We start from the raw sequence: 135,016 nt of genomic DNA on the forward strand, positions 1-135,016 counted from the left end.
ACTGCCTGCTTTTTGGTATTACAGTATGCCCAGAATAGAAAGTGGGAGAAAGAAAACCACTTAAGATTGTTGCTACATTCGAGTAAAGGAGTGTTTAGTGTATGATCTGCCGTACGACTGTATTCTAAAGTACAGCTGTCATTAGGAGCTATTACCGAACTATAATAAAACAAGTAACAAAGTACATTTCAGCTATTTTGCTCTTTGCTTGCATGCAATGTAAAGCGCCGGTATGCGGCAACCGCGGGAATCCCGCGATCTGACTGCCTCGCCTTCGTACTGTGGGGACATAACAGATGGCATACAACCACTATAAAATGCACGGTGTTCTCGTATAAATGAACGGGGAGGCGTGGGTGGTCGGCTGCTCCCAGCCCCGTAGTGCCTTACGGCCCCGGCCTTACGGGGCTGGGAACCTATTAGGGGCCTTCGCCCATTGCAGCAGTCTCCTCTGCCGCTGGTGTTTTGGCATATCTGTTCTGCATACCGTCATTGCACTCGCCGCCGTTTCGGTGGCGTACGACGGCTGTTGAGACGTGCATCTATTTCTTTCTTTCTTCTCTTATCTCTTTCAATTATCCGCTGTCAGCATCAAGCAGCGGTGATGGCTTACCTATAAAGCCAGTTGGCAAGCCGTGCATTTTTTTTTTTCTTCCTTTGAGACGAGCCACAAGACGGTTTTACAAGGAACACACAGCCCCAATGTCCTAGGGGACACAATGTCACAGCAGTATATCACACGAAGCACTTAATGTCACAGAGGGCTCGACGGAGGGCAAACGCAGATCTTGGTTGGAGGGTCGGCAACTGGAAGAGGGCGACGAAACAATGCCCGGTGGATGCGCACTGCAGACTTACCCAGATTAAGCGAGAGTCGAATGGGGAACGACTGGCGATGCAGGCAGTGAGGCCGGAATCAGCGAAAAATAGGAAAAGCTCCGAAAGGCACGGATCACGGCTCATGGAGCGTTGTGTTAGAAGTTGATGCTTCCTCTGTCCCCGCCATCTCCGCACAGCCACGGAAATAAGATTGATGATTGGTTGGTGGGCCACATGTGATGATGAGTTAATGAATCATTGTAATTGACTAAAGAAATGAAAAACTGGAAAAGGGGTTCGAAGATGTCTAAATGCTAAGAATAAAATGCCAATGCTTGATGATACTAATTAGGAAAATCAAGTTTATTGATAACTGCCTTAATTGAAATTACCTGAAAAAAGGTGGTTCAGAGGTGTCAAAATGCTTATGATGAAAAGGCAATATTGATGCTTATTACGAAAAATGAGTCTGTAATCAATTATTTGCGATATTTGAAAAAAGAACTGAAAAAAAAAAAGCCGTTCAATGTTTGCAAAGTGCTCAGAATGGATGCTGATGCAAAGTGTCGGTGCATAAAAATAAAAGAAATTAATTTAGGGGTCACTTAAGCCCGCCGTTGAGGGTATGACGCGATAGCCTTTCACACACACTGTTTACTCAGTTTTTAATTTTTAGCTTTTTATTTTTGAAATGAAATTTTGTCTGCATTCATATACTTGGCATCAGCAAACATTTCCTTTCCATTCCTAGCAGTTTGACACCTTTGAACAGATTTTTATTTCTTTTGTAGTGAACTCTGCGAAAATATTATGAAGACGAAGATGAACCAGGCGAGGATATCACGATCACAAGGAGAAGAACGACGAAGTGCCGCTGCGCTGCTCGAGCTCGCTTGTGGAGGCCTAGACTGGCTGTGCTCTTGTGTGGTTCTCTGTGAAACTTGGAGAGAGCTATTACCCCTTTTAAAGGACAGTAAACACCCCCTTTCACTTGGTGGAGGTCAGGATTTCCTGCCGCCCTGGAGCTTCGCAGCCGCACACTACCGACAACAGCCATGACCGATGCTACCACTCCTAGTCCAACCGCCTCCTCGTCCCCCGTCTTCTGCGCTGGAGCTTTGCGCCAACGGGACCCTCCAATCTTCAGTGGAACCGGCGACCACGACGTGGAAGATTGGCTATCATCATATGAGCGGGTCAGTACGCACAACAAATGGGACGACGGTCTCAAATTAAATAACGTGATATTCTACCTAACGGACGTTGCGAACCTGTGGTTCCGCAACCACGAGGCCGATATCTCCTCGTGGTCTGCTTTCAAGACCACTTTTTCCGATATCTTCGGCAGGCCTGCAGTGCGCAAGCTGCGCGCTGAGCAACGCTTGCGCCGCCGTGCACAGCTACCCGGCGAAAATTTTACGAGTTATATTGAAGATGTTGTAGACCTGTGCAAGCGCGTGGACGCTTCAATGACAGAACATGCCAAGATTGGTCATATTTTACAAGGAATCGACGATGACGCGTGCCAGATGCTTCTGGCCAGAAACCCAGCAACCGTGGTCGACGTCATCAGTGCATGCCAAAACTTTGAGGAATTACGCAAGCGCCGTCAAATCACTCGTTCTTCGCTTTCACACCAGGAGCCTCTTGCAGCTTTAACAGCTGACGCAGAACAGTCCCCCTTGCTGCAACAAATCAAGCAGTTCGTTCGAGAAGAAGTTGCCCGTCAACTGTCCCTCGTTCCCCATCGTACTGACGCTTCCTCTCCTTTGGCGCCAAAGTTGCAGCAAGTCATCCGCGACCAAGTCGCAGAAGCACTTCCCACGCTCCCGGAAGCTCCTGCCGTTGCTCCCTTGACATACGTCGGAGCACCACTACAATATAGCCAACCATCTGTCCCAGCCCCTTTGACCTACGCGGCAGTGGCTGCGCGGCCTCCGCCTGAGCCGTTACCACCCGTGCAGCCTGTCCTACGCCATGCACCGCTTCCTCAAACGGCTCCGCTTCATCCTGCGACTCCGCGCTATTACAACCCGTGGCGCACTTCTGACAATCGCCCAATTTGTTACTACTGTGGTTGCCCTGGACACGTGGCCCGTCGGTGCCGTCGCCGCATGGCTGCGCGTCCCGAGCCTGCGTCTTCGGAGTACTCCCCACAGCTGCTTCGTTCTGCACCGTCTTCGCCTGCATACGCCGCCGAACAGCGTTCGTACACGACCCAACGTTCTCCTTCTCCACGTCGCAGGTCACTGTCACCAATGCGCCGGCGACCACCCCCTGCTGATGAGGGAAACTAAGTTCCGCGGTTCATGAGGCGAGAACTGCGTGCTCTGCGAAAAGCTCAAGGCCTCATATTTTGCCCACGAACGTTATAGCAATCTCTATCGATGGTCTGTCTGTACATGCGCTGGTCGATACAGGTGCTGCAGTGTCTGTGATTCATGAGCGACTTTGCCGACGATTACGAAAAGTTACAACGCCATTTAACGGTTTGTCGCTCCGCACTGCCAGCGAAGAAAGGATTGCACCTTTAGCAGCATGTACAGCGCGTGTCGTCATTGAAGGTCTTTTGTACAGTGTAGAGTTCGTAGTTTTGTCGTCTTGTTCTCACGATGTGATCCTTGGATGGGACTTCTTGTCCAAAAATAACGCCGTGATCGATTGCGCCCGAGCTGAAGTGGAATTTTCTGCACTGTGCGACGTACTGCACGACGACAACCGTTCAGTGTGTCCTCAAAAGCTCGCCATCGCTGAAGATGTCGACGTAGCTCCAGAAGCTTGTGCCCTTGTGCCTCTTTCGTGTCCTGCCGTGTCAGCCGTTAGTGTTCTATTTACGCCGTCTGCATCCTTCATCTACCGCAAGCACCTGCCGCTGCCATCTGCTGTTCTCGATGTTCACGGTGGCGTCACGAAGCTACTCATCTACAATCCGTCTCCGCACCCGATTACTTTACTACGTGGGGAATCTCCCGGTTCTATTGAACCAGCCCACCTTCTCTCTGACCTGGAGGCCTCCGAGACCAACCGTGGTAACTACATCGATGCTCTGCAGTCCGATCCGACGCCTGATTCGTTGCCAGAAGACTTCTTCCGAACCGCCATCGATGACGCCCTTCCTTCCACCTACCGGACGCAGCTTGTGGCCCTTTTACAGACGTTTCGCTCCGCGTTCGACGCCGCCCACACACCTCTCGGCCGCACTTCCACAGTCGCGCATAACATTCAGACCGGCTCTAACACGCCTTTTCGACAGCGCCCCTATCGTGTGTCAGCGGCAGAGCGTCGCGTGATCAATGAGCAAGTTGAGGACATGCTAAAACGTGGTGTGATCCGTCCATCTCAAAGCCCCTGGTCTTCACCAGTGGTACTAGTAAAGAAGAAAGATGGCTCAGTTCGCTTTTGTGTTGACTACCGGCGCCTGAACAAAATTACCCACAAGGACAATTACCCCCTGCCGCGTATAGACGACGCTCTTGATTGCCTCCAAGGTGCCGAGTACTTTTCCTCTCTTGATTTACGTTCCGGTTACTGGCAAGTACCAATGGCCGCCTGTGACAGAGAGAAGACCGCATTTGTGACCCCGGATGGCCTCTATGAATTTAATGTAATGCCATTCGGTTTGTGCAACGCGCCCGCCACATTCGAGAGGATGATGGATAACATCTTGCGGAAGTTCAAGTGGCACATCTGCCTCTGCTACCTGGACGACATTGTTGTCTTTTCCACCGACTTCGCAACGCACCTAGAGCGCTTGCGGCAAGTTTTGGTTTGTCTTACTGACGCCGGCCTACAACTAAATCTTAAGAAGTGTCACTTCGGTGCCCGGGAGTTGACCATTTTGGGGCACATCGTCTCTAAGGAAGGTGTCCGCCCTGATCCGGCCAAGCTGCGCGCAGTGGCGGAGTTTCCTAAGCCGGTCTCGCTCAAGCAACTTCGAAGCTTCATTGGTCTATGCTCCTATTTTCGGCGCGTCGTGAGGAATTTCGCTTCTATAATTGCACCCCTTACGAAGCTACTCGGGGGAAACAGTGACTTAACTGCGTGGTCGGTCGAGTGCGACGAAGCGTTCACCACATTGCGCCGTCTTTTGACTTCGCCACCAATCCTTCGCCACTACGACCCCACAGCACCTACCGAGGTCCATACTGATGCGAGTGGCGTTGGCCTCGGAGCGGTATTGGCTCAACGGAAAAATGGCTTTCAAGAATACGTCGTCGCGTACGCGAGTCGCGTCCTCTCCAAAGCTGAATGCAACTACTCAGTTACGGAGAAGGAGTGTTTGGCCATTGTGTGGGCACTAACCAAATTCCGACCCTACCTGTATGGTCGCCAGTTTGACGTCGTCACGGACCACCACGCGTTATGTTGGCTGTCCTCTCTTAAAGACCCGTCCGGCCGCCTCGCACGATGGGCTCTCCGCCTTCAGGAATTTGACATCCGCGTTATATATCGATCTGGCCGTAAACACATGGACGCCGACGCTCTGTCTCGTTCTCCCCTAACCATCGCACCTATTTGCTCCTCGGCGGCTGATCCCGTCCTCTCGTCTCTAACACTCGCTGATATGCCTGCGGAGCAGCGAAAAGACCCGTGGCTCGCATCTCTTATCGACATCGTGTCCGCTTCTCCAAACGCTGCGCCTTCTCGGACTTTACGCCGTCAAGCACCACACTTTGCCCTACGAGACGGTCTTCTCTACCGCCGCAATTATATGCCTGATGGTCGACGGTGGCTTCTCGTCATTCCCCGCCATTTACGACAAGAAATTTGCGCCTCTTTCCATGCCGACCCTCAGTGTGCCCATCCTGGTGTAGTGAAGACGTTTCAAAGAATCTCTCAACGCTACTATTGGCGCGGCATGTACGGTTATATTCGCAAATACGTCCGCTCCTGCATCGCCTGTCAGCGCCGCAAGTCACCAACACCTCGTGCTTCTGGCCCCTTACAACCACTTCCATGCCCGGCCCGCCCTTTTGACCGCATTGGCGTTGACCTTTACGGGCCACTTCCCTGCACGGTCTCTGGGAACCGGTGGATTATCGTCGGCATCGACCACCTCACCCGGTATGCCGAGACCGCCGCTTTACCCGTCGCTACTGCCCGTGAAGTTGCCCTATTCTTACTACATCATTTTGTTCTTCGCCACGGCGCGCCGCGAGAGCTGCTGAGTGACCGAGGACGCGTCTTCCTTTCCAACGTCGTTGAAGCTCTACTGGCCGAATGTCGCATCATACATCGGACCACAACAGCCTACCACCCTCAAACTAACGGGCTGACTGAGCGCTTCAATCGTACTCTTGGAGATATGCTCACAATGTACGTTGCCGCTGATCAGACCAACTGGGACGCTGTTCTTCCTTTCGTGACGTACGCATACAATACCGCCACGCAGTCAACCACTGGATTTAGCCCTTTCTTCCTGCTTTATGGGCATGAGGCATCGTCCACGATGGACACTATTTTACCATATCGTCCTGACTCCTCCGAGTGGACACTCCTTTCAGACGTTGCCAAACATGCGGAAGAATGCCGCCAGTTAGCCCGCAGTTTAACATCGGAATCGCAAGGCCGCCAAAAGTATCGTCACGACAAAGATCAGACGCCACACGTTTTCCCTACAGGATCCCTTGTTTGGCTCTGGGTTCCTGCCACCCCTCCGGGATTGTCATCAAAATTTCGAACCGAGTACCACGGCCCCTACCGCATTGATCGCCAAACCTCCCCTGTGAATTACATCGTGGAGCCACTCACTCCCTCTTCAGACATGCGTCATCGCGGCCGCGAAACTGTGCACGTGAGCCGCCTCAAAACATACTACGATCCGCTCCTCTTGCCCTCACCCTAAGTCGCCAGGATGGCTCCTCTTCGCTCCGGGGGAAATTGTAGTGAACTCTGCGAAAATATTATGAAGACGAAGATGAACCAGGCGAGGATATCACGATCACAAGGAGAAGAACGACGAAGTGCCGCTGCGCTGCTCGAGCTCGCTTGTGGAGGCCTAGACTGGCTGTGCTCTTGTGTGGTTCTCTGTGAAACTTGGAGAGAGCTATTACCCCTTTTAAAGGACAGTAAACACCCCCTTTCACTTTTTATTTTGCTTAAATTGATTGATCAACTATACACAAAATTTCCTTAATTAGCATAATCAAGAATTTACTTTTCATTCTGACCATTTTCATACCTTGGAACACCCTTTTTTCCTATTTTCATGTTTACTAAATTATTCAATTTATCAATTCCACACTAAAATTTCTTAATTCGCATCAAGCATTGGCTTTTCATTACAACCATTTTGACACCTTTGAACCCCTCTTACCAATTTTTATTTCAATTATTTCAGTTGACTAGTACACACAAAATTTTCTTAACAATCATCATCAAGCATCACCGATTGATCTGTACAAGCTATCGATTAAAATGAAAAAAATCTTGAGACACTTAAGACCCCTTAAATGAGCATAAACACCAAATATTGGTGGCATTTTTCTTGTTAATGATGCGTAAGACATTCCTGTACATACATGACCACGCGGTTTTCGCCTCTGGCCACTGAATAGTTTTAATTGAATTTTCTTTTCTCCCCAGTTTCAGTTCCAGCAGCCGAGCGATGGCTATGACGTCGTAATCAAGTATAGGTCACGGATGGTCTATAAATGCGTCACGCGCGGCATGAAAAAACAGTGATGTAATCACTGACTCTTTGCTTGTTGCGATTACCGTTCTTGAGGCAGACTGGCTTTAGCGTTGCAGATAATTAAGCAACACAGGAACGATTATTGCTGTTCTTTTTTTTCGCCCGTCACGTCACATATTTGAGGTAACAGCCATCACTCGGCTGTTAAAACCGAAACCGGTGAAAAAAAGAAATTCGGTTCTAGATTATCCAGCGGTCGTAGGCGAAGAGATCCGTGCACAGTAATGCCTTACGCATTACAGTGGATAAAACACGAACCCAAAATTAGGTATCTGTACTCCCTTTAAGAGCGATAAGGCAAAAGCATTTGAGGCTGATTCTACTATAATGTTGATTTGCCCATCGTTTATCATCAGTTTATAATGTAACTTTCCTTATGCAGCACTGTGGTATAAAGTGACAGTTCATGAAACAAACTACGTTCACTCAGAGTTACTCTGAATGTACCTGTGCAAGAAGCATATTATACGCATTTACCCAGCATTCCACCACAGCAGCCCAGAAGCAATTCTACACCTGCTCTAAGTTTTTTTATTGCCATTGGACTTTTCGTGTCGCCTTATGGTTTCTTCACGTTACATGCTGCTAAACCCTTGCATCACATTTCCAAATTTGATTAACACTGATACAAAATCGAAATTCAGGAAAAGGATCTATAAATGAAGAAACAAAAGCGACTTTTTAGAGCATACACTGCATCTGATTAGCAGTCGTAGGAGCTTTGGTTGATCTGGATCTGAGCTAGTTGGTTCATAGATCCTTTGCAGATTAAATGGGATGTCAGATACAGCTGTTTACCGTTGACACATTTAGATTAAGAACATTTTTGAAATGGCCATCGGCTTTCATTCATCGTCATCTGTTTGTCCCCCACAAGGGCTGATGTCAGCACAATTTTCTGCTTAGTTCTATTTTCTGTTTTCGATATTTCAGAGTAGCTGAGCCCGATGCTGAAGTGCAAACTTTTTTTGCCATTTTGAGCGTCTTCTTTTTTGCTTCTTTGTTGTCGGGAGGGATACGCGCCGCTGCAACCTAACGTCACAAAGTTGATTACAATGTTACAAGTTCATCATACTTACAAATTCATTATACTTGTGCATAGCAGTTCTTAAAAAAACACTTTAAAAAGCAGACACCACAAGCCCCCGCCACATACCCTCCTGCGGCATCTCGCGCGCAAATAGGTTCAGCGTGCTGTGTGCAGTGCGTCCGCTGAAGGGAGAGTAAAATCTGAGAACTGAGGAGGAAAGCAGGCGAAGGGAGGAGAGTGTCTTGGCTCGAAGACGTCATCGTTGCGCCACTATGTAGCCATGGACAGAGCAGGAATGCTAGACCGGGAGAACTAAGATATGTTTCTCACGTGCCTGACGTGGCGTAGTTGGTTCAGCCGCTCGTCTGGTAATCAGAGGAGTAGGAGTTCGATTCCCGGTGGAGAACGAGTTTTTAAGAGCGTTAGCTCTTACTTCTCACGTGTGCCTATTTCGATTTGGTTTATCCGGGTCTGTCACATGACCACCAAGGTCTTGAGTTAGAATTTCTCTATTCTGAAGCAGTGTTCACCATGGTGGGTTGCCACCCTAGCCAGCCAAGATGACGGCCACCCTAAGGCTCACCCTAGGCAGCCTGCTTTGGAACCACGGGGCAAGGACGTCATAATTCAAGATGGCATAGTTTCTGAATCCAGATCAAATAAGCTGCCGTGCCTGTATATATTTTCATATGCCTTCTCCCACATCGTCACCCATCATGATCCTCTTTCTTCTCCCCTTCCCATTCCCCAGTACACAAGAGCAGGCCAGATTTTAATCATTCCGGCGAACCTCTCTGCCTTTCCTTTCAATAAATCCATCTATCTATGGCAGTCTACTACGTGACGTCACAATCCAAGATGGCTGCCCCAAATTTGGGTAAAATAAGTCGTTTGAAGCCTTCTCAGCTTCACAGGCAGATAGGCAGATAGGCAGAGACGAATTCATTTCCCAACTTTCTAACAATAGAAAAATATCCATCAGATATACATGCCAGCCACTTTATTGGGAAAGAGAAAATACTGTTGCATGGTATGCCCAACACCACTCTACCAAGCTGCACACTTCTAAAATGTTTCATACATTAGCGCCACATATTCCATCATGCCCAACTTCTTTTCATTCAATACCGTGAACTAGAAATCTAAAACAGCGCAATTCCAACTTCCCACCCTTTGGCACACCAGATTCATTTGACATAGTGCATGAGATCTATTCACAACAACATTCATTCATACCATTCAGGCAAACCCCAACTATTGGTCTAGTGTAGATTCAGGATTTACAGGAGAAATAAATGTCTTATGCTCACAAACTTACAATCAAATGCTGCTACGAATGCTATGCAACCAACCATTGAAGACTGCAATCAGAAAGCATGGCATTTAGAAAGTATTCAAGCATTTCAGGAAATAGGGCACGGAATTTTGCAAGGCATATGTATATTGGGTTTACCTAGCAGACGAACTGTGCAATTTAAAGAAAACATACTGGCTCTAAAGACTATAATTATGAAAATAACACTGCATATAAAAATATGCGTAAGATGGACTCGGCAAATTCACACCTTTTCTTTTAAATATATTACCAAAGTCTGCTTGCAACGTTTTTCTTCCTGCAATTCTCTGGAAGGAAAGACGAGAAAACTAAGAACCCTTAGTCAATGATGAACCCCCCCAAAAAAAGATTTCAATATACGCCCTTTTCAACAAATATAACAGCGGTATTTTTCTGGCCTGCTAAGAGAGGTCAATTATTTTGCACAGCATTTTTCAGCCACTGCTGAGAACCATTTGGCAATGCTGCAGGATTATTAAAATACACAGCTGACTTGCACTTCAAAAAACGATTCTCAATCAGTGTCTCTTATAAAGATACTAGATAACGGCTAGATACACATTGTTATTTTAGTTGCCAAAGATCTGTTACGCACTGCTGTACATAAAAGCTTTTGCCACAGCTGTAACATAGCCTGCACAGAATAGCTCTGATGTTAGAATGGCTCTTACTCTTATTGCTTCTATTTTATTGGACTCTGCGCAATAACAGGATCACTTTTGTATCATTTCTCATTGGGTAATGATTTGAGGCTATCTCCACATGCTAATTCAAGCATCACTAGATGACAGAGCACTACAAGGTAAGGTCAGCTTCCACAAAGAGCAATGTACAAGTATCTCCATCTGCTTTTGCCAGATAAAAGCTATACATACCCTCTTACAAGGGCTGTGGTCAATGACACGATATGCCACAGTAGTGAGGAACTTGATAACGAGGAGACTGATGTGCGAGGAGCAAAGGAGGATTTGAGAACATGCGCTGGTACCTTCTAATTCTACTGCCTGCTAGAACCTGCATCTGCGTCTAATTGCAATCCTCCTCTCTCGCACTCACCTCAGCTGCACAAAGGTGCCGATAAACAGTGTACCAACTTTTGAGCCCTGTCCCTGCACATTGTCCATGGACTCTGCAAGATACAGAAATGGCTTGTTGCTCCCGTCATACCAAGTTGGCAAATGTCGAACAGCACTAGGTTAGCTTAGGTGTGTTTGCGGAAGGCACAATGTCCAAAATATCAAAATTATCAATTTCTTTCGCTAACCACATGCTGTCCATGTCCGAAACAAAGTTTGGATTTTGTCAAGATGCTAATTTTAATTTACTAGAGGCCGCACAGAGCTGCGATTGCTATAATGAACTTACTTTTACAACGAAGCAATTTAGCAGTCTCGTACATTTTGCTACAAATGCACTGGACCACACAAGAACATTTTTTTACACACAGTCCTGTACACATTACTGAAAATAAGTAACCAATTTACAATTAATATTATTTTACGAGGGATACACCCATTCCATTCTTTGCAACCGACCCGTTCTTGCTCTTTCACTAAGGAAGCTTCCCCGCTAGCACCAACGTTAATCACCAAGTTGAGGTTCTCAATGCTGTCTCATTGGCTGCATTTTTCTAGAAAAAGCAAGCAAATGATTACAAGTAATCTATTATAGTGAAATAATTGAATTACCAGAAATGTTACTAGTACTTAATTTAAGAATCACTGAAAAGTGGATTCATAACATGTTATGTACAGCTCTATTTATAAACCCTAAACATGTTTTCATGCAGGCAGTTCATTTAGGCATAATCGATATGGCCCAGTGGCAATAAGAAAGGTATATTTGCACTCTATTATGTTTAGTACCACAGTGCTGAAAAAAAAAAACTAGTCTCCACAGTCTAGCAAAAGTTGCCAATTTAGACAAATGGAAATGCGTTTGTACTATAACAGAACCGGAACTTTGAATTAAAACCAGAAACCAAGCGGATCACAGAAGCGCATTGCTAAGCCAATGTCCATGCCCACAGACCATTTCTCTATCTTCGCAACACAACACATATTGGGTAGCACATAGGCATACAGCGCTTAGCACCTTAAACACTGCTGAAACGGCGGTGTGCCAAATCACAGAAAGGTAGTGTGCCACAGGGTCCAACAACCAGACATGCAACACCACTCAACAGCCGCATCACACGATTCAAGATCTCTAACCATCATGCTGAGATAATCTCCTTGAGCATCGGCTGAACAATCTGCAGTCACAAAAAGGGTAACACTGCAATGACACAGCCTCTCCACCTTTGAGACTAAAGCCACCACAGACAAGAGTCTCTAACTCTGGCACGGGCCACGCGAATACTAAGGCCGCACCGTCAAGCGTACTATTGCTACTAAGAACTTGGTGGAATTAGAAGACCGGCAAGAACCCATGCCAGCTGCAGTATCTGTAAAACTTCACTTTCCTGTGGGAAAGCACCAGGGTGTACTGCTGGGGAAAAGGAGAAAAGACGCCCAGTGGAACATATCCGGAAAACTGGAGAATCCAAAGGCAAAGTTTCTCCCCAAGTCTCAGCTGCGAAAGGTCCTCTTGCAAGTAATGTCAACGTGCCACGGGATGACGACATTGGCGAAGGGCACGTCTCGCCTGTCAGATCTGACACAGTACATGGCCACCTCAACTAAGCAGTCCACCAGCTGGTGAACACTGACTTCTGCCTTGGCGTTCAACGCAATGCTGGAATGACCGCACTCGGAGTGGATGGTGACTAGACAAGCCGGAGTCTGATCCGCTCCTCTGCGGCATGGTGCTGTCCAGTTGCACAATTAGCTGCCCCTGTTGAATGGTGACGCTCACAGAGTGGCATAGCTCATGATGAACAGCCGTTCCTCTTCCTGTTTGATCCAGTGCAGTAGCTTGCTCATGGCACGCACCGCCGTGTCCTTGCTCACCAGGGGCTCGAAGGCGGCATACAGCTCGAAGCCGGCCATGTGCTGCAACAAGGCACAAACGAGGACGCGGAGCTGTGAGGTCACTGAACGGTCTCGTTTTTCCCTCATGTGTAAGGCAGGATACAGAAGACACTTCCCTACTACAAACTGAAAACAAACGAACCACAACGCATATACAAACTGCGTCCTCAAAATCAAAAGTTTAGTTTCCATATGCGTCGTTAAAAGGTTGTACAGTTAAACCTCGTTAAGGCAAACCAACGTGCAAGGCTGTGGTACCTGCTAACTGCAGACAGCTTAAAGAATTCTAGAGGGCATTTTGGACCACTGAAGTGCAATGCATCGTAATTAGGCTTAATAAGCGGTATAAACTGAAGGTTGTACAGGCCTATGCACCTACATGTAGTTATGATGACCAGGCAGTTGAAAGCGTCTATGAAGATGTAGAATTGGCAATGCAAAAAGTAAAGACGCAGTATACTGTACTAATGGGCAACTTCAATGCCAAGGTAGGGAAAAAGCAGGCAGGAGACAAGGCAGTAGGCGACTATGGCATTGGTTCAAGGAACAGCAGGGGGGAGTTACTAGTTGAGTTTGCAGAGCGCAATAACTTACGAATCATGAATACGTTCTTCAGCAAATGGAAGAACCGGAAATGGACATGGAAAAGTCCTAACGGACAGACTAAAAATGAAATCGACTTCATAATGTGTTCAACCCCCGCCATTATGCAAGATGTAGAGGTAATCGGGAAAGTGTGATGCAGTGACCACAGAATGGTGAGGTTCCGAATTAGCCTAAATCTAAAGAAGGAACGCAACAGATTAGTAAGAAAGAAACCCATCAACGAATTAGCGGTGAGGGGGAACGCAGAAGAGTTCAGGATCTCGCTACAGAATAGGTATTCAGCTCTAACTGAGGATGGCGACATTACCCTAGAGGCAAGGAACAATAATTTCAGAGATATCATTACTGAGTGTGCGGTAGAAGTAGGCGGTAGTATAGTTAGAGAGGATGCTGGTAAGCTGTCTAAGGAGACGAAAGAGTTGATTAAGAAACGCCAGAGTATGAAAGCTTCCAATCCAACAGACCACATCGAATTGGCCGAGATATCAAAGTTAATCAATAAGTGTAAGGTGGCCGATATAAGGAAGTATAACATGGAGAAAATTGAGCATGCTGTAAAGAACGGGGGAAGCCTTAAAGCGGTAAAGAAGAAATTGGGCATAGGCGAAAACCAGATGTATGCGATAAGGGACAAGGCGGGCAACGTCATCACTAATATGGACAAGACAGTCAAAGTAGCCGAGGAGTTCTATACAGATCTCTACAGTAGCCAAAGTAGTCAGAACCGTAATGAGATTGACGGTAGGGAAAAACACTCAGACGTTCCACCTGTGACGAAGGACGAGGTCAAGAAAGCACTAGAAACTATGAAAAGGGGGAAATCAGCTGGAGAGGATCAGATAGCTACAGATTTGCTGAAGGACGGGGGGGGATATCATGCTAGAAAAACTGGCTACCCTGTATACACAGTGCCTGGTGTCATCGACGGTACCGGAACCATGGAAGAATGCAAACATTATCCTCATTCACAAGAAAGGGAACTCTAAGGACCTTAAAAATTACAGACCAATCAGCTTACTGTCTGTTACATATAAGGTATTTACTAAGGTAATCGCTAATAGAATCAGGACAACCTTAGACTGCAATCAAGCAAAGGATCAAGCAGTGTTTCGGAAACGGTACTCTACTATCGATCATATCCATACTATCAATCAGGTGATAGAAAAATGCTCGGAATATAACCAGCCCTTATACATAGCATTCATTATGAAAAAGCATTTGACTCAGTTGAAACCTCGGCGGTGATGCAGGCATTGCGAAATCAGGGGGTAGACGAGCCGTACGTGAAAGTGCTGGAAGATATATATAGTGGCTGCACAGCAACCATAGTTCTTCATAAAGAAAGTAACAAAATTCCCATAAAGAAAGGTGTTAGACAAGGAGACACAATCTCCCCAGTACTATTCACAGCTTGTTTAGAGAAAGTATTCAGAGACTTGGAATGGGAGCAGTTAGGGATAAGGGTAGATGGAGAATACCTCAGTAGTCTGCGATTTGCTGATGACATTGCCTTGCTAAGCAACTCGGGGGATGAACTGCAAATAATGATTGATGGCCTAGACTGGAAAAGTAGAAAGGTAGGCTTGAAAATCAATATGCAGAAGACTAAGGTAATGTTCAACAGCCTCGGGAAGGAACAGCAGTTTACATTAGGTAGCGAAATACTGGAAGTAGTAGGCGAATATGTCTACTTAGGACAGGTAGTAACCGCAGATCCGGACCATGAAAAGGAAATAACAAGAAGAATACGACTGGGATGGAGCGCATTTGGCAAGCACTCGCAGATTATGACTAGCAGCTTACCGGTATTGCTCAAGAGGAAAGTATACAACAGTTGCATCTTGCCTATACTCACCTATGGGGCTGAAGCGTGGAGGCTAACCAAGAGAGTTCTACTTAAGTTGAGGACAATCCAGAGGGCTATGGAACGAAAAATGGTAGAGGTAACATTAAGAGATAGAAAGCGGGCAGAGTAGGTCAGAGAAATAAATCAATTTACCGACATTCCAGTGGAAATTAAGAAGAAGAAATGGACATGGGCAGGACATGTAGTGCGAAGAGAGGATAACCGATGGTCGCTGAGGGTAACAAACTGGATTCCAAGGGAAGGAAAGCGTAGCAGGGGGCGGCAGAAAGTTAGGTGGGCGGATGAGATTAAGAAGTTCGCAGGGGTCAAGTGGATGCAGCTAGCACAGAACCAGGTTAAGTGGAGAAATATGGGAGAGGCCTTCCCCCTGCAGTGGGTATAATCAGGCTGATGATGATGATGAAAGTGCAATGAGACGAAAACCATTATAGCACGGTGGATCATAGCCTTCCACTATGGCACCTCTATCTCCCTCTATTCTTTCACTCCCACCTTCTCTCCCTCTTTTTCTTTCTTCTCTACTTTCTCTATTCTGCCGGCATGAGGCAGCACAGGTGGCTCAGCTACAGAGCCAGTAGCAGGCTCATGGCTCATGCATTCTCTTTTCCTTCTTCCTACTGCCACAACAACAACAACCTGGTACATGTGTCCGCAGAGAATTGTGACAGATACTGCACCTTTTCTATCCTGTAAGAATGATATACCTGCTGCTTTTGCGGGTATATCTTTACCACGTTTTACAGCATTTTCTTGTGGCCAAGAAATAGAGTGCAGAAATTAGAGGTGGATAGTGTTGCTCAAGCATGAAATGTGCTCTGTGCATTTTGACTGGAGTCACCAGACATGCACACTTTTATTCTTCTGGTTACAACCAGGGATGTCAGCGCACATTAAAGGTGGTTGAAATTATTCCGGAGCCCTCCACTACCGGCACCCCTTTCTCTCTTTCCGCTTTCACTCCCACCTTCCTCCCTTTCCTCATGGCAAGGTTCACGTGTCCATAGAACAAGTGTGACAGATACTGCGCCTTTTCTTTCCTCTGAACCAGTTATTATTATTATTAGTAATATTATTATTAACATTATTATTAAACATCGATGAATGACCAGGAGGGAAAGCTTCTGTTAATTTTGGAACAAGCATTTTATCCTTCTGGGCTACCTTGAATGCCCCTAGAAGTTGACTGCTTTCCTCAACCCCAACAAATCCATTCCTGCAATGGTATCTGTGCATGCACATAAGCAACCCTTGTATCCGTAAGCCCTTGATTAAAATAAATAAATAAATAAACAAATAAAACTGGTGAAAAAAAAAAAAAGTTTGCCCTTCTTCAATTCTCTGACACTGCTCTGGAGGTGGCTTTGTTCCTTGTTAGAAGTACCGCAGAATCTTAATGATGCAAATCTCCAGACATGTAAATTATGTATTTATATCACCCAAAATCGCCTCGCTGGGGTGGTGCAGTGATAAGGCCCAACTACTGTGCGGCAGGAGTACCCGGGTTCGATACACTCTGTGTTTAGATGAAGATTCCTGTGCTGTGTGACGTCAGCACACGCTAAAGATCCCCAGGTGGTCAAAATTACTCTGAAGCCCTCCACTATGCCTCCTCTTTTCACTCCCACCTTTCACCCTTCCCTTACAGAGCAGTTCAGGTGTCCACAGCAGCAAGTGTGACAGATACAACACCTTTTCCTTCCTCTGAACCAATTATTATTATTATTATTATTATCATCCAAAATCCATATTATTCAAAATGAAATGCATGTGTACAAGCTTTAGGAGCTCCCTCCTGTAGAACTATTAGTGGACGACAGGATTGATCTGTGGCCGTGCGCCAATAGTGACAAAGCTCGCAACTATGGATCATGAGTGATGCGGGAGTCCTTAAAGGGACACTAAAGACAGCCAAAGATGGTATGAAAATCTAATAAACTACATTTGGTGACACTGTCGCCACATATCCGGCAGCAAAAAATCGAATTGCTGAGATATTGCGATAAGAAGTTGAGGTTTTTTCTTGTTCCCGCCGATCGAATTCAAACTGTGGCCTCCAACTACGTAGTTGGAGTTGAGTGACGCACACTATGACGTAAGCAGAGACTCCGTGATAGCTAGCGAGCCGGCGCGGCCCGCGGCGTCGCATCCCTCAAGGGCCAACTTGGCAACAGCGTACTCGCAATGACGGCCTCAGCCGAAATAAATAAAACGATGAAGAGAGTAATTTACCGAGCTATAGGCCCATAAAGGAAGAAAAAAAAAACATAGAGCGCTTGTAATGCACAATACTTTACATGTTTCTCAAGCTTTTGCGCTCCTTCTTGCACTGTGTATAAACAAACCGAGCCCTCGGTCATCGCAACACTTCCTGACATGTTTACATACAAATAAGATTTAGTTACCAGCAAAATAGTGTCCTCGCTGCTGCGCTTGTCAGTTTTGAAGCTTCGTCGCACTTTTTTCCTTCAAGGTTTGTGCTACAGCTCAGTGTTCAGCGAAAATTACGTCCACGGTAGCAGAACATGACCGAAGTGCCGGCGCCACTACATTTGCCAGTGCTGTGAAATTCCACATGTTAAAATGGATCCAGTGCACAATATAGTGCGCATAGGCATCCAGAACATTAGTTACAAGACGTGAGAGCAGGCAGCATGCGCCGATGATCAAGAAGTTGTAATTTTTAGACCGGCAGCAGAAACACTTTATTGTAAATGGGGCCATGACATAAAAACTAGAAATATTTCCACAGGCTCTTGTGGCGCGGCATAGCCGAGCGGTTAGCGCCGAATGTTACGGAGCAAGCAGTAGCAATTTCGAGTCTTACCGTTTCTAGTGTTTTTTTTTTTTTAACAAATCGATTTTTTTTAACCTTTTGTAATGTATTTCTAGTGCTTCGTTATTTTTAGTTTTTACTTTATACCCGAGGCCCTTTTTTTCGCCGGGCGACGAGCGCAATATATCGACGCTCTCCTTGGTATGACCGGCAAGTATGCCCCTTTTGTTTACGACACCTGCAAATAGCACGTTGAAGGTCTTGTTGACGCAGTATATGTTGGTCAGATGTGCCATGATTTAGTGAACAATTGAATGATAATGCGTTTTTCCTTCGGTACTTAGCATATGTATGCTCTTCGTGGCGTACGTAGCTGCAGTCAAGCAGTCAGGTCGCAGGGCGATATGTTGGCGCAGAAGTGTGAACGAAGGAGTGTGTCGGCGGTAGCGGATTTCGCTCGCTCGTGCCTCCGAATGCTCAAATGGGAACCATCAAGGCGCATCTGCTGCTCCAAGCTCGTAATTCAGGCGCATTAGGTTCAAACAAACTATCCGAGTGCGCACGAAATGCCTCAGCCGAAACATAACCAAAACTGAAGTGGGCGCCTGTGGTGCCTCCAAGTATATTTTTGTATTTGCCTTGCAATGTTTACGTTGTCTTTTCGCCGTCGTTTACGATTGATAAAAGCGTGTTATCATGTTTGAGAAAAAACGTACTACCGCATTCAAACATGCAACGTAATTCGCATTTGTCAGCCTCCGGGATCTCTAGCGCGTCACGTGATTTGTAGTTGCGAGCCTCGGCCGTTTGGCTGTGGTGGCGATACCTGTATTTCTGTTATTCTTCTTTACTAACTTATAACAGCTCTGTCAGTAAGAGTGGTCTTTTTGTAATCAGGAACTGGCATTCTATCGATGCAAACCCACTTCCTTTCTCTCTTTAGTGTCCCTTTAATGGCCAGGGGAAAAACTTATATCATCACAAAATAGCCTAGAACAGGACCATTTCATTGAGATTCATCTGTATATAATAGTGACGGTGTCAAACACAAGAGACCTGGCTCCAGGAAGTGTTTTAGACGGGTGGCAGTAAGCCTTGTATTTTCAAGAATAAACACAAGAGGGTGCTAGGTGCAGGGACAAATGGGGCCACATATGCAGCGGAATAAAGGTTCTCAATGCGGGAGCGACAAATGTTTGAGCTGCGATTTGATCCACCATCGAAGCCTCACATCCCAAACGTACAAAGTCCAGTGGGAGGAAGTGCCACTGACCCATCCCATGAGCGTCTCACGTCCCGTGGCCCAGAAGAGGATCTTGAGTGGGCAGCCCGGCTGGTACATGCGGTGGTGCAGCAGGCGGTATTGGGCGAGCAGGCGGCCGGGGTCCTTGGAGCAGGGTGCCTCCAGTCGGGGGCTGCTCAGCTGGGCGCCACTCTTGCTCTTGTAGAGGAAGTGGTACAGCTCGGGCACACCGGCCTCCCGCACACTGTAGCCCCCATTCACGGCTGCCTCCCGGAGAGCCTCCAGGCAACCCTTGCGCTGAAGACTCTGCCCCATACCACAGGGAAAAGGGGGACACAAAGAGGACCTTTCAGCTAGACACCAGCCGTTTTCAAGAGAAAAATGAGTCCCAGCCAGCACAACACATTGGCCCAATATTGGATTATGTTGGTATTGCACTGGTCCTGTGTAGACCGGGTATTGCCAACATAGTTCCAATACTGGACCTATTATTTGTACTGCCTGGGGTGGAGCGTTCACAACAGGCGATGTCGACACTTCAGAGTGGCAGCCATTGCTCCACCCAAGTGCTGCCTGAACAAAAAAACAGAATGTGCGGAGTGAAAAATGTACTCCATAGTTCCATATCATCCTCATTTCAGCCAACAAAGCTAGTATCCACGTACAAAGGCGATGTGGGCAGCTGAAAACTTAGGCAACAGCACATAGCCTATGCTGATTCCATGTAAGCCTGTAGCAGAGCTAGATGCCAAAAAGTGCAGCACGAGACAAATGTTTTAGCAATATTTGATCACGATGTCAGCACGATGCTGATTAAACTCAAAGTGTTACCAACAGTCTAGCTCCAGGCAATAAAAGCATGAGATATTGACGGGGAAAGCACACTTGCAAAGTTGAAAAGCATTCCATTTGTTTTGACAAGAGTCGTAGGTTGAGCTACTGCAAAGCGACGCAATTGTTTTGTTCAATGATGTCCCCTTTCCAAAGTTTCGATAACTACTTTTCAGTTTTCCAGTGCTCAGTATACCTATGTCGTGGTTTTGGCTTGATGTGGATCAATTATGCAGCTGACACTGACTATGTAACCAGCTCATTGATCTTTTATACCTCCTCCACAGTAAATCCTATTGGTGCTGAGGGTTAAGTAAACAAATAAATGAATGTATAAGATGTCACATTACTCACGCATAAACAATCAGCATCAGAATTTCAAATGAAAGACCGCACACCAGAGTCATGCTTAGCAACAGGCAGGCAGCACAAAAAACAACAACGCAAGAGCGGTCACCTCAGCAATCTTGCGGCGGCACTCCTGGAGGGGAAAAAAGAGGTCCCGGTCGACGGTCAGTAGCAGCAGGCAGGCAGGGCTCCCCTCCGCCAGGTAAGAGACGTGCGCATGCAGGAACCCACTGCGCACCCGTAAGTTGAAAGACCAGTTCATTTACATAGACAACAACAAACAACACAGGAGAAACACAACCATGGCCATCAAAGCAGCAAGTTAGTGGTACGGCTGGCCTCGAAAGAAAAAGTGAAATTGAAGGTGAGATTCAACACTAGCGAAGACCAACGCAAAGTGTAACGGCTTGGCTGCAGATTGGCCCATCAAGTCACTGATGCATTCCACTTTTAATGACTATACAGTAAAGCATAACATAGCATACTATGACTTCTGTATGCTATGACTATAGCATAATGACTTCAAGCATAGCATACTATTGCACAATGAGCAAAATGCACCTATCTCCAGGTGTCACAGAGATGAGTAAAACAAATCGGAGGGTGCATGTAGCTTTCCACACAGACTGAAAATGGATAAGCACACCAAATTTTTGGGGTTGCTCAGTAAATTGGAAGGCACTGCTGAATCGACCATGCTCTAATTAAGTTAGGTATAAATTTTTGACAAGGTCAAATTTACTGACGAGGTCACATTTTAGGGATGGCCCACATAATGTTGGCCATACTAGAATTAGGTTTGCCACCAATTTGGTCAAATCCAATTTCGGGGGTCCACACGGCCAATTTTTGGGGTGCTGACAGACAATTTCTGCAGACACTTTCTGAAGACACTGCATTAAAGGTATAACTGAATAAAAAAATTGCTGCCAAGATTTCCAGCGCAGAAGGTAGCTATCGCATTGGAAGTGACCAAAACAATCCACTTTATGAACAGAAATAAGCGGAAAGTAAGTATTTTAATGAATATTTCTCAAATCGCCGCACCTAGAGGGCTCCTGTGAAAGCTCTGACAAAACCGAATATCACGTCGCAACTACCCCCATCGCGGCCGGTCGCACCTGTTCATTTTTCCTTTCCCCTGTGGCACTCACAAAGCACAGGGACAGAAGTGCTTTATTTTTTTTTTTTTTTGCGTGCACAATTCATTGTTTCCTCTCAGCGCGCAAACAATTGTTCGCAATATGCGCCCTCCTTACGCATCCCCCTCGACCTCTCTCGTTTTCAACATTCCACACTTCGCAGCATTGTGCATGGCGCGACGCTGGGGAACCGACACTGCGTGTAGCCGGTCAACCAACTTCAGGTGCGGGGGCGGCGGCGGCGGCGGGATCGCGGGGTTATGACGTTACTGAGGGTAGTTGTGACGTCACACCCACCACTCAGAAAACGTAAAAAATACAGCCATCCGCTCAAAACTAACCCGAATTATGTGTCTGTACTAGTGTAATTGTGTCTTAAGAATGCAACTGTGGTGCTTTCTCAAAATTCTTGGATGTTTGTTCAGCATACCTTTAAGGTAACACTAAAAGCTATATACAGCTGATGGTGCCCCTGCGAAAAAAGCAAAGCATGGAAAGTACCTTCCTCTGGCAAACAAACTCACATGGCACTGTCTGAGCCACATAAATTGCCTGCACTACTGAGAGGTGCTGACACAATGCTGTTCAGTGTAAAAAAAAAAGACCCTGCCTCTTCTTAATGTTCGCAGCCGCCATAGCTTACGCTGGTGAGCACATTCAGCACAAAAAGTAAGGACGACTCTCCAAAAAGAAAAAAAAAAATCAACTGCTGCTTCCTAAAGTCCGCAGCCACCACAGCATACGCTACGCCGCACGTTCAGCACAATGGCAAGGATGAACGACTCTCGCAAAAAAAAAAAAAAAAAAAGGAACTGCTGCTGCTTAGCGCCCACAGCCGGCGTAGCTTACGCACATTCAGCACGACGACACGAGACGCGCATCGCACGTCAGCTGCCACACGCAGAGCGTTCACAACACACACTGGAGAAAGCGTCTACCACGGGCCGAGCTGGCTTGCCGCGCACGCGTAGTGCATGCTGCTAACGAAGACCGGGAAAGAGAGAGGAAGGGGAAAGATAAAGCTTGGCAAAAGTGTGTGCACACCCTTGCACTTTTCTCTATCGCATTTTTTACCCTTTCCCGAACACCACGGCTGCATTGGTTCGCTCTCGTTCCTTCACGCACATAGCTTGCAAACGCCACATGCTGGCGCGGCAGTGATCACCGAAGATGCACGGGTCTTTGCGAAAAGGGCACGGCACTGCCCTAGACCAGTCGTGCCGAACTGTGTCCTCTCATTCATTCCGCACGTGGCTTGAAAATGTTACGCGGCAAATGGCCAAGGGTGATACGATCGTCTTTGGGGAAGGCGCACTGTCCAATGTGTGGTGCGGAGTTCACTATATCGAACGACCGGTCAAATTAGGTTCGATATACAAAGCAGCTTTCTTATACTTTTACATGGGATTTTCGAGGGGATATTCCATAGTTCGATATAACCAAAATTCGAATTATCCGGGTTCGATATGGGCTCGAATGTATACCCTACACTACACTACACAAAACACACTACACTACTCCACGAAGTGCAGGCCTGCTCAAATGATGTGAGCAGCTAACTGTGCATTTAATATCCCAGCACACAAATGGAAGAAGCCAGGTGAGCACCCTTACATCCAAGGCAAGAGATCAAAGAGACACACCTGGGGTCAAACTTAGGCAGGCAGACGGGCGTCCAGGCCTCAGCCGTCTTGAATGACTCCGAGGCATGCACGAGGTTGAGCAGCAGGTGCAGGTCCACATGGTGGAGCTGGTATTTGCGCATGCCCACCAGTGCCACCAATTGCTGCTCTGCCACCAGCAGTCCAAACACCAGCTTCTGCATAATCAACACCCAGAGCCAGGTGTAGTACTCGGAAGAGCCAGAAGTGAAGCGTTTCAAATGCAAGCGCAATATAAAAGCAGTACTATACACAGCAGGGCCCCCGACAACCTGATTACAACTGATACAAAATTCGGTGTTATGTGAATTTGTAAAGTTCCCTGGCCAGAATACTTGTGTGCAATGGATGTTTTGAATGCTCACTGGAGCTGTGCCACTACAGATAATACGAATGTGCAAATCATGACTTCACCTTCGAGTATTATGCACTGCCTGCAAATCCACGAAGCGCGATTGCCAGTCATGTGGTATGCACAATGAGCAGCGGGTGGTGGTGCGCTGCTGTAAATATATCCTGTTACCCATAAACAAAGCTCAGTGAATGCATTTCCTAGGCTTCTGAAAACAGATTCAAGTCACTCCAGGTGATAAAGATGCTTTTCACGACCCCATGAGAATCACATCATTAAGATCCTATTGTAAAAGATAAGACATACAAACAGTTTTTTACCATTTCTGAAAACCTGTTGTCAGTTTGAAAGGGACACGCCTCTCTGAACTAAAATGCTGTCCTGCTGCTAGCATTGCAACGGCCCTGTTTATGCTTCATCCGTTCGTGAGGGTACATGACCGCCATGCCTTGGGCAGCTTCCTCGTCCCCCACGATGAATGCAGAACAAATATAGACTACACAGTGAGTAGTAACAAAGAAAAAAAAACTGCTTTATTGCTGCTGTCATGCGCATGCCATATCACACTGGCTGGCCTATACATGTCTCAAATGTTACTGTCTTCACATTTATGCACAATGGAAAGCAGCCTCGTAGGACCTCGCTTCCTTTATACTGGCAAGCCATAGCAGAAGAGGCTGTATAACTTATGCCATAAGCACCAATTGCAAATTCCATTCCATGGCTGCACAAAACATTTACTCAGCTGGTAAGTTTGTGTTTCTGTGTTCAAAACTGCCATTCAGAGAGAGACGGACAAGGGAGCACCTTGTGCTTGGCGCAGTGCTTGAGCATGGCCTGGGTGATGTTGTCGCGCAGGGCGGGCGCCAGTGGCAGGCACCGGACGGCACCCAGCAGGAAGCTGGGGTCGCGGTCCATCAGGTCGCAGAGGGAGTCAAGGAAGCGTTCCGAGCCGGCCAGCAGCCGACGCAGGTCAAAGTTACACCGCTGGCTGAACACCCGCTCCAGCTGACTGGCCGTCACCACCGACAGTATCTGAGCGTGCACGTATACCAGCTGGGCCTGCAACTGCTGCAGCGACAGGGGCAGGCTGGTGGCTGCTACCAGGATCAGGGGCAGCCGCAGCAGGAAGGCCAGCCGCAGGCGCCCTGCCCGCACGTACCGCACCTGGGAAATGTCACACCGGCATTTTGCACAGCAGTGCATGCATCTAGCCAGCCAAAAGCGCCATTTGTTCAAGGCTGACCTCAGTGTTGCTGTCCAAAGGCAGCGTTAGAAGCAGCACATGAACATGTTGGCAATTATGTCACAGAAAACATACTTGGCTAGAGCGTAGCACTTGGCTAGAGAGTAGCACTAGAGATTCAGTGCTACTGCAATAGCAGTTCAAGCACGTACACAAGAGAAGAGAATGAACATAGCAAAAACACTGACTAGCAACTGAATTTCTACTGCAGAAGGTTACTTAGTTATATTCAGTTTTTATGGCACAAAAGCATTGAAGGCTGAGATGTGCCAAACACAAAGTTAGAATTTGTTTGGTTTGGTTTGTGGGGTTTAGCATAATAAAGCGACTAAGACTATGCGAGACGGCGTAGTGGAGGGCTCCGGAAATTTAGACCACCTGGGTTCCTTAACGTGCACTGACATCACACAGCACTGGGCGCCTTGCGTTTTGCCTCCATCGAAAAGCGGCCGCCGAGGCCGGGATTCAATCCCGCATCCTTGGGAACAGTAGTCGAGCGCTGTAACCACTGCGCCACCCCGGCGGGGTAGTTAGAATTTGTTATCAGCAAAATTTTCTGACTCAAAGAAGTCAGTATCTTAAACTAGGCATCAGGGAAAAAAAAGTTAGAATTTGTTACCAGCAAACTTTTCTGATGCCTATAGTTTGTTTAAGACACTGCCTTCTTTGAGGAACTTAAAAATTTGTGAAGAGTCAACATGTGCTTGTTCCCCTAAAAGCAGCACTGGGTGCAATGGGATGTGTTCATTGTAAAATAATGTAAAATATTTCTTTCTTATTTCTTCAAGCTGTGTACATGATATCAAGATGTGGTGTACTGTGGGTCCACCATCACAGTTTTCACAAGAGGTTTGTCTTGTTTTGTTAGCAGAATAGCTAGTACATGGGTACACAGGAAACAGACAAACAAAGGAATCTCAAAAAACATACATATCGGCGAAATTCTCAAAACTAGGGTGGAAATTCGGGCACGTTGGTATTGAACAATAACAAAAGAAAGAGTGCAAAACCAGGACAATGGACAAAGCAAGAACACAAATCGCAAGCACTATGCATTTTTCCTTAGTCCACTGTCCCGGCTTTGCACTCTCTCTTATGTTATGGTTCCAAAACTACACCCTGTTTCCTGTTCACACTGATTTTCTAGCAAAAGGCACTTTTGTGACAATATAATTTGGTAGACACTACAAACATTCACGAGTATACATTTAAAAACATTTTTTCAGTCTGACATGTGCTATGAGTGCCAGCAACCGCGCCACTGTGATGCTCACAGGCAAAGGTGGCCCTAGCGGTTGTTCCTGTTTCTATATCAAACTCGCCACACTTTTGGCAAAGTGTCATGACCAATATAAGTACTGAAGGACTCTGCTAAAATTTCTGCATTTCACTGGATCAAATTTTATCGTTAACCACTGGCACTTTTTTCTTGCTAATGATTACTCTTCCAGCTTTGCCCCTGTTGTCTGTGGTGTACTACAGGGTACCATACTAGGTCCTCTTATTTTTTCATATACCATATATAATCCTACTGATAATTTGGTTCTTCAGAAAGATCTAGCAAAAGTTGAGGAATTGAGCTAAAATTTGCTATTGACTCTCTTCATGTTAACAAAACAGCCCTAAAAAACCTTCCAGAGGTCATCAATAGTCTTCGCGCAAATACTTACTGAACGGATGACTATCTCTTCTGTCTCCTATTTAAAATAATTAAGCATTAGAATTTCCAACAATCTTACATGACTTTCTCACACCAGATATGTTACTAACCATGCTTAACTGCACACTTGCCTTCTTTCAACATAAGCTAGGCCATGCACCTTCTTCCAGAAAGCAACTAGTAGCCTATGTAACTTTTGTAAGGCCCAAAATGGAGTACATCCCCATGTTATGGGGCTCACATAGTCACAGCCTAATTGCTACCATTAAATCAAACCAAAACAGTGCTGCTAGATTTACCTTCTCCAAATACTCTTGCAAAACAAGCGCCACTAGCCTGAAGATTAAAACCAGCCTCCCAAGCCTTTAAGCATGCATAAACTTACTAGACTCTATTTTATTTCATACATTTTACAGCTTATCACCGACCTGCAATCATCGCAGCAATTCACCAGACCTTTTGATGCATCAGACACACCTTGGCCATTTATCTGCCGCATGCTGAACAACAATGCACCTCAACGCTATTTTTGTAGGACAGCCATCGACTGCAACGACCTTCTCATAGATATCAACCTTCTATCTGATATAAGTCACTTCAAAACCACTACTGAACAACTTTTCTGTTAACCCTGTTAAGCCCATCCCCCTGTAAAATGCAACTGAGGCTTTTGAGGTATTGGAAATCAATAACATGTCTCACTACAGGTGGCAGCCAACAGACGTTCTGTAAAAGAGCAGCATAACATTTCACATTTCTAATACCACATATCTGGTCATCCACCATTTCTGCACCTATCCCCAGTGCTAGTGAGGACGATATTGTGCAACAAGGCTCGCGCTGAACATCATTACCCCTCTGGTAGCCATTCAAATAAACTGCTTTCTTGCTTTGTAGGCATTCAAACGAGTTCCTGCTTGTGTTTTTCACCCCAGCACCACAACACATGCATCATGTGACACTAAAGAAGCCCTGCACATGCCCCAACCTTAGGCATGTTACCGCATCCAGAACATAGACTGCACCGTGGTCAACATACCAGCCTGGACAATCACTGTGTGGCATGCAGTGCTCACAAAGGCAACATGAATGCAGAATTTCCATTACGTCTCGCAGTGAGGCACATTATCCCAACATAGAAGAGCTGCTGGCATGAATGGGGTTAGTAACTGCACTAACCTAAATGAACTGCATTCTGATGAACAAAAGGGTCCACTGAGGTCTTACTTGGCACAGCAGCAACTCTCATGGCATAAGGAAGAGAAATGCAGTGAGAATTCAAGTTGAAGGAAGCACAAAAGTGCAATAATCTACCATATTTAATTTCTCTGCCCTTATCAACAATTTTGAAAAATTATTTCGGGATATCGCTTCCAGACCACAATATGGCCTTAGAGATGCACCTTGCAGTAGATAACGCATGGTTTCAACATCCAAGGTCTAACACCGTGACCTTATTTGCTTTCTTTCTTCCCATCACCTTTTTCATGCTGCTTTGAGCAGCTAGGCCACTACACTAATTTGCCATGTGTTCACTGTTTTTCTCCAAAAAAAGTTTGTGATGCCACGACGGATGTTTTCAAAGACAGTAATAAAACTGGGCCCTACCTGGTCCCCAGAGAGGCCAATGCAGGAGACAAGAGCCTGCATGACGCCCGCCAAAGCTGCTAGCTGCTCCTCGCTGCCATGACGACAGTAGATGGGCTTCCCAGCATCACTCAGCACAAACACATGTTTATCCTGCTGCCGCCAGGCATTATTGTCCCAGTCTTCAGTAAACGAACCCAACTCAGACCCAAGCAGATCAGCTGCACTCTTGGCCTCGGCCACATCGTCGGATGATGGAACGTCCACACCAGGCTCCGAAGACTCCGAAGAGGGGCGTGCCTGGGCAGGTTACAACTAGTGTCAGTGCCAATAGCAACGTAAAATCAATGCAAGGCTACTGTTTTACCATTAACTGAAAACAATCTACCGGATGTGTAACGACTGGAATGAATAAGAGATGCTATTATATAAGCTATCAAAACACATAAACAGAAAAGATTAACATGCAACATATATTAACCATGCAATTAAAATAAGCCCTTCAGTTAACGGTCACCACCTGTACAGCACTTTCCCCTACTGAGCATTTTTTTTCACACTCTTTCCCAAAACAGCAGCCAGCATAGAAAGTCGCTCAATCTTTAGCAAGGCTAGAGAGAAGAAATCTTGAACAGTGAGGCAAAAAGGAAACCCCCAACAAGTTTCACATCACATCCACTGACATTGTTAGCCCACAAAGCATACTGAAAACATACTGAAAAATGGCTAGCAATTTATGACCACTGTGCTATACTGGTTTCTCACCATGTGCAAAGTGGTGCTGAAAAATGAAATTGTGAAGCTTTCTGTTACCAATGGATAACCAGCAAAACACTAAACCACTTTCGCAACTCTGTGTTATCTATTAATTAGGCTCCCATTTTTAACTGCTCAAACCGTGACATGATGAGCTGTGTTGAACATATTGGTTGTAATATATAAAGAATGCCTTCTATGAAAATTCAAAATTACCACATGAAAATTACAAAAAGTATGAGCTACACCTTCGTTTAAAATGACAAAATGAAAGAGCAAGGTGTTTAAACGTTTTATATTCCCTACAAGCCATGTTGGTTTAGCATTGCTAGAGACTTATCCTTTCAATTTGAGTAATGAATTGAAAAGAGCAACCCAAACTTATCAGGAGTGCCTTTTGACAAATGGTAAGAACAACCTTAACTGCGGAAAATTCTGAGAGATGTATTATTCTGATGAACAACAGGAACCTAGGTTTGCTAGCGTTTGCACCTGTTTCTGGCCATTGCTAGCCTCTTCTTCCACTGAAGCACTCAAAATCTTAATGAATTTGAAATCAAGGCCCTTTGTTAAATATGATGGCTTACAAATAAAGACAAGTATGTGGCTGATGTAACAGCCCTGCTTCTAGCATTCATCTTTCAACTCTGTCTTTCACTCACTGCATTTTCAAGTAAGATGAAGAACACCAAAGTTTCAACACATTTTTAAGGTGTTAACAGGAATAATATTTTAAGTTATGGTCCTATTTCTGTTCTTCCAGTTTTCTAAAGCCCTTGATTAGGTAGTACTCAAAAGAACTAAAAGTTTTGTCAATGAGCAGGCAACAATAACTGACACAAATTTGGACACTCTAATGAATCTACTTCTAGTTTACAGAAATAGATGATCTTCAAATAGATGATGAAAACATTTAATTGTTTCTAATGCGTGCATTATATTAACCACACAATGTATCTTAGAAGAAAGAACATGCTGAAGCGTTAGGCATGCTATTCCATCGCAAATATAACTTAATTATGCATTTAAACTTTGTGACCGATCATCTATTATTTCAGTCAGCTATCAGCTTTTATCACTTGGTCTTTGACATCACATCAAAAACCAGTTTTGATGAACTGTTAATGCTACAAAAAAAAAAGCAAGCAGGTTTATTGCCGGAGCTTGTTATACTTCTCATACAGCAATTATTTTTGTAAAATAGAAAATGATCCCTGTCAGTGTCTTCTGTAATGACTACAATACTGCATTCCATTTTCTTCATCTGCAGACTAACTTTCTTACCTCACCAAACTAAAGAAAGGAGAAACAACGTCTTTAGCCAGATCAACTGACGCATGGACACTAAGCATTGGAAACAAACATCAATGACTGATACCTCATGATTTAAATAACTACAACACCAGTTGACCTTATCTGAACTCCTTCTCGTAAGATGCTATCAAACTATATTTTATAACAAGAACCAATTACTGCTTTGCATTCGTGTGTACCAACTTCTCTTGCATCTTTGCCACCGTGCCGTGCAATGTTTGTTTTGTTTATAGAAAAGTGTTATTCAATGCGAATCATTTCGATCCTATTTTTGTATGAGGTCACAGGCTCCCTTACACTAAATCCATAGCATCTCATCTGCAACCTGTTCTCAACCTTTCTAGGAATAAATGTCTCATGAAATGAAAAAAAAGAAAAAAAAAGAAAGAAAGAAAAAAAGAAAAAAAGCTCATTTCCACTCCTGAAAGAAGTGGAAAGCCAATGAACCAGTTGAAGGCATCCACATAACGAATATCATGTTAAAAGTCTCATTGAGACCCGGACTACTCAAAGCACAGGCAAAAACTAATGTTCTGAGATAGGTACCTGCCATCAGCACATGTGCAGTGTAACCATAGAACTAACAAGCAACACCCCCTCACCGACGTGAACATTGCAGTAGTAAACCTGAAGCCTCAACATCACCAAAAGCAGCATAGATGATCAACAGCTACCTCTGTGTAGCCACTTGTCCAGTTCTTTCACATGACAACTGTGGCACAATACCACACTGCGTGTATTGATACATCTGCACTGATGATGCCACCATGTCCATATCATTTGCAGTGTATCGATGCCATTCATGAACAGTGCGACCTCAGCAACGCTCATCCACAGGACAATGACTGCCATTAAAGAATTGACTGTTTCTGCAAGCATCTTTTGCCTATATTCTAATGAAAGCACTTTTAGCATGGGTTATCTCTGCCAACTCTCAAGCCGCACTGCAAACGGTGAAGTCATCACACATGTAGAAGGAGCTTACCGGCAATATTAACAGTCTTCACACCAACGTCCGAAGTGTACATCATAGCACTGTACTGCACTGCAGCAGTTACGTGCTCCCTGAAGCATTGCAGGCAATGTAAAGGCACAGCAAAAGCCGAACAAAAAGGTTCGTCCGAGGTGGTCCTCACTCCTTTCTCTTGATGTGATAGAGCAAGATTTACAGTTACTCTAGCCTGGCACTTGCAACACACTGTGGTGCAAATGAGACCATATTAATATGGTCCTCTATATAATAATAATAATAATAATTGGTTCATAGGAACGGAAAGGCCAGATATAACAACCCCACTAGTGCTTTCCATATCCTGCATAACTGCAGGTACAAACTGCTCTTGCCTTCTCTAGATTTGGCACAAAATCAGGTTTTACAGAAATTCCCGCTGTGCTCAAAGTGTGACATACATGACAACCTTGCAACAAACAATCTGCAGCTGTACTCATTTCGTAGCATTTTGAAGTACAGTGAAAACTAGATTAGACAGTGCAGGATGCATCGCCTGCCCCGGTGCATGGACTTTGTCCCAGGCATGACGCCTCTTTGGCACAGCATGTAGCAAAAGCCCTATTGAACATCTTCAGGACATGGGCCTCATATGTGCCCTACGAAAATGCACAATCATGAAGATTACCAAATGCTTCAAGTTATCATTAAAGAATGCCCCCTACTCCCCCTCATATGAAAGATAGCACGTTAAAGGAATTTGGTCATACTTAGTGGGGTTTCTGAGACAACTTTTCGCGATCACACTTGAGAACGTTGGCAGTGAAATTGAAATGGTTAGCGAAGCAAACGGATTGCACACGGTAATTTTCTTCATGAAGCTCTCCTGCGCCTCCAGAACCTTGACTTATGCCATAAAAAAGAACGCATTTACGCTGACCTATTTGGCCAGGAGCAGCAGAACACTTCTGTGAAGCACAAACTGAACACCGAAAACAACCATTCGTGAAACTATGCTTATCAGCCTGACTATACGCACTGCAGGGCACAGGCCTCTCACATATTTCTCCAATTAACCCGGTAATTAAACGTCGTACAGGCCGTTACAGAACATCATAACAGCGAATTTCTCAAAATGCTTACGAATGGTTCCCAAATCAGCTACTCAGTAGCATGCAAGTGAGTTTGCATTACATATTTTGAAAAGGATGGCAGGAGGATGAATGCCAAAACTAAAACTGCACCCACCGCACTCGATTTCAGCGATTTTGTTCATCACACTCGACCACATGTGCTTGTCATGAACTCGGAAAGATCGAGGAGAAACAAACGCACAGATGTCTTCGACAAGAGCTGTCACGCACTGTTCATTGAAGTTTAGGTCGAGGCACCGAAGGCACTGTACAAAACAGACAACCAATCGCCCCACTAGTTAGAAGCGGCGTCAGGCACTAATACACATGTCGTATCGTACCTGCGCTGAAGGAACGTCGTCCTCGGAGGCGGACCTTTCGATTTCGTTGATGGTGCTTTTTGAGCGAGACCGCGGAGACATCCCACCATCTCCCTGAGCGTACGCTTGGTTCTCCAAGTCTGAAGATGAGTCCACCGACAATATGATGGGGTCCTTAGACGCGCCGGGCTCAAAGTCCTTTGGAATGTCACCCTCATCATCTGACACCTTAGCATCGCCCGTCTTCGAAGGATCAATCTGTCGATCGCCGTTCCTACCATCCTCGGCCTTGGTAGACGCCATGACGACGCCGGCAATGCAGTCACGCAGCGAACTCAAGTAGCGCGGCACTCTTATTATGAATACTTTAAAAATTCGAAAGTTCAACTCGTGACTTGCCAAATCAAACTGCGAAGGGCAGCCAAAATTTCCCACATATTACCAGACCCGTGCGATGGTCGAAGTGTCGTCGCGGTGAAGCCGTTTCGCGCCTAATTATTGGATTATCGCGATGCCCATACATTGCGGCCACGATTGCGGCAATGGGCGCCCCTTTCAGCAGCTGGCAGCTGGTTTCCTAAGGTCGCCAGCGGCAGCTGCAGAGAGGGAGCGCGGTTTCGCTCATGTGTGTTTCCTCGTGTGCAAGGTGCCCGTCTCGACGCTGCCGCCAAAGTTCCGTAAATGTTTTGGTTCTCCGGTAGCCAGAAAGAAGAAGCGAGCGTATCGCCGCCGCCGCCTTTCTGGACGCAGGCCAGTCTGTTCACGGGACCTCTGGTCGAAGTCTACGAGCAACTTGAGACGTGGTGCCTGGGAAACGACGAGTTCGAGAGGACCGTCGCCAAGATCCTGCTTGTCATACTGTCCATCAACGTTGCGCTTATCCTCTACGTGTGGCACAGACAGGGTGATCGGATTGCAGACCAGTTTCTGAACGTCGGTGAGTCTCGGGACAATTGCCGTGTGGTGAATTGCAGCGGCCGTGACGCGTACAACTACTCGACGTGTATATATGCGGTCTCAAATGTTCAGTGATGCGATGAGGCACCCCTGGCGCGCCCGGCGCGGCGTACGCGATCGACCGTGCCCGTTTACCATGCTGCGACGACGCGCGGGCCGAGCCAACTGCTGCGCTGCCTTTTGTGTTTGGAAACAATAACGGTCGTCTTTTTGTTTTTGAGGAACGACAGGTGACGAATCTAGTCCTGGCGGTCTAGTTCTAGTTGTTCCCGCAAAGTTGTTTCAAAGCGGCCGCGTACGCCGTGTTTTCGGGGGTGGGCGGGGCCGCAGGTTTGTTTTTCGTGACACCGGCGGAAGAACGTGCATGCGTGTGTACTGCGTGCCTTTATCGACTCCCGACGGGCGATGCGTCGTCGAACAAGGCTGCGTGACCCGAGGGCACGTTTTGTACCAAAGATCGTGTGTTCGGTTTCCGCCCTAGGCGCACCGTCATTGCCGTTTTCCCCGCCTGGAGATTATTGTGCCTGACGCCGCGTGTACAGACGTTTAGCCAAGGAGGCGGGCGGTACGTGTTGCATTTTGCGACCTGTGCGACAAATAAGAAGCACTGCGTGCGAGGCTTCGGTGGTTTACGGCGAAGGTAACGTGCTCTTAAAACATTGTGTCAGCACGCCTTGGCACCATGCTTGGTTCTGCTCTGTTGTAACATTTGCACGATGGTCTGAGGATCACTCCGTATTTCTGGGTCTTAACGCCAAAGCGAACTTTAGAATAATGTGTCTAGTCATGCTTTTGGTCTCAGAGAGGGTGCACATCTGTGCGACGTTAGGGGACTGTTGTTGACAGTGCCCAAGAAGCTGTGCTATTCATGGAAAAAGGCTCTGCTTGCAAGTTTAATGCCTTTATTGATCATAGTCTTGGCACATTGTCTGAATTCTCGTTCTAGTGGCATTTTTGTTCTACATAAAAAAAAAAAAATGGCAGGTTGTGCTAGTTGGTATGCATACACGTGATTGAATTGTCACCTTCATATTGGTCTTTTTTGTCGTTCAATATTTATTCTATCAGCAGAGCTGTTGGCACATCTGCAGATGCTAATCATGTTCATGACATTTCACACCCCTAGCTATAGTTCATTATTACCATCAGCTGCCAGGTTATTCTTGCTGCAAGATAGAGGCCCCTCCCACTGGCCTGCAATTAACCCTTGGATATCAGTTCGTTACCTTTAAGGGACCGTCAATTTCCTTGCCTTTTCATAACATTCCCTGCCTATGCCTATTCCTTCATGATTCCAGCTGTGATCGCATTAACATTTGTTTTCTGACCCACTGTGTCTTCTTCCCATCTCTTAACATTACACCTATCATTTTCGTGGGTCACTATGCTAATTAATAATTACAAAATAATTCATAGATGCTCATGCGATGTTGCTAAGGGAGCACATATGAGTCACTGTGTTTTCTAGAGCTGCCTGTTTATCTAGACTGAATGGGGGATTATTTTTGTCCAGCAGAATCTTGGTACAGCTGCTGCTCTGCTTTGTGGCTGCTTCATTCCTCTGCTGAGGCAGAGGACCTGGGATTTAATCTCGACCAGTGTGGTTGCATTTTGATTGTGGAAAAATGAAGATAACTGTTTGCTGTGCTGTGTCAGTGCACTTTCAAGAACCTCAGGTTGTCAAAATCGGTCCATCCTGGCATCTGTCATTGATATAGTGCAGCTTCGAGACATTAAACCCCACATACCGTGCTGAAACCCTCGTGCACAAAATGTCAGAAACTTTTGCCAAATGAAGCCGTCAAAACTGGGATCATACTTATGACCTCATGTCCAGTTGCAGAATGTAGTTGTAGGCCAGATTTGTATAATATTGCCTGTAAAAGTTTTGGTTATAGCTCTGGTGGCCTTTTCACTTTATTCCTTGCAAAAGACTATCTCCAAGAAAGTTTGATCTAAAGGTCTTCCCGCCAGTTCATCCGAACTATCCGAACTCCTGCTGTCCTTACTAAAAAGGATATGCTTCCACGGCTTTGAAGTCAATTGCAGTGTGGCATATTTCTTGGGATCAGCACATAAAATTCGTTATCGGCTCATGCAGTTTACTTGCCAACACAGATGGGGGTGCCAACACCCATGTTGATGGGGGCGAAAAGCAAGGTGCCCGTGTGCTGTGCGATGTCAGTGCACGTTAAAGAACCCCAGGTGGTCGAAATTTCCGGAGTCCTCCACTACGGCGTCTCTCATAGCCTGAGTTGCTTTGGGACGTTAAACCCCACAAACCAAACCAACACCCATGTTTCGTGTTATGGTGTATTCCAGTTTGCAAATGCTTAGTTTTCAACAACAGTGGTCTGTCATTGGAACGACGGAGTGAATTATTCATGCAGGCCAAGCTTTTATTTATCCTCACCATTCCTTTAAATGCACTAGGGAAGGCTATTAGAAATTATAGGGGTTTGCAATGGCCCGGTGCTGAGCTACAGTTGTTCTAGACTTCTACAAAGGAACATCTGCAGCTTTAACGAGTGCTGCAGCTGTTGCAGCTGCATGCAAGACCAATGCTCAAAAATGCTCACTCACGTGGGACTGCGATGAAAGGCCCCATGAGCAGGTGCATCCAGAATGAAACTAAACCATCCTGTGTTCCATTTTTGTGAATGAGTTAGCCTGTGATGATGATTAATTAATGTTAACTACAGCTAGAGTAAAAGCAGTATTGCTGCCACATTGGGAGAGACAGTACTGGAAGATGTTCAAAAATTCACTTCCTTGAAACGTGCTTAGCTGAAATGGATTCAGTCTAGCATGGGTGGTATGAATGTCGCACCCACAGCCAATAGTGTCACTGCTGATGTGTTGTCAGTGAAAGGGTGAAAAAGTAGTGTGGTGATGCGAATTGCTCGAAATCTAAGATCATGAACAGGGCACCTTGGCCAACTGCACAGCCTGCCTTCAAGGCAAGAGGTTGTGAAGTGTATTGAACACTTTTGCGTTGAGATATTATGGGCATCTAAAATCATCTAAAATGAATTGTTTAGGTACGAGACTAATGTGATGTGTTCGCTTGAGATGTATTCCTTCCACATATAATTTAACCGTATCATCATCATCGGCCGCACTGTATCCACTGCAGGATGAAGGCCTCTCCGATATTACTCCAGTTAACCCAGTCCTGTGCTAGCTGTATCCATTTGACCCCTGCAAACTTAACCTCATCTGCCCACCTAACTCTCGCTTGTTTAATGCTATATTACTTAATGATTACTGTGCAGATTACCACACATGCAGAGGTGTGTGTAATGGCATGGAGTAAGCCTCAGAATATGTTGCTGCATTCGCATTGCCAACAATTGCTGTTCACCTTTGCGGCATCTGGCCGAAGAAATGTTTCAAAACACTTTATGGAAGCAAGGCACTGTGTTGCCCACACAATGTCTTACAGGCTGTAATAATCAATCATATCCTGTGCTGGGATAGTCTGTGCCAAAACTTAGAGATGTGCCCATAAACATGGTTTCTTGTTCTAACCATGTCATTGCTCTACTCAAAAACTAGCTGTAAATTTGTGTAGATGTGGGCTACTGTGTAGAGGTGATGTCAGGAAAGCCATCTGTCATTTTATTTTCCCTTCAGAAATTCCAGAAAATTGTGCATTTTAAGCTTTTCTTTTTTTTTCTTTTTTATCAGTCACAAGGTTGTCAAATGTAACCGACCTGTTCTATAACATACAACAAAAATCTTTTTGTCCATTTTGCTTTTAGCCAGACTCCTGACATGCATATTCAGACTTGGCAGTACAAACATCATATAAGGATTGTATACAATAATGGTTTGGTTTGGTTTGTGAGGTTTAACGTCCCAAAGCAACTCAGGCTGTGAGAGATGCCGTAGTGGAGAACTCTGGAAATTTAGACCATCTGGGGTTATACAATAATGGAGATTTGATAACTGCAAGCCACCTTTTCTTTCTTGTAATGGAAAAGTTGCTGTGCTCAGTAGTAGTGCTGCGTTGGCCCTTAATTTGTTTCACACATATGTAAACTTTGCGGGGGAAGGCAACAGGATGCAAGAATGCATTTGTAAAGTATGATTGCATTAGTTAAAAATTCTCATGCAGACCGATTACAGACATTTGGATGCTCAAGCTTCGCTTAAACCGCCGCCTTTCCAGGCCATGATTTTTTTTAATTTTCTTGTTTAAATTATTGAAATGTCTAAAAGAACACCGCTATAGTAAACTCGGATATAGTAAAAACTCGGATATAGTAAAGTGAAACTGAAGTCCCAGTTCGTCTTCCATAGACAACTGTACATTTTCCCCCTTTATAGTAAAGACATTTTTGGCAAAAAGCGGTTATAGTAAAATGCTAAAGATCTCCAGGGGGTCGAAATTATTCCGTAGCCCTCCACTACGGCTCCTCTTTCTTTTTTTTCACTTTCACTCCTACCTTCCTACCTTCCCTTACGGCGGGATTCAGGTGTCCACAGCAACAAGTGACAGATACTGCACCTTTCCCTTCCTCTGAACCAATTATTATTATCATAGTAAAGTGCACCTGGCCGTGGCGATGACTCCCATGATATGAAAGCGCCGCCCGCACACTACATAGAATCGCGAGGCAAAGCTTTTTGTATTTGAAAACAGAAAAATAGCACCAAGTGTTCTAAGTGGCTTTACCACTAGGCTTAGCAGCAATAAGGAGAAGCCTACTTTACGGAAGCCTTGGAGCCGTGAGGGAAAGCACGCAGCGCGTAGGAAAAAAAAAAGTAATGCTGTCTACAAAAATGGAAAGGAGGCAATGCGGTCCGTTCAAAAAGTAAAGCATAGTGAAATAGCGGCAAAAAAGGGAAAGGGAAGAATTGGGCAAACATTCCCAGCACTGTGCAGCACAAAGCATGAGGCAGCGGAGGCAGTGCGGTCCGTTCAAAAAGTAAAGCATAGTAAAATAGCGGCAAAAAAGGGAAAGGAAAGAATTGGGCAAACATTCCCAGCACTGTGCAGCACAAAGCATGAGGCAGCGGAGGCAAGAAGTGGAGGTGCAGCATGTGCGGTCTTGCAGCACTTGACTGCCACACGCATTTATCATTTATTGCCTTTTAAAGAACAGAAACAGCAAAAAGTGACACCGCGTTCATTCAAGGCTTCGGTTTTCACTTTAAATCATACTTGATTGTATTAGTAGCTACTTTGTCCTCATGCTTAAGAGGTATTTCCACAAAATGTAAAAAAAAAAAGAAAATTTATGACTGAAAAAACATTGCACGAAGAGATGATAAGGGAGAGAAGGAAGGTATTTCAGTTTTTTTTTATTAAGCAACAAGATGTGTTCAGTAAGTGCCCATTTAACTACCAGACAGCATCTTCAGGACCATGTCATCACCAACAACTGATATAGTAAAGACCCTGATATAGTAAAGATTTTTGCTGGTCCCAGTTACTTTGCTATAAAAGGGTTCTACTGTATTACTATAACACCAGTAGGCATCCCAAATGCACTGCAATACGTTCGCTAAGTGCCCGTCTTAGACACTTGGTACCAACGACCCTTCCGGTCCTCTGCAGAGGGGCCTAGGTTAGACTCCCAATGGTACCAAATTTATTTTATGGAATTGCGTGTTTTTCTGGCATTTCTGGATTATGGTTTTCAATTCAGGGTCATGGCAGTGGCTTTTCGGTTTAACTAGCCCTGTACGCTAACACGCAAAATAATGAATTGTCTTGCTGGCAGTCGACAGTAAGCCAACCGATTTACCATGTGCCAACATCATGTGTTCGTTGTTAGGTAAAGTGCTGCTGGGCTGAATTGAACAGGCAATCTCTGATGTGAGTAGGTGATAGGTTGGCAACGTTTTTTTGTTCAGCAGTTGTGTCGCATGTCTTCTTTTACCTGACCCTGCTAAAAAATGGTTCACACCTCCTTTCTAGCTGCCTGCCCTGTGACTTTGGTTTATACCAGAAAGCTGATGTTAAGAGGAACTGCGTGATGCTGCTTTGTTACAGGCACCATATTGAGCTTTGTACAGGAATGCGCCAAAGAAAAAAAAGAACAGGTGGCTACTGCTGCCTCAATAGCTTTGTTTTTGTGCCACTGTGCATGGTGCTGCAAAGTGTAAGAATATCTTTTTTTTCTCTCCTTCACAAACAGCATCGAGTGCTAAGATCGAAGAGTTCCAAAAGGAGGCAAGCTTACTGGAGCTGCCAGAGGAGCACTCGCCTCGGATCTGAGAAGTATCATCAGTGGCAGCACTAGATGGCAGCCATTCGAGATTTCTTTAAGAAGCGCAAGGCTGAGGTCAAGTTCAAGCAAGCGGGGCCTGGCAGGCGCCTCAACGCCGAGGAAGATGTGTCTCATGTACGAACCCTACCCCAGCGTCCACAGCCGCAGCGGGGAGCTCCATCCGAAGGTGCACAGCGTGCCGCTGCTGCTGCATTGGCACGTCTCGAGCAGCAGCAGGCCAAGGCACATCCCAACTGGTCAGTCCATGTCTGTATGCCTTGGGTAGGATTTAATGTGTGCAACCTTTAGGTGTATTGGAAGACACTTATAGATTAAATATATCCTACTAGAGAATAGCGAGCATGTTGATAGGGGCAGGGCACGTAATGTAATGCAAACGGAAGGTAACTGATGGTTCCTTGGGGTAACAAAGTGACTTCCAAGGGAATGCAAGCGCAGCAGGGGGCTGGCAAGTGGTTGAGCACCACAGTCATCACAGTCATCAGCAGAGCAGCCTGATTACCTCTGCCTCTCCTTCTTTGCTGCAATTAGCCATTTCCTGTGCCAACTGCAACCATCCTATCCACGCCCCATGCCACTCCCGCTGTACACTACCATTGCCGTCTAATGGGATCCTCTGCAGTATCCTTAGGGACCATTTGTTGTCAAAATGGTTTCTAATCTGGCATGAAAAGGAATGTACGTGAAAGTAAATGAGGAGCGTAAGCCAGTAACAGAGGCGTCTTGTGGCTTTAGGCACAAAACAAGGTTTGTCGAGTGCTGCGAAGGAGTAGTTTACAAGATCCTGCTCTCATGCGGTCATGCATATGCGGGGCAAACGGGGAGATGCCTCAACGAAAGGCTCAGAGAGCACAGGTACAACTGTAGCGAGATTATTGTAACTGGAAATGTGGCGCCGCACTGCGCTAGATGCAAACATTGCACACCACATTTCCATGAGACGGCAGTTCTTCTAAAATCCAGAGACAAGCTAACCAGGGAACTGTGGGAGGCTTACTGTATCGAATCACGAAAAGGGACGTGTGTAAGCGACCTTTTGGAAAGGTTTGGAAAGAAGAAAAGGAATTGTTGGGAAAATAAAAAAGAGATAAATGATCTTTTGTGGCAGATGTAGTAAAACCTCGTTACAAGAGACACTCAAGGGACCTGAGAAAGATGTCTCTTGTAACCAAAAATTCTTACTAACTTGTATGTGTGGCAGTTTAGGTTCCCTTAACTAAATTCTGTTCCATATCAGTGTCCTTTTTTGTTGCATTATGTCTGGAACCAAGGAGTGCCTCCTCTTGACTAGGAAGTCAAAATGTCCTTATTGTTTCAGCCACTGTCATCACATTCCTGTGTGACTGAAACAACAAGGACATTTTGACTTCCTAGTCAAGAGGAGGCACTCCTTCTTGGTTCCAGACATAACACAACAAAACAGGATACTGATATGGAACATAATTTAGATAAGGAGATCTAAACTGCCGCACATACGAGTTGGTACGAGTCAGCTGCGTTGCATGAGTGTACCTAGGTTAATTGTCTCTTTTAAATACAGTAGTGAAGAAGTTACTTTAGGGGCAAGAAGTTACTTTAGGGGCTTGCAAAAGTTGTCCTTAGTAACAGAGTGTCTCTTGTAACCATGTCACTTGTATGCAGTGTTGTTAACATGGCAAACATAGGAAAACTAACCAAACCATTTTCAAGTGTTGCTTATAACCGAGTGTCTGTCTCTTGTAACGAGATTTAACTATCATGTTTACCCAATAATACGATAGCAACATTGCTGACTTGTCAGTTTTTGTGATGTTTTTATGTGTAAAGCGTTCATATGTGTGTTCTCTACAATAAAATTTCAGTTGATAGTTTGCGCTCCAGTGTCTCGTATCGTTTTCTACGTCTGTTATTCAAAACCGCAGCAATGTTTGAACATATTTGTTGTCCATTATCCTCATTACATGTTCTACCTATGCCCATTTATACCTCTTGGTTTGAGCAAGCATGTCATTAATGCAGGTTCACTGTGTAATCCATATTGTTCTTCTATAGTCCCCCTGACGAACGTCTCTTAACCCTTTTGTTTTCCTTTCTACAGCTGGCTGCACTGTCTGCAACTTACTTACAAGCCTTTTCATCAGCCCCGTAGGAGTTAGGTGGGCAGATGAGATTGGAAAGCCACTGGAGGTTGCATAGCTTCAGCTAGTGCAGCGTTGAATTAATTGGAAATCAATGGCAGGGCCATTGTCCTGCTGTGGACATAGCCAGATTGCCAATGGTGGTGGGGGGTGGTGGTGTCACTGTGTCATAGCCCTAACAAAAGTGCAGTCTTGCATTTGTTTTATGTGTTTGGTAGCGTCACCCAGTCAGCTTGAAAACAACCTTTTATTACCTGTTACTACGGAGACCTTTTGTAGCAATGGCCTAGTAACTATATATTTAAGAGATGCTGTGCGTTCAAAGAGCAATCACAGGAACAACGAAGAGAAGATAGGAAAGAAGCCCTTCTGTCCTATCCCTACCCTTTCTTTGTTTTCATATAATTGTCATATCAAGGCACAACACTTCTTAAAGACCATTACAAACTGGCTTGTCAGAATGTTTTACTTTGGTAACTGCACTTAGTCGACGCTCTGCAGGCAAACTAATCCATGTGTCTGAATGCATTCATAAGGCAACTGCAACTATTGTTCGACAAACAGCTCAAGTTAAAAATGGTGACAGCCTCCTGAAGCCATTATTAAATGTCATGCAGTTGCACTCTTTTATCACATTCTTGCAATGACTACAATTATGTCGTAGCCGTCATTGGTGGCTTTGAAACTGTCTCTTCATCATTTCTCTTTCCTTTTTCGTTCACGGAGTAGCAAGAATGACTAGTCATTGATAGTAGTTACAATCCTTCTGTGCCCTTTTGCACTTTAACAAGCCAGTGCACACCATGGCACTAAGCTATCGTGTAACACCTGCAGTACAGCAGCCACAGCTCCGCAACTTGGTAGGACTGCATTGTGTGACGCCATCTGTCCGCATTCAAAAGAACCTGAAGAGCAGCAAAAGAAATCTAGTCATGCCATTGAGTGGATTGCAAATGCCTAAATATATCCTAGAGGCATGCAGACAGCATAGAGGCATACAGACAGAAGCCAGTGGCATGACTGTCTCTGCTTCTTGTTACTGAAAGCACTCTGCGCACCATGAATAAAAATTTTTTAAATGTTGCACGATTGAGCTTTGACACGAGTCCAGACTGCGCTGTGCACAGTGAATTTGTAAGCTCTGCACACTACCCGCATTTCCAAATCATAGAATAAAGCATACTAAACTCTCAGTAGGTCCCATGTACCTGACCTGATTTTTATTGCTGGTTATTGGCAAATTCCTCCCTTACCTTAGAGGATCTTAGAGGCTCGTGTTGACCTATTGCTGTTGGCGCTCTTTGGCCGCTGCTGCCTTTGTGCCATAAAAATCCGTCATCATCATCAGTAACATGAAATACGTTTCGAATTTCGTCTTTCGTGCTGTTTTGTTTGTTTGTTGCTTATTTGCATAAGCTTATTTAGTGTGTGCGCGCACTGCTGTGGTGTAACATTAAATTTGTCTTGCTTACACCTTGCTTTCAGGTCTGTGGCTGCTATCAAATCGCAGGCCAAGAAAGAACTTGAACAGCAGCTTGCTGTGGAAGAACCGGAGCCAGTGAGCAGACGAAAACCACCTCCAGTGAGTTTTTCCTTCTTTTCCTGTCAAACACATGCAGATTGAATTGAAACCTTTGGTGGTCCAGATTTGTCTATGGAACCTCTGGTGTTTGTTTCAAGTTAAGGTGTTTTGTGAGCATGTAAGTTATTATCGTTTATTAATACAAAGCAATTGGCAATAACAATGCTGGCAGTAAAGGCACTTTTTAGTTGTACCAGGGGAGGAAGCGCTGCTTCATTTGCTCCTTTCTGCTGCAAACTGCTTTTCCTACTCCATCCTGCTCCAAAACACAATATTGCTCCAAAACTGTTACAAACTGGCTGTTCGGATGTTTTGCCATCAAATTTAGCGCAACACAGTTCGCCACACAGTGGGCTTACAAGAATTGCAATTTGATGCAGTTTGACTAAACGACTGTGATAATCGCAGCACGGTGATGGCACGTTGCGAGTTGCATGCACATGGTATAGGGGCCGTCATAGTAAAAATGATAGCAGCACACCAGTAGCAGAGGCATATAATTTAGAGGGAATTAGAGATTAGAGGGAATTAAGTGCAAAAAAATGCTCTGTGTACGTGACATAGCGCTTTCTCCCAGCCTTTTGAATCATTGGCGGTGAGGGAAGAGAGAGCAGCGAGCGAAGCAGACACCGCAAACTACCACGAGCCGTTAAAAAAGTTGTCCAAGTGCAAAGAACTACATGAGTTGCTCTAATGGTTCTACTATGAAACCAAGCAGCTACACCACCGAGGCTGTCATGCCTATGCCAGACTTGAACTGTTATGGAGGTGATGCCACTTAGGTGTCAATCGCTAAAAATGTTCTCGAAAGTGTTGGAAAGCCATACAGGGCCTGTTACCAGAGTGTTAAAATTAAGGAAACCCTGTCACAGTTGAAGCGATAATGTAAGCAGCCACTGGCAGAGTGCCATGGAGTAAGGAATTTGATGGAGGAAAAGGCTACCATTCAGTGTCGTCTATCCTCCCCGAAGGCACTACTGACCATTGCCCAGACATTTGTCAGCACAGGCATAAGATCAAAAAAGATATGCACAAGATAGCACAAATTCTCTCCTCATTGATGTTAACTCCAAACTAGTAGTGGCGGTGCTCGAGCATACCGAATTGGCAGACTCCACCTTTGAATCTGCGAAGTCAGAATAGTGAAAACCTTTTAGTTAAAGTTGATGTTTAGTTATAGAAGCAAGGATTCCATTTTTGCTAGTCTGATCGCCATTGTTGGTCAGGCCAGTTGCGCTATTTTAAGGATTGATAAATGTTTGAGTGTTTGTCATTTCTTGTCAGAGATGCGTACATATTCAGCAGAGCATTGAACACAGAATGAAAAGTACTCAAATTGCATGTTTTTATATGCAGGAAGGAAAAATCGCCATTAATAAAAGCGTTTCAGCCTAGAAACATGCTCCAAAATAGGATTAAAATGCTCCAAAAGTTTGGTTTTATTGCTCCAAAGCTGCTCCAAAATGGCTTTATTACTGCTCCCCGAGCTGCTCCAAACTGCTCGAACCTGCCTCCATCCACTTATTTGAGCATAAGAATATGAACTGATTGGCTGCTTTGATGGCATCACTTTAATCTGTTTTCATTGCTGATTCAACTGTTCAAAGCTATGGAGAGGTAGTATTCTGCAAATATTACTGTTAAAGGGGGCCATGAGTCTTAAAATTGGTTTTGTTATTTATTGCTGAAATTTTACGAAACTTCACAGAATTGTTAAGTTTTTTTCTGCTGATTTCAAATATGCAAACATTTTCCTTCTAGGGATTAGTTCTAAAGGTATTTGAGAGTTATTGTTCTTGTCTGCTCAAACAATAGGGAAAGATATGCTCGTCAGAAATTAATTTTTAATATACAGATAGATATTATAAAGTGTAGGGAATGCAATGTTGGAAGCAGTTTTAAAATTGAGCTAATAATAGAGATTTAACAGCCCACTGAACTTCACACTCACAGGCATGGCAACTGTGTAAGGATTTCAAGATAAGATATAAAAGTTCTAGAAATGAAAATAAAAAATGTGCTTCCAACATTCCATTCCTTACACTTTGTAGTATCTACCTGTGTATTAAAAATTAATTTCTAATGAGAATTTTTTCTCTTATTGTTTGAGCAAACAATAGTAATAATTCTCTAATATCTTTAGAACTAATTGCCCTAGAAGAGAAATTTTTGCATATTTGAAATCAGCAGAAAAAAAAGGGAACAATTCTGTGAGGCTTCATAAAATTTGGTTATAAATAGCAAAACCAATTTTAAGATCCATGTCCCCCCCCTAAGTGTTTTGAAAACAGTTACTTAGCGCTTTTATTTGTTTGCTCATTTATGTACGAGAAAGATTTTTGTTTTCATCAGCAGCTGAAGTTTGTTGTTATTATATTTTTAGTAGCTGTTGTGCACCCAGACTGTGCAAGAGTCAGTTGCAAGTTTAACACAGTTGTGTAGCATCGTTTCATTTCAGCTTCCATTTACTGCTTTTTGTTATTCCCAATTTTCAGTTATTGAGAGCCGTTTCGGGGAAGCAACAAAAATGGAGAAAGTAGTAAACTACCATTTGTAACGGGACACAGGGGACAAATGATAGTTGGTGTGTATTGATGGTCATGCTTTACAAGCTAGATGACAGAAAAAAAAAAAAATGAAGCATGGACGCAGTCTTTATCAGTCGCTAAACTGCATGCTTTAATACCATTTTTAGGACGCAGAGATGTGAGGTTACTCTTCATTGTCATTAATTTCAAAATTTTGGCGACATATTGTTTTCAGTAAGTTTGTATTCGTTTGCAGCAATGCTCTGAAATCTTTCTCACCAATAAACTCTTCTTTTGCTGTCAGTGTAGCCAAAAAGAGCCAGAGAACCAATTTTTTACTGACAAAATTAATCGTATGGAGTTCTCTTGAGTGTCTCTTAACACAAAACAAGAACTAAGGCATTTTTGCAACAATTTTCCTTCGCATCAAAACATTGAAATATGTTCCAGACTACGGAAACATTGGGAAATAGTCAAAATAAAAGTTGAAATATAGAATGCGTCCATATTTTCACCTGCCACAGTATGTGGTATGCACAAAAATAAAGCTGGTTTGCAAAGCAGCGAAGCAAATAAGCTTGTGGCGAGCATGAATTTCGAGTACTTTCAAACAATGCTGTAAACTTCCATACTTAGCCATGTGAAGGGGCACACTAGCCTGTTGACAAAATTCAGTACGCACGTGCCCAGGTGGTGCTGGAGTCTGGGCCCCAGGCTGGGGACAACGCCGTGGTGTTTGGCCACCCGCTGCTAGGCCCCGAACTGCGACTCCCATACGAAGAGATGCGGGCACGCATCCGGCAGTTCCTGTATGAACAGATGGCCGAGGAGCCTGGCCTCACCTCCTGCCTGCTCATCCACACCTGCAATGCTCCACAGTCCAAGGTGGGCACTGTTACAGCGGTTAGTTGTGCCAGATCTGCAGTGTTGGCCTAGATACCTGCCTAGTGGAGGAGGACTGTGAGGGAGGCAGAAGAGTAGGAAGGAGCAGTAGTGGACAGTAGGAAGCGCGTGCAATGTGAGTGAAGTTAGCTGTTGTGTATTACACGCTTGTGGCAACATACTGACATGGTGTGTCACGAATGTTACCTTTGTGTTTTTACGCTTGCCGGCATTTCAATGACTCACACATTTAGCATGCAGAGAACAGCAGTGCCATGCCAGCCAAAGCACAACCCTGAGCTTTGTCACACTCGACCGCCATCACAGTCGATGACTCCTGATGCATTATGTGCATCTCAACGCCACTGTACACTTACAAGTGCCGTTAACTGCATTATCATGTAATCCTCAATATTATGTTATCCAGTTATTACTTATTGACCTCGTTTAACTGCAATTAGGTTGTTGTCGTTGATAAGACATAATGGGACTGAAGGCGCTCTGACCTTGCTGCTGTCTCCCTTCCACTGGTAGCTTTTCTGCGAGGTGAAAAGCTGGAAAGCTACCACGAGGTGAGAGCCACAGAGAATTTAAAATGTTGCACTTGCAAGAAAAAGGACTTGGCAGACAGTATAGCACAACTAAGCACAGAATGTAATGCAGAATAGCACTATGGAATGTTTCACATAAGCTTGTACGTTCCTTGTGTCAAGCCGTCAGTGGCGTTATTCATTGGTCTAACTGAACGCTTTGTGTGAGCTTGTGTACTCCTTATGGTGTATCATCATCGAGCATGCAATACATACTTTGCTTGCGGCAATCTGAACGAGCCTAGAATAGCATGGAGGCTAACCCAGGCGCGACCTATTCAGATACATGTAGGTGGCGCTATGACGCGAGTTTATCCAACACACCTGTCGGTAGGGAAAGCATAAGACATTGAAGCAGAAAAGGAACACACACAAAAAGTCTGAATCCAGTGAGCAACTAGCCCAATTAAGAGCCAGAGCAGGAAAACTGGGCGTTCTTAGAGCAAAACTCTCACATGAGACACCAGTTCATCCACATCTTGCTCGAATTGGAGACAGCAGGTCAAAATACCACCCATTCTAGTCTTAATTGCAACTTTGTCGGAGGAGATGAGGAAAGTGACATTCGAAATGTAGCGTGAAAGAGGGGAGCTAACCGGCTACCGATTGGTGTAGCTGACTGCTACAGTGGCCAACAAAGGTGACCTTTTTGCCTCTGACTGGGTTTGAAACCCATTGATGACGAGTTTTTCAGCGCTGGCAAAGGTGAAAGGTCAAATAAGCTTGAGGCTCCTATCGGGAAAATGTTAGAATATGAGAATGTAGCTAGTGCTACATTCAATTTGGCATTCAGCAATACAGAACTTTCTTGCGTTGTGCTTGGCAAGTGCGTTTGTTGGCTAGTAGTACATTGTTTTTCCAGGCTAACAGCGGATTTTTTCTATAATAGAAAAAATAGGAGATCGCCTTCTTTTTTATTTCAAGATTGTTCGGCTGCCCTCGTGAAGCCACCAACTTCTCATTGAGGGCTCCGGCCAATCGGCATAGACCGAAGTGGCTTGTCTACTCCGTACACACTTCCAGATCACAGGCCCAGGTGGCACCAAATTGCCTGCTGCAGGGCTTCTCTGTAAAACACCTGTCTTGGACAAAGGCATGCATGCCACAAACGTGCATATCTCTGCACCACCTACACTGTGCATTTCATTCTGCTCCTTGTACGCAAAACTTTGTCATCAGTTAACTGCTAGTGATGTCTAGTCATTTGCATATTTAACATATTCTTGCATTAATGTCACATTTCAGCAATATGCTCTAGGTACTGAAAGCTTCCACTGAGCTTTAGACCCATCTCCAGAATCTAGAGTTGACCTTCATTAAGTCGTCAATCGTTGAGTGTGAAACTCACTTGGTCATTTTATATGCTTTGTGCAGAACAGTTTTGAAGTACTGCTTGTGTGCACGGGAGGGTCAAAGCCCTGAGTGAATCTTTTTACGTTTTGGTGTTGTGACAGGTTGATGCTGGTGTGGAGACACTGTGCAAGTATCTCAACAACATCGCAGATCACCCGTCAGAAGAGAAATACCGCCGCATCCGCCTCAACAACCGGATCTTCCAGGAACGGGTGCTGCCACTCGAGGGTGCTTTAGAATTCCTCCAGGTTAGTTGACACTTCTCCGTTTCAACTGTTTCAGTGACTTTGCCGGTTACTTTGTTTGTATCAGGCCAGGTTGAGGCATGAGGTAATCTTGCGGTTTTTATGAAGGGTGTGGTAACACCAAATATTTAGTTTCGAAGCAAATACAAATAATAAAAATTGGCCGCAGATGATATAGAATGTTTTGTTGCCGGTGAACCCGACCACAGACGGTTGCGTTTCGATGGAGGTGAAACGGAGAGGCGTCCGTGGTGCTGTGCGACATCGGTGCATGTTAACAATCTTCAGGCGGTCGAAATTACTCAGCAGCCCTCCTCTGTGGCACCTCTTTCATTCTTTTTTACTTTCACTCCTACCTTTCTCCCTTTCCTTTTGGTGCGATTCAGGAGAACACGAAAAGTTTGACAGATATACTTTCTTTCCTTTCCTGTAAACCAATTTACAATCAAACTACTAAACAGTAATACTGTGCTTGTTCATCTGCAATAAAATTTTTAAAAATGAAAAATTGTGTTCTTGTGCACTGGAATATAAAGAAATGAAAATAAACATTGTGCAGGTATTGAAATCGTATGCATGAGAATGTTCTGTGTCTGTGCAAAACGAAGCATAACAAGCTGTAAAACGCATAGAAAAGTATGGAAGGGGTAAGGAGTGCTGGTCACCTACTTCGCATTTGATTTATTACGCAAATCAGCTGTAATCTTTTTCAGGCCTATTCAATAATTTGAGCTTTTGGTTGGCTTGTACATTTTTTCTAGTTTTTTGATGGCCTAATTGAAGAGATTTTACTGTGTTCAGCATGACCACTCCATCCAGTTTCATGCAGGTGCTTTCTGTACAAAAAACTGGTACGTGAAATTTTGTATAAAAGTTATACTGAAATTTTTTAGTAGGCTGTACATTTCTGTGCAGTTCTAGTTTAACTTTATTTCCAGATACCATGTGAATTCTGAAATGAATAAGCAAAATATTTCCTATTTTTTGTTTCTCCATTTTTTTTAACTGCTCAGATATTCTATATTCGAATGTATTTTTTTCCCATATTCATATTTGATTCGTATTTGAAAATGTCGATATTCGCTCGCTCCTAATCGTTAGGCGATGTGTGGCGTGGAGGTGACTTTGCTCGACTTTGTCTACAAAGGTAAACAAAATGACATGGATTTTGATGTGTATAGTCAGTGTATTCTGGAACGTGTGATATGGCACCCTGTGTTCCAGTTTAGCTCCTCATCATACCAAGACTGTCGGCAAGCACCCATAATGCTGGCCCAAAGGCAAATGTAACACCCTCGTTTCCCCATCACAGGCGGCCGGCTTTGTGCGGCGGCATGACGAGGAGTGCGCATCTGAGGAGTGGCTCGAGTTCCCTCCTGAGAGTGACATTGAGCAGCTTCAAGTGCTGGCCGATGCGCTGCATTGTGCCAAGCCCCTGATGCCTGTGCTGGACAGGTCCCTGCGTGTGCTGCTTCCCCACGAGGCGGCACAGCAGTTGGTGCTGCCAGACTCTTTCTTCAACCTCAGCCCCGACGAGCTGCTGCGTGAGCAGGAGGCCAGGTAGAACTGGTCTCTCACTCACTCATTTTTTCTTAGCTACCAAAAAGCGCACACTCATTTTTTTAGACCTGTACGAATGGAAAATTTTGGGTGTGAATTCAACTCCAATAATAAAAACTGAGTGCAAATCAAGTATGTCATCTTTATTTTCTAATTACTGTCATGCTAAATTAATGAAATCTGTGAAATACTGCCACAAAAAGGCATATTTATTGAGGTGCACAAGTATCAAATGCCGCTAAAGCTGATTACTCCAAATCAGATAATGCGAACTGCACTTCTTGTTCTGAAGCTTGAAGCCCGGAAATAAAAAAAACGCAATCGATTTGAATGCGCGTTGCATCTGCCACGAATTGTTCGAACTATGCCTCACCGCTCGTGGTGGCCTGTCGCCTGGCATGTTGTCTGAGAATTGCCCCCGCATAAAAAGTGGTGACATCGTGTGCCTATGCCACCTCCAAAATAGGGAGAGAAAGTAAAACAGGGTATGTAATGCAAACTAGTGCTACAATTGATGTGGCAGTCTGAGGGCAGGATTTGGGGCTGTGGTTATGACTGTCTTAATTCTCTGTTCCACATGACCCGAGACTTTCAACAGAAAAAAAGAAAACATAAAATCGTCCAACTTTTAGTTGTCATGTGTTTCTCTCGGCAAACAAGGGAAGATGTGTAGGCTTAGCGTGCATTAACTCACTGAGTGGGATTAAACATCTTTTTCAATCAATGTGCCATAGCAACAGGCATCTTCATTGCTCAAAGAGCAGATATCAAAGCCCCATTCACGACACTGGTGGCGGAATCAAGAGACGCTTGGTACAGCTATTCATGGTAATGACCGCGCAGCAGGAGAAGGGAGATAAGGGAAAAGACATTCATGTGATTTCAGAGCCTGCTCTGCACGGCTCTTTCAGTGGATTTAGTCATGGAATAAATTTGAGTCATTTTTTTTATTTTTACCCTACTGGTTATGAACACCAGTAATAGGCCCGGCTAATTCGGCAAAAACTTGTACTAGTCAGATTCAGCGTGCATAGTTAAGGATCATTATCTCGTGCTTTGTTTTTCTTGCACGACATTATCTGCATGGATTAATAATAATAATAATAATAATAATTGGTTCACAGGAAGGGAAAGGCGCAGTATCTGTCTTACTTGTTTTTGCGGACACCTGAACCGCGCTGTAAGGGAAGGAAGGAAGTTGGGAGTGAAGGTGGATAGAGATAAACAGGAGCCGTAGAGGAGGGCTAGGGAATAATTTCGACCACCTGGGGATCGTTAACGTGCACTGACATCGCACAGCACACGGACGTCTCTTCGTTTCGCCTCCATCAAAATGCAGTCACCGCGGTTGGGATTGAACCCGGGTACTGTGGCACAGTAGTCCGGCGTCTTACCAGTGCACCACCCCGGCGGGACCTGCATGGATTATGTGTTCTTTGGTTGCAGGCGGCGTGAGGTTGACCTGCAAACGACACTGCGCACCAAGGCCATGCGTGAGCGTGACGAGAGGAGAGAACAGATGATGTACCGCTACACACTAATCCGGATTCGGCTGCCCTCGGGCTTCCTGCTGCAGGTACCAGGCATTTTCTGTTGGTGCTCATTTTGGACGCTGTAAGGTTTTGTTCAGTCTATGAAACCCAGCAGTGACTGCTGGGCCAGGCACTGTATGATGGGTGACAGTGCAGCACAAATAAATTAGTTAATAAGCGGTGCTAGCAGAAAAGCAGTAGGAGAATATTGGAACCGGCAATAGCTAGCTGCCAATTTTCTCACAATTTTTTGCACTGACTTGAGAAGCGCATCTCACTCATTTCACTGAAATTTTGCCATTATTGGCGTATCCTACCACATGACCATGGCTCATTACATATGGCTTTTAATGCGTAAGCATTGTACGGCTATGTAGGCGGGTCTCACGTAGGCATGGCCTTGTTGATGTAAAAGAGGAACTAGTTGGTATATATCGGCAAAAGAATGATACCATCGGATAGAGCGTCAAGGAAAGGTTTGCAAGTGACAAAGTGGTTGATGTGGGTTATTTGGGTAATTAATTCAAGCCAATTAAGTGTGTAATTGAGAACCAATATGGCCACCAGCCGACTTCCCGTTTGGGTTCTCAGATTCCGGTCATGTGTCTCAGTGCAGAAATGGGAAAGCCTGAGTGTATCTGTTGCACACAGTACATCGCGCACCCCTTGTCGAGCACAACCAGCATTCTATTGAATGCATCAAAGTTCACTGGCAATCTATAATTGGTTCACAGGAAGGGAAAGGCGCAGTATTTGTCACTCACTGAATCTCGCTGACACTGCTTGCAGACAACACAACGCTTAGATCTACGCATTTCTCCAGTGCAGATTCTGCAGTGATCTTAAAAATTTTTTTCTTTTCAAGTGCTCCTTGTTCCTCCATATTTCATTGCTCTTTGCATTCCCTCTGGTGCACTGTTATGTGAAAAGCAATGCTCCCTTCACATCACCAGTGATGTGCTTTTAGCTTTCGACGACAACCGTGGTCCGCTAAATCTTTAGTCATATGTATTGATAATGTGTATAGCACTGTGCCATAACTTTAGGAGTGGGAGGTGAAATAGAGGCTATCCTATATATTACAGAGTTCGATAAACCACTTTTGCAAGCATGCATTTGCCATCACTAATCAGGGCTTCCAGCACTGAGGTAATAAAAATGTGTGAATGCTTCGATAAAAAAATTGTCGGTAAAAAAAAATCAGCTACAACTTGTCTGATGAAACTGTTGTTGATTCTGCCACCTCTGCCAGCTCTCTTTTTTACTGAAAAGAAAAGATTAGGTGTTCTCAGTGGTTGGTCTCTTCAACCACTTTTTATAGAATTGCTAGCCAGATTTATACTGAAATTGGAGAAAATGACAAATTCGTCTCATTTGTACAAATATACCAAACAGGAAGAGCTTAGGTCCTCACAATAATTTTCATTAAAAGTAGGTGTATGCGAATATATTCAAAATTTCGAATAAAAATGTTTGTTATTCGATTCGTATTCATATTTAGTTTCGAATTTAATTTCGAATTTACTGCTGCATCACCGCAGTGTTTGACCACGTGGACTGCGCATTGAAGCATCCTCAAAACGCGACAGGGTCATTCTGTGAAGAGGGACCTTCCTGACAGTGTGCACAAAGCGGAGCACTTTACAAAATGTGGAAAAAACATCGTTCTCACTTTCATCTCAGATACAGGCAACCGTCGTATAGGTGTTAATCAAATAAGATTACTGTGATGCAAACGGTTTCCGGCACTTTTTTCAGGCCCATTCAATAATTTGAGCTTTCCAATAAATTGAACGTTTTTTGGTTCCTTGAAGTTTGAATTAGTGAGAGTTTACTGCATTCAGCAGCAATGTGATAGCTCTACCTGCTTTCATGCAGGTCCATCCTATAGTACAGAAATCTAGCACATATGAAACCTTGTATAAAATTTATACTGAATTTTTCTCCAGGACATATGCTTCTGTGCAATTGCAGTTTAATTTTATTTGCAAATACCACATACATTTTGAAATAAGCAAAATGAACAATGCTTGCTATATTTAAATTTTTTTTTCAGTCAGATATTTCACTTCAAAGGCATTTTTTTCCCAATTCATATTAGATTCATACTCGAAAATTTCAATATTCGCACACCCCTAATGAAAAGACATATATTTTTAAGACTAATGCAATGGCAAACTTTTCGGGCCAAGCACACCCCTAATGAAAAGACATATATTTTTAAGACTAATGCAATGGCAAACTTTTCGGGCCAATCATGGAGTGTGTTGCTTAACTTGAACCATGGATTAAAAATAGATAATGGTGCAGTTAAGCTTCCGTGAAACCAACAGCATATGCAGTGCTCCTCAGAGTACAGTCAAACCCACTTGTAACAATATTGAAGTGCCATGGAAAATATCATTGTTATAGTTGATAATTGTTACAACCGGGCTAGGATGAAAAAAAAAAAGAAAACATTATAGACTACACATTTAACGAGGTCGAGGTAGCTTACACATTTTATTACGTAGCAGGAAGAAACTTGTAATCCGTAAGCGCTGTCTGTTTCACGGCAATCTGGCCGACATTTTTCTGCAGGGCATCCAACTACTGAACATGGTACAATGGAAGGCTCTTAGCAAAAACAAGGTCCCGCAGGGAGTGAATCATTCTCAAAGCCTCCTGGTGAGACGCAGTCTGCACAGGTTTTGATTCATCATCATCGTTGCTACTGTCAACGTCTTCCGCACTTGTGACTGCTGCGACGGTAGCCTCGTCTGTCAGCTCTTTATCTGTCACGATTGTATCGTTTGCATATAAAAATTCAAGTCCCGACGCATCGCAGTCGCTGCCGCTCACTGTAGACCAAAGTTCAGTCATCATAGTAGCGGCAGGAGATTCGTGACCTTCCGCATCGCCGGCACCTCCAGCAAAGCCCGCTTTCCTGAAGCAGTTCATGATCGTGGAAGAGATTACTTCTGCCCATGCTCCAAAATTGAACTGCACTGCCATCAGGAGCGAGATCTTCAAGTCTGGTACCGGTCGGCTTTCTCGGACAGAAATGCCGAGGTTCAGCGCGAGCCTGCTCAAAACACATTGCCAATACAGTAGTTTGAAGCAAGCAATCATACCTGCATCCATTAGCTGCAAGCCTGCAGTGGTGTTTGGCGGGAGGAAAGAAAAACATCCATATGCGAGAGCTTCTGAGCTGTTTGGTTCGCAGTGCAATTATTGAGTACCAATGTCGCTTTTCTGCCTTCACACTGCATCCACTGATCAAACTCGACCAGCCACTCGTGAAAAAATTCACCCATCATCCATGCTTTTCCGTTATGATGGTAGCGAACCAGGATCCTCGCGGAACCACGAAAAGATCAGGGATTTTTGGATTTCCCAGTGACGAAGATGGGGCACTTGTCGCTGCTGTCCATGTTGGCACGCAAGAAAGGGGTAACGCTCAATTTGTTTTGCTTGCCGCCCTTGCGAGCGTGCGTCTTCGATGGTTTGAGTCTGGAAAAACAGCCCAGTCTCGTCCCCATTGTGCTAGTCCCGGTCTGCGTATGCTTCTCAGATGTAGGGCAGTGTTTCTTCAAGCCACTTCTGCCTAGCGTCTACATCGAGCGATCCTGCCTCACCTATGACTGCCTTGTAGGCGATTCGATGTCCCTCTTTGAATCTATGAATCCGACCCCCACTAAGCTGGAAATCTGTGTTGCGCAGGAGGTATGCGAAGTTCTTTGCTCTCTCCGCAAAAATCGGGCCACTAATCGCAGGTTCGCTGCACGGGCGTTCAAGAGCCACTGCTGAAGCGCCTGTTCCATGTTTTTGTAGGCCCCGTGTTGAAGCCTTTTTCGGCTGTTGTCCATTATATGAACAGCACTGGCATTCCTTTCAAAAGTTCTCAATCTTGAGTGCATTGCGGATGATTGTCGATACTGTCAGTTGCATCAGGCCTACTTACATACCAAGTTGCGCACTTGCGCAGTCCTTGTGCTCATATACAATGTTCTGCTTAACTTCTAGCAGTATTACCATTCGCTTCCTCTTCTGCGCCGGTTGTGTCGCACTTCCTGAAGGAGGATCCTCCATTGCTGTTCACAGAAAATCCAGGGCCAGCATGGTCGTGGCAACGATGATGTCACGCTGGGAGAACCACGCTAGAGAGACTCGCAGGAAAGCGCTTGCACACCTGCCACAAAACGTATGCAGCCAGGAAGCGGACGCCTGAACAAAGCAAATCGGGGAGGATAGTGCAACGCACCACGGTCAGCGCACCCTCAGAATGGACTGCTCCACCGTGCAGAGGCAGAGAGGATGCAAGCATCCTAGGCCACAGTCAGTCTTGAGGGGGAGCGCTCAAAGCTCTCCCTCAGAATAGCAGTGCCTAGCTGAGCCTTACGCCTTCCCTCTTCCTCATCGTGAAGAAGCGCTCTGTCCTCCCCGCATCTCCGCAGCAAGGAAGCCCCCTGGCCCACCCGAGCAACGCATTGGCTCGACGCGCTCTGTCCCAATTTTTTTTTTGTCTGCTGCATTGGCATTGGCATCTCCGCATAAGCGCTCGCTTTTCTGGTTGCCGCGTTTCCGCGTTTTTGTTGACTTTCGGTGACCATATTAATTGTTATAACCGTTAATGTAATATGACACCATTGTAATAAGCGGTTTATTTAACCATAGAACACATGGCAAATCTGACGGTGCAGTGGCTGCTCATTATTATTTCTGATATATTGTTATAAGTGGGTTTGACTGTATTTTTACTCTCCAGTCAATTAGTGAATTTAAATTTTGCTAAATCTTTATTATTCACTTTGGGGCCAAGTGGGTTTCATAAAGTTGAGGAGGGGGTTCAGAAACAACATATCCAGTTTTTTCTACCAGCGTACCTATGACATGGCCTTTTTGTTTTCTGCCAGCATTTGAAGAAAGTCCACGAAATATAAAAAAAATGTCATTTGACTTTACCCGTGCGTTACAATATTGCAGTGTTCCCAACGTTTGGACAAACGAACATACGGTAGGCTGCCCAAGTGGTCGGCTGCCACTCATTTTACGACCTGCACCACGACACAAATAAAAAGAAAAAAAAAAAAGCCTGCCTTGAATTAAGCAACTTGAGCACTCTTTCTTCCATTTTCATTTTGTTGGTGTGATATAGCTCGATAAGATCTTCCTCCAAGATTGCTGTTGGTGGCCTCTGCCCATTGCTTATCGCTGATTGTGGCTCGTGCTTTCTGTGCCCCGGTAAAATCTGCAATGCGGTTTTGAGACTATGCTCATAGTGGCGTCTATCGGCCACTCATTTCGAGACGAGCATGCACGCTTCGTTATTTAAAATTGTGTTTGGCAGCCCTACAATACGGTAGCGCAGGACCGCAGCAGTCGCATGGTATTTTTTTCATATTTCGCAGGCTTTCTTTAAACGCTGAAAAAAAATGAAGGGCATTTGGCCCTAAAATGTATAATAAAGAGTTTGCATATTACATCTAAGTTAATTCAGTAATTGAGCGGAATATAAAAATACTCTGAGGAGTACTATTTGGTGACAAACACTGTCGCCGGTCTCACCCAGCTACAAGATTCACCCTTTTTTTTAATTCCTGTTTCAGGTTACGTGGGATGCCCTGTATACATAATTGAGAAGGCAATATTTTAGATGCATGCAGCATGGTAAAGCAAAGCCAGGGCTCTGATATGTTAATTCCTCCGACACAGTAACAGCAGTTGCTACTCAGTGTTCAGAGTGCCCCTGCCCTACACCCGTTTCACCTTTTTCCTACTCACTCCACTCATTGAATGCCCTTTCTTGACAACCCGCAGCACCCTTTATTTCATATCTATAGCCACCTTCTCCTTTGCCTAAGGCTGTCAAAAAGCCAGGTTAACTGCCATAAGAGTTCGGAATAGAGAACCAGGCTATAACCTTACTTTTTGTCCAGATTTTATGCAGAGTGCACTCTGAATTAATATTTGGGGTTTCGTGCAGGGTTTTTTAAATTTTTTGTTTTTTATTTGCAGAAGTTCTCCATCGCATAAAGTTGGAATGTTTTACACATTGCATGGCATGACATTCGTGCCAGCCTCATCAGATTGGCACAAATGCTATTGAAAATTGCTTTGTTCTCGGAGAAGGAAGCCCTGTATGAAGGCAAATGTGAAAGGAGTTTTATGTATAGGGATATTGACGAGCACCAGCCGTTTCCATGAAAAAAAAATAAAAGTCCCTACCACAATAATAGGTTGCGCATATATGCGTGAAAAAGTCTGTGATGCCACCTTATGCTCAGAAAACATATCGATCATAAAGCAGGGCTTTTTAGCCCTGCTTTAACCAAGCCGTATGAATGCGCCTTAGTGGCCTATACAGGTAACATGAATGCCAGGGTCCTAGCAGGCTGATTCTGACATAACCGTCTCATGTGAAACGAGAGACCAAAGTTAGCAGCTCCTGCCGACCGCTTGAGTTGGTAGCCCAGCTCTCACCCTAATGTCACATGCGGTGTGACGTCACAGCGTCACGTGGGTAAGAAGTGGCTACCAGCCACGCTACGCTGAAAGCTCGAAACCTAGAGTAGTATTGCCTTCGCAATAAATTTGTATTTTGTATTCGTTTCTCCCTTGGACTGACCAGAGCCACATGCACCGTGCATCGAACTCTTTGACAACATGTAAATGGTATTTGGAATTGCAGGGCACATTCTCCGTGCACGAGCCGCTTGCTGCTGTGAAGGAATTTCTCTCGGACAGCATGGAGGAAGCCAGCAGCGACTGCACATTGACGTCACCCTCAGGCCACACACTGACCGAGCCCAAGGCTACCCTACTGGAACTGAAGCTGGTGCCGGCCGCCGTCCTTACCGCATCTTGGGGCCAGTCCAAGCCGCCCGATCTTCTGCCTGAACTGAAGGCACTGCTCCAACCGCTTTAGCCACTCATGTGGCATTACTATGGCTGACTGATTGTCAAAAACTGGGATTGTGTGCCAGACATGTAGGCGAAAGGAAAATTGTATTTTGTGGCGCGTAGGAGAAGAAATTTGGGGGCTAGGAAATAAAGGCACTATTGCCGGTGTCTTGTTACTAATGCATGCTTTGAGGGATACATGAGGCAGCCTCTGAATTTTTTTCTGCTCTCCAGTTGCTGCAGAAAAAAAAAAAAAAACGACCTGCAGAATATTCGTGAAAAAAAACTGAGGGGACGCTTGAGCCCCGCTTTTAAGGGTATGACGCGATAGTGTTAAAGGCTCCAGTCTGTGGATCCTCTTGCGGCCCTCCGTTTGCATACATGCCCTCGGCTACTCGCTAAATCATTGACCCCTAAATTTGCACCTGTATTACCCCACATACTGATTAGCATACACTTGTAAGCTTCGACATTATGCGAGAAACCAGGCCCATTTTAACCATGTCGTAGGGACCCACTTGCATGGCCTAGGAGTAGCACGACTTACTCTCTCCGAGAAGTCTTGGAACGTTCAGTATACATTTCACCCTCTCGTATAAACCAGAGTTGCAGAGTGGGCAGGCTCCACTGCAGTGGTGAGTGGTTAGGGCTCCCAAATGCTGCGCCCAAGGATGCAAGATTGGATCCCAGCCGTGGCGACCGCTTTTTGATGGAGGCAAAAAGCAAGGCCCTCATGTGCTGTGCGATGTCAGTGCACGTTAAAGAACCTCAGGTGGTCGAAATTTCTGGAGCCCTCCATTACGGCATCTCTCATAGTCAATGTCACTTTAGGACGTTGAACTCTATAAACAGAGTAGACAGCTCCAGCCACATCGTCCGGTTTAGTGATCTCACACAACCTGCCAAAAAAATTCAGTATCCAGCCACGCTAACTACCACCTGCCAGAGACGTGCCCATGATTTGTCATTTGCAATGCTGACAACGCCAGATATTCTGCAGAGTGGGGCCTTTAACACTATTGCATGAAGAAATGAATTGTGCAAAGTGAATAAAGCATGCATAGTTTCCAATGCAACTGACTCCATTGTAGTTTTAAAACTAAGCTGGTAAAGCAGATAGTCAAGTGGGCACTAATACATGTTGTGCCAGCTGTGCCTAAACAGGAAATTTCATTATTTCATTTCCTTCATTCCATTTCTCACTACGGAGAAAAATGGAGCAGGAGCTGTTGACACAAGACATGGTGGTAGTTTGGCTCTATTGACACTTTTATGCAATGGAGCAAATCAACAAAAAATTAGCTGCGGTTTAGCTTGTGGTTAAGTCTGGAGTCACGCAAGAGCTATCTGCATGGTTACACTTCACTTGAATTCTGCTTGAAAGTGAAGACATAGCTTTTACACATAGTAAGAGGGTAATTTGATAAGTGTGGTAAAAATACAAGAGGTGGCGCTACAGTTGCTTTCTAGATGACGCACAAGAAGTACCCTTCATAGGGTGTCTGAACATGTCTAGGCTTGTACCGACAGTTAAGCATCCGAGAGCCATTGGCGCTGAGCTGTGCGGTGATTCCCGCGAAAATAGAAAAAGGTGAATTTCGAGCAGTGATTAAACATTCTTATTTTGTTTGAAAGTGGACAGCTGCGCAAATTAAAACCAAGTTGAACGAAGTTCATAGAGAGTCTTCACCATCACTGAACACTTTTACTACTGGATAAATGAACTTATCGTAGCCAAACTTTGACGCAAGGTGAAGCACGTCCTGGGCGTCCAGTGGAAGTCACAAAGCCAGAAATGGTATCGAAAATTCATGGCATCGTGATGGAAGGCAAGCGAGATAGCTGATGTTGTAGGCATCTCAGCAGAAAAAGTTCGCAACATTCTGCACATTGGGTACCGTGATTACTGACTCGACCAAATGCGCATGAGGACCGACATCTCGAAGCAATGTTTATCGATGCTTGATCGCAATCCTCAGGACTTTTGGCGTCAATTTGTGACTGCGGACGAGACTTTGGGCATCATTACACTCTAGAGTCCAAACAGCAGTCAAAGCAATTGACTGGGCCAGATGAAGGGGCTCCAAAAAAGGCAACGACTGTTTGTTCAGCCAGAAAGGTGATGACAACGGTCTTCTGGGACTCAAGAGGAAGTCTGTTGACTACTTGCAAAACAGCAATATACGATAACGGAACAATACTATGCAACACTCCTGGAGCAAATGAAACCAGAAATTCACACTATACGACCTGGGTTAGCTCGGAAAAAACTCCTCTTTCACCAAGACAATGCTCCCCCTCGTAGATCGCTGTTGCAGGTTGTGCCTCAGCCACCTTATTCTCTAGATTTTGCCCAATGCGACTTTTTCCTCTAAACCAAATCTAAAGAAATGGCTGGGTGGAAATAAATATTTTTTTGATGAGGTCATCTCGGTCGTAAATGACTATTTTAAGGGCCTCTAGTCATCCTTTCTTCCCGAGGGTATGAAAAATTGCATCGCCACTGGAAGAAGTGTGTGGAGCTGGGAGCGGAGTATACTGAAAAATACAATCTCGTTTTGAGAAAACTTGCTATTGCTTTTTACCACACTTATCAAACCACCCTCTTAGTTTACTCTATGGTTTCAGCTTTATACCATAGTGGAATTGCTTCACGTATGAGCACCCCTTGCCTCTCGATGACCATTCTCATTCGGCTGTAGAAGACTTCTAGTGGTATGACATCGTCTTTACCTCGAACACCAGGGCACACCGCTGTCACAAGGTTCAACGAACCTTCTGTCCTAGCAACTCGCCTCTAGCAACTACCAAGTTACCTGCCTTCTTTTATTACAAAAGCAATACTATGCCAGGTTCTGGACTATCGCGTAGTCCGTGGCAGCAGTCGCGAATTACCTTTGAACAGCTGCGAAGAAGGTTCAACTCTGTCACCACAGCTGGAGTTAGCTACTCCAGGTTCAGCAGTGTTGAACCCTTCTAATTTTTCTTCTTCCTCCTTTTCTTCTTCTCACGGACAGGCATGGTGAAATGGCGTGACTGTGGCCATTGTAGCTCTTGCTACAAAAAGATAAACTTAAGGGAGTCGCACGATTAGATTGAAAATAATAGGAAAGCCTTTCTTATTCACAATGCTGTTTGAGTTGTCACACGTACCACCCTACATTTGTAACATGCCTGCTTTTCACTAGCTGCACCTGCCCCTGCTGCTGTGCCTCAATGTTTCCTCTTTTGAAGGCAAAAGCAACTAGCCCTGTTGTGGAAATCAATCCGGCACAGTTGTTGGCATTGTCAACAAATGGTGCTACCTCTAAAGTGGCATTTGCGTACAGCATCGCCAACAGACCTCCATGCAGCACCAGATTTCCAGTCTTCATACATACCAAAAATTTGATGCAACTGTTCGGTGTACAATGTTCAGGGTGGTGTCATACCATTTTCTCCCTCATTTAGCACGCACCGGCTAGTCATGCTAGAGGGTAGTTTGGAAGAGGGATTCAAGCCGACAACATATGCACCTCCAATCGTTAGCCTTAATCACCGCAACACACTACACGCGGTCAGAAGAGAAGTGGAGAGGGTGCCATCATACGAACAGAAAGAGCACAAAGGGCCACGTGGTGGCGTGCGCCACAGAAGAAAGCGTGTGTGCGCTAAATTTTGTTCAGTGGCATTTCAGCCCCAGTTCTGTGCCTTGCACCAGTCTCTACAACGCTACTTTAGAAATTAAAATGTGCTCAAATAATGCGGCATGGAAAGAATATGCGTAGCATTGAGACAGGAAGAGATCAGAGTGGGTCAGGAAATGCAAGATAATGACATTCTAATTGAAATCGAGAGTAAATGGCCATGGGCAGGTCATATACAGTCGAACCCAGATAATTTCAATTTTGGCTATATCGAACTCGCGAAATATCCCCTTGAAAATCTCATGTAAAAGCATAGGAAAGCTGCGTCGTATATCGAACACAATTTCACCGGTCGTTCGATATATCGAATTCCACACCATGCATTGAATGGTCGCCTTCCCCAAAAACGATCGCGTAATCCTCGGCCGTTTGCCGCTTGACGTTTTCAATCCACACGCAGAAGGAATGAGAGGGCACAATTCGGCGATGGCTGGTCTAGGGCAGCGCCGCGCCCTTTCCCCAAAGGCGCGCTCATCTGCAGTGAAGGTTTGCCGTACGCCAGCACGTGACATTTGCAAGCCATGTGCGTGAAGGGACGAGGGGGAACAAAATCACAAGGGTGTGCCCACTCTTCTGCCGAGCTTTATCCCCCTTCCTTCCATTCTCTTTCTCGGTCTGAGCTTGGTGCGAGGCGGCCAACGTGCAATCCGCATCTCGCCGAACGTGCGTAGCTATGGCAGCTGCGGACGTCAAGAAGAGTCAGTCTTTTTTTTTTTTGCGGTAGTCGTTTGTTCAACGTGTGGCATGGCATTGCTATGGTGGCTGTGAACTTTAAGAAGCAACAATTTTTCTTTTTTTCTTTTGAAAGAGTCGTCCTTACTTGTCGTGCCGAACGAAGCTATGGCGGCTGCGGACGTTTAGAAGCGGCGGGTTTTTTTTTTTTTTTGTTTTTTTTTTTTTTTGCGAGACCCGTTCATTCTTGCATCTATGAATCAATGAATCAACGAAAGCATGCAGATCATGACACCGGCTGTTAGCATTGTTTGCTTTAAACGGCATTTGCAGCTATCACTTTACAATGATTTTGTGGCAGTGGACTACGCCCGCCCCAAGCGCGGCGTGATACTAAATCGAACCTAGCTTGTGCGATCAAGCCATCACGGGCACTCTGACAAGTTCGCTCCCTGCGACAGTGGGATCTATCAAAAGTATAATAAAAAGATAAACACGCCATGACGTTATCGCTGCGCAGCATCTTGGCGCGCTGCCAATAAATGAGCTGTGGATATGCGATGCCCGAAACGTGGACGCGCCACCGAACGCTTTTTTTTTTTCTTTTCAAATTCTCGGGGGCGAAAGCGGGGTGTGGGCTCATTATGTGAGTGGGTTGATACACGACAAATACAGTATCATTTTTCACTATCTCAAGTGGCGTATCAAGCTGATTTCTGTATATCGAATTATCAATCTATCAAACTATTTCACGATCCCCTTCGAGTTCGATATATCCGGGTTCGACTGTAACACAAGGCTAGTTAATTGATGGCTTTTACGGATGACTGACTCAATTGCAAGGGTGGCACGATGCATTAGACTGCAAGGGCAATCGACAGCCAACTGTGCAGGGATTAAGACTGTTGCAGCTGGCACAGTGCTTTGAGCCTGGCTAACAGGTGGCCAGCATATGCTCTCCTATTTCCTCTTAGTTTACGGCAAAGATTTTTATGCACGCTTTTTGAAAGCCAAACACATGCAAAACAGTCAGCTGTAAGATAAAAAAAACAAGGTAGACAGTCAAGCTTGAATGCAAGTCCAACAATGTATTGTCAATTCACCGGGATGTAAAAATGGCAAGTAAAAAACAGTAGACAAGGCAACGAGTAGTGACTCAGTATTGCTGCATAAAACACAAGGTGCGTTATCACATTTTCATTTCGCTGGCAGTTTTAACTACCACACGGCACCGAAAGGCTCATATTTCAAACTTGTGCTGTGACGACGTCAAGATGAGGGCCACTTGCTTATGGTCGACTATAACTGGACACACCGAGGCGATAAATGAACACCACCACACCGGCCCCAGTGTTGCCAATATCTTGTTCCTACATTCAATCTAGTAGTCATGCAGTTGTTCACCCAGTGTGCTGAGAGGTACTTAGCCTTCTCGGCTTTGCCATGGCCGTCCCCACCACTGACTACGCTGAGTTGGGCTTTCAGCTTTGGCATCATCACAGTCTTATCTGAACGACCATGCCTGGCTTTCAACACATAAATAGTGCTGCAATGCATACTGAAATCTGGTTCGATATCTGGTGAAGATGCTACTCCTGCTTGCACCTTGGCTCAAAATGCCACATTCCTCCAAAACGATGACAACACAAAAATAAAGAACAAGACGTAACACAAAGTGTGAATTATGCAAAGACGTAACACAAGGTGTGAATTATGCAAACATCCTCATGGAGGTGATCATCTTTGATGAAACTCACACACATCTCTATGAAAGCTTCTGAATGCCCAGTGTGTGTAATCAACAGTGTGATCACAAGAACAATGAAGGGCTGTCGGTTACATTAAGTCACACAACTGCGTAAAATATTTGGCAAAAACCACTGGCACCTGCACCTTAGCATAGTTGCACAGTATACGTGTAGGAACTCTTCAACTAAATATAATTGATTTAAAAAGTTGTTCATTGGCAGCGTGACGGCTTTCCTCTCCATATGCCTGTGTCAGCTCTTTGCACCCTTAAACAGAAGACTGTGCATTTTCAGCATGTGGGTTGAAGTGAGGTGTAATTTTTCAAAGTAAAATAGCAGATAGTTGCCTCTGTAGCACACCACCACCTCACTGGTGCCTGGAACGTACACCACTGCCGCAGAGCATCGGATGTTGGCAAGCACGCCAACTCGGTCAATGGCCACACAGTTCTTCCAAGCATCCCAAGAATGGCTGGCACACCACAAAAATTTTTGAAACGTAGTGCACCCCGGCATCAATGGTCATCGACAAGAACAAAGTTTGGCGGTGCTAAATGGCCACGGGCTTCCGGCGGAGCAGCAGCAGATGTAGGTCCATGACGTTGGTGCCTGTGAGGCCAGTGACGAGGTGGTCGTCACCGCCAGAAAAGGCGCGGAAAAAGTTGTGCGAGTCATTGCGCTCCAAGTATTCCGCAGCGTTGAAGCCCTGGGCACGGGCCTCGGTAATGGTCGCAATGTGTGCCATGGCGCCCGCCGCATCCGTTGGTCCGTCCTGGCCGTCCGTACCTGCACAGCCAAGAGACTAGCGGCTTCCAGAAGGTGCTAAGCACATGATATGTGACTGGAAAAGGTAATTATGCACATGTACAGCCTCGTTCACTTCTAGCTATAACAAGGCCCCTGCTTTCAAGCCGTCACTCCGTCCGACCCGGCCGCACAATAAAGTGGCAGGCCGTGTGAAGCAGCACGTCCGGCTCCCTCTGTGCTTGCATCGTTTTGCATTGATATGCGTCTGCGGACGCAATGTTGCTTTGAAAGCAGTGACCATGTTATAGCTAGAAATGGATGACTCTGTACAGTCGTGAGCAATATGGGAGGAAACAAACTTTTTGCACACATTTACAAATATTGTCAGTATTTCTTTACTAAATAAAAGGACGACATTTGGATGTGATGTATCCAGAGGAAGACTAGTTAAAAAACTTAAAAAACTGTGCCTGTCGCAATAATTGTAATCAATAAATTGATACTCAAACTTTGCTCTCCCTCGTATTGTTAATGACTGGTCACTGCTTCTGCTGCAGAAATGAGCCATCAACAAAGCGCTGGCCAACCTTTCAATGCAATCTATGGATGGCAAGAAAATATGTGCACAGGAATGTGTAGAATGTACACAGGTGGCTGTGAACGGACAGCAGAGTGTAAAGTGTGAACCACACAACGTGACAAAGAGTGGGTTTTGGAACAAGCAATACATCATCATCATCATCAGCCTGATTATACCCACTGCAGGGCGAAGGCCTCTACCATATTTCTCCACTTAACCCGGTTCTGTGCTAGCTGCATCCACTTGACCCCTGCGAACTTCTTAACCTCATCCGCCCACCTAACTTTCTGCCGCCCCCTGCTACGCTCTCCTTCCCTTGGAATCCAATTTGTTGCCCTCAGCGACCATCGGTTATCCTCTCTTTGCACTACATGTCCTGCCCATGTCCATTTCTTCTTCTTAATTTCTACTAGAATGTCGGTAACTTGAGTTATTTCTCTGACCCACTCTGCACGCTTGCTATCTCTTAATGTTACCCCTACCATTTTACGTTCTATAGCCCTCTGGGTTGTCCTCAACTTAAGTAGAACTCTCTTGGTTAGCCTCCACGTTTCAGCTCCATAGGTGAGTACAGGCAAGATGCAACTGTTGTATACTTTCCTCTTGAGCGATACCGGTAAGCTGCTAGTCATAATCTGAGAGTGCTTGCCAAATGCGCTGGATCTGCAGATCTGCGGTTACTACCTGTCCTAAGTAGACATATTCGCCTACTACTTCCAGTATTTCGCTACCTAATGTAAACTGCTGTTCATTCCCAACACCAGCAAACTGCTGGTAGAACAAGGTACTAACTCCGTTAGTTTATAAATGACACCTAATGCTTGTTACCTAAACGATTTTTATGAAATGGTGGTCTGCCAAGGAGCCAAGAAAAGAATGAAGGTTGCAGCAACATCAGTTCAGTTCAGTTCAGTCGTGTCCGACTCTTCGTGACCCTATGGACCATGTCACGCCACGCTTTCCGGTCTCTCACTATCTTCCTAACATCACATAACTTCATCTGCAGTGCCTCGAGGATGCCATCTAACCATCGCCGCTGCCTACCCCTTCTCCGGCGACCCTCAACCTTTCCCAACATCAAATCTTTCTCCAGCGACTCCTCTCTTCTCATCAGATGACCAAAGTAGCTGCGCTTTAACTTTAAAATTTGACCCTCCAATGAGCAGTCAGGGTTTATGGTCGACAATATCGACTGATTTGATCATCTGGCAGTCCAAGGAACTCTCAAGGGTCTTCGCCAGCACCACAATTCAAACGCGTCAAATCTTCGGCGGTCAGCCTTTTTCACAGTCCAACTCTTGCATCCATACATCACAACTGGAAAGACCATAGCACGAGTTATACGGATCTTAGTTGGCAGACCACATGACATGACCGATTTAGAAGCAGCAGCAGCTGGCTCGGGCCTCTTAAATCAGGTGTAAAGGCTGAGGAGAACCGAAACCTCTGGTGCCCTTGCATTCCAAGTCAGGCATGCCACCCAGAGAGCATGCAGGAATGTTCAAGATGCTGGGTGTAAGTGGAGCTTTAGATCTATGTCCGGTACTCCTCGCATAATATGGGAGCTTATGACTGTATGCTGGAGAGTATTTCTGAGATAGCAGAGGACTTAAGAGATTTGTAGGAATGCACAAATACTGAAATTTCATGGAGGTTGACGAAAACAATTCTACTTAAGCTGAGGGCAACGCAGAGAGCTATGGAACGAAAAATGGTGGGTGTAACGTTAAGAGATAGGAAACATGAATAGTAGGTCAGAAATAACTGGTTACTGACATTCAGTCGAAATTAAGAAGAAGAAATGGGCATGGGCTGAACATGTAGTGCAAAAAGAGGATAACCAAGAGTAACCAATTGGATTTCAAGGGAAGGTAGGAGTAGCAGGGTTGGCAGAAAATTAGGTGGGTGGAGGAGATTAAGAAATTCGCAGGGGTCAAGTGGACGCAGCTAGCACAGAACCAGGTTAATTGGATGAAACTGGAGAAGCCTTTGCCCTGCAGTGGGTATAGTCCGGGTGCTGCTGATGATGATGGGATGAATTTGTCTGATGCACACCTTCATGATAGTTGCCTGCATTTGAGATGAAATTAAAAATAGAACGACTTTTTTTTCTTTCTAGTTTCATCATGTGCTTCGCTTTGTGCACACTATCGGGAACTTTGAAGAGTTCTGAAATCCTAAAACCTCCGCAACCCTTTTACGCAGTGCGACGCAATAGTGTTCTGCTCACAAAACGGCCCTGTCGCGTTTTGAGGATGCTTCACTGCAAGACCATGCAGTGAAGCATTGCGGTGAAACAGCGCGGTTGTCAAGCATAGCTTCAGGGTCGTCATCATCATCAGCCTGACTACCAAGCACAGGGCAAAGGCCTCTCCCATATTCCTCCCGTTAACCCAATCCTGTGCTAGCCACATTTACATGACACTTGCGAACATCTTAACCTCATCTGCCCACCTAGCTTTCTGCTGTCCCCTGCTACGCTTTCCTTCCCTTGGAATCCAGTTTGTTACCCAAATCGGTTATCATCAGTTGTCCTCTTTATGCACTACATGCCCTGCCCATGACCATTTCGTCTTTCTGATTTCCACTAGAATGTCAGTAACTCGAGTTATTTCTCTGACCTAATCTGCGAGCTTCCTATCTCTAAACATTGCACCTACCATTTTTCATTCCATAGCTCTATGCGTTGTCCTCAACTTAAGCAGACCCTTTTCGTTAGCCTCCACATTTCAGCACCATAGCTAAGTAGTCAAGATGCACCTGTAGTATAGTACTTTCCTCTTGAGAGATACCAGTAAGCTGCTACAGTAAAAGCTCGTTAATTCGAACTTCACGGGACCGGGAAAAAAGTTTGAATTATCCGATGTTCGAATTATCGAATGGCCTCGAAAAAACTGACAAGAACCATTTGTATTACAGTAAATGTACCGTATTAGCACGTCCATCCGTTTCGCGCTGTCACGGTCCACAACAATTTCTTGGCAGTGCGCCAAGATGCTGCGCAGCGATAACGGCGTGTTTATCTTTTGATTTTAGCTCCAGTAGGAGGGAGGGGGGGGGGGGGAAGCGAACTTGGCAAAGTGCCAGCACTTCTCCAGTTGTGCAAGCCTCCTTTTCAGTATGTTCACTTTATCATGCTATGAGCGACTGGGGTGAGCGCCGTCTACTGCCACTCCAATTATCGGAACGCGCGATATCAGCAAGCGGCTTTTGAAGCGAACGGTGCTAAAAGCCAGCGTTATGATCGCGGCTAACTCGCGTGCTTCCGTTGACAACTAATGGGTGAAAGGATGGATGGCTATCGCAAAAAAAAAAAAAAGTTTAACCCAGAGTGCCCGTCCAAGATCACAGCCTTTCATGGGCGTTGGCTGGGGCCGTGCCGACAGTATCCCTATTTCCAAATTAACAGGGCTGGAATTAACGAGTATTTAGTTGCGAGCTACGGAGGCTGTGCAGAAGAAAGAGAAGGCAGCCGCCGCCGCGGCCATGCACTGACCTTGCTGCGGCCACCGTCCCTTCCCTCCAACGCCGCCGCGCCGGTCATGGCGCCATTTAAGTTTTACCCACTCTTCCATGGTTTTACTTGGTGTCATCTTCTGTCCCCGTTTTGGACGTGTGCAGCCTATTTTATGCCTTCTGATCGCGGAGGTGTTTCTTTACTTTTTTTTTTCTGCCGCTTGATGTGCGCCAAGCTGCCCAGACGCGGCGGCGCGTAGTTTGAATTATCCGTACCGGAACCGACTCGCGTTCGAATTAACGAGCTTTTTTATACACAGATCTCTATAGAGCTTGTTCGGACCAAGTAGTGCAGTTCGAATTATCCGAAAATACTAATTATTGAGGTTTGAAGTAACGAGCTTTCACTGTAGTCGTAATCTGCGAATATGTACTTGCCAAATTCGCTCCATCCCAATTTTATTCTCCTAGTTATTTCATTTTCATGGTCTGGATCTGCGGTTACTGCCTGTTCTAGGTAGACATATTCGCCAACCACTTCCAGTGCTTCGCTATCTAATGTAAACTGCTGTTCCTTCCCGAGGCTGTTAAACAGAACCTTGGTCTCCTGGATATTGATTTTCAAGCCTTCCTGTCTAGGTCATCAATCATTATTTGCAGTTCATCTCCTGAGTTACTTAGCAAGGTAATGTCATCAGCAAACCGCAGATTACTGAGGTATTCTCCATCAACCTTTAACCTTAACTGCTCCCATTCCAAGTCCCTGAATACTTCCTCTAAGCAAGCTGTGAATAGTACTGGAGAGATCGTGTTTCCTTGCCTAACACCTTACTTTATAGGAATTTTGCTACTTTATTTATGCAGAACTCTGTTTGCTGTGCAGCCCCTATGTATGTCTTCCTCCACTTTCACGTATGGCTCGTCTACCCCGTGATTTCGCAATGCCCGTATGACTGTCAAAGTTTCTACAGAGTCAAATGCTTTTTCGTAATCAATGAATGCTGGTTATATTCAGAGCATTTTTCTATTGCCTGGTTGATAGGATGGATATGATCGATAGTACCCTTTCTGAAAACCTGCTTGATCTTTTGCTTGACTGAAGTCTAAGACTGACCTTATTCTGTTAGTGATTACCTTAGTAAACATCTTATATATGTAACAGACAGTAAGCTGATTAGTCTGAGCGTTGTTTTTCTGAGCGTCCCTTTTCTTATGAATTAAGATAATGTTAGCATTCTTTCATAATTCTGGTACCTTCGATGTCCCCAGGGACTGCGTATACAAGTTTTTCCTAGTACGACATTCCTCCTGCCCTTCAACAAATCTGTAGTTACCTGATCCTCCCCAGCTGCTTTTCTTCTTTTTATAATTTCTAAAGATTTCTTAACCTCGTCCTTCGTCAATGGCAGAATGCCAGACTGCTTTTCACTACTGCCTATCTTATTGTTTTTGCTACTGTATAGATCAGTATAGAGCCCCTCAGCTACTTTGACTATCCTGTCCATAACCATGATGACCATTGCCCGCCTTGTCCCTTAGCGCGTACGTCTGATTTTTGCCTATGCCTAATTCCTTTCCGCTTTACTGCTCTAAGGCTGCCCCCATTCATTGGAGCGTGCTCAATTTTCCGCATGTTATACTTCCTTATGTCGGCCACTTTACGCTTATTGATTAGCTTTGATATCTCTGACAGTTCTATCCTGTCTGTTGGGTTGGAGGCTTTCAGACTTTGGTGTTTCTTAATGAAATCTTTCGTCTCCTTAGATAGTTTACCGGTATCCTCTCTAACTATCCTACTGCCTACTTCTACCACACACTCAGTAATAATATCTCTGAAATTATTAGTCATCGCTTCTACGCTAAGGTCATCATCCTCCGCTAAAGCTGAATATCTATTCTGTAGTGAGATCATTGATGGAGTTCTTTCTCACTAATCTGTTCCGTTCCCTCTTCAGATCTAGACTAATTCGAGGCCTTACCATCCTGTGGTAAGGAAACTGCATCGCACTTTCCCAATTGCCTCTACACCCTGCACAATAAGGGGTTTGAACAAAGTATGATATTATTTAATATATAAGGGCGAAAGCCCTTATCGTTGTCACCAGCAAAAGTGTCACGCTTTTGCAGCGGCTCTGTTTAGTTGAGACGAGATGACGCCATGGAGGTCTCGACCAATCACAAAGCACCACTAGAGTATGCACGAATGCGTGCCTTATATGGCCATATGCCAATCAATGACTAATGGCTAGTTAATATTTATGCAATACATCATTAATAATTTCTTAATTACTGACCACTGATTATTAATTACTACTTGCTGATTACAAATTAATTACTAATTACTAAACAGTGACAGTTGCATAATAAGCTAATTAATTACTGATTAATGCCACACACCCCAGACTGCAGTATGCGCAAATGCGTGCCTTATAAGGTATTACGCCAATCAATGCTTAATAACTGATTAATTGGTTTGTTAGTTAGTACTAACTGCTAATTAATTGGTAATTGCATATCAATGACTAATTACTGCATAAGGAAATTACTAATTATTGCCAAATCAATAATTACTAATTAGTGACAGTTGCATGACCAATTTCTTAATAGTTACTGGCATCTTATGCGGTCATATGGCAAGCAATAGGCAATTACTAATTAATGACTATCTAATTAAATGACTACTGATTAATGAGTCATCTTGCCTTAAACAACCATATGGCTATCAATAACCACTTTTTAATAAGCACTAATTAATCAACATGTAAACGAATATTTACTAATTAATGACTGATTAATTAATAACCAATGACAGCTGCATAATTAACTAATTAAATACTAATTAATGTCAAGCACCTGGTAAAAAGTGACTAATTAAATGACTACTGATTAATGAAAAATAGTCATCTTGCCTTAAAAAACCATATGGCTATCAATAACCACATTTTAATTAATCCCTAATTAATCAATATGTAAATGAATATTTACTAATTATTGACTGATTAATTATTAACCAATGACAGTTGCATAATTAAATAATTAGATACTAATTAAGGCCAAGCACCCGGTAAAATCGCAAAGCAGAATGCAGCCCTCAGGCTTTCGCCTTTCACCACTTTAGTCACCAAAGTGTCCTCTAATTTTTTTTGTTTCCCCGTAAGGACTTTTTCATGTCCGCTTCCGGTTCTTTCGTTTGCTGAAGAAGGTATTCATTATCCTCAAGTTATTGCACTCTGCAAACTCAACTAGTAACTCCCCCTGCTATTTATTTATTTTTATTTATTTATTCAATCCTCAAAGGCCCCATTTAAGGGGTATTACATGAGGGGTGGGCTTGGAGTACGGTGGTTACAATAAAAAATGTATTTCGATGGCAGTCTTGAAATGATGAATGTCGGTTAGCGAGGCGATGTGGTCGGGAAGGTCGTTCCGATCCAGGGCAGTGCGGAGAAAAAATGACTTTTGGAATGTTATCGTATGGGCGCGCTGGGTGTAGACGACATTGGAGTGGAGATGACGAGATGACCAATGGGCTGGACGGATGAACACGTTAGGTGGCAAGCTGTGATAAAACTTATGATAAAGAGAAAGGCGAGCTAGTTTCCGGCGTAAAGCGAGATTGTGAAGTTCAAGTTTGGATTTTAGTACGGTAACACTGGTGCGATAGGAGTAATCTGAAAGAATGAAACGTGAAGCTCGATTTTGAGTAGATTCCAGTAAATTGATCAGATTAGTTTGGTGAGGATCGAATATAGCTTGAGCGTACTCAAGTTTGGGTCTGACAAGCGAAGTGTAAGCAATTAGTTTGATAGAAGAGGGAGCTAATGAAATGTTGCGGCGTAAGTAGCCCAGAACGCGACAAGCGGAGTTGGTTATATGAGAAATATGACTGGACCAGGATATGAATGCCTAGATATTTGATAGTGTCAGTTTGAGTTATAGGAAAATCGTAAAGATGATAGGTAGAAGGTAAGTAGTTACGCCGACGGTGTAAAGAGACATGAAATGTTTTATTAACATTTAATTTCACAAGCCAGGTGTCGCACCATTCTTGCACGTTAAGCAGATCATTCTGTAGGATAGCGATGTCAGATTGGTTATTTATGGTGCGGTATATTACACAGTCATCAGCGAACAGCCGTATGTTAGATGTTATGCAATTTGGCAGGTCATTAATATAAATTAGAAAAAGTAAGGGGCCAAGTACAGTACCTTGAACGCCTGACCGGACTTGGGAAAGGGTAGATGAATGGGAGTTGGCGACAACAAACTGGAGACGATTTGTTAGAAAATTATGGATCCAATTCAGTACACAAGGGTCTAAATTAAGGGTAGATAGTTTAACCGGCAAATGGCGATGTGAGACTTTATCGAAGGCTTTTTCAAAATCTAAAAAAAAGGAGTCTGTGGGTATATTAAGGTCGAGGTTCGTGTAAATATCGTGAAGGAAAAGAGCAAGCTGAGATTCACAAGAATAGCCTTGACGGAAGCCGTGTTGATTCGGATGGAAATAGCCAATGGATGAAAGGAACCTAGAACCAATGCCATAGGCACCCACTGCCTGGTCTTCTGTCTGCTTCTTCTCTACCTTGGCATTGAAGTCGCCCATTAGTACAGTATACTGCATCTTTCCTTTCCGCACTGCCGCTTCTACATCTTCGTAGGAGCTTTCAACTACCTGGTCATCGTGACTACATGTAGGTGCATAGGCCTGTACAACCTTCAGTCTGTACCGCTTATTAAGCTTGTTTACGATGCCTGCCACCCTGTCATTAATGCTAAAGAATTCATCTATATTACCAGCTGTATCCTTATTGACCAGGAACCTTACTTCTAGTTCTCGTCTCTCCGGTAAAACTTGGTAACACAATATACATGTCTGCCCTTCAGTATAGTAAATGTCTCATTTGGCCTCCTAACCTCACTAATCCCTATCACGTCCCATTTCATACGCTCTAATTCCTCTTATGTATTGCTAAACTAGCTTCACTAGCTAGCTTCACCGCATTGTCCATGCAGTGAGGCATATTTTTACACCCCTAAAGATTAGTGATTAAGCAATTGGCAAGGTCCAGTACGCAAACAAAGAATTTGAAGAGGAGCCACAGCTGGGTGCCGTTAAAATGCTATGGCATCATGCTCTTGAAGAAGAGTTTTAAGGGTCCCTCCCAATTTCTTTTCCAACTCCTTGAAGTTCAAATTAACAAGCTTTCCCTGCATAACTGGCTGCCTTACAGCATTAAACACAGGCTCCTGCATGCGAAAAAAAATCAAAGCACGACACCTGTGTAAGAATATGGATGTGGGAAAGTAAACACCAAATCTCTGATGGCAACTTTACTTTTTTTAATAAAGCCTCAATGCAGATACCAGGCAACAACCCTAAGACATTCATTTCATACAGAGCTCTGGTATGAAGTAGCTGCTTTTGTACAGTAAGCCAAACAGTCTGGCACAGAAGTTCTTAACCTTTTCAGCCTTGGGGAAGCCCCAGTGGCTTTTGGAAGGTAGCAAGTAATCCGACATGCCTTGGCTACTCTCCCTCTTTCACTAACGTAATTAAAAAAAAAAAAAGGAGCACACAGGCACATGGCCCCTTTAAACTGTGAACCAAATTCAATTATTACTAGTTGCTGGCTGCACTGTAATAATAAAAAGGTTAAGTACAAACTGAAGTGGGTCAAAGCAAGGCTGATGTCGACTGAGGCATGTGTGAAATTAGTTGCCTGGGGCCTAAAATTTATTCCAAAGAATTGGAAAGTTTCGCAGGACACAGTTTGAGAACAACTCCCATCAAAGCCAACAATTAAAACATCATCTATGTTACACTTCACATGTAAAACTATGCCTATGCAAGTCATTAATGGCCTACAGGCCACCCTGAACAAATAGTGAGAAAATCTCATCTAAAGCACACTCTTCCTAGCATCTACAAGCAAGCAATGCTGACACCATTCACAAAACAAATTCGAAACGCAAGATCTTTGAGAAGTTGTATACAAGCAATAACCAAATGCCCCCACTAACAAAACTCTTCCCACCACTCAGTTCAAACTTGTGGAGTCTATATCATCAGATCCAAAATGGTGCGCAATGAGCACCGCAGATGGTAGTATAGCCTTGACTCAGAGATTTGCACTCAAAACACAACGTCAATGCATGCGCTTTCCTTGCAAAATCGACCAGTGGTAGCGACATCTGCATTTCAATTTTTTAGCCCGATTTAGCTTACAAGATTTGTCATGGGAATGCAGGCCATCTGCAATTGATTCTCATTGTCTCTTCAAGTACTCTAAAAAAACAACCCAAAGGCAAGGCTAAATGCGACACACTGCAAACTGCCCACAAAGGAATCAGCCCTGCATTTGTGCCCCTCATAAGAACTTGAGTTATATGTGTAATAGCCCCGCCGGGGTGGTGTAGTGGTAAGACGCCAGACTACAGTGCCAGAGCACCCGGGTTCAAACCCAACCTCGGCGGCTGCGTTTCAATAGAGGCGAAACGAAGAGGCGTCCATGTGCTGTGCGATGTCAGCGCACGTTCAAGATCCCCAGGTGGTCGAAATTACTCCGTAGCCCTCCACTACGGCTCTTTCTCTCTTTCCACTTTCACTCCCACCTTCCTCCCTTCCCTTACGGCATGGTTGAGGTGTCCACAGAGAACAAGTGAGACAATTACCGCGCCTTTCCCTTCCTATAAATCAATCAATCAATCAATATGTGTAATATGAGTCCATTCCCTAAAAAAATTTCGCCCATTATTTCACTTCAAGAGATTTGCAGACCAACTTTTATTTTTAATCAGTGCCTCTTTAGGCAGCCAATGTGTCATAAAACACCAATAACCATCCCCACCTGATCCTACTTCTTGTTTACATATATATACAGCATTGAAAAAACTGGAAAGAGAAGTGAACGGAGACTAGGCTTTGCAAGATCACCCACCAGCAGCTATCACAAGCAGCTCGGCACGCTGAGGCTGCAGTTCAGGCCGGTTGAAGAGCTGATCGAGCTCAATGGCGGCAGCTAGAGCCAGCTCTTGGCAGCGGCCACCCTTGCCAGACCCAGTCACACGCACCGTCGTCTCACCAGCGGCCACCACACAGATGGGGCGGCCCAGGTCAAACGCGCGCTCAGCAGATTCCTTCAGCTGTTCCAGGTCACGGTAGCGGACCTGGATACATGTGCAATGTGCACGTGTGTGCTGTCAGTTATATCTGAAGTGAGTAGCTGCAACTACAGGACAGTGGCCCCTACAAGCATGTACAGCCTCGTCCACTTCTAGCTATAACACGCTCACCGCCTTCAAAACGCTGTTGCGTTCGAACCGGCCACACAATAAAGCTAAGTGGCAGGCCATGTGAAGCAGCACATCCGGGCCCCTGTGTACGTGCATCAATTTGCATCGATATGTGGCTGTTTCATACGTAATGTTGATTTGAAAGCAGTGTCTGTGTTATAGCTAGAAGTGGACGACCCTGTACACCTGCGCAACTGCCACCACAATACATGAAGGGATTAAACAACAGGCTTAATCAGTGTACTGCTCTGTTGTTCCACAATGCAACAGAAAAATACACATAGGATTTCCATTCACCTTTTTTATAAAAATATTCGCTACGGCTCCCATACACCAATATAACTGATAGACCAATAGGTCATCACACCAGTACAGGAATACCCAAAAAGAAGTTTTATCCATGTATCAGTGTTCTAAATTGCAATAGGAACATAAAAAGTACAGTCAAACCTGGATATATCGAACAACAGTATCTCTTGCTGGGCTAGTTGGTGTGACATTGCGTTAAACCAAAGGAAATACAGCGCTAAGTTTTAGACGAACCACACAGGACGAGATAGCGCCTGTCCCGTCCGTCTTTCTGTGTGGTTCGTCTAAAACTTAGCGCTGTATTTCCTTTGGTTTAACGCAACTGGATATATCGAACTCGAAGGGAATCGCGAAATAGTTCAATATATCGATAATTTGATATACAGAAATCTGCTTGGGACGGCACTTACGATGCGAAAAAACGATACCGTATTTGTCGCGTAATCAACCCACTCGCATAATGACTCACCCTCCGCTTTCGCACTCGAGAATTTTGAAAAAAAGAAGCGTTAAGACCAGCTCGCTCACATGAAAGCGATCTCAGCGACGAGCGGCAGCGACAGGGCGAAAAATTTCCAACTTGTTGGAACTGCGTCCTTCTCGCCGCTCGAGCCACCGCGGCAGCTCAAAACAAGGTTTCTGTGTCACCGCGGAAGAAATCACGAGCATTTTCGCTTGCATGTCGTTGGCGCGCGCCACTCCGTTTCGGTCGTCTCATCCACAGCTCATTTCTTGGCAGCATGCCAAGATGCTGCGCAGCGCTAACGTCACGGCGTGTTCATCTTTTGATAGCTCCTGCGGTGGCGGGGAGCGAATTTGGCAGAGTGCCCGCGATGGCTTGATTGCATAAGCCTGGTTCGATTTATCACACCGCGCTTGGGGCGGGCGTAGTCCACTGCCATAAAATCATTGGAAAGCGTGATAGCAGCAAATGCTCTTTGAAGCGAGAAATGCTAAAAGCCGATGTCATGATCACAGCTGACCGCGTGCTTTCATTGATTCATGCATGCAAAGATAAACAACTCTCGCAAAAAAAAAATTCCACAGCCGCTACGACGCGTTGCCGAACTGTCCCCTTTCGTTCCTTCTGCGTGTGGCTTGAAACCATCATGCGGCAAACGGCCGAGGGTGATGCGATCGTCTTTGGGGAAGGCACACTTTCCAGTGCATGGTGCGGAGTTCGATATATCGAATGACCAGTGAAACTGAGTTCGGTATATGACGTGGCTTTCCTATACTTTTACATGGGATTTTCAAGGGGATATTCCGTGAGTTCGATATAACCAAAATTCTATATATCCGGGTTCGATAAGGCTGGGCTCAACTGTATTTGGTACTTTAGTTTTCCACCGAAAAGTTTGTACAACCTCCCAGTGATCTACAATTTCCTTCGCTCTGTACCAGCTACACAGATGTGCTTGGCCTCAAAGAAAAGAACACAGCTGTATGTCATCTTTAGAGCCTGAGAACAGAATATGCCTCAACAAATCCAAGATACCAAACACATTGTGATATAAGGCTCACATCAGATGATGTGAGAAGTAAGGCTTCCTTCCATCTAGTCCTCTTCTTCACTATCATCATTGTGTATAAAAACATCACAGAGATATAACAATCGGATATGAAACTCTTCAGATACGCGTTTTCAAGCAATGCATGTTAGTGATTTCCTTTTACTTGCCAATTCCTTTTGCAGCTATTCATTTTTGTAACCCAACCCACATATTTCGGCTCTTGCTATCTGATAAAATGGAAAGCATTAAACAGCGCTGAATACACCCAATGCTCCATGCCTAATTGATAGAGCGAGATGATTAACACTTGAGACTCCAAATGGCATTTGAACTCAGTGCAGTTGCTCATGCTCCATGACGATCATTTGAAATATTTACAAGATTCAACTTTCCATATTTCAGTGATGCTGCTGCATTTCACTCAGGCTTCGACTGCTCAAGTAAAAGCTAAAGATACTGTAAAAGCTTCAATTTAGTAGGAATCCCAGTGTCGTCAGAGCTGTGAGTGAAAAATCCAGATTGGTCAAAAAGTTGGTTTGTTACATCTTTGATTTAAGAAGTGATTAAAGCAATAGAAAACTGGTGATTAGAAAGTTGCAACATGACTCAAATGCGGTTAGCACAAGTTAGTATATAAAATACTAAATTATTCGTGCTGGAAAAAATTGCGCAAATAGCCAGGATTTGAACCCCTGGCCATTGGGTTGCAAGTCGCACCCAAGTTGCCAGGCCATGCAGGCATATTTGTACAACTTGGTTAAAGCATGGCTTTATACTTTTGTCACAGTTTTTCACGTACTGTGGTTACGAAAAAAGAAACGGTGTCTGTTTTTGCATGGGCAATAGGTACTGCTGGTTATATACTGTTGAGTCATACACTTAAAGGTGGGCTTCGACAATATTCTCTTAGGGTTCAGACTCCATCAGGGCACATTCTGGGCCTGCTGCTAGAATTTGTCGAAAAAACCCAAAATGTCACAGGTGGAGTCTGTACCTGACCCCATTCATCATCATTAGCCAGACTATACCCACTGCAGGGCAAAGGCCTATTCCAAATTCCTCCAATTAAACCAGTCCTGTGCAAGCGGCATCCACTTGACCCTTGAAAAGTTACCTCATCCACCCGCCTAACTTTCTACCGGCCGTAGCTATGCTTTCCTTCCCTTGGAATCCAATTTGTTACCCTAACTGACCATCGGTTGTCCTCTTTTCCCACTACATGTTTTGCCGATACCCATGACCCTGTGAGAAGGAAGATGGACCTCTTCTTTCTCATCTGCTACTAGCACAACACCTTTCTAGAGCAATAAATGTCTTTCTTATCCTATCCTATCCTACTTTTTCTTATATTCCACTAGAATAGCATTAACTTGAGTTACTGCTCTGATCCACTATGCACGCTTTCTATCTCTTAACGTTACACCTATCATTTTCCGTTCCATAACCCTCTGCATTGTCCTCAGCTAAAGCAGAAATCTTTTCATTAGCCTCCACGTTTCACCATTATAAGTGAGTACAGGCAAGATGCAACTTTCTTTTGTCACCTTGTTCTGTTTTTAGTTTTTAGCGCTTATGATCCTTTTTTTTTTTTTTTTGTAGCATCCAGCCCTCGTTCTCTCAGGCTGTCATGCCCGATGTACATGCTTTTAAAATTTCTTGCTAAAAATATAACGTGTTTCTCTTTTCACAGTTCTGTTATCAAATTAGAATATTTTATGGCCACCTATTGTTTTTAGTTTTATATAATAAAGATTATTTTCCAAGCTATTATTACCCTCGCATGTCCTCATAACACCATCTCTTATCTCGTACGTTCCTGTGTCGTAACAATCACGAGCATGAAAAGTGAAATGGACACTACTCTACATTAAACATGTCTGATTACTATCTGGTCGATGACATATTTCCTGGCATATCACTTTTGTCGATACCCAATGGTCATCCCGGTTGCTAATCATGGTTTCCTGCTTTGACCTGCATAAAAACGGGCGCATGCACTGATCGCAAAATTCTCGGTAAAACTTTTCTACACCGTCTCCAACCAAACTGCTACGGAATCTACATCTTTAGGGGCAAAACTTCTCAGTGCATCTAAAAAGAATCGGGTGCCTAAATTCCAGTGTTTCTAACGCAATTAATTCAACCATGCCAAATGAAAAATGATGCACATAATTCATCTTTTTTCTTTTTATATCAATATATACCAAAGTAATAAAGCACCAACAGACATAATCTGGTTTTCACCATGATGCACTTGTTGCCAAGCATTTTTCATAAATAGGAATCTCTTTGACAATGTCCTACATTGAAAACAAAACACAAGCAAAACTCAAATGCTGACACAAAAAAGAAAAAAATATTAGCTCCCAAAGATGAAACACAAACAACCAAGTTTGATTAGCACTTTAGCAGGAAAGTCTCCAGGACTCCAAAATGAAATTACTAACCTGTGGCAGTACTAAGCTTTCCCTAGCTCATATCACTTCGTTTTGTGATCCTTGCGATTTGTTGCTAACAGTGTATTGCTGCCATATTCTAATAATGGAAATTTTTTTTATTTGTACCTTGTTTCAAAGCCTTTAAAGAAATTTATGAAACTTGAGTCAGGTTATATATACGCAAGAGGGCAACTGAAGTGAAGCTACAGCCCCCAGTCCTGATGACATCCATGCCTGTTGTTTCAAAAGCCACGGCTTGTCATGGCATGGGATGCAGTACTGTATCACAAACAAAACAGTAGCCACCCAATTTATGCCACCGACTTCCACCACAAGCAGCATGTGATAAGAAACAGCTGTAGAAAATACTTCCCCACAGGCTTTGTATTGAGCAAGCAACACTGCAGAACCTACATGTCGCAAAGGCCCTTTCACACCTCTCGTCCTTCCTACGTGCCAGAAGTGGCGGGGAACACTGAAGCAGCAGGGAACGTTGCAGTGGCGGTGCTCACCTGCAGGTGCTGGGCAATCTCGGTGACGGGGTCGTGCACAACCGGCACGTCCGACTCCCCATAGCACATGTAGAAGGCTAGGTGTGCCAGGGCCTTACCCACCAGTCGTGACTCGCCCACCAGCGAGGTAGTCAGCAGGTACGACAGGTAGCCCATCTGGCGACCCAGCAGGCACACCGCACGCGATGCCACCTGGCCACAGTGGTTATGCCAATAAGTATGGTGCCAATATGGGACCACGCTCCTTGACAGCTGTTTTCCCAATTTGTTTCTCCACACCAGTGCCATTTGTCACTACTCTCTGCGACATTACAAAGGGTATCTAGCTTGAAGTATCAATCTCTGACTCCAGTGCCTAAGGCAGAGCTAATTTTATGCTGATGGGGAAGATAACTGAACCGGGACTTGACGAAACACATCCCCTAGTTCCAATCATGGCATAGCATAATAATGTTATGAATAGCTCAGAGCCACTTGCAGGCTGGTGGGATCTAGTGGCCAGAAAGAATGAAAACTGCTACTGCAAAAAATTATTCAACATGGCACATGCATGGACACATTAAAATGCATGTACTGGTTCGCTTTGCTGCTTTTGCCACATCAATGCAGAGGGCATTTCATTCCAACAGCGGCTGCTCCTGGAAGTGCCTCCGTCTGACGTTTTTGAGAGTGCACGTTACCCAGCTATCTGCTCATGCTTGCACCAAAGGGGAGCTCTTGCCCTCGATGTATTTTTTCACAGTGGTAAAAGCCAATGAAAAGCTTTCTTGTGTGTTCTTGCCCCTTACACTTTCTGGTACTGGCCAACCTGCAGAGCATTCTATGCAGCCACTGCAATGTCCTTTTCTTTGTTTTCTCATCTCTCCCTCTCACTGTTTCAACCAGCAACTCTGGACAGACCTCGTCCACACGACAGCTCAATGTGGAGAAGTGTAGACTCTACTATAATATCGAGCAATAATTATATATACATTGCTTCATTACAGTACATTGGCTCATTATACTGGATGCACCTGCATGGAACGGGATCGAGCTGTCATACTGCTGCGAAATACAGCAAACTCTAATTAAGTGAGCCTTCAAGGAATCAGAAAAAAATTACTGAAATTTTGATTGTCAAATGGGCTAAAGTAACTGCCGAAAAGCATGCATGATGGTTGCGTGTGTTTGCGATGAAACTCAAGTGAGAACGAGATTTTTTCTTGGTTTCATCAAGTATTTCACTTTACACACACTGTTGGGAATGTAGAACAGCTGCCCTGATCGTAAAGGCCTCTGCTACCCTTTTCACAGTGCAACGCAGCAGTAGTGATCCCCTCTTCACAAAACGGCTCCGTCGCTTCTTGAGAATGCTTCACTGCGCAGTCAATGCGGTGAAGCGTTGCAGTGAGGCCTGATGGCGTGAAATTGTGCATTATGAGCATGCTGTTTTAGTGTACTGAGAGCAGCATGTGGACACATGAGAGGGATATATGCAGTGCTTAAAGTGTGGCTCCAACGGAGGGGGGTCTGTAGCGATTGGAGCACTGGTGGAAAGGGAAATAAAGAGGGAAAAGAAAGAAAACAGCTGGTTGCCTGTTTTGCAAATTGTTCTATACAACGGGAAGAAATCCTTATTTTTCTCCATCTCTGGTTTTCGAAAACGTGTTAGTGGTTCTTATTAATACTGACTACAAAACTGTCGAAACGATAGAGAAGAAATCTTCCGATTGCACCACTGACAACAAAGAACGGCTGCCTGCTTTGTATTCAGACAGTCCTTATACTTTCAAGATTGGGGGCTCTCGAACCCCTCTTAAATATTACTGGGGGGCCTCAGCCCCCCAAGACCTCCCTGACTTTAGACCCTGGATATATGCGAAGCACTATCCCTCACGTGCGCAAACGAGCCTACATAATATTTGCGAAACCGCAGTTAGAATAAGCTTCATCAATCTGGTCATCCCGTCAAAAATACTTGACTCACAAGTTGCAAGCTTTCCAGAAAAGGGCTTGTAATCTTTTCATTTCGGGAAATTATAGTTACCAAACCATGTGTAGCCCAACTAAAGCTTCAATTTCACTCCATCCGTTGAAAACTCGTCTAGACATTGCCCTTTTATCTCTGTTTCATAAATATGTCTACACTACTAATTCACCCCTGGCACATCTACAGCATCCTTCATGCTTATGACACAGATTACATAATACCGTTAGCTAGGCCTGCATTGAAGACCATGCATATGCTTTTAACTTTTCATCACTGCTGCAAGAGAACAACCTTCTGGATTGCACTGCTCTGCAATGCATACCTTTCTACCTATTCAGACACTTCACTGATTATAACTTTGTTTTCAGCTACTTGTGACTATTGTTGCGTAGGTTCTGGTCAAATGCAGTTTTCTCACATGTACACATGAAATTTTTTCTTTTACACCTGTGCTATATTTCATGCATTTCAACTAATTTTTGTTCCATGACACATAGTTGCCTATATTTTATAAATTTTCTTGTCAATAACAATTTGTTACCTGCGCTCAATTATTTGTTTTTTTTTTATTATACCTTTTATTATATTATTATACTTTTATTATACTTTTGTTCTAACATCAACCTTTGTATTTGCCCTTCTTAAACAATGTCTTTCTTGAGGGCTGTAAGGTATATGTAAATGAATAAATAAAGTGCTCAGAACAATGCGGCACAATTTCAAAATAGAAACAGTGATGCGCAACGCAAACAGTGTTGTATAAAATGACACGACTGGCCAATGCACAAGCCCAATCACATGAAGTTAGGTAAAGCAAAACTGTAACTATGCGACTCAGCTTTATTTTGAAAATGGGGTTCCTGCAAACACCCTCATGTCTTCCATAGCACTATGTATTCCATCAAGACTTTACCTCGAAGCAATTCTCTGTCCAAATTAATCGGTGCGAGATTATTTGGGTGACAGATGGGACCACACTCTTAGTTCAAACATTTAAGATTACTGGGTTTTGAACCAACAAGGTTTTGTTGTGTGCAAAAACTTTCGGATATTCGGCAGTGTTCGACTATTCCAAAGTTGTGAGCATATTTAACAATTTTCAGATATTCGGAAAACTCTGAATATCAGTTTCCCGGAACAAATACGAATCAGGTAATACACATACTACTTGGTACATATTAAAAATTTAGAATATTCATACACTACTAGATAAGACTGATTGTTACTAGGTTCCAAGCCTGTTGGCAAACTACCGGTAGCACTCTTGTTACAAGCTCTCAAAAATATCTCTAGCAGATGCCGCGTGCAGCTGGCTTAATTGGCACTTAGGCAACTTAACAGAAAGGATGTAGGTATGGGGAATAAGAGCCCTCCTCAAGCCAGGCCAGTAAGGAGCGGACCACATGTAAAATCAGAGGCTGGAAGGTAAAAATGCCGCATGGAATTCTGAGGTTTGGTATTGCAGAATAGCTCTTTCTGAACTTCAAGTGTGTCAGTACCCTGAAATGCTGGGCAGCTATCATGGGCATGAACACATATGCTATATAGATTCGAGGTGCGGCAAACAGTGAGCACTGCGTGATGTGCGACGATCCGTTTTCTTTGACGTCGCATTCTAGAGGGCCCTACCACAGTGCCCAGGCTCGAACCTCATCGCCAGCAGCAACGTTTCGATGGAAGCAAAATGGAGAGGCATCCGTGTGCTTAATGATGTCAGTGCCGTTAAAGATCCTCCCATGATCGAAACTACTCCGTAGTCCTCCATTACGGCTCCTTATTCCGCTTTGACTCCCACCTTCCTCCCTTTTCTTACAGTGTGCGTTAGGTGTCCACGGGAAAAGTGTGACAGATAGTGTGCCTCCCCTTTTCTGTAAACCATTTATTTAACCAATTTTATTCTAGAGGGGACCCTTCCTTGCCTCGTGTGGTGAAAATAAACTCTGCATCACCTCTGGTAGTTCCAGTTCCTGAAAAACTTTAGGAATGATTATTTCGACGACTGGTGCAGGGGAAATGCGACAGACTTTTTCTTTACCTTCTCTTCCTTTGTTCTATCATTTCACAGCCTATAGTGCATACTATAGCCCAACCACTATCACTTGCCGCAGAAGTGTCTTTAAAAGCAAACTGTACTGGGAGAGTTGGATGCAGTTCATATTGCGGAAAAGCACAAAAGAGACAAAGGACCAAGAAAGGCGCCCGTGTCGTCCTCTCCTTTCTCGGTCCTTCGTCTCTTTTGCGCTTTTCTACAATATGAATAGAAGTGTCATTATCAAACTGCTTAAGCAGGTGTTTCAATACAGCTGGTATTTCACTATAGCCGGCATTTCATTGTAACTGCTGTTCCATTATATTCAACATTTAGTTACAGCTATTGTTTGAATCTAGTTGTAGCTAGTGTCTCAGTATGGCTCAGCAGCAGTCTCAGTACAGTTGATTTTTCGTTATAGCCGGTGTTTCATTCTTCCCTGTATATTTCATTAAAGCCAGAGTTTAATAGCAGTCCTGAAACTTCACGGAGACAAAGACATCGACACCACCAGTGCCGATGCTCATGCCAATGCCAGACAGCTTTTGCTTTCATGGCACCCAAAATGCTACCACATAAAAACAGAGTTCTCGCAAAAGCTCGCAAAAGCCAGCAACTCCATTATTCTCTGGCGACAGACAAAAGGACTGAAGCAGACGCCCTGTAACTAAAAGTGGTGCCTGGTGATAGTGTTCACGCATAGTGCTGTAAATTCACTAAAATCGACATTTCCATTATTCACAGCACGCAATTAAAATGCGCCACCTCACTGGAGTTCCCTAAGGCAGCAGCTTAAGTTACCAAAACACTACAACCACGAGGCCGATTGATTCCAAGTCTTCCCATTTATATGCATCAGTTTTGGCACTTGGTAACGGCCTTCTTTTTTTCAAGGTTTGGTTTGAAAAACAATACATCTGCCAGCAATTCCTCGTGCACTGCAATCTCATTCTGGAGACTCTCTTTGAACAAATTTCTGGGAAAGTCATTGTAAGGGGAAATTGCAGTTGACTTCTAGTGTAATAGCATATGCACTAGAGCGCCTTACACTAAAACGTTCCCATGGACTGCGACTACATTCAAAAGCCATAAAACGGCAGGTTACTGGTTTCACCTTTAGAAGTTTGCTACGCACAGCAGGCTGCTTAATGACACTTTAATGGTCCACAAAGGTGCAAGCTGCCAAAAGGTGCAAATCGTTTACGACGGTCTATGTGAAGAAGGAATGGAACAAACTGGAGATGGAACCAAGAAGATATGGGTGTCAGCCAAGAAATCCATTGACATTTACTAAGGCCTCCGCAGTATTCAGTTCTGGTGGTGTTGGGACCCGGATGGCGCAGTGATCATTTGCAGCATTACTGCTTAGAGCAGAAACGAAGCTTGTTTTTGCACCTAAAATGCATATGTTACTAATCGACGACTTTCAAGCTCATAGTAATTTGAATGCCTCGTCACGACTCTCTTTTCACCACTCCCACACCTGTGGAGCTGCCCGTTTGACGTTTCTGTATGATACCACCTGGCTTGCCCGGCTTTCCAAGTTTTCAAGATAGCCCGGTTTTCCAAGTTTCTTGCCAGGTTGCGCCTGTGCAGGCCTGTTTATATGCCTCGCTCTGTTTCAATAAATCAGTTGTCAGTAGCGGCCATGTTCGTCCTGTCTTTCTGTCGTCCTGTCCCTTTGCACTATATAATATACTCGTGAAGTCAGAACACCAACTAGCCCAACAATTAACTCTCTTAAAGACTTCAGAAATTCTTTTCTTCAACTTCTTGTGAATGCAGCGATCTTCAGCCCATTCAGCTAAGCAGACCACGCCCACCTCTATCAGACCATTCTGCACCCACAGCCTTGTCTCATCAAAACCTCAACAGAACTTTCCACGGGCAAATTCACTTAGCAACTTTGCTGTGATCTCTATGGCTATGTCTATGTGCATCCGCACTCTGCAGCCATTTTTTTGAGCTGGTTAGCACTCAGTGACACGAAAAAGGCAGACCTCTATGAGAAGACCAGAATGCAAAGGTCTATCACATTCATCAGGCCAATTACGTCCACTGTAGGGCAATTTCCTTTCATATCAAAGTCCAATTAATCCTGTCCCGTACCAGCCACAGCAGTCTTGCCTCATCTAATTTTCCTTATCTCATTTTTCACTACGATCCATCGCCGCCTCAGACTACGTTTGTGCCAACCTCATAGCTTATTCTGTTACTTTGACAGACCACATCTTATCTGTTCTAGCCAAAACAATCCTTGCTTCAATTGCCATATACTTGCAAGGATAAAAAGGAAGGAGGAAGGAAACACCACAGTAACGAGCCATTAAGTAGATAAGACAAGACACTGATGTTTCATCTGCAATGCATACAGTCGAAGGGTACGGGATTGCTGGAAGCTCATGAACCTGGTCAAAAAACAAGAGGCCTTGCAGCATAGATCACTTGATTGAAAGACAATAGAGAGGCCCTGCACTGATTTTTCAACTTTGGCTTCCCACCATTAAGAAAAGGCACCACAATGGCTCAGTGAGTGTGGTATTTGGATGCCAATCCCAAGGTCGTATGTGGGATCATGTTCCGGTTGGTGGCAGTCTTATATCAGCAAGGTTGCCGTGCAAAAGTACTCAAATGCTGTGTAATGTGAGCATGAGTTAAAGAACCGAAGGTGGTCTAAATTGATCTGAGGCCTTCACTACAGTGTCCCTCGTAGCCCGTGGGTCGTTTTGGGTTGTTGAACCCCATAACTACTTTCAAGAAAATGCAACAGTAACCATCTTTGAGCGAAATCTCGTAAAATCCATAGTTTAGATGCACAAAAAAAGGACGCCCAAGATGACTGATGGGAAGCATGCGAAATCTGCAAGGTCGTCCAGAAGGGCATTAGATCCCCGATGCACCACATGCAATAAATCGGTGCCAAAGCATTTGCTTCTGCACTTCCTCATCAGCCTTAACTGCATGCTTCAGGAGTTACACAGTATATGACCTAGTATGCTTGACAAGTGAGAGTTCACAGATTTCCTATTCTTTCAACAGACACTACTTGCCATGTGCACGGAGAGGTCACTGCAAGATGGGCTTGGCATTGTCGAAGGCGTACTCCGCAACATCGACCCGCCTACGAAGAACGGCACACAAGCCACTGTTACAACAGTCAGCTCTATGGTTACGGGAGGAAGTCACACTAGAGAAGGAGCTTGTGCCTGACACCAAAACCCAGAACAATCCGATTTTGCTGCAAATTGTGCATCTCATGCGAAAATAGCAAAGTTCCAGCAGATCACATAAATACTTTGAGCATCAACCAAGGAATTTGAGACCATTGAGAAAAAGGCAACTTAGAAGGTTGCTCCACCAACAATGGCAAGAGCTAGCCTACGCATTCAGCCACTGTAATGCTCATATTGTTGAACCTTCCACTTTAGACGACAAACATAGGATAAAAAGAAAAACAATACTAGCCATGCCTGAAAACTCAAAAAATATGTGCCGTGAAATGGTACCTGAAATCACACCTTGAGGCCACCAAGGTAAAAATTTCTTTTGGCAGCGTATTCTTTCAGAAATGTTCTGGTGAGTACTCATACTCATGACCAAACTTTCTAGACCTTTGGCTTAAACCGGTTTAAAACAGCAAGTAACTATACATACTACAAGTGCCGGAGCAATTAAGCCACTTCAATGACAACCAATCAAGTGGTTCATTTTTAGGCGAAGCACCGCTTCATCTAAATTGTTGCACATTTTTGGGGCAAGCATGAGCAATCAGACATTGTGAGTGAGTCCGCTGCATATAACAAACACCTGTTCTGTGGCACAATAAACAGAAAGCAAAAGTCAGTCATGAAGTATCGCAAGGAGGCAGGGCTAGCCAGGAAGCTCCGGGTCAATGTAGCAAACATGAATGTACACCTTGTTGTTGCCGATGAGGACATTCAGGGACTGTGTGGTGGGAGGTTGCCGGTGAGACTCTGCTTCCTTCAGCACAGTCAACACAACTGGTGGCACTTGGTTCCGTATGCGATACTTGTCGAGTAGTCGCAGCGGTGTGCTCGGGTCATCCTTGTTGGCCACTGTCGGACCACTCGCTATGCTTGCTAGAGGGTCGTCCACCTGCACATTAAAAGAGTCACGATTCGGCCGTTTTATGAGTATGTGTCTCCATATGCACCGTAAGCACGGTGAATGAAGTAGCACCACCAAAGGAATTAGTTTAATCCTCTAACGCTTTTGCTGTCGGGCGTTTCTGGTTGTGACGCACCCCCACTGTCAGCTTGGTTTCAGGAAAAGAGCATAGCATCTTTTATTATGATTGCTATACAAATAACATAGTCAATGGAATATGCACATTTCACTGTTCTGCACGTGTTGTTAACATAATCATCATTATCAGCCTGATTATAAATTAGATAAATGAGGATAATACAGGAAAAAACTGCTCGACACTTCTTGAAAGACCAAATCCGAGCTCGACTCGAATTTATTATCAAAAGAGCCATCGCTCCAGTCCGCAGTCGAAGGTTCCGCGTGGTCAGCCATCTGAAAGTAACCGCGCGCACGGAGGGCGCACTTTCGGTGACAAGCACAACGGAGATAAATGGCACGTTGTGAAATCAAGAAGGCAAAGGGAGACGGAAAGAGGCTAAAACAACCTTCTTTGCTGCTGCTAGTTGCAAGCAAGGGCGCGGCAAGAGAGAGCAGAAGCAGCGATCGAGTCGTGTCGATGAGAGGCAACGGCGTGAGCCCCTAAAGGTGTGACGTGTCGTAGCAGACACGCCAACAGGACAAAAATAAAAACCTGCAAACCTGCGGCAGATGGCAGAGCAACCCTTGAACCCATAACCGCCGTAACCGCACGCATGCGCCGCGAAACGCGCGCACCACATGATAACTTAGCGCAACGGAGTAGCACATGCGGAGCGACTGTGCCCCCCCCAGCAAAGGAGGTGGCGGGGATACGTATAGTGTATACATATACGGGATAGTGTATACGTATCGACACAATGCAGGGTGAAAATATTTACTTGTAGAAAGATTTTACGGATGGCGCAGCATGTCTATGCATGCCAGCTTCGCGCTCAAGCGCGAAGTTTTGAATGCACGATAGAGGATGTACCGGTATGTCGGTGACACTGTGGGGGGGGAAGCGCGAAAATGCACCGGTACGTTCGTGACAGCGAAAGGGTTAAGGTGTATTTATTGCGCACGCAGTGTCGGTGACACTGTGGGGGGGAAGCGCGAAAACGCACCGGTACGTTCGTGACAGCGAAAGGGTTAAGGTGTATTTATTGCACACACAGTGTGATGGGTCATTCAAATTCACCAGTGCTTACCCCGGTTGGCCAAGTTGGAGTACTCAGCGAAATAAATTGCCAATAATTGTATCTCACCCCGCAATGACAACTGAGTGCATGACAGTGAGCTTAGCTACTCTGTGGCTAAACATTGTCGACGCTCTCGCCTTCTCACACATTAGGCAGATGGAGCACAAACTTGGGATATGGCGTCAGAGTGAGCGGCAAAGCAAACTTGTGGCGCCATCTCACACCAAGTACACTAAATATCGAGTGCCATCTTGTGCTCGGCAGACTAAAGCAGATGGGATGACCATGGCCTCTGAAATCACCACGGCAGCGCACCATTTTTCTGGTTTCCCATTCGATGCCAGTATAGCAGAGAAGTAGAACCTTGCTAACTCAGTCACATGCCGCAAGGTGGCAACCTTAGCCCATGGCTCAATCAACGCTTGCCTAGCTGGCACTGCCTGTGATTTGTCACATCAACCCTGATGGCATGTTTTCATGTAGAAGAACCGTGGATATGCAGTCAGTTTCTTTCCATTCCCTCCTGCATGGGACAGTTAGATTGCTTTCGCATGCAGTTTTAGTGCCCAAATGGGGGGACCAAGGCTTTTACCATGCAACATTTCGTCCAGACTGCATGCCACCGTGCTGTATGTTTTTTTTTGTACTATGAAAGTTGCCACACTGTACGAAAACACTCACATATGCTTCTTTGTGCCTTTCAGGCGATTTTGAAAGTACTGGGCAACTACATTATGGCAAAGCTCTCTGCGGCTCAATAAATAATTAAGTAAGATAAGCGCTTGCCACTGCACTACTCACAAGAAGTTCTGAGCTCTGCTTCTTAGTGCTTAAAGCCAGAACATTTTCCTGGGCTTTGTTTTGCTATGTTGCATATGTTGCTGGTACGTGTGAGTGGCTTCGCACAGCTAATGTGACCTTTCTGTTGAATTATTTACTGTGTGATAAAAATTGCATACGTTTTCCATCACCCGCTTCCCACCACATTCTTATCTACATCTACTTTTCGGATAAACGTACTGCTCCCCACTTTTATGCTAGATATGACAAAAAAAGAAAAAGAAACTTGGAATAAGTTTTCATGCCCCGCCGAGGTGGTGCAATGGTAAGACGCCCGACGTCTGTGCCGGAGCACCCGTATTCGATCCCAACCACGACGGCTGCGTTTCTATCGAGGCGAAACGAAGAGGCCTCTCTGTTAGCACACGTTAAAGATCCCCAGGGGGTCGAAATTACTTCGTAGCCCTCCACTACAGCTCCTCTTTCTCTCTATAGACTTTCACTCCTACCTTCCTTCTTTCCCTTATGGCGGGGTTCAGGTGTCTACAGAAACAAGTGTGACAGATACTGCACCTTTCCCTTCCTGTGAACCAATTATTATTATTATTATTATTATTATTATTATTATTATTATTATTATTATTATTATAATAAGTTTTCAAGAATTTCTCACGAATAATGATCATCACCAGGCATGGCTGAAGGCAATATCAAGAAAAACTTGCCTGAAACGAGATGCTGTTCCAAGCGTGTTCGCAGGTCATCCAAGCTACATGCACCCACAACAGCCACAAAAAAAAGATGCAAGTTGGAGCGACTGATACAGACTTCTACTCCAAACCAAGAAAAGGCATCAGATTTATCAGCTGGCAGTGAGAAGCTGCTGGCTCATCCTGTAGGTTCCGATAAAAGCACAGGCCATTCGTCAACTTGTGCCTGCTTGTTTTCTCTAACGAAAGTGTTCTCAAATATTCTTTGCCTCAAGGAACCGAACAGCCATCAATATGTGCCATAGAACCCTGTCACAGATGATGAGCCTGATGACACCTCCCGTTTAAAACGGGACACATTTAGCATCTACCCATCTATGCGGGCTGATTGTGTGACACTGTCACATTATGCAAAGTGACAATCTCCCCTTCTTTTCTGAATATCCGTTCTCTGTGACCGGCACTCACCACGTCTGAGAGGATGAGGGAGACCATGCGGGCAGTGGTCTGTCGCAGGAGTCCGCCACCCTGGACGCCCGAGAGGCGCTTGCGCACGGCATTGATCTCCGTGATGCGAGCGCCCCGCGACTGCAGCAGCTGCACCGTCTGCTGAAGGTCTTTCAGGGTTAGCGGCGGCACCAGGTAAGGTAGCAGTGCCGAACCGCCCCCTGTGATATGGCAGCATGAATGAAGAACAAAATTTCTTCGTTACAGAGAGTAATAATCATCAATACCACTTGCAGGAATTATCATCAGTTAGCACTTACAACCATGCACAACTAGAAAAAAAGGCTATACTAGTACACCTTAAAACCAACCAAAGGAGACAACACAAGGAAGAGATGAGCACAAGATGAGACTCTTCTTGTGCTCATCTCTTCTTTGTGTTGTTTCCTTTGGCTGGTTTTAGGATGAACCAACACCTTTCTCAGATTCTTGTAATTTTCCTCATTATCCAAATTTTTATAGCTCACAACTGGGATGGCAGCCATACTGAGGAAGTCTCTCGTTACCAACCAGAATAAAAAGCAGCACTGTTTTGTAGGTGTTTAACTACGTTAAGGAGTACAATTATGAGTGATTACTCTTCTGATCGTTAAACAGATATACAGAAAAAGAAAGACCAAAACCAAAAGAAAAAATCTTCACAATTACCTGAATGTAACGTGACTGCAAGTACGATGCAAGAGTCAACGAGCGTGAACAGGACAGAGTATGCGAGCGTAATGCGAGGGTCGAGAACCTGGCATACTGAAATTTACAAGTTTCTAAAAAAAGCGCCTCAAAAAATGTCTTCCCTATGGCTCAACGTCGGAAGCCATGGCTGCCTTCAAGACTCGGCATAGTACGGCAGTTGCTACCACCGTTGCTGCATAGAGGTTTCTTGTGCCCCCCCCTCTTCAGAAAAGCAGAAAAAAAAAAATTCCCAGGTAAGACTGACATGAGAATAAGCATGGTGTCTCTTTGCTCCGTCACAGCATCGACCATTGCTTTAGAGGCCTTATACAAAACATATCCTAGTCGCTTAAGTGAGTCACGCTGCCTAAACTTCACTAACTGTTCAGTAGAAAATCTCAAGTCGTCACCTTATTCAAGGCACCGTTGGAAAATGGCCCGGGAGCACATACTATTACAGAACAACCCAAACGTGAACTACAGAACATTCCTGGACGCTGAAAAACTGTGCTGTCTTTTTATTTCTGTTTGGAAAATGTGTATTCCTCACAGCAAGGTCGATTTTTTTTTTTTTTTTTTTTGAAGAAGAAAGTTTGTTTATTCATGAAAACAGGTATTACATAAATAATACAGAAGGAGGTCCCAGAGCTCAAGGCTGTATCGGGACCTCCTATGGATGGATGCATAAACATATGAAAAATATTATTGGTACAGCAAAAGCAGTCAAAAGAGGCAAAACCGGCGAACACAATATGGTAAAAACAAAAAAAGTAGGAATTCAATACAAGCTCGAAGATTCTTTAGAGGAGGCGTCCATACGCCTCCTCTATGAAGTCTAAGCTATACAGGAATACACATACATATGAAAAATTCCGAGAGCAGTGCTGAATCTGCAGTGGAGAAATGCGTAAGCCTGAGCATTGCTGCTGGACACTGTATATGTGCGGCCCTTGCAGAGATCTCACACTGCGGAAATTATGATAGCAAATGCGTCCCTGACGACATTGTGTAGCAAGCTGCACATGTTCTTTTATTCTTTAAGGCGAAAGCCTTTCTAAGTTCATGGTGAAAACCTCGCGTCAGCGAGATTTGTCCACGAGATGTGTCAGTGAGATTCCGTGACATACAGATACTGCACTTTACGTTTCCTGAAAACCAACTGTAGTATGCCGATGAGCGCCAGTAACAAGGGGCACGCAATGTACTGTGTGCAGCGGTGCTCTCATTTTTTTTCTTTTATTAAACGACACACATTTTCTGATCAACTTTACTCATTTTATATCTGATTTTTTCTCAAACGCCCAACTTACGGTCACGTGATGCACATGCAGACATGTCACACTTCCGGTCACATGACCCTTGCCACACGTCACGTGATCCTACCATACATCACGTGACCGAAGTGTGACGTCACATCAGCTTGGTTTGTGGGGTTTAAAGGGACACTAAAGACAGCCAAAGATGGTATGAAAATCTAATAAACTACATTTGGTGACACTGTCGCCGCATATCCGGCAGCAAAAAATCGAATAATTGCCGAGATATTGCGATAAGAAGTTGAGGTTTTTTTCTTGTTCCCGCCGGTCGAATTCAAACTGTGCCCTCCGACTACGTAGTCGGAGTTGAGTGACGCACACTATGACGTAAGCGGAGACTCCGTGATAGCTAGCGAGCCGGCGCAGCCCACGGCGTCGCATCCCTCCAAGGGTCAACATGGCAACAGCGTACTCGCAATGACGGCCTCAGCCGAAATAAATAAAACGATGAAGATAGTAATTTACCGAGCGATTGGCCCATAAAGGAATAAAAAAAAAACATAGAGCGCTTGTAATGCACAATACTTTGCATGTTTCTCAAGCTTTTGTGCTCCTTCTTGCACTGTGTATAAACAAACCGAGCCCTCGGTCATCGCAACGCTTCCTGACATGTTTACATACAAATAAGATTTCGTTACCAGCAAAATAGTGTCCTCACTGCTGCGCTTGTCAGTTTTGAAGCTTCGTCGCACTTTTTTCCTTCAAGGTTTGTGCTACAGCTCCGTGTTCAGCGAAAATTACGTCCACGGTAGCAGAACATGACCGAAGTGCCGGCGCCACTACATTTGCCAGCGCTGTGAAATTCCACATGTTAAAATGGATCCAGTGCACAATATAGTGCGCATAGGCATCCAGAACATTAGTTGCAAGACGTGAGAGCAGGCAGCATGCGCCGATGATCAAGAAGTTGTAATTTTTAGACCGGCAGCAGAAACACTTTATTATAAATGGGGCCATGACATAAAAAGTACAAAGATTTCCAAGGTTCCTGTGGCGGCGGCGTAGCCGAGCGGGTAGCGCCGAACGTAAGGGAGCAAGCAGTAGCGAGTTCGAGTCTTGCCGCTACTGGCGTTTTTTTTTTTTTTTCTGCATGTTGTCTTACTATATATTTCTGGTGCTTCATTATTTTTAGTTTTTACTTTTTACCCGAGACCCTTTTTTTCGCCGGGCGACGAGCGCAATATATCGACGCTCTCCTTGGTATGAGCGGCAAGTATGCCCCTTTTGTTTACGACGCCTGCAAATAGCACGTTGAAGGTCTTGTTGACGCAGTATATGTTGGTCATATGTGCCATGATTTAGTGAACAATTGAATGATAATGCGTTTTTCCTTCGGTACTTAGCATATATATGCTTTTCGTGGCGTACGTAGCTGCAGTCAAGCGGTCAGGTTGCAGTCGAAGCGGCAACGGCGGCGATATGTTGGTGCAGAAGTGTGAACAAAGGAGCGTGTCGGCGGTAGCGGATTTCGCTCGCTCGTGCCTCCGAATGCTCAAATGGGAACCATCAAGGCGCATCTGCTGCTCCAAGCTCGTAATTCAGGCACTGCAGGTTCAAACAAACTATCCGAGTGCGCACGAAATGCCTGAGCCGAAACATAACCAAAACTGAAGTGGGTGCCTGTGGCGCCTCCAAGTATATTTTTGTATTTGCCTTGCAACGTTTACGTTGTCTTTTCGCCGTCGTTTACGTATGATAAAAGCGTGTTATCATGTTTGAGAAAAAACGTACTACCACATTCAAACATTCAGCCTCCGGGATCCCTAGCGCGTCACGTGATTTGTAGTTGCGAGCCTCGGCCGTTTGGCTGTGGTGGCGATACCTGTATTTCTGTTATTCTTCTTTACTACCTTATAACAGCTCTGTTTTCAGTAAGAGTGGTCCTTTTGTAATCAGGAACTGGCATTCTATCGATGCAAACCCACTTCCTTTCTCTCTTTAGTGTCCCTTTAACGTCCCAAAGCGACTCAGGCTATGAGAGAAGCCATAGTGGAGGAATCCAGAAATTGTGACCTCACATTAGGACATCACCATTACTCTACCTATTTCGACGTCTGACTGACTCTTTTGGCGAATTAAATACCTAATAATTCAATTTTACCTAAACAACTTCCCAGATTACATTTTTTCATGCATTATCTATGGTAACTCGTTCGGTTACAACGATATCGTGTGCATAACTTTTGAGGACGCCAAACTTCAAATACTATACACACTTAATGCTTACGCATTATTAAGCAGAATACTGAGCAAAGGCACTGAACCAGCTCCTTTAGCCTACAAGCAGAGGTCTTACTATGTTATGCAGATGATTGCCTCTGCGTAACGAAAACATTTCGATGGAAAACGTGCAGTCACACTTGCAATCCACTGGACTTTATGGCCAAATGTGAACACTATGGGTAGCTCCCCTTTCTCAATATCTCACAAGGCAAGGAAGCACAGAAAAGGCCAGCAGCTTTCTGTGCTCAGGAAACCAACCCACAGGAAATGGCACCTCCAACTGTCTTCCTCTTATACAAGACAACCAGCTGTGGTGTCTTTAGTCAAAAGAACTGACAGTGTCTGCTCGTCAAAGGGTCTCAAGGGGAGAAAAAGAATAGCGGTTTGATGAAGCTCGAAACAAATGTGTTCTCCAAGACCTTCATCGATAAGCTTATTTGAAACAAGAAAATTGAAGAAAATTCTATAGGCTTAAGCACAAGCCTTTAGAAAAAAAAAATAGCATGAAGCCCACATACATAAAGGCATCAGTGAAACTCTGGCTCAGCCTCTCGGAAAAGAAGGGGCAAGAACAGCGCACTAGCCTTTTTTCAACATTGGTCTGTGTCTCTCTCATCCAAACGACTGCCATTACAGAATGTCCCCTAAGGTTTGTTTAGTGTGGTGTGATTCCAGAATGCTATGAGATAGTAGAACCTCGTTACAAGAGACACTCAAGAAATCCGAAAAAGATGTCTCTTATAAGCAAGGTCTCTTGTAACCAAAATTTCTAAAGGCACTGTGTTGATCAGTTTATTGCACATCATCATATAAATGCATTCTCACGCATTAACGGGAAAGTGTTCAGGAAAACTTTAAAACGTCCTTCATACTAGTGTGTCTTTTTGTGAATGCAGAGTGTATTCCTTCCTGAATTCTGGAGGTAAAGCACATTGCTTTGCAAGCCTTACTATTGCTCATAGTACCTTTGAAGTACTCTTACATGCTCGCCACCCTCAGATGCTGACACTTTTTCCCCTGAAATGTCCTTGTAGTTTTCTTCTATGGCAAATATGACTTTTACTTGTGTGAGAATTTCCCAATCCGTAAGCTCTATGGGAGCACACAAGATCCACATCTGCAGATACAAATTCCTCAAAAGATTCTGGTACTCGCCCAAGCTTCATCTTCAAGGAAGCTCTCCACAGTGAGGCCTCTGAAATCATGTCACCACATTTAAAGCCTGCTTGTCGGAAACAGTTTTTACAGCTTCACTTCTCAAGCCATTCCTTACACCTGAAATCCCCTGAACAGCAAACTTTGCATCAATTACTTGCATAAAGTACAGTCTTGCTACCTGTCGAGCAACAGGCATTCTACTAACCTTGTCTTGTACAGCAACTTGACAGAGTGCATAATCCTTTAGTCTATTGGTTGAAGGTAGGGTGTGGAGTTTGGAGGGAAAAAAAAAATTTGGTGGCTTTGAGCACGAGAACTTTGGTGCTGCAAGAAGCATCGTCCACAAAGAGAAAGACATCAGGATTCTGAGCTTTCATCTTGTGATCAAATTTTAACAGTGAAGAGTTAAAAATGCTGGATGTCATTCGTGCATTTTGGTTTGTTTCGTAGGTGAAAGTAATGCCATGCCAGTGGCTGAAACAACAGGGTCGTTTTGACTTTTCAACCATGGGGAAGTACTGCTTCTGAGTTCCTGACATATGCAACAAAAAGGATGCCTATATGGAATAGAATTAAGCAAAGGGAATCTGAAGTGCAGCATGTACGAGTTGGTATGCTTTAGCTGCATTGCATGAGCACATCTGGGTTGCGTCTCTTCAAAGTAGTGAAGAATTTACTCTAGGGACCTGAAAAAGTTGTCCTCATAAACAGAGTGTCTCTTGTAACCATGCCTCTTGTATGCAATGCTGTTAACATGGCAGACATGGGAGTACCAACCAAACCATTTTCAAATGTCTCTTATAACTGAGTGTCTCTTGTAACAGTGCCTCTTGTAACGAGATTTTACTACCACAGAATCGACTTCGACAGTATGGGCACTTGAGATCAAACTTCTGAAGAGTAGTACTGCTGAAATCCTAGTGCATTCAAAATATTACTAGGGAACGTTATTATTTCCCCCTCGGATCACTCACTCCAGCCTACACACACAGCATAAAGAGTGACCCAGCAGTTACACAAATTCTGTAGTGCGTACATAACGATTACAGCCACAAATGGCCTGCAATCATTTTCTGAGAAAGGAACCGAGCTTTTCGCAAAATGTCGAGTTCCTCACGAAAATCACTGATCTTGTCAGCAATAGCTTTACTTTTTTTTTATTTGTGCATCCCCAACAAATTTTTTCAGAATGTTTTCTTTTCTCTAGACAATTCCCTTCCCCTGTTTTCAGTGTTTGAGAAAGGGAAGGGAAACAGGGGAAGGGGAAGGAAATGGCACCCAACACTGACGGACAGTTTGGTTTGGTCACGTAACTGCGTTCATATCCCAAAGCAACTCAGGCTAAGAGGGATGCTATAGTGGAGGGCTCATGAAATTTCAAACACATGAGACTCGTTTAATGCGCATTGACATAGCACAGCTCATGGGAGCCTTGCTTTTGGCCTCCATCGAAATGTGGAAGCTGCAGCTAGGATTTGATCCTGTGTTCTCTGGCTCAACGGTTGAGCGCCGTAAACATTCTGCCATTGTGGCGGGGCAATGAACGATGCCTGCTCTGAATTTCATCAAAACAATACACTTCGAAAAGGTCTTATTGAAGTGTGCAATTCGTTTCATTTATGGTTGGTTTATGGGGTTTAACATCCCAAAGCAAATCAGGCTATGAGAGACGGCGTAGTGGAGGGCTCCGGAAATTTCGATCACCTGGGGTTCTTTAACATGCACTGATATCGCACAGCTCACGGGCGCCTTAATTTTCGCCTCCATCGAAAAGCGGCCGCCACGGCCGGCATTTGATCCCACATCCTTGGGCACAGTAGTCAAATGGCATAACCACTGCAGCACTGCGGCAGGGCGAAGTATGCAATTCGTGGAATAACATGATGCCAGTGGTGAAGTGCTCACCTGAGATGAGCACGATGACAATGTCAGTGTCCTTAAGTGTGTGCAGAAGGGACAAAATGGCTGTGGCAGCAGCCACCGCCCTCTCATCCGGTATATTGTGCTTGGCGCCCTCCAGGACCTCAATCACCCCTCCGGGTTCGGGCAGCATTTCACTGCAAGGTGAAAAGAAGGAGCCATGTTTATCCCCACGCTAAAATACCGTCACAAAATGAGTATGATCAGGCATATAAGAAAGTATTGCACTGTCCGAGTGCACTGAAGTACAAAGAAAACAAACCCATCAATATGACAGTACACTCCGAGTTACAGCACAAGCCATGCCAAACAAATGTTAAATAGAGCACAGAAAGATATAAACAATGAAAATTCTTAATGTCTGCTACAAACACTGCACACTATGCAATTTGCATTTCGTCAAGTTAACGTGTTGATATAGCAATTTTGCAGACAACCTGCCACATCAAGCTGTGACATTTTTTCTTGATCGTTGAATCTGCTTTTGTCACAACACGAACAAGTGGGCAGTAAGTCATCATCATCATCAGCCGGACTATATCCACTGCAGGGCGAAGGCCTCTCCTATTTTCTTCCAATTAACCCGGTCCTGTGCTAGCTGCATCCACTTGACCCCACCCACCCAATTTTCGTCCGCCCTCTGCTACACTTACCTTCCCTCGAAATCCAATTGGTCCCCCTTAGAGACCATTGATTATTCTCTCCTTGAACTACATGCCCTGCCCATGCCCATTTCTTTTTCTTAATTTTGACTAGAATATCAGTCATCATCATCAGCCTGACAATACCCACTGCAAGGCGAAGACCTCTCCCATATTTCTCCAATTAACCCGGTTCTGTGCTAGCTGCATCCACTTGACCCCTGCGAAATTCTTAACCTCATCCGCCCACCTAACTTTCTGCTGCCCCCTGCTACGCTTTCCTCCCCTTGAAAAGGAAATAACCATAAGGATAAGATTGGAATGAAGTGCATTTGGCAAGCACTCGCAGATTATGACTAGCAGCTTACCGGTATCGCTCAAGAGGAAAGTATACACAGTTGCATCTTACCTGTACTCACCTATGGGGCTGAAACATGGAGGCTAACCAAGAGGGTTCTACTTAAGTTGAGGACAACGAAGAGGGCTATGGAACGAAAACTGGTAGGGGTAACATTAAAAGATAGAAATAACTCAAGTTACTGACATTCTAGTGGAAATCAAGAAGAAGGAATGGGCATGGGCAGGACATGTAGTGCGGAGAGAGGATAACCGATGGTCGCTTAGGGTAACAAACTGGATTCCAAGGGAAGGAAGAATATCAGTAACTTGAGTTAATTCCCTGACCCACTCTGAATGCTTCCCATCTCTTAACGTTACACCTACCATATTCCGTTCCATGGCCCACTGCGTTGTCTTCAACTTAAGTAGAACCTTTTTGTTAACCTCCATGTTTCAGCACTATAGGTCAGTACCGGTAGGATGCAACTGTTATACACTTTCCTCTTGAGTGATACCGGTAAGCTGCTTGTCATAACATTTGAGTACCTTCCAAATGCGCTCCATCCCAATCGCATTCTCCTAGTTATTTCCCTTTTGTGGTAAGGATCTGCGGTCAGTACCTGTCCTAAGTAGACATATTCGTCTACCACTTCCAACGCTATGCTATCTATTTTAAACTCCTGTGCCTTTCCCAGACTGTTCAGCATTACCTTAGTCTTCAGCATATTAATCTTTAGGCCTACCTTTCTGCTTCTCCTGTCTAGATTATTTATCATTAGTTGCAGTTGGTCCGCTTGGTTACTTAACAAGGCGATGTCATAAGCGAATCGCAGATTACTGAGATATTCTCCATCGATCCTGATGCCTAACTGCTCTCATTCCATGCCTTTGAATGCATTCTCTAAGCAAGCTGTAAATAGCACTGAGGAGAATGTGCCTCCTTGCTTAACACCTTTCTTAATTGGAACTTTATCACTTTATGCAGAACTATGGTTGCTGTGCAGCCAATATAGACATCTTCCAGTACTTTCACCTATGGCTCACCTACACCCTGATCTCGCAATGCCTGCATGACCGCTGAGGTTTTGACCAAATCAAATGCTTTCTCATAGTCGATAAATGCTATGTATAGGGGCTAGTCATATTTCGGGCACTTTTCTATCCCCTGGTTTATAATGTCAATATAATCAATGGTAGAGTAATCTTTCCGAAATCCTGCTTGATCCTTTGGTTGGTTAAAGTCTAAGGTTGCCCTGATCCTATTAGTGATTACCTTGGTAAATATGTCGTATGTAACTGATGGTAGTAAGCTAATTGGTCTGTAATTTTTCAAGTCCTTGGCGTCGCCTTTGTTATGAATTACGATAATGTTAGCGTTCTTCCATAATTTCTGTACTTTCAATGTCTTCAGGCATTGCGTATACAGGGCAGTGAGTTTTTCTAGCACGATATCCTCTCCGTCTTTCAACCAATTTGCAGTTACCTCATCCACCCCAGCTACTTTCCCCCTTTTCACGGATTCTAATGCTTTCTTAACCTCGTCCTTCGTTGCTGGCAGGACGTCCGATTGCTCTTCATTACAGCCAATTTCATCCTTGCCCTGACTACTATGGCTGCTGTAGAGGTCCGTATAGAACTCATCAGCTACCTTGATTATCCTGTCCGTGTTATTAATGACATTGCCCGCCTTGTTCCTCAGCGCATACATCTGATTTTTGCCTACTCCTAATTTTCTCTTTACCGCTTTCAGGCTACTACCTTTCATTAGAGCATGCTCAATTTTCTCAATGTTATGCTTCCTTATGTCGGCCACCTTGCACCTATTGATTTGTTTTAGTATCTCTGCAGTTCTATCCGGTCTATGGATTAGAGGTTTTCATACTTTGGCGTTTCTTAATCAAATCATTCATCTCCTTAGACAGTTTACCGGTATCCTCTTTAACAATTCTGCCTACTTCTGCCCCGCACTCAGTAATGATATCTCTAAAATTATTGCTCATTGCTTCTAGGCTAAGCTCGACTTCCTCGGTTAGCACTCCATTCTGCAGCGAGAACCTGAATTCTTCTATTTTCCCTCTTACCGCTAATTCACTGACTGACTTCTTTCTCACTAATCTGTTCCACTCCCTCTTCAAATCCAGATTGATTCCAGACCTTACCATCTTGTGGCCACTGCATCGCACCTTTCTGATTACCTCTACATCCTGCATAATGCCAGCTTTAGAACACAGCATGACACCAATTTCATTTTTGTTCTTCCCGTTAGGGCTTCTCCATGTCCACTTTCGGTTTTTCTATTTGTTGAAAAGATATTCATGATTCGTAAGTTATTTCGTTCAGCAAACTCAACTAGTAACTCCCGCCTGCTATTTCTTAATCCAATGCCATAGCTGCCCACTGCGTGATCTCCAGCTTGCTTTCTACCTACCTTGGCATTGAAGTCGCCCATCAGTACAGTATAATGGGTTTTTGTTTTCCCCATTGCCGATTCTACATCTTCGTCGAAGCTTTCAACTGCTTGGTCATCATGACTGCACGTAGGCGCATAGGCCTGTACAACCTTCAGTTTATAGCGCTTATTAGGCTTAATTACAATGTCTGCCACCGTCTCAGTAACGCTATAGAGTTCATCTATATTACCAGCTATATACTTATTGACAAGGAAACCTAATCCTAGTTCTCGCCTAACTGGTAAGCCTCAATAACACAGTACATGCCCGCCCTTCAGTACATATATGCCTCATTCGGCCTCCGAACCTCACTAAGCCCTATGACATCCCATTTCATACCCTCTAGTTCCTCTAACAGGAATGCTAAACTAGCTTCACTGGCTAGGGTTCTAGCGTTAAACGCTGCCAGGGTCAGTTTTCCAATGGAAGCCTGTCCTCAGAGCCAGATGTTCTTAGCTCCCCCTGCTGCATCACAAGTCTGACCACCACCGTGGTCAGTTGCTCCACAGCCACTGGTGACTGAGGGCCAGGGTTTGTGTAGGACTAATCATGGGAGATAGTGGCCAATAACTGCACCAGGGTGGCCAACTCCTGTTCTGATGAAGGAGTGTGCTGCCGGATGTGTTCACCGGCATTAGGTTGCAGCCCAAACCTGTTTTTATGCAATGCCATCACCATGTGGGTTTCTTTTCTTTTTTTTTTTTTTTTTTAAATCCGGTGGAGAATTGCACGGCATCGGGATTTGAGCCACAGTCCTCTTGCATGCGAGGCGGACATTCTACCGCTACGTCATCACTGCCGCCTAAGTAAGGAGTGAGTGAGAAAGGAATGATAATGTTCCCCACAAAAAAAGATGCAAGCGTGATGAGAAGTGACCCCTGCAATGAACACAGACTGCTTGCACCAATACAAAAGGATGAGTCTCCTAAATTTAGCTTGTTCACTGAACACAGCTCCTTTTAACATCAGTAGCACTGGAGAGTGTAGAGAAAAGCCAGTGCTGACAACCTACTGGAGAAGCATTGCGCAAAACTTCAACTTGACACTCTGTCTCATAAGTTCGCTCTAAATCAAGGAATCTTGAACAACAAAAAAATAAAATATAATAAAAAAAATTAATCAGCAGTGCCCTCCGTTTATTCACAAACCTTGTTTAACAGACTGCCCTGAGGATAAATCACTAATACTGATTTCAGCACAATTTTACTGCCATGCTTTAAAAAAAAAAAAAAAATGGAAAATTATTTTGAAGCAACAAACCAGGTCTAATGTTGATTTTCTGACTGAAAATACTGCTTTGTAACAGATGCACTTTTAAAACACGTTGGGGGTAACACAGTAATTTCCTCGGAAATGTGATGAAAATATGATTTCAATTTTCTAAAGTGTCACGTTTGAGCCTAAGTCTTGTATACATCTCTTCCCACATAAGAATTCATGCCTCTGTGGTGCAGAAGCCAGCTTCAAACAGCAAGTGGTACTCACGGGCGGTTCATGTCGGCGGCTACTCTGCGAGTACCGTCGGGAACGCTGATGACACCCCGCACGAGGTGGTCACCCAGCAACTTCTGCATGGTGTGCGCCATGCCACCGACGGCCTTGCCAAAGCCCACCAGGTAGGCGTTGTGCTCCAGGGGCACCAGCTGCCCGCCCACCCGCAGTGTGTCGCCCTCCCGCTGCACCGCCTTTGACACCAGTGCATTCGGAAGCACCTGCGCAAGATGAACGGTATGTGTGCTCATGAATGCCACCAACGTTTAGGCCACTGGTTTTCAGACTTTTTCAGAGACGTTTGGGTTCCTAGGACCATTTTTCAGGTCTCTCCAAACAACTGAATTCCTCAATTTTCCTTCAGTCACTTTTTTTTTCCATCCACCTTCATAGAAACTGAGTATTAATTACTTGCCAGCTAGGCAGTGAAGTTGCAGTAAATTAACCTCAATAATATTAGTGTGTTGAAAACAGCAAAATCAAACAAAGGGGCTGGCTCACTGATGTTTATTTGTGCCAAGTGGTTCACAAAACATTAAATCAGCAAATATTGTATAACATGTCATTAAGGCCCTTCATGGACCAAATCCCCATTTCTGATAGTATATATTGTGTATGTTTATGCCATAAACGTTTTTAATGCAATTTTAAAAAAAGAATTCATACACCAAAACAGCTGCGACACCAGGGAGCTAAAATTTGACTACACAAGGTAACAGCAAGTTGTTTGAGGAACCAACTTTATTTGCAGAACAGAGATTCCTGCAGAGATTCTTGGAGTTCACCAAGGTGGCTGTGATGCTTCGTTAGAGTACCCACTCGAAAAAGACTCACCAATGGGTTTCGAACTCGGGAGGAGGCATCTTCGGTATCTTCAGGTGCTAAGCTGCCATGCTTTCATGATGCCTTCAATGTCACCTTCACCTTCTCTAACACAGTTGCACTACATGCCTTGATTAGGCTTCCTCATGCTAATATTAAAAGCCTAGAGAACCTGTTAAATACTTTGCTAAACATGGCAGGACATGGGAAAGCAGAGCAAGATGAGGAAAAGCTTAGCTAAAAGGAGCTAAATTTTGCACCTGCACTTATATCCGCACTTAGGCAAGCTGAGACACCACTCTTTTTTTTTCATGTATTACCCATTATTGCCGAAATCTGATAAAATTATGTCAATGTAGAATTAACATCTGACCATACTTTTGCAAGCTCTTTTTGAGTCTCTTCTTCTGTGTACTCTTTTCATCCCTATCCTCTCTTGTACACCTTCCTTAGGAAAATGGCAGTGTTTTAACATGGTTTAAATGCAGGTCATGAAAGCTTTAATGATAATGATGGTAGTAGCATCCACAATGACAGTGCATTTACCTGATAATAATGACAGCAGTGATAGTGATGATGATGACAATGATAACACGAATAATAAAGACAACACAGTTAGCGAAAACAGTCCTGTAAAGTGGATTTCACTATTTCCACTTCTAAGCAGACTTAAGCGCAGTCTAATTTTTCAAAGTGAAAGTACTAAAAGTGGACATACGAGCATTAGACGATTTTTCTAGCTCTAAACCTCCGGATTAGTGCTTTTGTACTAATAGCTCCAATGAGGTCAAAGAATCAATACAGCCGATTAAGCAGAACAACCTTTACCTGGACCTGCCCTTCACACTTCGTCCTCCATTTTTTGCTAAACAAAAGGTTGTCTTTGCTGCTTGCAGCACTCTTTTGTCTTATTTCAGGCTTTTTTATTACTCTTGTTGTCTTGGCTACCCAGGTGAGCACTGGCAAAGTACATATATTATAGATTCTCATTTCTAGGAATATTGTAAGCTGCGGTTAATAATATGAGAATGCCTACCACATGCACCCCAACAAACTCGTTTTAACAATGTTTTCTCATGGTCCGCATCTGCTGCAACTACTTGCTTAGACAGTTGCAGTTTCCAACTATACTAGAGGCACATCATTACAAGCTCCTTCTTACTCTAGCTCTCTGTGCATCCATTTTCAGGCTGAACATTGTAACTTGACTGCGTACACCTTCAACCACTAATTGCAATTCAACCAAGAGAGAAACTGGAGGCAGCTGAGGTGATCCCCACCGAGTCCAGTTTTTAATTCTTCCTAGCCTAACATTTTACACTTTGTGTTCCTTGTAATTATCCTGTAAATAACGAGAGAGATAACTTCTTCTTACCAGACATCCAATTCATTCAGTGCGTTCCCATATTTCTAACAGACAATTGATCACTGTACTGTTCCTGTAGGTGCAATCGAATATCTTTGCATACAACTGCTCCATAAACCATTCATGGATTACATAATTGCCATTCACACTTAACGAAGTGCTTTTCTGACGCCTATGAAGGCTTAATTTAGGAGCTCATTACATTCCATACATTCTCCTACAGCTTAACTGAAACGTGTGGAATAAATTCAAAAGACTTTTATTAATAGACAGTGCTACCTCTGCCATTTCAATGACTGTTCATTTTCATGATAGCAGCCTGCTTTCACTCCCTCGTAACTAATGTATTTTATTAAACGAAAAACTTCCTTTGAAGGAAAACAAGTGGCCCAGTAACTGACTCACTTCCACTTCCCATGGTGAACACACAGACCATGCCATGAAGGAAAGGAAGGGAGATGGAAGTGAAAGAAAAATGAGGTGCAATAGTTGAAGCTCCTTAATTATTTTGAGCACCCAAGACCTTTAATGTGCAGCGACAATGCACGGCTCATGAGAGCTTTCTTAGAGCTTTGACGCAGCCGGAATTGAATCCATGTCACCAGGCTCAGCTGCCATGCTACCACTTACACATATGTTACAGAGCAAGGGCAAACACTAGTACATACTACAATGCTGAGCATGCATGCCTGCACATGCAAACGTCACACGGAAATAACAAATTCAAACTACACCCGATTACTCCTCACACACCTTCCTCCGTCTTCTTCAAATGAAACAAGACGAGGTACCACAACTCCAATAATGGTAAGGAAAGCCACACACATAGCTCTGACCATTAACTGAATTTTATTACCAGGAATATACATAGAAGTACATGTGGCACAGCAGGAACAAACAAAGTCAGAACATCATACTCATTTATAGCCTCAACTTTAATGGCTTGCAAAATCAGTGTACTACAATGGCGTACACCTTTTTACCTTGACTGTTTTGCAAATCACTCTCAAGGATGTTTACAAGTGACAACAAAAGTAGAAAAGCTGTGATGACAAGTTGTTGATGCTAGGCAAAAGCACATTTTCCAGAAGCCCTCTACTTGAGATACGTGGGGCACCAGGAATATTGAGTCCTATCACAAGAAATCAATCACAGTTGAAGCAATGGAATGATGCGGTTAGCTGGCAGGTGCTCACAGAAAAAGGCATAATACACTACAACAAAGGACTGAAGCCAAAATGTTCGCTTTCTAATCAAGCACTGTATGTGTTCTCATGCACGCTATCATGCTGCTAGCTTTGGCAACTTACCCATTAACTGCCCTGTCACTGCCCTGTGATCTGAAAAAAATTTTTTTCTTATTTTTTAGGAGCTACTTAGCACGCTGCATAATGTACACAGATGCCAGAGTTGTATTTTTTATTACTATTCCATGCAAACTGGCACAGCTTTAGTCCAATTGCACAGACTTTTGTTTTATGCTATGCTTCCCTCCACGTATTAATATGTATTGACCTGATTTTCTAATAAGCCCATGTATTGCGTTATTCTGTCCTTTGTCCTTGCCTTTTCTGCTCTTTGCAATGAATAACCACAGCTTGCACCATGACTACATCTAAAACGGCAGCTCAAAGGTACCTGCTCAATGCCGTGCTCCATCAGGGTGCGACCGTGACGGCGCAGAACGCCCATACCGCTGGCCGGTGGTGGCCCCAGTGACTGGCATGCACCCCCTGCTATCGACGACATGGTTGCCAGCTTCACCTGCCAACAGCAGAAGCAATACGCAACTCATAATCACACTGCAAAATAACAAAAATGCTGCAATGCTTTAAAGCACCAAGAATGTAAGAGCAATCAACGCTCTCTCTCTCTTGTCCCTCCTAAAAAACAGTTTTGTTACCTTGAAGGAACAGCAACTTTCTTCGTAACTAGTTAGGCAGGAATGTCCAGAATGTGTGTGCTGGCACTAAATATGCCACTTACGAAAAAGGCATTAAGTGCGTATGAAGCCTCAATGTCATAAAATATCATCATCATAGGCCGGATTATGATTCCCAAACCCAGAAATCATCCTAGCAATTTTTACCGGATAGAACTTACACTCCACGTAAGTGCTATCTGGTGAAGGTGTCCTACTGATACAACCCAGCTCAGATTGGGTTTTGCCCTCACTTGGGTACTGAGAATGGGATATGGCACTTTATTTGGCATCAAAACTGACTACCATTCCAGATATCTTTAATCTTATTCATGCAGATGATGTAACACTTAAATATTAGACTTTCAGAGCCGCTCTGGACAATATCTCCGCAGTGCACAGAGACACTTGTTCTAATATGGCTCAAATGATGCATTGGCTCAAATAATACTTCATTCCATTTTACAGCCTTGGCTTGTTTATCGAGCCCAGTTCTTAAGAGTTTGCTTAGAAACAGTGGGTAGGGAGGCTGTGCTTATTATCACTGGTCTTGCTCACTTGACACCTAGTATTCCCATACTACAAGCTAAGCTCAGTTGTATACTGTTGATGAGCTGATCAACTAGCGTCATAGTGAACATTGCCTGAAGCTTCAAGCTACCCCAACAGCATCTGCACTGCTGCACTATTATAACCCAACCATTCTGCTGCTTCATTTAGTGCCTTAGGTACACCCTCCTTGGCAGTGACTTAGTCGCTGACAGTCGGTTGGTAAGTGCCATGTGCCACATTCATCGGACAGTGACAGAAGTAGAGCTCCCTCTCTCAGCAGACACGACATGGGTGCTTCAAGCCCATGTAGACATAAGCATGGAAGATTGAGTTTTACATACCAGTCTTTGTCCTACAGCCATTCGTAACTGTTTTGTCTAATTTAGCAGATCACGTCTATACTGCTCTATCAACTAGTCCCCTGCTATATACAGGCTCCACACAAGTAGGGCAGTTCGGGCACTAAAGTGCATAGCCAATTCCCTAGATATTTTTGTTGATATCTGCCATAGAGTATGAGCATTTCCTGACCACGTCGCAAGGGTTCGATGCACAATGCACCATTTCAGAGATGATAATGCATCCCATCCTATGAAGATGGCAAAACGCTGCCTATGCCAACCGTAGATGTTGTACAGAGTGAAAATGAATTTGTTCGCTACTCCACGTTTGCTTTAATTCCACTGTGCTGATCCAACCATTCCAACGATCTGAGTGGCGTTTATATATGTAAGCACTCCATACAAGTGGTGTGCTAACTCCTACGTTCAAGATTTACTGGAGGACATCTCTCTTGACATGCCCCCTCTGCCCTGCTACAGCTACAGAGGTGACGGCAGATCATTTCTTGACAACTGGCCTCGGATTTTGGGCGACACACAAGCCGTACCTCGGCAGCCAGGATTATCACCCTAGCAGACCACTAAATACAAGATTCTGGAGATATAAGCTTTAACACCTGGTCTTGTTGTCCTGTATAGGTCTACATCTCCACATCTAACTCGCTTATGCCAAACGGCATATATGCGCAACAAAAGATTTGTATTTAGTTAAATATAAACCAGCAAAAGAAAAAAAAAACTCCCATTGACAGGTGCTTTGACAGGCGGCAATGGCAGGTAGCCTTGATTGGTGAGCTAAACAGCAACACAGAAGATAAACAAAGCTAAACAGGGGTGAAACGTGAGTGTACCTGAGTCGCATTTAGCTTTAGCCACGTAAATCGAGCCATTTTTTTTTCGCTTAAGCACTGCCAAAGCCTCATCGTAAGTATAGCATGAAATGTAGCTCAGGTTTGACTTCTACATCAGCACAGATGTGTGCAGTCATAAAGTTTATGGAATGAAAACAGTAATTTCAATGCAATTTCAAAACAAGCCAAGTGCCTAAAGTGCTTGCAAGTGTGCACGACTTGTTCAGCAATGATATCCCTACCAGGTGACAGGACTGTGAGGCAGCATAACAACAAATTCACAAGAATGCTCATCATGTTGACTTTTGATAGCAAATGTATCTGCATACTGTTCAAAACACACAACCAATGCCAACACCTAATGCTTTTTTTATCCCGACAGGGTGAAAAGCACAGTGCGTATCTCTAAAATAGACACTAGGTAGCCACGAGAGAAAGTGGTAAAAGTCAACCCAAAAATAAAAGTGCCTTGTGTCATACACATAAGGATGAGGTTTCTTCACAAATATAAGGTTCGCTCTTTGTGCTCAAAATAAAAATAAATGTCATCACAAGCAAGAAAAGCCTATTTCAACTCAAATACATGGTAAGACCCAGTTATGCTAGGCCCCAAGTAGAGGTTGGTTATAATAGTTCTATTATAACCTACTTGGAAGGGCTAATCAGTTTTGTGCACCCCACATCTGAAAGAATCTTTTCTCCACTCTTCAGTGAAATTGCAGAGCTTGGTAAGGGACATAACCAGTGCATGTGGATAGTTACAGAACCTCATTTCACAGACAGCAATGGTTGCAGCTATGCAAGTGGCCTTCCACTATCTCTTGACAGAAAATCTTGCGTGTCTTGCAATAGCAGTCATAAATAGCTACCCTACCTTTCTGGAAGCGTTTAGAATTTTTTCGTCTTCTTTTGTTCCATGGCCCACCACAACTTAAGTTACACAACTGTAACAGCAGTAAAAAGTTTAAATGCCCAAGAGGAAGACTTATCAACTGACCAATGGATATTTAGCCACTATCTCATGGAGTTAAACTTGGCACTGACTTCAACAAAATATTCAAGAATATTGTTATGCAGTCTTGCTGCAAGTGGTATTTACAGCTAATAGTCAAGATACTGCACAGGGTGCAAAATAGAGCATGGATACAAAATAGTTGGAGATTTTGGAATTCATATACAAGCTACACATATGTGCTCCTCACTGCTTTTGTAGCATGACGAAGGTTGGCACAGTAACCGATGCACATGCGCCCTAAAGCTGCAAACCTAATACCAGCTGAATTTTAAGGCCCACTTCCCTTCTGTGCATGCCTTATTATCCAAGTCATGTTAGTGCTGAATATATGAAATTGCCCGCAAATTAGTCGTAGAACAGCTGATTGGAACATGCACAAAGACGACATATGGCCCTGAGAAAGAATGAGTGGACGCTGATTGTCACTAGTAGGAAGACACAGATGTTTTATGCACTTGCAAACGCGCGCACCAAGGGCGGCGCAAGACTTATGACCGCTGACGGCGCTACCTCAAAAGTAAGGTTGCGATATCATCGATGTTTCATCTGTTGGCGTAGTATAGGGACAATCAAACGTATTGTAATACTGAATAGGTACTTGTCAAACTTCAACAGTAATAAATAAGATTAGTATTTAAGCCACATAGCCGTACCTTTCGCAAAGAATTTCTGCTGGCATATGCTGCATCTGACTGCGTGCAGAATTAAAACGCCTTCTCTCCAGGCTCCAGCGCACATTAGATGCCGGTAGCTCTTGCACTCTACTCGGCATAAAACCTCACCGCTATCAATGGCCTGATAATTTTAGGATCCAGTAATTGTATAACGCCACTCACAAAATAAATGAACCAGAAGTGCCGATTTCAATTTTCCTTGTGCTGTGAATAGGCGAAAGCGAAAGCAACAGGGCTCACCACTTTCGAACAGGGAACATAAACGCGATTACAAAAACAGACAGACCTTGCAGCACAGCCTTCGGGCCACTCCACGAAGCACACAGGCACTGTTGTACAAGCTCAGCAGCATTGTGGGCGTTACAAAGGCGCGGCTATTACTCACAATAACGACGTAATCGAGTGGACCAATTACAACCAAGAGCACATGGCGATTAACACTTGTCGCCGGCGATCAAACAGAGCTATGATCAAGGACCTCATTACCTGGCGTGATTGTACCGTGAGCGGTCTGGACACGGCCTATCAAAGCCGGAACCTCGTTATAGGAGCAGCGCGATGCGGTCGTCGGGAGTCGAACGGAGAATACGAATAACGTTGGGGCATTGACAACAGCTGATTCCACGTCCTGCTTTGCAAGCCGGTTCACGTGCCCCAACGGTTACGCTATGTCCGCTCGCGCGGGCGTTCTCATTTTTTTTTTTTTCCTCGCGCGTTCCGTTTCCCGAACAGGACAAAGAAAACCAACGAGGAATTTTACAGGCAATGAGATAGAAGATTCGTGAGTGAGGTCGAGATTGAAAAGATAAGGCGCGCAGTGCAATGGATTGAGGATTGAGCAACTATAGTGCCTATAGAGCAACTCGAGCGCTAAAGCGCCAATCCCTAGATCTTGCCGAACAGTGCCTAGGTCGTTCTTTAGGACAAGTTTAGAAGTCTCTAAAAAAACATTTATTGAAATATTATTTAATTTATTAAACAAAAAAATTACAAATTATTAAAAGAGTTTTGTAAAATTGCATATCTATACAAGGTAAAAAACAATTTAAATACGAAACTGAAACTATTTGTTTTACGTTTTTACCTGGGGACTTACTGGGGAACCTGAGGTTGACTAGGGAAATTAACAATGCTCAACGGCGGCTTGGGAGTGCGCCTATGCTGTGACTCTGACTACATGACAGCGCAGGAAAAGGCCCTCAAAGCCAAAGCGGCGCGAGATAGAGGGATCCTGGGCCGACAGGCGCTGTGGGCGTACAACAAGTATGAGGTGGTACGTGCACTGTGGAAGATGGTGGCTGTGCCGGGGCTCACGTACGCCAACGCAACACTGTGTTTATCTGCCGGCACAAGGGAGTTCTTGGAAAGACGGCAGAGGGACGCAGGGCGAATGGCGCTAGGAGTCCACAGGAGCTCACCGGTGGAGGGTGTACAGGGAGATCTTGGCTGGTCCTCATTTGCAGCTCGTGAAGCTGTAGCGAAGCTGAGCTATGAGGCTAGGCTCCTTCGGTTGCCGGACACGAATCTGGCGCACCAAACGTTGGTGCACATCATATACGCGGGACTATCGACGCGATGGACCAGACGGACGGCTAATCTACAGCGTCGTTTCAAGGTGGCACCCTCCTCCATGGCGTCGGCGCCTGCTAAGCCCAGCAACGCAACGAACGCGAAAATCCGGGAGCAGGTGCAAAAGACGGAGACGCGAGAGTGGATGAGTGGAATGATGGCGAAGCCCACCTTGGCTCTCTACCGGGCGGCGAAGACAGCTATCGGCCGTGAGCACTGTTTTGACAATTCGTGCGGTAGCGGCTTGCTGGCGGAGGCCCGCTGCGGAGTGCTCCGCACGCGCGTATGGCGCGCAAAATTCGTAAGCGGTCTGGGCACCGCTTGCGGCACCTGTGGAGGGGCGGAGGAAACGATAGGGCATGTGGTCCTAGAGTGCCCCGGTATAACACCGATCTCGGAGGCCTCAGCCCTCCCTGCTGCCCTGGGTTTCGGCCAGACGGAGCGGAGTGTAGTGGAGACCACTAAACGACGCCTGGAATACTGGTGGCGGAATGGGGCGGTGCAACAGAAGAGCATTCCGGCTGTGAACGTGCCAGAGTGAACTAAGTGGTCACGTGGAACAGATATTGTGTGTGTGTGTGTGTGTGTGTGTGTGTGTGTGTGTGTGTGTGTGTGTGTGTGTGTGTGTGTGTGTGTGTTTGCATTATTATGTTGTTTTTTTTTTTTTTTTTTTTTTTTTTTTTTTTTTTGGCTCCGCCACGCCGACAGGCGGAGGCGACCCGTTAAAAAGGGGACAGCCATCATCACCACCACCACCACCACCAGAACTCAGTAGTGTTTAATCAACCTGTGCCAGTTTGTACGTGTTGTGAAGTTTTGCGGTGAAAGTGCTGTGTTTTACGCTTTGGAAAAAGCCTGACATTATAGTTTTGTGTCATTCATGTGCTTCGTTTGGTGGGAATCTGCAGTTGCAAGTGCTTGGTCGCCGGCATAAATGTCGGTACTTTTGGTCTGTGCCAAGGAAAGCTGCGAGTCCGCTCACTGCCTCTTCGCGCTACCACCGGGCGCCACTCGCGAAAGCAGCGAGGTATGTGGCGCGCGGTCTTCGCTAATTTCTTATTTCCTCGTAGATTTCGCTCGCCGTGGCAGTATTGTTCCTTTCTCGCACTGTTCTAGAAACGGCTGTACGTTCGGGAAATCTCTCACTCGGTCGTACGTTACGGATCGTCGGAGGGTAGATCCCTTGTGTGTTGACCTAGCTCACCCTTCAAGATCAGTGTGCCATCGCTTGTGAAAATAAACATTTTGCAGCCACCACGCCGGCTGAGCGTAACCGCACGAGCTATTTTTTGTCCGAAGCAAAGTGGGTACCAGAGCGCGCTTAGAAAGCTGTGCGTCGTATATCGCTTCCGTCGTCGATGTATGCATGCATTCACAACTGCGTTATTGGTGGTGGCCTTCGCCCGGAGGAGAAAAATTTCGCATGCTTTTTCGCTTCACTGGACTCGCACGATCCCTTTGCGACTACCCAGTCACGAAGCTTGGTCATCCGGAAACACGGACGAACCGTTGTCACGCCGGGCTGGACTTTATTATCCGAGTTAAATGAATATTTTTGGCGTGACCCCAGGCGCCGACAATTGATCGGTCGCGCTCTCGACGCTTGCGACGGCCATCTGACCGTGAGCTCGTCGCGGCGTCGCCGCCGACCCTAGGTGTGACGTCCTGGGACGTCACACCGAGACAGGTCATCGCGGTCGCTAATATTTTTCCTCACGCGAGTTCCCAGTGCGCCGCGTAACGCATTATGTGGTTGGCTTTACGCCGTTCTGTTCGGCGGCGGCATGCCAAGGTGCAGAGACTGCTTCTTTCGACGTCCGGGATGTCGTCGCTTCGCCGGTGCGTGAAGAAGGTGCAAGTGCGTTCACTTCCTTATTATTTATTCATGGAGGCGCTGCTGGGATGACCATATTAGGCGCATGCAAAGCTGCTCGTTCGACCGGCTGCTCAAGACAAGTGAGCCATGTCCTGTGCCTGCACTTTGCAAGCAAACGTAGAACATCTACTACGTACGCGTCATTCCCGCGAGGAGGAAATAAAGCGTTCAGTTAATCGTTTTCTAGTACCACGTACGCTTCGTTCTCGGGAGAAGTAAAGAAAAAAAAAATTAAAACGTGTGGTGTAATCGTTTTCATATAATGTAATGTATTATTATCACATCTGTGGTCTAATTCTGGACAGATAGTTTCTGTCCAGAGTGGCATGCTCATTTCACTTTAAATAATGTGCCTTAATTTTTTTAAGGATTGTTTGCTATCGTTTGCCACTTTCATTATTTTGCTACCCATTAATTTCTTCACTATGCACCATGCTGAAATGCTCGCTGTAAATTCAGAAGTGCTGGGCAGATAGTGAGTGAGCACATTATTGTCTGTAATTATGTATAATCTTTATGAGCGGCATGCTAAGTAGAAGTCAGATATCCGAATGTCCACTCATCCACTTCTGTGTATCAGCTGACAACACTCTGCCACTTTACATACCAGTAAATCTGACAAGTGACCACTACCCATTCAGTTTTGATCATACATTTTAAATTGCACTTTTTGTTCGCTTTGTTTCACACAGAGAAGGAATACAATTGAAAGGCAGGGAGGTTAACTAGGTTTCACAGAATAGGTGACACATCATGCAAGCTCGTAAATGCAAGCAACCTATGCATGTTCCCGGACACAGCAGCATGTGCACTGCTCTGTCTGAAGCCAGACAGTGGCCCACTTTTACAACTACCTCTGAGATGAACGTGCCACCCTTTTCTGCCAGGCATGTTTCAAAACACAAACACGACAACGGCATTTCTATGTATATCTCGCGGCTGAGGGGACGTTGGGGTGCGGTTGCCAAGGCGTGTGCAAAAGCAGATGAGTGTGATTGCACTTGGCCATCTTCAGGGACACAAACAAAATGACAGCCAGTGCACTGAGGTCCTTTGGAGACGATAAGAGGAAAATGGGAAGTGCTGTGTCGTTCTGAATGAGCTGCAAGGCATGCCTTCCGCCTCGTCAGTGGATGCCCCTTGTAAAAACAGAAAAGACTGAGCAGAATGCATGTGGTGAACAAAATACTACAACTTGTTGACATGAGTTCAGTTTTTAGAGTGGTTTTTCTGTGCCGCGATAAAGGGGCATGGTATTGGGGGAACAGTAAAAAGAGTATGGGACTAATAATTTGGTTGCGTCTTCAATCTTTTGGACGCTTATCTTGCACCTTTGAGCGTATGTTAAGAAACAGAACTGAGAAAGTGTTTAGAAGATAAGGGAGTTGAGCGGAACTCGCGTGATCAGCCTGCATGTAGTGGGGGCAGTTTTAGCTGCTGGTTAATTCTCCTACCGGCTGTGGTTGCACTAAGTCGTCACATTTTTGTAACTTTGTACCAGATTTTATCTTTCTCTTCAGCTTGCATCATGATTATTACATCAGTTGTTGCTGGCCGTAAAGCTTGAAAATATTATGTCATTTATCCTTTTCTTTTTCGAGAACACAAAGAAAATGGTGTCATTTTTTCCTCCATTGCTTTTCATGCATGACTTCATTTGGACAGCTCAAAGTTGTCTTGTAAGAATTGCATCGAATTAGCTGCAGAAAATATGCATAGCATGAGGCAAAACGTCTGTATTGCAGGATAAGAGGTAGTTGGCCATATTGGCAAGTATTCATAACTGTTTCATTGTGTTGGGCACGTGGGCAGCTAGAATTCTCAATTGGATTTTGAAGCACAGGGATAGCAGTGACAGTGGAAAAAGAGACTACTTGTGTCATTCTTCTTTGTTTCTCTTATCGCTTTTTAAGTTCAAATATGAATTACTTGCATGGCTGCCTGCTATATATGAATGTTCCCACCTAATGCATGCTAGCCACTGAATGGGCTATCTTAATCATTCTCATTCATGGATTTAAAGTTTGTGCACCATTCCTCTCCAGTTAAAAAAATGAAGACTCTTATTGAACCTCAGTCTTCAGGGGCACTGTCACTGTAGCCTTCAGGAAGTTGGAATGAACCACCCCTTTTCTATTTTTCTTTTCTTTTTTTCTTACTGTTCAAATATTCACGTGCGAGTGACTGACAGGTTTCAGATGAGTTGCTGCGCTTACCGGTAGAACAATGAAGACTGCATGTAGTAACTGAAAGGTGAGGGTTGCTTCACTTTGGGACAGAGTGGAGCGTGGTCATGAGTTGTTCCCGATTGGATCTCAGCTCCTGAGAAGAGGCTTGAAACAAGTCATGCGCTTGTGGGTTTCGTGGGGAAATTCTGTAGGGTCCCTATGTTCGAGCACTTGTGACACAGATATAAAAATGAACTGTTTAGATTTTGATTGTATTCATTTTATTTGAAGGCACATGAGGTGTAGCTACAGGGTCGAAAAGCCTCAGAAGGAAGGTGGCCGTTGGAGAAAATTAGATAAAATCTGGGGAATATTCTGAACAGGTAATGGTGCACTAAATACTGCTACCTGTATTTTAACATGAAGGCAATATGGCAGAAGTGTCTGCAGTACCGTTTAGCCTAGAAGTATACATTTTTATACTCATGATTCAGTTTGAAAAACATGAAAATTTTGTGCAAGAGTGAAAACTTAGAGTGGACTAAAAATGTCTGAAAAGCTGCTGATCTAGCAAAGCAATGCTGAATTGTTCTAAAATGTTATTTTAGAATCTCCCAGCCGTCCTCACTGCAGGAGTAACAGGAATTTGACTCCTAGCTGTTACACTACAAGTTTCTCGCACAAGCTTTCGAGACTTTGTTAGACTAAGCAAACATACATAACTGCATCTGTTTAAAGCTGTCACAGATGAAGCAAATATAATAACAATAGTTTAAGAGTTTGTGAAGTCACTTTTTTACCTTCATCCTGTGTAAGAAGTTACTAAAGAAGTTATAGCTGGATGTTTATCACCAGGAGCGGACAGTGCAGCGGATATGTCAAATAATGCTTTGCACTGTGCTCTCTTTCCTGTTTATTGTGACTCACACACATTGTTCACGTCTGGTCAATGTCCACGCCTACAATCAAGATAATGGCAGTGCATAGAAATAATTCATTTTTACCTTTCTTGGTTTCATATGTATTGTTTACTTTTCCCTGTGTATTGTCGCTCACTCTCACTCACTGCAGTTTTATTGCACTGAGTGACTTTTTGTTCTGCCAACTTAAGCAGAGTTGCTTGCTCAGCTTTTTCTTTTTACTGCTATGATTTTTTTTTTTTTTTTTTTTTGTACCGAAGAACTTGTTGCAGGTGTGATGTGTCAGCACTGGTGACGCTTTATGCAAGATGGCAATGGCGATATGGCCGTGTCCTTTTCAATGGACGATCGCACAAAGTGATCTGACAAAAAAAAATATATAAAACATGAAAAAGACATTTAAAAAATAAAAACAACAAGAAAGGTCTCAAAGAAAGTCTTTTTTTTTTTTGCGCGCAGTCTAAGAGCTATTTAACCGTACTTCACATTCCCCTCCGTTCAGCCCAACCTCCCACACTTCCCGATGATTTCCCACATTTCACCGGTCTCGCCGCTCCTCGCGTCCACCAGAACTCCAGCCGCCTTTTTGTGCACTCCACAGAGGCCCTCAAAGACTCCACATTGTTCACACTTCCGGATAACTTTGGCTCGCCTTCAACTGCAGCCGCACTGCTGGTGCCTGAGAATCCAAGCGCGAGGGGTAGCGACGCTCTGCGAGGGGCAGAGGCAATTGCACCACATCACAGAATCACGTGCTCTACAGTCTCCTCCCTCGCTCCACAGAGGGCGCAGTCTGGCAGGCATTTACTCGAGAACTTCACTTTCCACTGCCGCATTCTCAGAACTCCACACTGGGCTTCCATCCGCCAGTAGCATGCTCCGCATAGAGTTTTCATAGCACAGCCCTGGGCCGATCCCTGTCTTTTGTGCACTGTACAGTGCCAGCGATGGCTTTGCCTTGGCCTTGTGTACCCACTCAGCCGTCACCGCTTCTTTTACTTTCAGTTTTTTGTTTCCCTAGCTTACCGCAGGTACCTCTGAGAGGCATGCTGCTGGCAGGTGGTATCTTTCCTACAACTTCACTGTCCGCCTAGTTCACTTAGTCAAAATCCAAGCGGTTATTAAGTGAACTAGTGTCTGATGTGCTCTTGGAGTCGCATCAGGCAGTCCACACATGTTGCCTTAGCTGCCGCCTCCCGCACTATGAATGAGGACTATCTAGCTTCCCCCTGGATTCCCTCCACTGCAGTGTGTTCAGCACTTCTAAGGCCACCTGGCTGACTGCCCTCTGGTGTCACTCAAGAAACTTCCGTGAGCCAGCGGAGATACTCAAAACTGCATTAGCGTACATCAGAGCCGGTACCGCCGCCATCTTCCACAGGGCTCTGGTCACTTCGTAGTAGTTGTACGCCCAAAGCGCCGATGGTCCAAGACACCCTTGTAGCACGCTGTTTTCCCCTGCACTTCCCTTTCATGTTGTCCAAGGTAGTTTACCCTGATCGACAACCTGACACAGAGGTATCTTGTGGACTTCACTTTCTCTATCTGATGCCCCTGTAGTTCCCACTTGTGCCTGCTCTGTGCATCTCCTTCGCCCCATACCATCACCACGCACTTTGAAAAGCTAAACTTCAAATGAAGCTAACCCATCCCCGTGGGGCAGATGTTCAGCAGCTTCTGCAGCTCCTCTGGAGTCCCTACTAAGACCGCATATTCATCGGCATACGCCAGAGCTGGTATATGTTGCTCAACTTTCTTTCCGGCCTCCAGATGTTCAAGGCGACAACCGTACCCGGATTCCTCCAGCTGTCTCGTAACCCCCGCGACATAGGCACGGGTGGTCTGGCAGTGTTGCCCCGAGAGATGAACACTGCAGGCCTTTCTTGTTTTGATGAGGAGGAAGGAGGAAATGAGTGAGATACAAGGGGAAAGGGACAGAGCCAATGATTGCTCAGCCACCAGGGCTGTGTAACCAGTGCTGATGGTGAGGCAAATAGTCGGAGCATGTGTGCATGAGTGCACAGCTGCGCCACTGCACAGCAATTGTAATGCTACGTATGGTTGCAAAAAAATAGACGTCTACTATTTCAATGCTATGGGCTCTGCATTTTACTATGGGTGTAGCGGAGTAGCTTAAAAGAAGCGGACAGCTCCTCAAATCTTGGAATGTGGTAAGCTTTGCATACTTCACGAAGTAGCTTGCCAGGGTGGAATTTGGTTTCTCACACAGTAGTACTCTTTCTTTGTTAGAATGATGTTATTGACGTGCATGCAGACGAACACCTTCTCCAATTCATTGCGATACCTCAGTGAAGAATATTACTACTTTCCTGCCTTTCGGCATAGGATTGCCCTAATGGGAGTGCAGAAACTTTATGGGAAAGCAGTTACAGGAGGGGCTAAACAGTGAGCACAGTGTTTATTGCTTATGCAGGCCTTGTCAGTAATGCGGTCCTGTGTGCTTCATTGCCCTTTCAACGCCCACCATACATGAAACCTTTACCATCCTTGCGATAGGTAGCCAACCAAGTTTAATATACAGTGGCAACCAGGATGTTGGCATTTTTCTTTTGATGATATCCTCAGGGTCATTCTATCCAAAATGTTTATAAAGATGAGATTAGAATTAAGAAAAAAAATTGCAGAGGCTTATACCAGTTGTTGTGAAGCATGGCTACATGGTCATTCTGGCATTTCTTCTCTGTGTGAGCTTCTCGCTCTTCGTCATGCCTCAAGCCGATCGTGCTTTCTCTTTGCTGCTACTTCTCGATAAGCTATATCGGCTGAATGGTTGCACTCAACCTGATGCCTGCATCGAAGTACTCGGATTGGCAAGCACCTCATCCATAGTGAGACCGAGGCGAAGAGCGCTCGCGCTAACGGCTCAAGGTCAACCACGCCAGTGATTGACCTTGGGAGTTGCAGTGTGAAGAGTAGAGCTACACTCTAAAAGGAGCAGCCTATCACTCGGATTATGTTTGCTGCTTTTGGAAAGCTATGCACGCAATAAATATATGTCCTTGTGGTACTGGCATGGGGTTTAGGCACTTCGGATAGTTTCTCAGGAGCTTGGTAGCCAGTGGTTGGAAGTGAATTGAGAATGCAAAAGAGTGTTTTTTCACAAGGTGCAGACATTGAAAGCTTCAATAGGAGTGCTTTTCAGAGCTCTTTCCCTGATTCTTGATTAGAGGTTTAGGTCAGCTTTTCTTTCACAACATCACAGTATGATCTAGCCTCTATATCAGTGTGCATATCGTGAAATTCTAAACTTGACCTCCCAGTCCCTTATTTTCGTCACAAATTTGCTTTTCAACATTGTGTTTTAGGGCAGTGTGACATACAAGGCTTGAAAAGTGGCTCCAGGCTTTTTTTTTTTTTTTCTTTTTGAACATTTAGAATTCATAATCAAATTACATTCCTTGCTTTGAGTCCCCTCTAGCCATTTCAGAAAAAGGCATTTATTTCAAAATACCAGGTAGAAGTACTTCAAAAGGAGCAAGATCTACAAAGCCAAAATTGAAAGCAGGTTATGGCCCGCCTATGCTGTTACGAATACGGCCACAAACACTATAGTGCGCGCATCACTTGGCTAAACATGCTTTAAGTGATAGCTGGAGGCACTGTTTGTTCGAAATCACCAAAGAAAGCTCAAAATTTTGCCTTGCAGGAAATGCGGAGTGACTATAGACCCAGTGACGTCATCCTCCCAAGGTTGCCTGTAGAAGTCTCCCCAGTTGCGTCCACAAAATGGGGAGCTTTAAAATTAATTTGCGCTGCAACAAAAGATTGAACTACTGTGATATTTTGTACAAACGAGTAGAAAACTGAAGAGAACTGGTGTAAAATCTAAGGAGTTTGAAAAAACACTGGAGTTGATCTTTAAGGCATGTTAAAATTCCATAAAATTCCCCCTTTCTTCCTTTTATACATTGCATCGAGTCATTATCCATGGCTAGTAGTCTCCGTTATATGTGCCAGATAAGTACCCTTCTCATCGCTAGGCTCGTCGAACACATTTCCATCGCACTACTTGCCCTGTGGCCTTTATTTAATCGGGGGTGGAGCTTGTAGCTTCTTGTCATGCACTCGAGCCAGTGCAGTGTTCCCGCATTGTGCAACTAGGTACCTACCATCTCTGGCATGCCTCTTTCTTCAAAATTAGTCTCATTTTGAGCAGCTTCACTACAGCCGATGGCCATTCTTTGCCTCTCTGTACTGCTCTACTTCCATGATGCCTCACCTGAAGCACAACAGTGCATTTCCAGAAGTGAGCCCTTGGTACCTGTCATGCCAGTCCACTTTTGCCTTGCTCTTCACTGCAGCAGGCTCTTCTTGCGTTCTCAAATTCACCGCAGCCTCACTTGTTCATACTGTGAGTTATTACTATATCTGGTTCCGACGTCCTCCCGAATGCACTTTTTTCCATTCTTGCTTGAATCTTTACATTATATCAGGGGTAGAAGTGCTGCTCCAATTGCTCCATCCTGCTCTAAACTGCTTTTCCTGCTCTATCCTGCTCCAAAATGCAATATTGCTCCAAAACTGCTCCAAACTGGCTATTTTGATGTCCTGCCATCAAATTTAACAGAACACTGGAACAATGTCATTGCACCAGTGGCAAAGGTATAACGCATCTTGCACTGGGCTTAATAAAAATGAAAATTTTGCAAGGAAAGGAAGTATGGAGCATAATAAATATTTATTAGCAAATAAATTTAGTATGAGCCACCGGCGAATGGATTATAATTGTTGAAAAAAAAATGCACTGTGCATGTGACGTAGCACCCCCTCTCAGCTTTTTGAATCGCTGGTGGAGAGAAGCGAGATCAGCAAGCGAAGCAGGTAGCACTAACTACTGTGAGCTGTTTGGAAGAAAACTTGCCCTGACTGCAATAACTGCATGCTAATGGTTCTGCTGTGAAAACAAGCAGGTACTTCACTGCCGATCCTTTTTGTCAGTGACAAGCTTGCCAGGCCTACTGCAGACAAAACCATACTTAAGTGTTATGGGTTGGTATGCCAAAGCTATGAATCACTAGGAAGCTTCTCAAGATTGTTGGAAAAGCATACGAGGTTTATCACCAAAATTTAAAAAATGAGCCACAGCATTGCTCAAGCAAAGAATGATGAACCATTGGCAGGAGGCAGTGAAGTAAAAAAGGTGTAGGATGGAAAGGCTACCCCTCAAAGCCATCTCTCTACATCCTAAAGCTGCTCCAAAATGCCCAAGCCTGCTTTCACCTTTGTAGACCCCCACACGCTGTTAACACACTGCATACATTATGTCAAAAGATTTGGGCAACCCTGCAGTGGCCACAGGATTGGAGGAGGTCAGTTTACATCCCCATTCCAAAGAAAGGCAGTGCCAAAGATTGTTCCAACTACCGCACGATCGCGCTTATTTCGCATGCTAGCAAGGTGATGTTAAAAATCCTGCAAGGTAGGCTGCAGCAGTATGTGGATCGGGAGCTTCCGGACGTGCAAGCTGGGTTTCGCAAGGGCAGAGGAACTAGAGACCAAATTGCCAACCTTCGCTGGATCATGGAAAAAGCAAGAGAGTTCCAGAAACCCATTTACTTCTGCTTTATTGATTATGCGAAAGCGTTTGACTGCGTAGATCACAGCAGATTGTGGCAAGCTCTCCAAGAGATGGGAGTTCCAATTCACCTCATCTGTCTCCTCAGGAACCTTTATGAAGGGCAAGAGGCCACAGTCAGAACTGGGCATGGTCTTACTGATTGGTTTCCGATTGAGAAAGGGGTGAGGCAAGGCTGCATACTGTCGCCCTGCCTATTTAACCTATATGCAGAGTGCATCATGAGGAAGGCCGGTCTGGACGAGCCTTCAGCTGGAGTGAAGATTGCTGGAAAACGTATCAACAACCTTAGATATGCGGATGATACCACTTTAATGGCAGAAAGTGAAGTGGAACTCAAGAGACTTCTGATGCGTGTACAAGAAGAGAGTGAGAAGTTTGGGATTAAACTGAACATTAAAAAGACGAAGATCATGGCGTCTTGCCCTATCAAGTCCTGGAGCATCAATGGACAAGAAGTGGAAGCTGTGACAGATTTTCTGTTCTTGGGCGCCAAGATTACCTCGGAAGGAGACTGCAGCCATGAAATTAGGAGACGCCTGCTTCTGGGAAAGAGAGCAATGGTTAGCCTTGACCGCCTAGTAAAGAGCAGAGACATTAGTCTGCCAACCAAGATCCGTATAACCCGTGCTATGGTCTTTCCAGTTGTGATGTATGGATGCGAGAGTTGGACTGTGAAAAAGGCTGACCGCCGAAGAATTGACGCGTTTGAATTGTGGTGCTGGCGAAGACTCTTAAGAGTTCCTTGGACTGCCAGAAGATCAAATCAGTCGATATTGTCGACCATAAACCCTGACTGCTCATTGGAGGGTCAAATTCTAAAGTTAAAGCTCAGCTACTTTGGTCATCTGATGAGAAGAGAGGAGTCGCTGGAGAAAGATTTGATGTTGGGAAAGGTTGAGGGTCGCCGGAGAAGGGGTAGGCAGCGAACGCAATGGTTAGATGGCATTCTCGAGGCATTGCAGATGAAGCTATGTAATGTTAAGAAGATAGTGAGAGACCGGAAAGCGTGGCGTGACATGGTCCGTAGGGTCACGAAGAGTCGGACACGACTGAACGCCTGAACTGAACCATATTTACAAATGGACAAGACGAGCGAGGTTGTGCTGCAGTCATCTGCGATCCCACGGTAGGCAAAAAGCACGGGAGCGATACTGGCACCAAGCTCGTCAAGGCGCAACATTGTGGTTTGACGGTGCCTTTTTGGCAGACGGAATATCCATGTGCTCAGGAATTCATCAGCAAGGCATAGGATCAAAAGGGATCATGTAATGCCTCATACCTGGGGGCTTTGAGGTGTATTCTAAATAAGTAAAATAAAGTAAGGAGCCGAAATGTCATGCCCATTAATCTGAACTCCAAATGAGTATCGCTGCTAGAGCTCATTGAAGTGGTAGACTGGACATTTGAATCTATCAAGTCAAAATAGATAAACACATTAGGTGAGACTAGATGTTTAATTATAAAGCACACCAGCAAGCATTACGTTTGCTGCTAGTCTTTTCCAAGCTTTTTCTAAGGTTGGCCTGCGTTACATATTTTACATGCTTTGTCAGAGATGAGTGTGAGGTTGGAAAGGCATTGAACTTGCATAAAAAAGAATCAGGTTGGAGAATTTGTATTTCAGAAAAAGAAAACTGCAATTATCAAAGGTGTTTGACCTTAGAAATGTGTTCCAAAACATAATGCAAATGCTCTAAAACTCTTGTTTCGTTGCTCCAAAGCTGCTCCAAAATGCTCGAGCCTTCTTCCACCCGTTATATAATTCAGGATTACGAGCAGATTAAAAGATGCAAACGTGACACAGAGACAAGACAAATAATAATCCACTCTTTGTCCTGTCTCTTGGTGCCATCGTTGCACATTTTAACTCGTTAATAATTATGTACTTACAAAGCTAGTACCAGCCAGCCCAACTAGCTAGCCTTTTATTGATTGAATCTCTATTACCTGCAGTGCAGTTAGGTTGTACTTGTGAGATTATTGTCAGTAACCTTGCAGATTTATAGCCTGCCTCTTCTGTCTTAAATTTATCTAGTCTTTTCTGGTGGTCAGTATTTATTTATTTTTCTTACGCCTTCCTTGTGACACACTTTGTAGTAGTTTGTAATGCTCTGGTTTCTGTCCATTGCTTTAATAGGTTAATCCATCTGCTAACTGAACTTAAGGCTGCAGCATACGTGATCAGTTAGTCTGTGCTTTTAGAGCTAATTTAGGAATTTTAAGTGACTGATTATCAGGTTGCTAGTAATAGTTATGGCTTTTACTGGCCATGTAGTCCTTCTGAGTTTCAGCTTGATAGGTGAACATTCATGGCTGTTTCATTGTCGTTTTGCTCACATTACAAATTGTTAGTTTTGGGGCATGAAGAGGAAAAATTACGGCTCGAAGCATGAGTGTTTGCCCAGTCTGGAAAACCCTGGCGCAATGCACGTGCCACACGGCACGTACGGTCCTTTCAGTTATCACCCCTATGTTGACGCCCTTCCCAACAGAGGTGTCAGGGCCATTGTTAGAGTTGGAAGGTCTGCTGGCTTTTTTTTTCGCCCTTTGTAGGCTATCACCGTGTGCACAAACTGAGCTTCTATCTTTAGTTCCTTCTTTACAAGCATAGCCCAGAAAGAAGTGAAAACATTATCAGGGTAGGAACACTGATGAGGTGAGAGTGTGTTAGGGAGTAATGTTTACTAGCAGAAGGGCTTCCGTTCTTTGGGACAGAACCTTCTTCTAGCCATTTGTAGTTGCCTGAGCATTGGTTCCTAGGCATACTTTGTTGTATCCAGTGTGCTCTGACCTCTCGTCGAAACGCCTAACACACTAAGGCTTCCCCTCCACCCTTGCTCATTTTGCTTTGGTGTTTTTTTGGAATTCTGTCTTCCTGCCCATTCCTCTTCCCTGGATCACAAAAAGTTACCGATGCCTAGGATGGAATGACAGTGCACTTTTTTTTTTGCTGTATAACTTGCAGCTATTTTGGCATGCTGTCCCTAGATTATTGAAAAAGTGAACAGAATTCATCTTGACATTTGTATTAGAACAAAATGAGGCTACATTGCCAGCAGATGCTGTACAGGCACTGTCAAAATAAATGAAAGGCAACATTAATGAAAAAATTTAATTTCATCTCCCTCTTTTCATGCATCCTTCAATAGACATATGCAGCCTAACTGTGCATTTGAAAATTAAACAGGTCACCAATCAACAACCATTACGCTTTGGATTTTTTTTTTTTTTTTTTTGGCAGAATCATCTTTCATTTATTTTTGACGGCACCTGCACGTAAAAAAATATAAATTGCGGAATTTGTGCTAAGTTTCAGATGGTTTTTTTCTAGTGACTTGACACGAAATATGTAGAGCATTTAGCATTAAAAGACCAAGAAAAGCTAGAGATAAGCGGACACAATTGCTTCATACTACAGTGCATTCTCGAGCACAGCAGTTTCTTTAATTGCTTTCATTGCACATAGCTTCTAATCCTTTCCTTTCTTTTAATTTCTTTTATGCTACTCATAAGATATAGTTCACTCAGCATTTCTCTTTTTATTTTTTGTACTTGTTTAGAGATGCACAGGTGGGCGTTAAGAAATCAAAAGTCTTTGTTGCAAATCTCTTGCTGATTAAGTCAATATGTAATGCTTGTGCTCTGATGTCTTTCCGGGTGCCTTATCCTTTTTTTACTGCGGCACTCTCTCAGAGCAGGAGACATCAAGAATCCAATATCAACCTAACTTTCCTTGGCAGCCATTGTTGTGAGATGTCCGCTGGAATTTGCTACTTGCAGATATTAGATAGGCACAGATTGCGTTGGCCTTTTGGTTTTCCTTCCACACTCATTACAGAGACCAAAGGGTGCCCAGTGCAGTATCATATGAGGACCTCTTCTGTTTATTTTTTTTTTTCATGTTCTAGGTTTACCGCAAGCATACTAACAAGGCTGTGACACATGAACATCATTTTCCGGTGCACATTTTTCTTTTTATGACAGTGTCACCGCCTCATGCTTGGTTAGCTTTATCTTGGCAAGCCCTGAATGTAGTCTCTTTTTTTTTTCCCCCCTCTGTGCACCTCTCAGAAATTCCTTATCCTTAGTTGTCGCGTCTTCATTCAGTGAGCGAGATCGAGAAGCTTGCTTATTTTTTTCTTTGCCTTCCTCTCTCCAGGAGTGTTGTACCAGTTGCGGGGGGCTGAGCACAGCCTGGTGAGTCTTGACGGGAGAGGAAACGAAGGACACTTCCCTTTGGACGGGAGACTCTTCTTCCTGAGGCTGCTGCTGCTTTGCGCTTTTGGGGTTCAGGGAACGCTTGGGGTGTTCAGGTGAGAGGTGGGTGACTGGCTGCTGCCACGTGCACTTTTAACCAAACTGCTCGGAATTGGTGCTACTAGTTATTTGGTTGTGGCTAATTTTTCTCAAAGCTAGGCTGCTGTATTAACTGTTTGGGTCAGTTGGCTGGTTGTGGTAGAGGCTTGCAGCTAGTTTGTTTTCTCTTTCTGTTTGAGCCAGGGGGGGCCGTCTTTCTTTTATTCTTCTTTATTGGTGCATGTAGTGGATTGTTGGGCATTCTTCTCGTGCTGTGAAATCGAACCTAGTACACAATGCAGTGTGGAGCATTGCCCAGCTGACTGTCTCATTTGATGGCATGTTCATAGTGTTCATTACATGGAGCGAGCATGTTTAACATGCCTTCGGCACTTCTGATTTTTTGTGCCAGCAAAGCTCTTGTAGTGCATGCTCCCTACCTTATCAATCACAAATGTGTCCTTACTGACAGTGTTGGGTGATTAGTGCACGAATTGATTGCTTGATGCTGGTAGCTAGCTTTGTAGCAGTGTCATGGACAGGCTCTTTGAACTGTGGCACTTTTAACAGCTCCTGCAGATAACTTTAGAATGAGCGCCTTGCATTGATGTGTTCAGAAGCATCCAGTGCCCTGACGTGCTTGAAAAGGAAATTGAATTTGCTGGATTAAATTAGCTGCCATCCTCAGTATGTTTAGTTTATCCTAAGTAGATAAGCCTCACAATAACACTTTGGGTGCGTGTCATGTTTATCTGACCTCCTTGTCGTCATCAAGGATTGTTACTGATGTCCTCTTCAGGACATACACTAACCTTGTCCAGCTCTTGTCACAAATCCGTGCTTGAAACTGCTTTATTTCATGAGCAGACTGGCTTGCAGTCCCCCAGGTTCTTTCGACATTCTAGGAAGAGGTCTCCAAATCTCATCTCCCCACTTGACATTTGCCGTATTGCGTGGATGGCTGTGAAAATTTTCAGCAGCTTGTGCTAGTTTAAAGCCTGTGTTCAGCAGCTGTCAACTGACTAAGAACATAGGATGTGGACAGTTTTAAGAGGAGGTAGGCCATCAGGTTATGAGGTGTCATCTCTTGAAGTTAATTTTTGGATTGGATGGAATGGTGTTGATGATCATCAGTGCTATTGATCTCGGTATTGCTGATGAGATCTCACTATTCCTGATGAGATCTCGGTATTCCTGATGCGTTCCTTGAATAGTGACCTGGCAACACATCGCAGGAACGAACTGGACTAGGTCTTTGGACATTGAGTACACCTCATTGCAAGAAATGTACGAAAAATATACAAGTAGGCTGGAGTAGTACTCGTGCCACTTTGTCTATCTCACCGTGAAATGACCTTTCCATGAAACATTTGCCTGAGCAGTTTTTCTCTCTTCAAGCTGTTTTCTACATTCTCTCCAATTTCCCTTCAGTGCCCAAAAATGGACAGCTTAACTCAGTTTTCACAGCATTCTGCAGCTATTTTGTTTGGCCATTTGGAGACAAACTTGTGACTACCAATCAAGAGGGCCTCTATAAGTGAAGGAGCAAATGGCACGCCAGTGTCTGCTGGGTTGTTTACTCATAAGCTCTGAATGCATTCCGTGAAGTTGTTTTACACAGACGAAAATGACAGCGAAAACACAAGGGAAGTGAAAATGCATTTGGCACCACACTCATTGTTGTGGCCACTCTCCCACCTTTTACTGCCTGTCTTTGAGGCACCTGTTCCTTGTCATGCGATTGCCACAAGGCGCAATATTTTATGCCCCCGTCTACCGAAAAGGACCAACCGTCAACACTGTTCTGTGGCTCAGGCACAATCACCGAAGGCCTTCGCTCATCACCACCGGCCAACAGTCATCCCTGGACCATATCACATTTGTTTTCAAAATAAGAACATACAAATGGTGCCAGGACGAGAGTAGGCTCCCTGCATAGAGTTGGCTCGAAGATGCTCTGCTTAAAAGCTGAATCAGATCCAAGGAGTACCAACTCTGACCTAACTGTGCATCTTATGAGCTTCTAGCTTCATCCAGCTGCACCACAGTAAATAGAAAATAATGTCTGCTAGGATTATTCACTTAGAACCCTCATGATTTTAAAGTCTCATTCCACCGCTCACTATCTAAGCACGAACATCGACTTGAGGCAGTTTTTTTTTTTTTCTTAAAATTTTTTTGTGGTCTGTTATGAACGACTTGCCCTGCGGGCAATAAAGGGGCGCATCTGTATAACACCTGTAGCTGCATACACATGCAGAGGCCTATCTTCTCGCTGGAAGATCCTGGCAGGCTCGTTAAATGATTCCAGGTTTACTTGGAAGCCTTAAGGTGTGGACACTGCATAGGATAACAACATAGCACAAGTCTCTGTCACCACCTTTCTTGAGGAGGAATATCATGTTATTCTTTCATAGTTATAGTAATTATCTATGTAGGATGGCAAGCTCTCCTTTGCAGCATCTTCACCGCCCTTCACATAGTTTGCTACTACTCTTAATCCTCACCTGCTGCTTTTTCATTGTGTAAGGCTGTGCATGATGCTGACACTTATCTAACTTTTGTTTTCTTGCACTTAATAAACTTTCAAAAATGCTTAGAATGCTTTTATTTCATGCTAGCTCTGCAAACTTGTGTGTTCCACTAGCTGACGGTTGTTGCAGAATGACTGCATGCATTGCACAATGTGAGGAGGCAGTGGCAGCTTTTTGTCTGTGGTACCGGTCTTCCTTCTTCGTCATCTAGAGCATGCTTCGTTGTTTGTTTCCCTGCCAAACAAAAACATTTTTCATTTGTAGCCGGGACTGACCAGTACTGACAAGACGAAAAAGGTTTGGCTTGAACCTTGAGACATATGACGAGTTACACATTCATCTGTCAATGTGAATTTTATGAGCATATTGCAGAGGCAAATGCTGGTTAGGGTTGTGTATTATTTAAGCTGTGAGTCAGCAGTGTATCGTATCTGTGTATTTCGTGCTGATCACTGAATGGTGAGACAACTCTGGTGTGACCCTCAATCTCATGCATTCTCATGTACATGTTAAGACCTGATCTACTTTCAAGGTGAACATTAGTACATAGTGTGCATATTGATAGTACTCTCACTGATAGTGTGTCATTACAGTTTTTTTTTTGCAAACTGCTGCCTTCAAAAGTGGTGGACATAAGTGCCATCAGTGCTTTGTTTCTCTGTATCTCCAGAAAATTTTGTAGGAATAACTAAATTGGTATGGCAGAGCCATTACAAGTGAACAGTCATGGATTGTAATCTAAAAGAAAGGGGGGAGGGGGAGTGTTTTCAGCGAGGTTTTTTTTTTTATGCATACACCTAAAGCTGCTGCCGAGCAATAAATATGGCAAGAAAATTTGAATTTTTTGTTTCATTTAAATGTGTCACACATGTTGCCGACCAGATACCGATACTTCATTGCAACAATCATATTATTGGAATGCTCAGGCTGGTATTTATATATGAATGCACTGGGAAGTAGTGGCATCGCATGGTGTGTGAAAAATTTACTGTAAATGTTGAACAATGTCATTCTGCTTTCAATGCGGTCCTAGTTCTCTATGCCTTGTAAGGCAACGTGCTGGCATATGAGTGCACATGAGAATGGGGCTTGTCTTATGTGATGATCATAAAGAATAGCCGGCAGTTGTATCAGCGTGCAGCAAATGTTGTAGCCTATCAGGGGTGGAATAATGTAGCGATTCCAAAACCTAGTCCATTCCCTTGGCGATGATGTCAAAATTGTGTATGAGGTGACGACTATGTGAACTTACTCCTGACGTCCTGTGACGTCCTGCAACGCTACCTTATTATGCACAGATTCAAATTTCAACCGGCCAATAGCAGAAAAGGCGATGGAATGGAATAGTTTTCGGATGGAATAGAATCCTTATATTATTCCATCCCAAATGTAAATGTTATGGCATTGCTCAGGTGCTGCGCCTTGCACGCTAACAGCCACAAGAAGCAAAAAGGTTGACTGCCTTGTTTCATGCTTTTTCCCTGTTCCTTTTTTAGTATGCAGCTGTGGGCTTGGGCTACGTGTTTGATGCTCTGTTTCAAATGAGGTTGGGAGCCGAGTTCTTCATCTTGCTTTTGAAGCACAACTGAAAGCCTGCAAGCCAAACTGATTAAGTGTGTAGCAACTGCTGTGAAGACAGGGATAACTATTCGAATTGCAATTCTTGACTAACAGACCTTTCTTATTTGTATAGATAGTGTATGCATAGAAGGTGCTAGAAGCAGCATGCTGCCAACATTAAGGTTTTGAAAACTGTCACATATTTAGACTGCAAGATGTTAGATTTCAGTTTTAATAAAAACAATGGCTAATGTCTTCAGCCTATACACCTTTTCAATAAGTGGTCGTTGGGCACCGTCATAGTGCTTGCTGGACTGCATTTTGTGCTTGTAGCTACCATGGTGTAAGCCCAATGGAACCAGTTTTTCTGCACAAAATGCATTCGAGCGAGCACTATGGCGGTGCCCAACGACCAGTTATTGAAAAGGTGCATAGGACTAGTCTTTAGTGCTTAATGTTAAAACAATGTTGCTTCAAAGCATGATACGTTAATGGCAACGGCATGGAGACTTACATTAACACATAACCATCTACGAAAGTGTCTACTGTTTCACCCATCTGCATGCTGACACAAAGGCAGCTCCTTTTTTACACTGAAGTCTATCACATAAAAAAACATTTTAAACACTGTATGCTAATGTGAGTGTGTGGTAGAAATGTCCGATTAGGGATGAAGTTTCAGTGTGAGGTATTGTGTGTTTTAGTTTCACAATTGCCTTGTTGCGTCTTTTGAAATTAGATTCCTCATTACATTGGTAATATACTGTACCTCAGTCTTTCATTGTAGGGTGCACATTTTTTTCTATGGTACCTTAATTTTATTGCATGTTCTCTCTGGTCAGTTATTGACCCCTGCTCGTGTGCTAGAGTGCCATATTTACAACCGCTCCCTAAAGCATTGTAGCGTTTCATACCATGACATGTCAATATTTACTGCTCTCTTCTTTTATGGGAGTCTAGGGTATAGTAGCCTCTTCCAGGCTGTCGTGCTAGCATCAAGCTTTACCTAAAGTGAGCGGTGCTCGTTACTGGCCAACTCAAAATGTTCAGCAATTAATCCAGTCTACAAAAAGATGAGCCTCACGCAGGAAGTTGCACAATGATTTAAAAGTTTATAAGAGGCAGAAAAATAAAAGGAATTTAGGGTTGTCGCTATGAGTATGTGTTGTGTAAAAGGCTCACGGGGCTGTGCATGATGTTCAAGGTAGGAACAGTGCCTTGGCCATTTCTGCATTCGTGCATCCTGGAGAGAGAGCATGCACAGTGGCAGTGAAGCCTTAGTTACTCTCATTCAGGCTTGTGCATACTCTTCAAAACATATCAGTGAGATGCACTTATTAAGATAGGGCATAGATG

At 44.4% G+C, this 135,016-nt stretch overlaps 3 protein-coding genes across 10 annotated transcripts; 1 reads left to right on the forward strand and 2 right to left on the reverse strand.

The window, feature by feature from the left end:
• Positions 1-9,528: 9,528 nt before the first annotated feature.
• Mon1 (vacuolar fusion protein MON1 homolog) lies at positions 9,529-33,070 on the reverse strand. Its single transcript, XM_084599680.1, has 7 exons — positions 32,661-33,070; positions 28,189-28,467; positions 24,482-24,841; positions 23,305-23,480; positions 20,629-20,749; positions 19,371-19,646; positions 9,529-12,872 (listed from the first exon to the last, which is right to left on the reverse strand). Exons 1-7 carry the CDS (start codon positions 32,940-32,942, stop codon positions 12,732-12,734), a joined length of 1,635 nt encoding a protein of 544 aa, XP_084455806.1. The 5' UTR covers positions 32,943-33,070; the 3' UTR covers positions 9,529-12,731.
• Positions 33,071-33,435: 365 nt separating this feature from the next.
• Gint3 (GDI interacting protein 3) lies at positions 33,436-59,285 on the forward strand. 5 transcript variants are annotated; one of them, XM_084599686.1, is made up of 9 exons: positions 33,436-33,576; positions 39,746-40,074; positions 43,441-43,537; positions 46,741-46,950; positions 48,992-49,138; positions 50,448-50,695; positions 52,142-52,271; positions 54,808-54,894; positions 58,898-59,285. In XM_084599686.1, exons 2-9 carry the CDS (start codon positions 39,851-39,853, stop codon positions 59,132-59,134), a joined length of 1,380 nt encoding a protein of 459 aa, XP_084455812.1. In that variant the 5' UTR covers positions 33,436-33,576; positions 39,746-39,850; the 3' UTR covers positions 59,135-59,285. The 5 variants fall into 5 exon arrangements, with proteins under 5 accessions (XP_084455812.1, XP_084455814.1, XP_084455815.1 ...); XM_084599688.1 differs by having other exon boundaries at positions 46,756-46,950; XM_084599687.1 differs by lacking the exon at positions 33,436-33,576 and adding an exon at positions 33,999-34,236.
• A 1,613-nt stretch (positions 59,286-60,898) lies between these two features.
• Positions 60,899-113,983, reverse strand: LOC146209334 (glycerate kinase). Of its 4 annotated transcripts, none has more exons than XM_084599683.1 (9): positions 113,625-113,983; positions 109,423-109,548; positions 105,591-105,817; positions 100,661-100,812; positions 93,351-93,550; positions 89,981-90,181; positions 82,068-82,259; positions 76,940-77,168; positions 60,899-66,001 (listed from the first exon to the last, which is right to left on the reverse strand). In XM_084599683.1, the coding sequence occupies exons 2-9, from the start codon at positions 109,531-109,533 to the stop codon at positions 65,766-65,768; spliced, it is 1,548 nt and encodes a 515-aa protein (XP_084455809.1). In that variant the 5' UTR covers positions 109,534-109,548; positions 113,625-113,983; the 3' UTR covers positions 60,899-65,765. The 4 variants fall into 4 exon arrangements, with proteins under 4 accessions (XP_084455809.1, XP_084455807.1, XP_084455810.1 ...); XM_084599681.1 differs by lacking the exon at positions 113,625-113,983 and adding an exon at positions 113,425-113,615; XM_084599684.1 differs by lacking the exon at positions 113,625-113,983 and adding an exon at positions 112,324-113,406.
• Positions 113,984-135,016: the final 21,033 nt, after the last annotated feature.

Source organism: Amblyomma maculatum, chromosome 1 (genome assembly GCF_055883805.1).
Source record: "Amblyomma maculatum isolate TAMU_Amacu chromosome 1, ASM5588380v1, whole genome shotgun sequence".
NCBI classification, from domain to species: Eukaryota; Metazoa; Arthropoda; class Arachnida; order Ixodida; family Ixodidae; genus Amblyomma; species Amblyomma maculatum.

Excerpts from the sequence above, each read along its gene's own strand:
- Gint3 (XM_084599686.1), top strand. The coding sequence starts at position 39,851 with ATGGCAGCCATTCGAGATTTCTTTAAGAAGCGCAAGGCTGAGGTCAAG. Across the intron at positions 52,272-54,807 it reads CCTCGGGCTTCCTGCTGCAG|GGCATCCAACTACTGAACAT; the intron begins GTACCAGGCATT and ends ATTTTTCTGCAG. Across the intron at positions 54,895-58,897 it reads ATCATTCTCAAAGCCTCCTG|GGCACATTCTCCGTGCACGA; the intron begins GTGAGACGCAGT and ends TTGGAATTGCAG.
- Mon1 (XM_084599680.1), bottom strand. The coding sequence starts at position 32,942 with ATGGCGTCTACCAAGGCCGAGGATGGTAGGAACGGCGATCGACAGATT. Across the intron at positions 28,468-32,660 it reads ACGACGTTCCTTCAGCGCAG|GCACGCCCCTCTTCGGAGTC; the intron begins GTACGATACGAC and ends TAACCTGCCCAG. Across the intron at positions 20,750-23,304 it reads CTGCCTAAGTTTGACCCCAG|TGGGTTCCTGCATGCGCACG; the intron begins GTGTGTCTCTTT and ends ACGGGTGCGCAG.
- LOC146209334 (XM_084599681.1), bottom strand. The coding sequence starts at position 113,490 with ATGCTGCTGAGCTTGTACAACAGTGCCTGTGTGCTTCGTGGAGTGGCC. Across the intron at positions 77,169-82,067 it reads AGATTGCCCAGCACCTGCAG|GTCCGCTACCGTGACCTGGA; the intron begins GTGAGCACCGCC and ends ACATGTATCCAG. Across the intron at positions 66,002-76,939 it reads GCTGCTTGTGATAGCTGCTG|GTACGGACGGCCAGGACGGA; the intron begins GTGGGTGATCTT and ends TTGGCTGTGCAG.